General features: G+C 31.6%; 10 protein-coding genes across 32 annotated transcripts in view; 3 read left to right on the top strand and 7 right to left on the bottom strand.

Moving 5' to 3' along the window:
* The first annotated feature begins 1,319 nt into the window (after nucleotides 1–1,319).
* Nucleotides 1,320–10,167, top strand: LOC106661660 (signal transducer and activator of transcription 5B-like). Its single transcript, XM_024225429.1, has 15 exons — nucleotides 1,320–1,942; nucleotides 2,051–2,187; nucleotides 2,417–2,573; nucleotides 2,648–2,737; nucleotides 2,797–2,965; nucleotides 3,056–3,162; nucleotides 3,237–3,574; nucleotides 3,660–3,923; nucleotides 3,998–4,121; nucleotides 4,365–4,600; nucleotides 4,815–4,967; nucleotides 5,030–5,169; nucleotides 5,238–5,393; nucleotides 5,452–5,605; nucleotides 8,602–10,167. The coding sequence occupies exons 1-15, from the start codon at nucleotides 1,931–1,933 to the stop codon at nucleotides 8,705–8,707; spliced, it is 2,343 nt and encodes a 780-aa protein (XP_024081197.1). The 5' UTR covers nucleotides 1,320–1,930; the 3' UTR covers nucleotides 8,708–10,167.
* A 1,223-nt stretch (nucleotides 10,168–11,390) lies between these two features.
* LOC106661713 lies at nucleotides 11,391–19,754 on the bottom strand. Of its 4 annotated transcripts, XM_014385262.2 has the most exons (13): nucleotides 19,205–19,753; nucleotides 19,087–19,113; nucleotides 16,064–16,230; nucleotides 15,661–15,809; nucleotides 14,595–14,719; nucleotides 14,425–14,523; nucleotides 13,402–13,663; nucleotides 13,310–13,344; nucleotides 13,151–13,229; nucleotides 13,007–13,084; nucleotides 12,612–12,655; nucleotides 12,444–12,519; nucleotides 11,391–12,380 (listed from the first exon to the last, which is right to left on the bottom strand). In XM_014385262.2, the coding sequence occupies exons 5-13, from the start codon at nucleotides 14,641–14,643 to the stop codon at nucleotides 12,209–12,211; spliced, it is 894 nt and encodes a 297-aa protein (XP_014240748.1). In that variant the 5' UTR covers nucleotides 14,644–14,719; nucleotides 15,661–15,809; nucleotides 16,064–16,230; nucleotides 19,087–19,113; nucleotides 19,205–19,753; the 3' UTR covers nucleotides 11,391–12,208. The 4 variants fall into 4 exon arrangements, with proteins under 4 accessions (XP_014240748.1, XP_014240745.1, XP_014240746.1 ...); XM_014385259.2 differs by lacking the exon at nucleotides 15,661–15,809 and having other exon boundaries at nucleotides 19,205–19,754; XM_014385260.2 differs by lacking the exon at nucleotides 15,661–15,809 and having other exon boundaries at nucleotides 13,007–13,078; nucleotides 19,205–19,754.
* A 2,641-nt stretch (nucleotides 19,755–22,395) lies between these two features.
* LOC112126412 lies at nucleotides 22,396–32,753 on the bottom strand. 6 transcript variants are annotated; one of them, XM_024225432.1, is made up of 12 exons: nucleotides 32,535–32,753; nucleotides 32,426–32,449; nucleotides 28,610–28,776; nucleotides 26,674–26,801; nucleotides 26,492–26,590; nucleotides 24,707–24,971; nucleotides 24,615–24,649; nucleotides 24,044–24,122; nucleotides 23,900–23,977; nucleotides 23,527–23,567; nucleotides 23,362–23,434; nucleotides 22,396–23,295 (listed from the first exon to the last, which is right to left on the bottom strand). In XM_024225432.1, exons 1-12 carry the CDS (start codon nucleotides 32,583–32,585, stop codon nucleotides 23,145–23,147), a joined length of 1,191 nt encoding a protein of 396 aa, XP_024081200.1. In that variant the 5' UTR covers nucleotides 32,586–32,753; the 3' UTR covers nucleotides 22,396–23,144. The 6 variants fall into 6 exon arrangements, with proteins under 6 accessions (XP_024081200.1, XP_024081201.1, XP_024081202.1 ...); XM_024225433.1 differs by having other exon boundaries at nucleotides 23,527–23,570; nucleotides 23,900–23,971; XM_024225434.1 differs by having other exon boundaries at nucleotides 23,900–23,971.
* A 2,689-nt stretch (nucleotides 32,754–35,442) lies between these two features.
* LOC106661659 (signal transducer and activator of transcription 5B-like) lies at nucleotides 35,443–42,831 on the top strand. The gene is given in 10 exon segments (XM_024225437.1): nucleotides 35,443–35,649; nucleotides 35,758–35,894; nucleotides 36,124–36,280; nucleotides 36,355–36,444; nucleotides 36,504–36,711; nucleotides 36,714–36,816; nucleotides 36,880–37,019; nucleotides 37,088–37,243; nucleotides 37,306–37,459; nucleotides 40,382–42,831. Coding segments are annotated over 10 exon segments (1,263 nt in total). The 5' UTR covers nucleotides 35,443–35,637; the 3' UTR covers nucleotides 40,488–42,831.
* Nucleotides 42,832–43,767: 936 nt separating this feature from the next.
* LOC106662014 lies at nucleotides 43,768–52,734 on the bottom strand. Of its 2 annotated transcripts, XM_014385810.2 has the most exons (13): nucleotides 52,545–52,731; nucleotides 52,422–52,448; nucleotides 48,915–49,081; nucleotides 46,952–47,055; nucleotides 46,787–46,885; nucleotides 46,376–46,640; nucleotides 46,282–46,307; nucleotides 46,142–46,211; nucleotides 46,002–46,073; nucleotides 44,177–44,220; nucleotides 44,007–44,082; nucleotides 43,854–43,950; nucleotides 43,768–43,781 (listed from the first exon to the last, which is right to left on the bottom strand). In XM_014385810.2, the coding sequence occupies exons 1-12, from the start codon at nucleotides 52,716–52,718 to the stop codon at nucleotides 43,917–43,919; spliced, it is 1,158 nt and encodes a 385-aa protein (XP_014241296.1). In that variant the 5' UTR covers nucleotides 52,719–52,731; the 3' UTR covers nucleotides 43,768–43,781; nucleotides 43,854–43,916. The 2 variants fall into 2 exon arrangements, with proteins under 2 accessions (XP_014241296.1, XP_024081229.1); XM_024225461.1 differs by lacking the exon at nucleotides 46,002–46,073 and having other exon boundaries at nucleotides 52,545–52,734.
* Nucleotides 52,735–55,530: 2,796 nt separating this feature from the next.
* On the bottom strand, nucleotides 55,531–65,963 carry LOC106661910 (zinc finger BED domain-containing protein 1-like). Of its 5 annotated transcripts, none has more exons than XM_014385655.2 (12): nucleotides 65,470–65,559; nucleotides 64,444–64,644; nucleotides 61,073–61,304; nucleotides 60,809–61,010; nucleotides 58,260–58,349; nucleotides 58,098–58,191; nucleotides 57,820–58,034; nucleotides 57,523–57,744; nucleotides 57,061–57,399; nucleotides 56,845–57,002; nucleotides 56,571–56,767; nucleotides 55,531–55,935 (listed from the first exon to the last, which is right to left on the bottom strand). In XM_014385655.2, exons 2-12 carry the CDS (start codon nucleotides 64,460–64,462, stop codon nucleotides 55,616–55,618), a joined length of 2,088 nt encoding a protein of 695 aa, XP_014241141.1. In that variant the 5' UTR covers nucleotides 64,463–64,644; nucleotides 65,470–65,559; the 3' UTR covers nucleotides 55,531–55,615. The 5 variants fall into 5 exon arrangements, with proteins under 5 accessions (XP_014241141.1, XP_014241142.1, XP_014241143.1 ...); XM_014385656.2 differs by having other exon boundaries at nucleotides 61,073–61,301; XM_014385657.2 differs by lacking the exon at nucleotides 64,444–64,644 and having other exon boundaries at nucleotides 58,098–58,167; nucleotides 65,470–65,963.
* A 3,417-nt stretch (nucleotides 65,964–69,380) lies between these two features.
* On the bottom strand, nucleotides 69,381–79,586 carry LOC106661763 (syntaxin-7). Of its 5 annotated transcripts, none has more exons than XM_014385377.2 (8): nucleotides 79,435–79,586; nucleotides 75,946–76,066; nucleotides 74,429–74,650; nucleotides 74,172–74,337; nucleotides 72,553–72,808; nucleotides 71,084–71,166; nucleotides 70,214–70,348; nucleotides 69,381–70,082 (listed from the first exon to the last, which is right to left on the bottom strand). In XM_014385377.2, exons 2-8 carry the CDS (start codon nucleotides 75,951–75,953, stop codon nucleotides 69,981–69,983), a joined length of 972 nt encoding a protein of 323 aa, XP_014240863.1. In that variant the 5' UTR covers nucleotides 75,954–76,066; nucleotides 79,435–79,586; the 3' UTR covers nucleotides 69,381–69,980. The 5 variants fall into 5 exon arrangements, 4 of the variants coding, with proteins under 4 accessions (XP_014240863.1, XP_014240862.1, XP_014240865.1 ...); XM_014385376.2 differs by lacking the exon at nucleotides 79,435–79,586 and adding an exon at nucleotides 78,544–78,722; XR_002909946.1 differs by lacking the exon at nucleotides 79,435–79,586 and adding an exon at nucleotides 78,544–78,717 and having other exon boundaries at nucleotides 69,989–70,082; nucleotides 70,214–70,364.
* LOC106661762 (eukaryotic translation initiation factor 4 gamma 2) lies at nucleotides 78,974–116,140 on the top strand. 5 transcript variants are annotated; one of them, XM_014385371.2, is made up of 16 exons: nucleotides 78,974–79,153; nucleotides 107,378–107,474; nucleotides 109,694–109,799; nucleotides 109,873–109,983; nucleotides 110,070–110,441; nucleotides 110,520–110,681; nucleotides 111,327–111,475; nucleotides 111,544–111,710; nucleotides 111,782–111,934; nucleotides 112,002–112,132; nucleotides 112,202–112,370; nucleotides 112,442–112,594; nucleotides 112,665–112,825; nucleotides 112,892–113,330; nucleotides 113,412–113,533; nucleotides 115,713–116,140. In XM_014385371.2, exons 5-16 carry the CDS (start codon nucleotides 110,109–110,111, stop codon nucleotides 115,782–115,784), a joined length of 2,211 nt encoding a protein of 736 aa, XP_014240857.1. In that variant the 5' UTR covers nucleotides 78,974–79,153; nucleotides 107,378–107,474; nucleotides 109,694–109,799; nucleotides 109,873–109,983; nucleotides 110,070–110,108; the 3' UTR covers nucleotides 115,785–116,140. The 5 variants fall into 5 exon arrangements, with proteins under 5 accessions (XP_014240857.1, XP_014240861.1, XP_014240859.1 ...); XM_014385375.2 differs by having other exon boundaries at nucleotides 78,977–79,153; nucleotides 112,011–112,132; nucleotides 115,713–116,132; XM_014385373.2 differs by lacking the exon at nucleotides 78,974–79,153 and adding an exon at nucleotides 86,833–86,850 and having other exon boundaries at nucleotides 115,713–116,132.
* A 766-nt stretch (nucleotides 116,141–116,906) lies between these two features.
* On the bottom strand, nucleotides 116,907–125,658 carry LOC106661765 (alpha-tocopherol transfer protein-like). Of its 2 annotated transcripts, none has more exons than XM_014385380.2 (7): nucleotides 125,595–125,658; nucleotides 119,416–119,596; nucleotides 119,193–119,355; nucleotides 118,874–119,129; nucleotides 118,700–118,813; nucleotides 118,521–118,626; nucleotides 116,907–117,632 (listed from the first exon to the last, which is right to left on the bottom strand). In XM_014385380.2, exons 2-7 carry the CDS (start codon nucleotides 119,558–119,560, stop codon nucleotides 117,478–117,480), a joined length of 939 nt encoding a protein of 312 aa, XP_014240866.1. In that variant the 5' UTR covers nucleotides 119,561–119,596; nucleotides 125,595–125,658; the 3' UTR covers nucleotides 116,907–117,477. The 2 variants fall into 2 exon arrangements, with proteins under 2 accessions (XP_014240866.1, XP_014240867.1); XM_014385381.2 differs by lacking the exon at nucleotides 125,595–125,658 and adding an exon at nucleotides 120,105–120,145.
* Nucleotides 125,659–128,984: 3,326 nt separating this feature from the next.
* LOC106662032 (alpha-tocopherol transfer protein-like) overlaps nucleotides 128,985–128,992 on the bottom strand; it is an 8,046-nt gene continuing 8,038 nt past the window's right edge. The window contains exon 6 of the mRNA XM_014385829.2: nucleotides 128,985–128,992. This exon is cut by the window's right edge and continues 237 nt beyond it. The gene's annotated coding sequence lies outside the window, so the exon portion shown is untranslated.

The following is a 128,992-nucleotide window of genomic DNA, read 5'->3' as shown; positions in this document are numbered from 1 at the left end:
ATTGGAAAAGATACAATACAGATGTAAATGTAAACTTTGAACCAAGTATTTTATACTCACAGAAATGTGGTGCCATTCTTTTGAGTATGAAATATTGGTTCTAAGTTTATACTTACATCTGTGAGTATTTTTTTCAATCAACATAAAATACTTTTATTTGAATGAATAATCAAGGACAGCACGCCAAAGAAATTTCCTTGTTCTTCTTTTTGGCCTTTTGCTCCCTAAGGGTTTTTTTGTTTGGTACATTTTTTATTCCTAATATATTATTCCTAAATAATTAGTATATATATTATTTACGTATTTTGTAAATAATTATTAATAAGTAGTATATATTGAAATAATTACTGAATTTGTAAAAAGTCGTAATTTTTTACTGCACATTCAAATTTCATTTATTTTAATAATATGCTTTAAAAAAATAGTCTATGTATAAATATGAAATAATCGGTTAACAATTATGTTTATTTATAATTATCACAATAAATTAGATGTATAAATAATAAATTGCAAGTAAATGCAATGTAAAATTTTAATTTTAAATTTAAAATGACCCGAATAAAGGCCGAAACCAAAAAAATGAGAAGGTGTTTTTCTAAGTGACCTCATTTTTGACCTCTCCTCACGAATTCTACAAATTAATAAATATAATAAATTTTGATTTGCCTCTTAGTTTAAACATGTACTTAATATTTGACATACGCATTAATCACTAATTTAAAATTACTTTCTAACAGTATTTATTAGGATAATTTTTACCTGAACAAAAATGTACATAAGGTTCCATTGCAAAGAAGCAATCTTGAGTGCAGCTGTATTAGGCGTTCACACGACGCTCATAGCTGTAAGGTAAAGGTCCCGGGTTCGAATCCAACGACCCTGCATTCGAACCCGACATACTTACAAATGGGTTGGTTTTCAAAAACACCGGCACCCGAGGGTTCATATAACCTTGTAGTTGAAATACCATCGTTAAAAAAAGAAGTCTAAACTTTAAAAAAATATTAATATTTAGTTGTGTTGTAATTGTTTTCTTTTTTTCTTTCAAAATTGAGCGGCATTAAAAAGTAACTTCTCATTGGGACTTCGCATTGGCGGTGGATTCCTTACAATTCATGTCGAGCGACTTGTTTATGACTTCTTTTAACCTGATGATGAACTTTAAGCTTGAAATCCGGACGTGTAAACAACAAATCATTTACAAGTGAATCTACATACTCACCCCACCTTCATTTCCAGAAAGGGGTGTTGTCTCTAGAGTCTAAACGACATAACGGTAAGGTCAAGCAGCTCATTTCGGTCAAGCCCTAGACCAGCGGTTTTTGACATTTTAATCCAAGGATTTTCTCAAATTCTTATACCGATTGGTTTCTGCCTGTGGGACCATTCCGCGAAAGATTAATCGCATGAAATATCAATCAAGTTTCGGATTGACGTGAAAAAACTGACTGTTGATTAAAATAGTTAATTACAGACGAAATATAAATTTGAATTCCTTAACTGTCCGCAAAAGGGGAAAGTTTACTCAGTGTTGCAATGCCTAACCCTATAAAAATTGCAAATTATTACAAACTACAAACAATTAGCCTGAAGCGAATTATTATCTTTTACGAAAAGATTGTAACGTTGGCCTGTTAAGCTGTTAACTCTTTATAAAATCTGTTTTTAGTTAATAGTTCCTTGCCATTTTTCTGCGCTAGTAATTATGCGCAGAGTTGAGATTAGAGAAGGGCAGACGCCATTTGTTTGGCGAAGTCGTCCGCTGATACTTGCTTTTTTCGTTCGTCTGCCATTATTTTTGTGTTTTCCTTTAAGTTAAATCACGTTTTCTCTTGTTCCCCCGTCGAGGACGTAGATATTTTTCTTTTCAGCCGGATTCTTTAGATTTTCTTATTTGAAAGTTAGAAACAGGATAAGTAACGTTAACACCATGGAGTACCGCGTAAGTCCTGTTTTATCCCATTGTCTGTATTTTGTTTTTATCACCTGCCAAGCACTTCGTACGGCCTGTTTCTCATTTCTCGCTAATTAACGAACATTTCCTTTCAAGCTGGGATCCATGTCTTTATGGACGAAGGCCCAACAACTCCAAGGGGAAGCCCTCCAGCAGGTCCAGGCTGTTTACGGGGAGCACTTTCCGATCGAAGTCCGTCACTTTTTGGCCCCTTGGATCGAAGACAAGATGTGGTGAGTTAAGTCGATGCTTTGAAAACGACTAAACTTGCTCCTGTTCAGCACATTTCTTATGACACTTCTTTCAAATGATAAGCAGGTGGTTCATTTATCATGTTTTTAATTTTTATCAGTCAAACTTCATCTGAAAGAAATGTCTCCTTTTAAGTACAAAATTTTGATCTCCTATCCTTTGAAATCAAAGATTCAGATCAAATTAACACAATAAATTCTGTTGAATCAGGGCGGAAATAGAGCCTGACAATCCTCAACATGAACAGTACGCGACGACTTTATTCACATCACTTGTCCAGGAACTTCAAGTCAGGGCAAACAGCCTGGTTTCCGAAGAACATTTCATAACTAAAATAAAGTTGATGGATGCCGCTAATTTTTTCCAGGTGCAAATTTTGACCTTTCTCAGCTTAAAACTAATTTTTATCACAACTTGATGTAATAACATTTTCCATTTCAGCAACGTTATGCGCACAACCCCTTGGCTTTGTTCGGTATCCTTAAGCATTGCTTGAATACAGAATTGAAATTAGTGCAACAGGCTGAAAACGTATGTAAATGGTAAATATCAAATATTTATTTGTATTTCTAAGAAATGATTTTTGTCAGGCTGGTGTGGACCTTGGCGGAGGTGGTATGAGCACTGTAGCTGCTGAAATTGCCCAGCAGTTGGAAATCTTAAGAGCTAGGACGCACGAAACCTCTGAAGATCTAAGGCGAATGGAGCAAGAGCAAGAATCTTTTGCCCTACAGTATCATGAATGCACAAAGCTCAATGGTAAGTTTACAACTTACTGGATACGCCATTTTGGCTTTGTAACTGTTTATTCTTGAAGTTCGAGGTGTAGTAAAACTGTAACAATTTCAGCTCATATCTCCCACTTGCAAAGTCAACCGCAAAATGCTCAGAACATTGAATTGGACAGAAAATTGAAGAGGCAAAAAGAGATGCTAGAACAGATCTTGAGTCAAAAAGTAAAGACAAAATTTTTAAAACTACCTGAAAATTGCCTTAAAAATTTTGTATTGTAAGTGTCGGTGTTTTTTAGGTTGGCGGATTGTTACAACAAAGAATTACATTGACAGACAAACTGAAATGCACTCTTAATTTGATACAATCCGTACAGTGTCGGATTCTAGACGACGAACTGATAAAATGGAAAAGGGAGCAACAATTGGCGGGGAACGGTGCCAAGTTCAACAACAATCTAGATTTGATACAGGAATGGTGTGAAACGCTCGCCGAGATCAATTGGCTGAACCGACAGCAGATCAAAGAGGCTGAAAGGCTTAAAGCGAAACTGCCGCTCGACAGCCAAGGTGTCGCCGACCTTCTTCCCCATCTCAATTCACAAATTACCCAACTGCTTTCGAGTCTTGTCACAAGGTAACATATCCATAGTATAAATTGCATTTTTTTGTGGTCAATATTCAGCTTTTTCGATGGGTAACATTGAGTTTTTATTTTGTAGCACGTTTGTCATCGAGAAACAACCCCCTCAGGTGATGAAAACTAACACGAGATTTACGGCGACTGTGAGGCTCTTAGTAGGAGGAAAGCTAAACGTTCATATGACTCCTCCTCATGTTAAAGTGACGATAATCAGCGAAGCTCAAGCAAATTCACTTTTAAAAAATGAAAAAGTCTCTAAAGGAGATGCCAGTGGTGAGATTTTGAATAACACCGGCACGATGGAATACCATGCTGCAACAAGACAATTGTCTGTCAGTTTTCGGTAATTAATTGATTTTTGGAAAACAAGTTAAAATTAATCGATGGTTGTTTCTAACAATGCATCACCTTGTACAGGAACATGCAGTTGAAAAAAATCAAACGGGCAGAAAAAAAGGGTACAGAATCCGTTATGGATGAGAAGTTTTCACTTTTGTTTTCTTCACAGTTTTCTGTTGGAGGCGGTGAACTAGTCTTCCAGGTAGGCTTCAACCAAATATACTTTTATATTTTTTACTCTTCTTTTTTGGTTGTTGACTTTATATATTTCTTGGGTTTCTTTTCAGGAACTAGACAATCATCAGACTCATTTACTTTGAAAAGAAAATGAGTTTGATGGATGTCTAGTTCCTGAAAAGAAACCCAAGAAATTCAATTATATTTTTGATTTCATAAGACATAAATTTTTTTTTTTTAATTATTTGTAACCATTCTCTTTTTGAAGGTATGGACTCTTTCTTTGCCAGTTGTTGTCATTGTTCACGGGAATCAAGAGCCACACGCTTGGGCCACGGTGACATGGGATAATGCATTTGCAGAAGCCGGTAGATCACCTTTTGCCGTCCCTGACAAAGTCCTTTGGCCTTATGTTGCCGAAGCTTTAAACATCAAGTTTTGCTCTCAAACTGGAAGACAGCTAAGCGAAGACAGCTTAAGGTTTCTTGCTGAAAAAGCATTTAGGTAAATAAACTAAAGAAAAACATTATTAAAAAAAATTTATTGAATAATAATTGAAGTTGCTTGTTTGGGTTTTTAAATGAGTAAATATTAAGTTACCTTTCTAATGTCTTAAGTGTGTATGAAGTAAGATTGAAACATTTTAGCCCTTTTTTATGTTCATTTGTGGATGTTTTTATTATTTTAAACATGCTTATGTTTTGTGTTTATTTTTTAGAACAAGCAATGTTAATGATTTCTCCGGTATGATGCTCAGTTGGTCGCAGTTTTGTAAAGAGCCTTTGCCCGAAAGAAACTTTACTTATTGGGAGTGGTTTTATGCAGTGATGAAACTGACGAGGGAACACCTCAAAGGACCCTGGGTTGATGGGTATGAGAAATATTTAATAAACCTTGTAATAGCAGCTCAAATTGATTTTTGTACTGTTTTAGTTGTATCCTCGGTTTTGTAAGGAAAAAGCAAGCCGAAGAAATGCTCTTGACTTGTGCCAATGGCACGTTTCTTCTTCGTTTTTCTGATTCAGAACTCGGTGGTGTTACGATAGCCTGGGTTGGCTGTACAGAAGATTCAAGTAAATACTTCTATATTTTATTTTTAAAAAAGTAATATATAATATTTTAATTGCAACAATTATTTCAGAACATTCTGAAGTCTTTATGCTGCAGCCTTTCACAAGTAAGGATTTTGCAATAAGGAGCCTGGCCGATCGAATATCCGATCTTCACCATTTGTTGTATCTCTATCCTGATGTTTGCAAACAGCAAGCATTTAGCAAATATTACACACCATTTACAGGTATGATTATCATATGTATTACATAGAAGATGTTAAAATATAACTTTTTCACTCTCAGATAACAATTCCACGACGACTAATGGATATGTGAAACCCATGCTGGTAACCCAGATTCCAAGGTTCAGCAATCCCAACAGCCTGCCACCCACACCACAAGCGATCTTTCAACCACAATCTCCAGAAAACAGCACAGTTGGAGATAATGTGAACAGGTATACTGATCTTTAATAACAGTCACGTTTAATCCCTTGGGTTTTGATTTAACTTATTAATTGTGCAATACTTTCTGTGTAACTACCTTTTAATAACTTTCATCAACTTAATTTAAATTAACAAGAAAAATCAAAGTTGTGGTGAGAGCTGATTTTACATTCAGTGTATACACTTTTCATTGCCTTTCAAAGAACGTGTATAGTAAGAGTTTTAGCTTTCTTTTTGAAATTTGTAGCTGGAGGAATTTTTTCAAATGTTTTCTGTGATTTTAATGTTGTCAGCTAGTATACAATCTATTGATACGTCAGATGATAATTTAATGACAATATTTTTGAAAAGCATTTCCATGATTTCAAGCTCTCCAGAAAGTAAGTGCAATAAAGTACTCGCCCAAATATTGCTTTAATACTTTAAATGTATTTATCATTGCAGTTCTCACTTTACAATAAAGTAAATCTCGTCATAATTTTGTCAAAACAAGTCATGAAAACAAAATCGATTTGACAAAATAAAAATCTTGGGCTTTCTGTTCCAAAGAAACCTGTGTTAAAAGTTACCAGTTCAGTTTTATTTGAGTATTTATTTGAAAAAGTCCTCTCGTTTTGCGTATTATTATTTGTTATTTTCAAATATTGTGTTGGCAGATATTCCATTATGTAATTCATTTCATTTCAATGTCTCATGTGACGTGAGGCCATGAAAACCTTCAGTATTCTCATAAGCTACTGCAAACATTACAGACATAAATTATTTCCGCATAATTTTTACATTCCAACTATGTATGTAAAAAAAAAAAACTAATGCTGTAGTTGTCTGTTTGAAACAAGACTTTTTGCTGACAAACTACACATTGTTTTATAGTAATTTATTTATCTTATTTATATGTATAAATTTCGTTTTTTTTGTATAATTTTTATTTTATGTTAATGTTCTTAGTCAGTATTGTTAAACTGTGTTCATAACATTTGTTTTGTTATTAAGGTTTTAATAATAATTCGTAAATTTTAAAATCAAGTATTACACTTCGGTAGATTTATTTACAATGTTCTCTATTTTATGCAAAGTTTTAAAGGGAATTTATTAGTGAAATTTGTTGAAACAAAGAAATGGTTATATGTAATTGGTTTAAAAAATGCATTCCATTATAGCAGTCTATGTTTTTTCATTTCTTGTATGTTATTTGATCTCTTAGATATATAAAACAATTTAATTATGAATGTACTTCATAAACCACTTATGGTGGTATATACAGAATTAGTCATTTTACTTAGATCAAAGAGAATTTGTTGTTAGAAAATCGATGTTTATATATTTATGTGCAATAGAGTCCGCTCTCTTTATTATTATTCTATTTAGATAAATGTTTTTAACATCATCTAAATGTTGCACATGTTTGTTAGGGTAGTTTTTGTCATTATACTGCTGTCTTTATATTCTTTTCATTACAAAAAGTTGAGTAGTCAGGCTCGTAACGAGTTTAGATAATATTTCAGTCGGAAAAAAAATGAAATACGTGACATTAAAGAGAAAAAGTAAGTTCCATCCTCTACTTCCATCCAGATTTATTCAAATAGAGACTTTGATTAAAAAGAAAAAAAAAACTATTTATCTAATTCCAAATATATTAAAAGAAACATATTAATTGACACTTGGTTATTTTTGTTTTCGTAAATCATTAATATGCTCAATTCTTATTATGCACAAATCCTTTGTGCTTTCAAAAATATTTTTAAAAGTAACATACACTGCAGTGATGTAAATAAGTTTATTTAATAAAAAAAAAGTATCGAAAATTATTCAATAATTGTTATTAATAAAAAATATATATATACTGATATTTTTATAAATTTCAAATATTTTGAAATGACATATATTTTATGTGAGAAAGACGAAAAAAGAAAAAAATGCTCAAAATTAGTTGACGATAAGAAAAATAATTAAATTTTATTATTCTAAAAACAAACTAACATTATACCTACATTCACCTTAAATATTTTGTGTGAATATACTTCACAGGGTCTTTTGCTTTATTTACGTTTTTAAATTTAATACATATGTAAGAAGAAAAAATTGTTGAGGTAATAGAAAAATAAAAATTCAAACGTTCCCTTTCAAATAGGTCCAAAATAATGAAAACCATCTGTTTTTATTTCTTTATTTTATTGTCAATATGTCAAGACTGAAATTGTCAGAGAATATAGGAATTGAATTTTTTTATAAGGAATTTGAAGCAGGGTCTTAAGTTTGAAGGGAAAACTCTAAGCCTGTCCTTTCAAATTTGGAAGTTAATCATTAACTTTGTAGAATAGTTGCTACGGCTTGAAGTTCTACATTATAAATGTTTTTTACCTCAAAGGTATCTTAGTAAGATAGGGAACAATTTATTAACCAAAAGTTGATTTGTTCACTTCTTTTTCCTATCTAATCAAATAGAAATGTTATAGACAATTTATCTGATTTATTCTTTAAAACAGTTTGAATATCACTAAAACATATAGTTCAGTCGAATCTCATGTTATATGTCCATTTTTGCTGTTTAAATTATGACTTTTTTTAGCATTTAAGAATTTCACATAGTTGTTTTTATGAATAACATTAATATAAACGACCTGTTAATGTTGATATAAATGTTTCCTTAATGTACAATTTTGAATTGTCAATATTTTGTGTTTACCAAAAAATTAACATTTCTGTATCAAATTGGATATTACAGATCGATGTTAAAGACTTGTTATTGACTTTTGTTGTGTACCCACACTAATTTCCTTTCTACTTTACATTTCTTCTGTTTTTTTTTTCTTTTTACATTAATAATTTTCTATTTCTTTCTTCTATTTATTTCTTTTTAACAATGAAATAACATTACTTAAATAGCAACCAGAGGCACAACAGTAGTCAATAGCAGATATTGCTTATACTTATGTTTATAATAATTAACATTTTTAAGAAAGTTAAAACAAAATCTGTATTGACTTTTGTTGTGTCTTTGTTGTAGCTACATAAACGCAACTGAAATGGATTACCTGCTTGGAGTCGAGTTGTCAGGCATCGACGACACTACCATCGACAACTTTCCTGATTTGATGCAGTATGCAAAATAGTGAGAAATTATTGTTTTACAATTTCCCACACCCGCAAGTACAAAAATAAGAATGTGACACGTTTTAATTAAAAGGAATGGAAACAATTTACATAAAAAAATTTCCTCAGGGTTGTTTGCTATCTTTACATTTGAGGCATTGGGTGTGAATCCCTTGATCAAGTCCTCCATTTTATTCAAACAATTTTTAATTAATATTTATTTGCGCCCACTCTATTAAGATTTTTATAAACTTGCATCATAAAACTGCTCTCTGCAACTGTTTTTAGCATTTCATAATTTCAATGCCTTAAAATAATAGAAGAGAAAGCCTTAAGATTTAGAATGTTAGGTCAAAAGTGCCATTGAAAGTTTAAATAGTTTAAGTAAATAAAGTATATTTAGAAGAAAAAATGTATTGTCAATTCATTGTAATGTTTAGAGTTTATATAGATTTTATTTTCTCAAATTATGTGATACCGTTCCAGGCAGATAGCGTAAGACCATAAAAATGGAAAAAATTGGCCTGTGTTGCCCCTTTGCAATATTTTTTATTTATAGTTTGTAAAGTTCTATATCTTGTTCTACTTGGATTGTTTTCTTGTTTGATGTTTTATGTATTTGTTAAGGGTGATAGAAAAGTGTGGATTATTTTCGCAATTGTGGCATCTGTGATATTTAAGGAATGGCGATATATTGAAGGATGGACTCGTTTGAAAGTTCAACTGCCTTTTAAACATTTTTTGTATTAATTTTAACATTTTATAAGCTTTCGTGAGCCTGCTATTTTGAAGATATGACTTCCATAATTACAGATTGAAATCAATGACTTTGTTTAGCATTAATAAACAAGAATTAATTTCTTATGCCCAATAGTTGCTTAGGTTACAAATTACTGCTTAATAATATGCCCCTAAACCGGTTACTATTTTTTAACGTTTTATAAAATTATTGTTCCATAATTTAAAAGAGTTATAATGTCCGTCTATTGACCCATCATGATTAAATGTGATTTATGATTAAATGTACTTATACAAATACTTCCTTCTACAATTTTTCTCACTTGATTTCTTCCAGTTTTTGTCTACTTCTTTTAAATTGTATACAATAAAAATTTTATTTGTTTACTCTTTTTTATACTTGTTGTTAAGAAATAATTAAATAAAGAAAAATGGGTTACATTAGCTTAGTTTTGATGTATTGCTGATGTTAATCAGGGAAATTGGATAAAGTGCAAATTTCTGTGAGAAGTTTGTTCTATTTTAATACTAAAAACCTGGTTTGTTTTACAGTTGTGTCAAACATAATTTTAAAAACTAATGATTGTCATAATTTTATAATTTCTTTAAACAGATCTATGTGATAAAAACTTTCAGAAATGTTAGTAAATCTAAATTGATTCTAAGGTGGTTTTATTATTTTGTAAAAGTATTATCTGGTCACTTGGATTCAGAATTAAAAAGCAATAATAATTATATGTGATGTGGAATATTATTTCAACATTTATCCTTTACCTCTGCTGAAGTGTCAAGTTTGTACGAATGCATTATTAAGTAAAAATCAAATTAAATAAAAAAGGCAATTAGGAGAACTGCTAACTTAGCAAATACTAACTGGACTGGTGGATTACAAGAAGACTACTCACAAAAATAACCAATGTAAAAAAGAGAAATCTATGCAACAGAAAGGAATTTCAAATTAGGAAACGTCAAATTAATTAAGTTAAATTGAATTGAAGGATGGACTCATTTGAATTATGGGGGGGGGCTCTTCACGGCAGGACACAATTAAAATACCACTTTTAAAAAATGGGATAGTCAACAGATGATCAAAAAGGCTATGGTACCTAGAAAAGTCATCCTGAGAATCCATTAAATTTCGTGGTCTGATTGACCAAATAACTTATTTCAATTAAATTCACTAGTTTTCGTGGCCCGCTTGACCAATTAATATTTTTCGATTAAGTAAGGTTTTTAGTTGAGATAAAAAAGACAATGCCACGAGCGGGATTCGAACCCACGACCTTTGGCTAGATACGCCGCTACTCTATACCACCTGAGCTATGGTAGAGTAGCGGCATATCTAGCCGAAGGTCGTGGGTTCGAATCCCGCTCGTGACGTCTTTTTTATCTCAACTAAAACCTTAATTAATTGGAAAATTATTTCAATTAATTATTCTTTATGTAAAGTATTGGTTGGGATAAAAAAAAGTGTCACGAGCGGGATTCGAACCCATGACCTTCAGCTATTTCTCAACCAATACCTTACATAAAGATTAATTAATTGAAATAAGTTATTTGGTCAATAAGACCACGAAATCTAATGGATTTAATATTTAAAATGAAGTATATCTTCACTAAAGCTCTCCGTGGCCATTTCATTTGTTGCCAAGAATCGAATAGATTATACAACATTTTAAAAATAGCAAAAAGGAGAGAAAATTCGAAAGGTGGGTTGTTGAGATGGGAAGTTAGTGTCTGAGTGGATCAAAGTCGCGATAGCTCAAGTGGTAGAGTAGCCGGCGTATTTAGCCGAAGGTCGTGGGTTTGAATCTCGCTCATGACACTGACTTTTTATCTCAACCAATACCTTACATAAATATCAATTAATTCCTGAGAATTTTGTACTTATCTATAGTAATATATTTTTTATCTTAATTAAAAAAATGGATTTCATTACACAAGAAAATATTTAGTATCGCTTGATTTGTCGATAAAAACATTTTATTGGCTGACTATTCACAATTATATACATGCATATATTTTCATTTAATGTACATTTTATTACATTTTTGAGATCATGAAAGTGCCAAACTTTGACATAATATTTAAAAAAGCACAAAAACAAACTAAAATTTCAAAAATCGAATATGAAAATAAAGTATGAATTACAAATGGAATAATATTTTTCTTATGTAATAGACGTACACTCAATGTGATGAGAAAAGAGATGAAAGAGTAGAACCTAAACAATCGAGTTTTTAAAAATCTCAAAATAAAGCTAAAAAATTAATGGTAATGACATAGAATGCTGGTACAATGAAATTAATAAAAGAAAAAAATCAATGTCTTTGACATTTTTTTTTTGGAAATTGTACTAACTAAATTTTTTGTAACAGTACTAAACACATTGAAATATATGAGGTAACAATTTCATATCAAATTATGAAGATTCTCTAAATATATACATAATTTTATTTTTACTGGACTTCCAGGTGAACAATTAGTAATTTATCACTTTCACATAATAAAAATTGAACACAAATTTATATAATTAAAAATTAAATGATAAAATATATATGATTATAAGCACTGAGCCATCTATTGATTCTTAACCATAAAATAGCAAGTCCAAATAATTTGGATTTATTCTCATTAACAAATGATCATATATTTTTAGGGAAAATTTGTTTTTTTAAATGGAACATAGCCATTTAAAAATATATCACTTATGAAAAACAAATCTTGTACAAGTTACCTTTACACAACAACAAAAAAACCATTTAACCGTATGACACATTCTCTTACATATTACTGTTGTTCTCGTTTACATTGGCATTAGAATTGTTTATGAAAATATTCAAATTAAAACTGTTCATTTCTGAATATTCTCCTGTCCTGCGTTTTTTATGTTTTGGCTCGGTGCTGAAATTCTGAACACCCATGTTCGTGGTATTGTTAGACGAACTGGATATGCTAGAAAATACATAATTGAATCAGAATTAACAATAATAAATTATTTTTAAAACCATCACTTACTCGGGTGAGGAAGAGATATTAGGACGTTCTGCAGAGATCATGGCAAACTGCCTTATTTCTTCACAACCAGAATTTCCTATAATCAAAACATTAATGAAATACACAATTATTACAATAGTAATAAAAATATACAGTAAGTAAATATTAAACTATTTATACGAAAGTTACCTGCTGGGTTTTCGCCCTCTTCCTGTTGTTCAGTTTCATCTCCTCTGAAAAGTTTACATAATTAATTTTAATCATTGCACTAAATTATAAAAAAACATCTCATTAAAGATTTTGTAGCAATAAAACTAATACATAAACAAACATTATTAAATATGGATTATGATTTTCTTGAAGCAATTTAAGAAAATGTGTAATGTTATGATAAAAGGTTATAAATGTACTATGTTGAGAAGTTTTTTCTTTAAATGCCAAAATATAACATGGGTCTACAGACAAATAAGATATGTAGGTATTATGTAATTCATTTGTTGAAAAATTAATTAACATTCTCAAAAAGTGGCAAATGAATTGTGCATGTTAGTTAGTGAAGCTCTTTTTTTATAAGCAGTGCTTACATGTCTGTAGATAAAATTTTAGTGTTTAATTCTCCCCCATGATATTCTTTTCTCCTCGCCTTGTTTAGGTGCCTACAACTTATACAAGTTAAACATAAGTTAAATATAAAGTAATTAGAACAGTTGTATAAAATGTTTACTTACTCGGCAACAGGTCGCCATGTACTAGGTTGAGTGGTGTCATCAAAGGTTTCCGGTAAGTGTTCTTCCTCTCGAGGAGCAGCTATTTAACAATTTAAAATTTTGAGTTTGATTTCAAATGGGTAACAGTGAGAAAAAATATTGAAAAAGTAAAATAAGTACCCATTATATGTTCCCCTTGTTCAGGTGCCAATGATCTAAAAAGAAAAAAAAATCAGTACTGATAATTGCAAATTAGTATATAACTTACTTACCCTTCGTTGACATAATATGGGAATTTATAACAATTGGCCTTTTGCCTCTTGTCAAATTCACAATCGATCTGATGTCTCACACCACCAGTAGTGTTGATTTCTATATCACTGCTAAATGGAAGATTAGATATAGGTTTAGCCTCGTGTTCAATATTGTGGCTTGTATGTTCTGATGCAGTATGATACGGTGGAGGAGGCGCACTTGGTGAAATGCAAAATCTCTCTGTTTCACTAATTATTGGCATGGATCCCTTGGTATTACCTGCATATAACGAATTACAAAATAATTTACATTAACTAATTAGACAATTCACTTTTTTCACCCCAAACAATGTATATCAATATACTGCTGTAGTAAATTTTTGCATACACAGTTTGTAAATACAATAATTTATTTAAGTTCACTAATTTCGTGGTCCGCTTGACCAATTAATATATTACAATTATTTAAGGTTTTTAGTTGAGATAAAAAAGTCAATGGCACGAGCGGTATTCGAACCCACGATCTTCGGCTTGATACACCGCTGCTCTACCACTTGAGGTCCACAATAGCTCAAGTGGTAGAGCAGCGGTGTATCAAGCTGAAGATCGTGGGTTCGAATCCCACTCGTGCCATTGACTTTTTTATCTCAACTAAAAACCTTAATTAATTGTAATTTATTTAAGTTTACATTTCTTTAAATTGTAAAAATAAAATACTTTGGAGATCCAGGATTATGTATCTTATTTTTTAATGTTAAATTATGTATATATGAATATTCATTTATCAAGTTGCAATGAACTCTCAGACCTCAAGTTTTACAATTTTTTTTTTTTTTACACAACAGCAGAGGTCATATCAATCCTCAGGGTGGGGGGGAAAGAAGAGCCCATTTGTAAGTATGTCGAGTTCGAATGCAGGGCCACTGGATTCGAACCCGGGATCTTTACCTTACAGTGATGAGCGCCGTGTCAACGCCTAAACCGTTGCGGCCACCGACGCCCCCAAATTACTTCATTAAGTTATGTCATGTGTGTACTTACATCTGTTACATTTTCTTCTTGCATAGAATGCTGCTACTGCTAAAGAAACAATGCAAATAATGCCAAGAAGTGCTACCCATAAATATGGATTTCCAAAACCTAAACATAATAAATAAATTATTTAAACAATAAAAAAAGGTATAAGTATGCATTAAAATAAAAGTACTTTCCTTTTTCTGTTTGTATATCAGGAGGTAGTGATTTGTTGATGTCTTCCATCGGTTGTATTATTTCCGAACTAATTGATATACAAGTGTTTGGTTCTGAGCCATCTATAAGCTTGGGTGAATGATAGCTGCAATTATGCAGGTGAATCATTGATTAACAATAAAATTTAAAAAAAAAAATTTAAAAAAAATTTAAAGTTTAAATTAAACAGAATTTAACAATAGTTCTTTTATAAGGAAAATTCTACCAGTGAAATTGAAAGAATGAAATATCTTGGATATTTAACTGAATTTAGCAAATAAAGGAAGATTGGTAGTAGAGTAGAGGAATAATTAGAATGTAACTTTTTTTTCCAAATAAACATCATGCAGCAGACTAACTTTGAAAAATGCATGTGCAAAACAAAATATTAAAAAAACAGGAAATGTAATTAAATTAAATATTGAAAAATATGATGATACATGACATCTATTTGTTTTTCTTGTATGCTATATCTGGAGCAAAAACTGAAATGTAAAATTGTTAACTGTTTAATTAGTTCTTCATAAGTAAATAAAAAAGCTCAAAATAAATCTGAATAAAAATACTGTTATGGATTTTTTATGACATGCACAATGATTTGTCTAGTTGCAATTATTCACATAGAAGAAGCAGTTATTTATCAATTATCAACAAGGCTAAATTGTGACATCTTTACAAGAACTCTTTTTTATTATTTGATCAAAAAGGATAATTTATTTTTTAACAATTAATAACTTATATTAATTTGCCATGTAAAAACTAATTAACTTTTAATCTACTTTGCAATTGTATAAAAATATAAATATTTTTTAAAATTTATTCAAGTACCACAGATTATTGTTATTAGTAACGGCCTTTAAACGACTATAAAAGCAACACTTCACAGATATTTGTAAAAACTTAACACTTTTTAAATAACTTTGCAACAAATTAGTACACTGAAGGATATAATTCTGGCTTAAAATTGTTCACGGAAAGATACACACACAAGAAAATATCAAATTAACTGAAAAAAATTAAAACTCCCTGAGTGGGTTGTGGACTCACCAGAATTATGATGAAGCCTTTGTTTTTATTGTTAAGGCAGCCACCGAATCACCTCCTCTCAAATATTTGACAACTAAATTTAATCATAACAAGAAAACATAACATGACAGATTGGAGGCTCCAGTCTCAGAGACGGGTTGCTAAAAGTCCTAGAATTGGATTTAGGGCATATTCATGATCAAATTTTTTGATCCGTAACAAAAAAAAAAAAACTTCAATCCGAGCGGGTATGAAGGGTACAATTTAGAAGAAAATTGAAGGCTAAATGGCAAAAATGAAAGTTAACGCTATAAAATTATTGTTTAGAATGATTTCATCGGACACAACATTAGGATTTTTTTTTGCTCACATAGCCTCCAACACTTTTGTAATAAATAAAAAATCAATTGAAAAGTAAACTCACCCGGCAATGCATTCACCACATTGTTCCGGCCTTTGAGGGCAGTCGTCAATCGTAGAATTTTTCCTAAAGAAGCGTATGCAGTTTGAGCATGGTGCACATTTGTAAAGTGCATTTTCCTTATAGCAATATGTGCCCTTGGGACAGTCCAGACTGCTGCCGCATTTAAACTGAAAAACATCACAGCAACATTGATTAATATTTTCTTTGGTGATTGATCAGCCTTCTTAGTTTAAATATATTTTTTCTTTCCAAAAGGTAGATCGGGGATGAGGCCAACAATGTTTGGCCTCATCCCCGATCTACCTTTTGTAAAGAAAAAAATATATTAGCAACATTGATATTAAACTTTTTTCTACACATTTATTAGGAATAAACTAATGGATACTTTCTCACCTCCCTTGTTGTTATATTATCAATAGAAATTGGTCATAACTAGTAGTATTATGTTATTTAGAAAATGAATTATTTATTGTTATCTGAATTAATCACTTAAGAAAATTTATTATATATATATTTTTTTTTCATCTTCAATTGTTTGAATGCAACTGTGTACATATTAATGTAAACCTGTTGTTTTAACTAATTTCTGTTTATATTTTGTCACATTAATAATATATTGTCAGTAGTATTATCCATGTAAGCAGTGTATATTCATACATCACTTGGTCCCAGACAGTGAGTGTAATGTGAAAATATTAAATTTTCTGGATGTCTGTTAATGTCTAATGATTGTATCACCTAAAATCTCCCAATCAATTGTAATAAAACTGTATGGTTTAAGGGAATTGTGACGATTATTGTCTCAAAAATGACCAAGAAACATTAAACGGCGACGTGTGATCTAAACTCTGTAATAAAATTAATCCATAATAAACTCCTTTAAAAAAAATCTTAGAAAAAATAAAACAATAGTACGCAAAGTGATTCTCTCTAGATTGCGAATAGGTCACATCAGGCTAATCCATAATAGGCTTTTAATAGGCAACGATGTATGCGAAGAGGAGAACGTATATGGCAGTAAAACATATTTTGGTCGACTGCCGCACTTTGCAACCCTTTAGGCAAAGGCTCAACCTTTCGAGTGATTTACAGGAGTTACTGGGTCCCCATTGTTCCTTTCGAAGAGCACTTTTCAGCTTTCTCAAATTTATAATGAGATTTAGTCCTTTTCCCAAATTGTTATACCATTGAATGTTTGCCTGCTAATGTTTGAATGAGAGTTGTGCGTGCAAGATTTCTTTCTTTTTTCAGAAATTTTTGAGGCTGCCGGAGCGGAAAAATGAAATGGAAGAAAATACAAATTGCGGGATTATAAACTGCAATGCCCATAAATCGCAATTTAAATAAGAAAGTTAGCTCCTCAAAAAAAATAAAAATAAAGAAAGAAAGAAAAAGAAGTGTTATTGTGTTTTTGTTTCTTATTATTGTTATGTAGCATTAGTTTATCTATCATATTTGAATGGAAGAATAAAAGGATAAGTATGAGCCTACACTCATGTTGGTACTGTTGCTAGTCTGACTCCATTATTATTATTATTATTATTATTAGCCATACAAGCCTATGGGAAATGTTTAAATTATGGAACAAAAATTCAAAATTCTAATAAAAAAACAGTAATAAATTTTATGTGTAATTTAAAAGGAGATTTTTCCATACATTTGGCATTCCAAATTAAGAATTTTAAAAAATCTATTAAAAGGATTATTCCTATTAAAAGTATAAATTAAAGCTTTGGATGGCAATAGGGTAAATTAGTTTATAAGTGAATGTTTGGAGTCAGAGCTGTAGCTAAGAAGGTTTGGATGTTAGGGCATGAAATACCTTAGCCGTTAAAACGCCCTTAAAAATTAATAATAATAACAGTACTCAAAAATTACAAAAGGTTTAATTCATTATCACAATATACTCTGGTACTACAATGATGTTTAAACCATATTTGCCTCGGATTTTTTAAATATGGTTTTATTATATTTGTCCATTATTCGACTATAAACTATAAATTTCATCAGTAAATTAGATACATTGTATTTTTCTACCTTAAAAAATTATATCTAAAAATTTGAATTGTTCTTCTTTAAATTATTGCATCATCTCATACTTTTATGTACAATTTTTCGATTTTTTCGGTTAAATTAGTTTTGTGATATTATATATAAATTATCATAATATAAAGTTTATGGTGTGTATTGTTGGTTTCTACATTCACAATTGCTATGTATATAATACGTATTTTAAAGTTGTTTTATTTTCAACATGGAATTTAATGACTAATTAGTCTTATTCAAATTTATTGGTTAATGACACACAAAATTTTCATTTTTTTTTTAAATAAAGGAAAAACATTATTTATTTACATTTACTTTGAAAGTTTTGCTAATGGGTTTAAATGCCCAAAACATCCAAAGTAAAAGTTATTAAATAATGTTTTTACTTTATTTTTTTTAAATATATGGAAATTTTGTCTGTCATTAACAAACGAATATGTAAATGTGCGTGAAGTCAAGATAGATCAGTGAAATTATTTGAGAGAGGATCAGATAAATGGTCAGTGGATAAAGAAAACACTAAAAATATGCAGAGCTTTTGTCATTCAACATCTTCAGTTAGATCTGGGGCCAGTAAATAATTCTTGTTAACTTCAACTTGTGTAAATTTTGATCTGGACCAGTACTACCTGATGTTATAATATATGACAAAAGCTCAGCACATTTTTGGTGTTTTCTTCATCCGATGGCCATTTACCTGATCCTCATTCAACAAATATGTATTTTAAGATATACCAAAATTAAACCCAATTAATTATGAGTCATCGTTGTGTATTTCGAAATATTACATTCTACTCATGTAATTATGTACCCATGCTGTTGTGTATTGCTTAATAATATACAAATTTGGAAATATTGTCGCACAACATGCCAATATTGCAATGTTGGTAATGTTATATGTTTAAACGATCATGAAAAAAATTATATTAAATAACTGAAGAAAATAAATAGATCAAGTGCTAAAAATTATGTCTCACCTCTTCACCACTGAGGGATTTCACGACCTGAAAAATAGAATAATAATAAATCCACAATTTCAATATTTAATATATCTATAATAATATAATAATTTCTGAGAAAAAAAAATGTTCCCACCTTCATAAAAGCGAGGAAGAAGAAAAGGCGATAAATTTTGATGCAAAACATATTTCTGACTGAGTCACACACGTGTTGGAAATGGAAAACCGTTTCTGAACTGTCACAAAACCGGTGTCGGGGGTGGCGAGAGGCGAATTTCCTTCTTAGTGTTCCGTCTTCTCCACGATTCCTGCTTTCAAGTCGACTTTACACCTTGCAGCAGTACCTGGTCCAAAGAGGGGATGAACATGCAAGTGCAAGTCTTTCCCCTACTCACGTCACATTCAGAAGATTTGCGCAAGGGTACACCGGCCCTCTGGGCTCTGAGTCTGGCTATTCGTCCGTCTTCGCGGGCTCACATTCTCGTAACATGCTTCAATTTTGCATGAATAAATTTTCACATTTCATTCATCTACACCGATTTAAATCCGTATCTATCTCCTATCACCTACGCCTTCATAATAACAGCTTCCCGGTGACAATTTCCAATGAAAGTTATCCCTGGGAGCGTAGTCACGATAGATTAAATTACAAGATTTGTGCATGAATAGCAATTTACAAGTTATATCCTTTTTTTCTTAAACCAATAAAATACACTGATACATTATTGGCTTAAATATATTGCAATAACAGCTGATAAATTGCGTTTCATTTTATAAATGCTCAAAAGGACTACATTTTCAAAATTTATTTCATAACCCTATGTATGATATGCTTTGTATTTTTACAGAATATTTGATTTTTTTTTTAAATTCATAAATGCTCAAAAGGACTACATTTTCAAAAAATTATTTCATAAGTCTATACTTTGTATTTTTACAGATATTTTTAATTTTAAATACTCAAAAGTACTACATTTTCAAAAATTATTTCATTACCCTATATATATATATGATGTGCTTTGTATTTTTACAGAATATCTGTTTGTTTTTTTAATTTATAAATGCTCAAAAGGACTACATTTTCAAAAAATATTTCATAAGCCAATATATGATGTTTTATATTTTTACAGATTTTTTATGTTTTTATTTATAAATGATCAAAAGGACAACATTTTTAAAAATAATATGATGTGCTTTGTATTTTTACAGGTTTTTTTTTTTTTTTTTTTTAATTTATAAATGCTCAAAGGGACTACATTTTCAAAAAATTATTTCATACACGTTATACTTTATATTTTTACAGCATTTTTTTTAATTTGTAAATGCTCAAAAGTACTACATTATTTATATATAAATATTTTCAAAAAATATTTCATAAGCCTATACTTTGTATTTTTACAGATTTTATTTTTTAATTCTAAATACTCAAAAGTATTACATTTTCACAAAAAAAAATTCATAAGTTTATACTTTGTATTTTTACAGAATTTTTTAAAAATTCTAAATGCTCAAAAGTATTTCATTTTGAAAAACATATTTCATAAGCTATTTATGTTTAGTGGTCTAATTGACCATATTAATTATTTAAATGAATATCTTACTCAAAAAGAATAATCAATTGAAATATTACATAAGCTTGGTCATAGAGTATATTTTTTTANCAAAACGACTACATTTTCAAAAAATTATTTCATAAGTCTATACTTTGTATTTTTACAGATTTTTTTAAATTTTAAATACTCAAAAGTACTACATTTAAAAAAAAATTTCATAAGCCTATATATCTTATGCTTTATATTTTTACAGAATATCTGTTTGTTTTTAAAATTTATAAATGCTCAAAAGGACTACATTTTCAAAAAATTATTTCATAAACCTATACTTTGTATTTTTACAGATTTTTTAAAATTTTAAATACTCAAAAGTACTACATTTTCAAAAAAATATTTCATAAGCCTATATATCTTATGCTTTATATTTTTACAGAATATTTGTTCATTTTTAAAATTTATAAATGCTCAAAAGGACTACATTTTCAAAAAAATATTTCATAAGCCAATATATGGTTTTATATTTTTACAGATTTTTTTTTATTTATTTATAAATGATCAAAAGGACAACATTTTTAAAAATATTTTCAAAAAATATTTCATAAGCCTATACTTTGTATTTTTACAGATTTTATTTTTTAATTCTAAATACTCAAAAGTATTACATTTTCACAAAAAAAAATTCATAAGTTTATACTTTGTATTTTTACAGAATTTTTTAAAAATTCTAAATGCTCAAAAGTATTTCATTTTGAAAAACATATTTCATAAGCTATTTATGTTTAGTGGCTAATTGACCATATTAATTATTTAAATGAATATCTTACTCAAAAAGAATAATCAATTGAAATATTACATAAGCTTGGTCATAGAGTATATTTTTTTAAAATTCATGTATATATGTATGCATGCAATTTGTGTTCACATTGTGATCTGTAAATAAATCTTTTTCATTTTTTAAATTTATAAAGACACAAAAGTACTACATTTTCAAATAATATTTCATAAGACTACACAATGTATACAATAATTTGCATTTTTACTGAATATTTTTATATTTATAATATTTATAAAACATTTTAAACAAATATTTTATAAGCCTACAAAAGATATACAATGGATGAACCACACTTTTCTTTGACTGGATTCCTCCTCCTTTTGCTTCTCTTCTGGGAGAAGAACAATCACAAAAAGAGCAGGTTCTAACATTGTACCGTCCTTCTGTTGGGAAAAGAAGTTGATTCCGTAAGTTTCCTGATAGGAAACAAGCCAAGAAAAGTCACGTTTAAGTAGTTTGAACATATCTTAGTGTTCAACTGGCACTTGATTATTTGTAAAAGTGGTTGTGACTTTACCTTGAAAATGATGTGTGGTGTTTAGTGACCGTTAATTAATGATTATTTGGAGATGTGGGCACTCCCAACATGTCAAATTAATGACACACCTACACAGAAAACAAACTCTTTGAGCCCTGAAGATGATCTCAATAAAGATTGAAACATTGGCACGATAAAGAAAATGTTTTTCTAAACCTATGTCACACCAGACCGCATCTTAAGGTATCTACACAATCTTGAAAATCATGTTTTTGTGTGTGTATGTGGTGTTTTTCAAATAAAATTTCATTTCGCAGGAAAAAGAGAAAAAAAAACAGATCAAAAGTTTTCTTGCTGAAGATTTTTATTTATACACAATTATATACATGCATATTTATTTTTTTTTAATGTACATTTTTTCAATATTAAATTTAGAGATCATAAAATTGTCAAACTTTTAAATTGACATAAAACAATGAAAGAACAAACATTTCAAAAATGAATATGAAAATTTAGTAAGGATTATAGCTGAAATAACAATTGACAATTATCATCAGTTTTCATATATTCACTCAAAAAGATTAAACTAATAGGATTTTTAAAAAAATATATAAAAATAAAAACAAATATAAATTTAAAGAGCAAAACCTTTTAACAATACATTTTTTTAAAATTATGAAATAAGACTATAATTGGTTTAATGGTAATGAGTAACTGACACATAAATATGCCAATTACTGGTATAATGAACACATTGAAACTGACTTGTGACATTCTTTATAACACTATCCTAAACAAAAAATCAGTATTGAAAATATGAGGTAATAACCATAATCTTTAAAATTTCATGGCAAATTTTTCAGATTACTCTAAATTATACTTTTTTTTTTTTACTGGACTTCCAGGTCTAGGTTTAGTTCTATCAGAATTTATCACTACTTTCATATAAGTAAAAATTGAACACAAATTATTTATCAAATTAAAAATTAAATGACTAAAATATTTTGGGTTATCAGGGTTAAAGCCATCCATTGGTTCTTAACCATAAAATACTGTCCAGACATATATTTATTCGCATCAATGTATGAAAACGTTCATTTTTAAATGTTAATCATTTAAAAACATATCACTTACAAAAAAGAAAGGTTCTTGTACAAAGTTACCTTTGTACAACAACAACCAATCATTAAGCTTGGGTAACAAAATTATCTTAAATATTATTGTTGTTCTCGTTTACATTGGCGTTAGCATTATTTATGCAAATATTCAAATTGAAACCATTAATTTCTGAATTGGCTGTCCTGTGTTTTTTATATGTAGGCCTGCTGAAATTCGTGATAATATTAGATGTGCTAGTCGTTCTAAAAAAAAAGTTAACAATTAACAAGAATTAAGAATCGTAAATTATAATTAAAAACATCACTTACTCAGGTGAAGATGAGAAATTAGAACGTTCTGCAGAGAACATGGCAAACTGTCTTTCTTCACAACCAGAATTTCCTATAATCAAAAGTTTAATAACATACAGAACTATTACAGAAGTAATAAAAACGTAAAATACGTGAATATTAAACTATTTATGTGAAAATTACCTGCTGGGTTTTCGCTCTCTTCCAGTTGTTCATTTTCATCACTTCTGAAAAATTTTACATTATTTTTAAAAGTTTTTAATTATTGCATGTAATTATGAAAAACTCATCAATAAAAGAATAAAATTAATTTAAAAAAATCTTTATCCGTGTATATGGAGATTTTCTTAAACAGAAAAAAAAGTTAGATAAATGTATAATAATGAGGTTTTTCAGTAAACGTCATAAAACATAACATAGGTCTACAGACAAATAAGACATATATAAATAATGTAATTGATTTTTTGAGAAATTCATAATCATGCTCAAAATGTGCCAAATGAATTGTGCATGTTAGTTATTGAAGCTTTTCTATTTTTTTACAAGCAGTGCTTACATGTCTGTAGATAAAATTTTAGTGTTTAATTCTCCCCAATAATATTCTTTTCTCCTCGCCTTGTTTAGGTGCCTACAACTTATACAAGTTAAACATAAGTTAAATATAAAGTAATTAGAACAGTTGTATAAAATGTTTACTTACTCGGCAACAGGTCGCCATGTACTAGGTTGAGTGGTGTCATCAAAGGTTTCCGGTAAGTGTTCTTCCTCTCGAGGAACAGCTATTTAACAATTTAAAATGTTATTTAGATATCGTGAGATGTGGTCTGGTGTAATGTAGGTTTAGACAAACAATTTCTTTATCGTGCCAACGTTTCGATCTTTATTGAGATCATCTTCAGGGCCTGGGATTTATAAACATTGTTTAGATTATACAAATACATGTAAGATGTAAATATGAATTTATACAATGATATACAATATAGAAATTTTAGGTTTAATCAAAGTATTGGTACTCAGTCAAAGTGTGTTTTTTGTGTACATGTGTTGTGTGTCGTGTTGAGAGTGTTAGTGAGAAATTAATGTTTTTTTTTTTAAATGCTGGCATAATAAAGAAAATGTTTTTCTAAACCAACACCACACCAGACCATAACTTATTTCTAAATAACCATTAATTAACAGTTACTAAATACAACATATTAAAATGTTATTGTGAGTATGATTTCAAATCGATAACACAGTGAGAAAAAAAATAAAAAAAATAAAATAAGTACCCATTGTCTGTTCCCCTTGTTCAGGTGCCAATGATCTGAAAAGAAAAAGAAATCAGTACTGATAATTGCAAATTAGTATATAACTTGTTTACCCTTCATTGACATAATATGGGAATTTATAACAATTGGCCTTTTGTCTCTTGTCGAATTCACAATCAATCTGATGCCTCACACCTCCAGTAGTGTTGATTTCTATATCACTGCTAAACGGAAGAGTAGATCGAATAGGCTTAGTTTCATGTTCAATTCTGTGGTTAGTGAGTTCAGGTGCGTTTTGATACGGAGGAGGAGGTGCACTTGGTGAAATGCAATATCTATCCGGTTCACTGATTATTTCATTCGATCCCTTGGTATTACCTGCACATTATAAATTATTTAAAAATAAACTGGAATAAACAAATTGTATTCTAAAAAAGTACAAATTAATTATTTCTTTCCTTTCTATTTGCTTTACTATGATTTTTATAAAAATGTATATTAGCATGAATAGAGGTTTAAACCTACACCTCTAGGGGAGTGAATGAGATCAGACTTGTATTGTGTCGGATTGTGATGTAGAATATACATTATCACTTGCGCTGAGGGATTGCGTTTTGGAATGTGAATATCAATTGATGGGTAGTAAATGAATTGTCTTTTCCACAAGAGGCATTTTGTTTTGTCAGACGCATTTCGGTCTAAAATATATGCCATTCTTGACAAACTACTTGCCAAATCCCTAGCCATTCAGATATCCACTTTTGAACTTATAACTATGTAAAAAAAATCAAACTACTTTATATAAAAAAAAAGTTACTGAAGATGGTCTGTATTATACTGAAATGCATATGGCAAAATAAATGCCTATTGTGGAAAAGACAATTTATTATTTAATTCCACAAAGGATGGACAGTACCAAAAAATTAATGTGAAAATCTTTGTTTGTATGTATATGTGTCTTCTTGTTCTTTTATTAGTAATTTGACAATTTGAGGTAACAAACAATAAAAGGTTAGGAAGTAAAGAAAAGGAGAAAAAAAATAGTCAGTGAGAAAAGTGCATGAAAGGAAAAATGCAGAATTTTCTGTTTTCTGAACAAAGGCCAGTAATTTGTTCTACTTGGGGGACTGCGGTGGCTGAGCGGTTAGAAGGGGTTTTTTTTTTTTTGCAACAGCAGAGGTCATATAAACCCTCAGGGTGCCGGTGTTTTTGAAAAAAAGCCCATTTGTAAGTATGTCGGGTTCGAATGCAGAGCCGCTGGATTCGAACCCCGGACCTTTACCTTACAGTGATGAGCGCCAGGTCAAAGACTAAACCTTGCGGCCACCGACGCCCCTCTCCAATTTGTATTTGTCACTAGCAGTTCTGGATTTGAATCCCAGCAGAGTCTTCGGATTTTTAGTGGATTATACAATTATAATGAAGAATATAAAGTGGTTTGACACCTCATCTGCGATACCCAAAGGGTAGTTGGAAGTTAAGCCTTCCCTATGACAGGAATTACTTCGAACTACTAGAATCGTATAAGTATGGATATATCTTATGTAGTCCAGCTTCTTCCCCATAATTTATCAACTTAATCAATAATCCATTTATGTTTAAGTGGTCAATTGACCAAGTTACTTCTTTCAATTAACTATTCTTTTTATGTAAGGTCTTGGTTGAGATAAAAAATTCAGTGTCACTAGCGGGATTTTATCAATAAAGTGTAAATTATTTTTGGCTTGATCGTCCCTGCTCATCCTTCGCTGCCTGTACTCTAGTCTTGACTGTCAGAAGAATTTTACAGCAGTTTCATTCACAAAAATGTTCATGGGCAATCAAGCTAAAAGTCACCCCTTAAACCTCACCACATTTTATTATTAATTTATATTTATTATAATTTTGTTTTAACTTACATCTGTTACACTTTCTCCTCGCATAGTACGCTGCTACTGCTAAAGCAACTATAGAAGTAACGCCAAAAATAGCTACCCATAAATGTAGATTTACAAAACCTAAATATAATAAATAAATAATTTAAACAATAAAAATGTGTACGTTTATGTAAAAACAATTTATATTAAAAAAAAATACTTTCCTTTCCCTGTTGATACATTTGGAGGTAATGATTTCTGGTTGGTGTATCCCATCGGTTGTAATATTTCTGCATTGATTAATATACAAGTGCTTGGTTCTGATCCGTCTACTAGCTTTGGTGAATGATAGCTGCAATTATGCAAGAGGTGAATAGATGAAAGTTTAGCAAAAATAAAATGAAATCCAAGCTGTCCAAACTTTTTAAAAATATTTTTTAGGAGCAATGACTGATGATTTTTTTTTATAAGGAGAATTGAATTACTTGAATTAAAAAGCTTGATAAATATCTTATATATTTTATTGAGAGATTGATCTATGTAGCCTGTAAAGTGATGAACCTGTACTTTGGTTGTTTGCGATCATTTTTGTCTCACAGGCGGCCCAAAATGATCACTAACGACCAAATTGCATATATTTAATTGAATTTAGCAAATGTAGTTTGGTACAATAGGAATAACAAAAATGTAAATAAAATTGTTCCAAGGAACATCATGCAATGCTAAGGCAAAATTTACAAAATGAGTGTGCATAACTAACTATTAAGGAACAGAAAGTCATTTAACAAAATTTAACAATGTGATTTAATTAGTCAATATGTTGTTATATACAACACCTAAATCTTTTTCTAGAAGAATTTCCAAAGGCTAAAAAATCAATGACAACATGAAACAAGATTTTTCTCAAATAACTTTCTTTATGAAGTAAAAAAAAAAAATATATATATATATATATAAATCTGCCAAAATTAAAGGATTGCTAAGGATTTTTAAAATTTTAATTTTATAACATGCACAATGATTTCTCTGATCACAAATGATTAAACCATTTGTTATGGTTTATCTTGTTGGATTTTCTGTTAATGCTAATCTTTGAACATTTGGGATAAAAAAATTCTTCCTTTGATAAAACAAATTGGGTTATTCCTATTATTATTCCACAGATCCGAACTGGTGCTTTAACAAATAAACAAAACTTAAAAGATAGGAAAATAATATTTAACAAATTCTATAATTTTCTATTGAAAACAAGCTTTTCAATTTTTTATTTATCAGTTATAAAATAATCTGAAATTTAGTACTAAGCCAAATAACAAAAAAATATATATACATAAATATATCAATAAAATTGAGTAATGAGTTTAGTAATAAACTTATGTAGTGGAGTTAGGCATTTTGAAAAAGATTTTTAGCAATGCGATAAATTATTTTCTCCATAAAATAAATAAATACTGTTTTCCAACACCACAGCGTTGTTATTAGTAACACAATTATGCACTTAAAAACTATAAAAGCAAATATATCACATCTACTTCAAAGAATGCACTCTTTAAATATAATTATAATAAATTAGTAAAACTAGCATATTTACATGAAAGGATAATCCTTTAAGGAAACCAACACACAAAACAATATCAAAATAAGACAGTGCACCAAAACTGAAAAAAATTAAAATTCCCTGTGTGGGTTGTGAACTCACCGGAATTATGATGAAGCCTTTGTTTTTATTATTAAGGCAGCCACCAAATCACCTCCTCTCACACATTTGACAACTAAATTTAATCACAACAAGAAAACATAACATGACAGATTGGAGGCTCCAGTCTCGGAGATCGCTATAGGTCCTAAAATTGGATTTAGGGCATATTCATGATCAAATAATGTTTTAACCCGTAATGAGGAGAAAAAAATCCGAATCGGTAAGAAAGGTATAATTTAAAAACAATTCAAGCTATATTACAAAAAAAAAAAAAAAAAAAAAAATGAGAGTTAACATTAGAAATTGACCAGAGTGAAAAGGTGTTATCAGACGTGAAAACTAACATTGCTGAATGAAGAAATCTCCAATACTTTAACAATACATCAAATTATTTTTACATTCTTATAACAATTATTGTTCAATAAAGTTGAGGTAAAATGACAATTGAAAAGCAAACTCACCCAGCAATGCATTCACCACATTGTTCTGGCTTTTGAGGGCAGTCATCAATTGTAGAATTTTTCCTAAAAAAGCGTATGCAGTTTGAGCACAGTGCACATTTGTAAAGTGCACTTTCCTTATAGCAATATGTGCCTTTGGGGCAGTCCAGATTGCTGCTGCATTTCAACTGAAAAACAAAAATATTAATAAATTTATTAAAATCCTAATAAATTAGTGGGGGGGTAACCCACCAACATTTTCATTATTAATAATTGGCAATTAACTATCTATTGTATGTAAATTGCATGATTTTAGCGAACTACACACTTTGACCTTGTTGGAAGAAAGTTCTCCAATTTATTTTTATTTTTTAAAAATATTAAGGTTTAGGGTTAAAGAGTTCAGCCTATTTACGGCCTAACACACCGTGATTGACATAGGTCTATTGCACAATCTCAATTACTATCTAGATTTGTTAGGCTTTTTATCAAATTACAAAACTTTGTTAAGGTGTGCCTTCAAATCTTGGCTTTTCCTTTTTGAGGAATATGAATCTCAGCCTGCATAGGACTTGGCACCAACAGAGGTTTGGTTGTTTTCTGTTGATTTCTGTTTCTCATTTTTCCTGAGAATTTGTTTCTTGTGCTCCAGTGTTGATACATTCGCCTCGGGAGTTTGCAGTGTCCAGTCAGCATCCTACTATCATTCTAGTCAAATTAGTACTCCTGCCGTTAGTTTCCGCGATGTATTTTAATGAACTTTGATGTCTCTGTCTTGGAATAAAATCCCATTGAACTGAGGACTTATTCTTAACCCATTGTCTGATAGATCTAAATTTTTGGCAATTTGATATGCCATGTAAGTACAATTCAGGGATAATAGGTGTCCTCATCAAACTTTCCATGGCCGACCTATAAATCCCATATGAAGTATGAAAAACTATAATTTCACTTTGTTATTTAACAAAAAACTAATACCTAGACCTTGTCCTTTTGAAATGAAAAGAAATGCTGTAGTTTGATGTACACACACCTGTCACGACAATCCAACAGATGTGAAATTTTGGACTTAAAATTTGGAAGATTAAATCTGGTGGTCTGGGTCAGCAAAGACAGGAATTTCCTGAATGTAAAATGAGATGTAAAAAGATGACCTTTTTTTGCGATTAGCCAATGAATTTTCTTGTTATGATGCATATTAATTTGTGTATAAAAAACAAAAACATCCAAAAAACTGTTTTGTATTAAAATTATTTAGAGTGAAAACTTTTTAATTTTTTTAAAAGAGCAAATTATTTTTTACTTTGCACGAACAGGAAAAAAAGATAAGTACTGACATTAAATGTAATGTGCACAAAATACAAACCAACAAAACAACCAAAGCCATGAATTTGTCAACTACTGTTACATTCTCTATGTTTTTTATTTCTGCCTAAAGGGTCATGACAAACAAGTAATTTTGTTCATTATTTTTTCAAGCAATTTAATAATTAAAAAGTTTTAAAAAATGTCATCAAGTAAAAATATTTCAACTCTGATAAAATAAGTTGTGATACTTTCTTTTAGTTTTTTTTATGATCTATAGGTCTATTTAAACAAATTTGTTTAAATAGGTCATCATGACCCTATTTCATTAAACAAAACGAGTTGTTTGCCATGGTCCTTTGAGCAGATATAAAATAGAATTACAATACTTGAAAAGTGGCTTTGGTTATTTTGTCAGTTTGAATTTAGTACACACTACATATAATGTCAATAGTGTCATTTTTTATATGTTTAAATTAATTACATAGTAATTTAAATTTATTTTTAGAATTATCCCATTGTTCTGTCATTTTGCAGTGGTCAGTGGTGCCGATATGTTTGCATTTGAATCCCTACTTCTTTTTTAAACATAACATGAAAATAATATTGCCACATATTTATTTGTTTATACACATTGGTGAGGGAAAGTAGGAATTAAAAAAAATACCAATAAAAAGGCGTTTTTGGACATTTTTACAACTGACATAACATTGTTGTCTATTGATCCTGAATTTCGATTACGTAAATTTAAACTGCATAATATTAATGTAAAATCTTTATTGCAATCCAATAAAAGCTTCAATTGAAAAACTAAGTACAAAGTTAAAAAAAAAGGTAAGAAAAATAAAATAAGCATTGCACATTAGATAAATCAGAAGTTATATTATTAATTAACTAATTATTCTTAATATACTTTCTAATCGAATTTTATTTATAATATACCAAAGTAATTAAAATTCAAAGAATCAGCTGTGATCAGGAATGAGGATTTTTTTAATTTTTTACCAAATGCAATTTAAAAAGCAACTGTCCGTATTTTAAAAGAGAACTCCTGCAAATAAACATTTTTTTTATGGAGCATGGAGATGGAATTACATCATCCATTTATGAGAAAAAAGTGTGGTGTGATCAGAAAAGGGGCTTGATTCTCGGAATAGGAATAATCTTCTTGCGAAAAATGTCCGATTTTTTTATGGACGATTTTAAATCCCTTCAAATCTGACAATTTCCTTTAAAAATTAAATGGCAGGCGACTTTAAATGGACAACTTGGGCTTTAAAATCTGTAAAGAAAACGCCGACAAAGTTGTATTAGACCTAGACGGCAACGTTTTAATTAACGTGTTAGCAGTTTTTTCTCTTCTGTTGCATGGAATTATCATCTACCACCACCTCCGTGACGTTTAAACATTTTGAATTTATGTATACTAAAAATTATACATACACAATAAATATTATGACTTAATAAAACGAAACATCTCTCAAAACAAAAACTGAGTTTAAGTATAGCAATAGTCACGCAATATACCGGCACCTAAAAAGTTAATTAAAGTTTTTTTTTAAAGTATATTTTTGTTCTATTCTTTACAATACAAAAAGTATCAAAAAATTATATTTGAAAGATGGCATTGTACTATGTTATGCTATTACATTGCAATGTTATGCTGTTGCATCATCATATTTCTAACAAGTTTCTTATAATGTTAATTGGATTTTTTTAAGTTTATTTTTTCTTTTTTCTTTCTTGTTTTCGATTGATATAGTTGATATACTGATTTTTTTTTTAGTATCTGCGTGTTTTTTATAGATACGCATATTAGAAACCATTACAATATAACAATATACATCAAAATATGACCCCACCATATTTTGAATATATGTATGCGTAATTATACATACACAAATAAATATTATGGCTTAATAAAATGAAACATATCTCAAAACAAAAAAATGGGTTTAAATATAGCAATAGTCACACAAAGTACGGCACTTAAAAACGTTGATTACTTTTTTAAAGTATATTTTTTCTATTCTTTACCAATTAAAAAAAAAGTCGCAAAAAATTATATTTGAACGATGGTATTGTACTATATTTGTTATTACAGTGCAACATTAATTTGTTGCAACATCGTCACATTTTTACTTTCTTACACTTTTATGTTGTTAATTAGATTTTTTTTAAAGTTTATTTTTTCTTTTTAATTCTTATTTTCGATTAATAATGTTGAAATACTGTATTTTTTTGGAGCATCTGTGTGCATTTTTTTATAGATATATATTATGCCCTTTTATAATATAACAATATACATGAAAATATGACCCGACGTATTATGGTCGTACAAGATAAATAGCAAAAATAAATAGATAAGTTCATAAAATTTATGAATTATCCTGAATACTGCTTGTTATTATTGTACATATTACGATTATAATATAAAAATATATATCGAAATGCCACTCTATATACATGTCCTTCAAGAAAAAAATTAGTATGTACGCGAAATATAAATAAAATACGAAAATTATGACTCACCTCTTCCCCGCTGATCATCACGACCTGAAAAATAAAACATAACTGTAAATCCACGGTTATAACTATCAAAATATAATTATTGCTGAGAGAAAAAAATATAAGTGCACACCTTCATAAGCGCGATGAAGCACAAAATGGGGAAAATTTTGACGCGGGACATTTTTTCAACTGAGTCGCGCACCTATTTGAAATGGAAAACTTTTTCCGAACTGTCACTGGTATACCGTGGACGACGTAAAGAATCAGAATCATCCGGCACAATCTGATCCCATTCCAACTTGCAAGTGCCAAGCTCACCTTCCACACTGTGGCAGCAGTACCTGATCCAAAGAGGGGGCGAACATGCAAGAACATGTCTTCCCCCTCTCACGACTCGTTTCTATTCCAATAATAAAAAAAAAAAAAACATATCTTTGCCATCCACTATTATGTGTCAAAAGAGTACATTATGGGAAAAAGAAATTGAATTAAACTGATTTTAACCAACCACAAAGTAATAAAATCCTTTCTCTCTGCCAAATTTACTAGTTAAAATTGGTCTCGTCTACATTTCTGTAAAATTATTAATTATGTTGAGCTTGTTTATTAAACATTAAAATAATTTATATATATATTAGTCATGCCTTATAATGTGCTCGTAATATTGAGTCTAGATTGATTTATATCTTATAATTTGTTAATTCTAGTTCGTAAAACTTGATTTTCTGTTTAATTTTTAAATAGACAGAAAAAGGGGGTCGCAACCCCGTTATTTTGCTTAGCTGATGGGAAAACATCCTTGAAAAATTGTTACCTGTTCTAAACTGATTAAGTTCTGGACTTCTGGAGCATGCAAAATCATGTTACAACCAAGTTTTCCTTGCTGCTGCTTTTTAACCCATTACACCAAATAAACATAATGCAATAAATTCCCACTCCAAGAATAAAAATGTTTGTTGTATCATTTTTTATTAATAACTTTTGATAAACAATATATGCTTTCGTTACATTAGGCAGTTTGTTCAGTTGGTTAACTTATTTTAAAATATGATAATAGTAAAGCGAGGTAAATGGTTTATATCCACATCTCACAAAAAAACAGCCTTAATCATAAGAGAGGACAAATCCTCAATAAGACGAGTGCTTACCCATTCGTCCTGATGGAGATGCTGGCTGGGATGGTGTTGCTCTCTGACAAGCCCTTCCTTTTCTCCTCCATGTTCAACCATTCGACAGCAACACCAACTTCTATCTGACCTGATTCTTCCTGATAGAAGCTATCCTAAATGACCCATAATGATCCATTTATTTAAAAAAAAAAAATAAATAAATAAAATAAAATAACCTGGAAAATGGTGCATCAACCACCATATGACATTCAACGTTAACAAAAGCAACATCACTACTTTTAATAGATTTAATCTGCACTATGCTTTCCTTATTAATATATATTAGTATTAATATATAATACCTTATTAAGTAGAGTAAAAACGAGCTAAGATATTGGTATTCACTTTGACCAATCTCTCTACTTTAATCACCATATCAACCTTCTAGCCAATAGAGCAAAGTTTAATTTCACTTGAATCTTGACGTTATTGTTTATTTGAGATCGTGAGATGCGGTTTGGTGTAACATAGGTTTCGACCTTTTTTGAGATCATCTTCAGGGCCTGGGATTTATCATCATTGTTTAAATTTTACAAATAGGATGTGGAAGTAGGATGTGAAGAAAAATGAATTTATACAATGCTAGACAATTTTAGATTTAAAAAAATGAATTTATATAATGCTAGAAAATTTTAGGTAAAAAAATGAATTTATACAATGCTAGATAATTTTAGATTCAATCAAAGTATTTGTACTCACTGAAAGTAAAGTTCAAAATACTTTGATTGAATCTAAAATTTTCTAGAATTGTATAAATTCATTTTTTTTTTAAATTTTCTAGCATTGTATAAATTCTTTTTTTTTTCACTCCTACATGTATTTGTAAAATTTAAACGTTTTTTATAAATCCCAGGCCCTGAAGATGATCTCAGTAAAGATCGAAACGTTGGCATGATAAAGAAAATGTTTTTGTAAAACTTACGTCACACCAGACTGCATCTCAAGATTTCTGAATAATCATTAACTAAATTTAAATTTTTAAATTTAATCATTAACTAAACGCTACACATTATTATTATTATTATGAGTGTTACTTTTATCAAAACAATTTGATCGTTAATTTCATATATTATTGTATTTTAATTATATTTTATTTTTATATTATTATGTCATTCTGAAGGATTATCACACCCCGATGTTCTGACCCTAGGGTCTATACATCAGGGAGTTCATTCAATTATTATTTCTTATACATTTTATTAATGTATTTTTCTATTCATTGTATATTTTCTATTATCATTTTAAATTGTACTTTACTTTTTAAACTTTTAAATATATATATATGTCGCTTGTCTGATGGTCTTTGATTAGTTTGCAGTTGTCTATCTCTATAAATATCAAATTAGCACATTGACAAATGATAATGTTATGTTTAATAAAGTTCACCTAATGTTTTTACATAAAACTATACATAAAAATATTAATAATTAGTAGCAATTAAATGAATAGCAAAACTTAAAGAAAAATTTACATTAGTATATTTTTTACATGTATGGTTTGTTTGTTCTTTTACGTTGATTATTGTTTAAATTCCTGCAATTTGATTGCAGTTGTCTGTGTAAATATTTAAATTGAGGTAAATAGGATTGCAAAACAAAATATTTTAACCGACTGATGAGAAAGGTAGTTAATGGGAAATTTGAATTTCTTTACTGCCTACATAAGAAGAATTAGCCTAACCCATAAACCTTGCAAATTAATATTGCGAACACCGTATCAATAATAATTCTAAAGCTAATTTACACACCATTTCAGGAGTTTGATGCATTTTTTTCATGGCCCGTCCTTCACTAATATTTAAGGGCTTAATTAATTAATTATTCTTCCTTATTTATCTGCGCTAGCAATTATGCGCAGAGTTGAGATTAGAGAAGGGCAGACGCCATTTGTTTGGCGAAGTCCTCTGCTGATAGTTGATCTTTCGTTCGTCTACCACTGTTTGTGTTGGGTTTAAGTTTAAATCGTGTTTTTTTTATTCTTCCGGCTAGGACGTTGATATTTTTCTTTTCCGCCGGAAATTCTGATTTGTTTAATTAAAGCAGGATAAGAAATATCGTTAACACCATGGAGTACCGCGTAAGTCCTGTTTTATCCCATTGTCTGTATTTTGTTTTTATCACCTGCCAAGCACTTCGTACGGCCTGTTTCTCATTTCTGGCTAATTAACGAACATTTCCTTTGAAGCTGGGATCCATGTCTTTATGGACGAAGGCCCAACAACTCCAAGGGGAAGCCCTCCAGCAGGTCCAGGCTGTTTACGGGGAGCACTTTCCGATCGAAGTCCGTCACTTTTTGGCCCCTTGGATCGAAGACAAGATGTGGTGAGTTAAGTCGATGCTTTGAAAACGACTAAACTTGCTCCTGTTCAGCACATTTCTTATGACACTTCTTTCAAATGATAAGCAGGTGGTTCATTTATCATGTTTTTAATTTTTATCAGTCAAACTTCATCTGAAAGAAATGTCTCCTTTTAAGTACAAAATTTTGATCTCCTATCCTTTGAAATCAAAGATTCAGATCAAATTAACACAATAAATTCTGTTGAATCAGGGCGGAAATAGAGCCTGACAATCCTCAACATGAACAGTACGCGACGACTTTATTCACATCACTTGTCCAGGAACTTCAAGTCAGGGCAAACAGCCTGGTTTCCGAAGAACATTTCATAACTAAAATAAAGTTGATGGATGCCGCTAATTTTTTCCAGGTGCAAATTTTGACCTTTCTCAGCTTAAAACTAATTTTTATCACAACTTGATGTAATAACATTTTCCATTTCAGCAACGTTATGCGCACAACCCCTTGGCTTTGTTTGGTATCCTTAAGCATTGCTTGAATACAGAATTGAAATTAGTGCAACAGGCTGAAAACGTATGTAAATGGTAAATATCAAATATTTATTTGTATTTCTAAGAAATGATTTTTGTCAGGCTGGTGTGGACCTTGGCGGAGGTGGTATGAGCACTGTAGCTGCTGAAATTGCCCAGCAGTTGGAAATCTTAAGAGCTAGGACGCACGAAACCTCTGAAGATCTAAGGCGAATGGAGCAAGAGCAAGAATCTTTTGCCCTACAGTATCATGAATGCACAAAGCTCAATGGTAAGTTTACAACTTACTGGATACGCCATTTTGGCTTTGTANTTGTAAAGAGCCTTTGCCCGAAAGAAACTTTACTTATTGGGAGTGGTTTTATGCAGTGATGAAACTGACGAGGGAACACCTCAAAGGACCCTGGGTTGATGGGTATGAGAAATATTTAATAAACCTTGCAATGGTAGTTCAAATTGATTTTTTATACTGTTTTAGTTGTATCCTCGGTTTTGTGAGAAAAAAGCAAGCTGAAGAAATGCTCTTGACTTGTGCCAATGGCACGTTTCTTCTTCGTTTTTCTGATTCAGAACTTGGCGGTGTTACGATAGCCTGGGTTGGCTGTACAGAAGATTCGAGTAAATACTTCTATATTTTATTTTTAAAAAAGTAATATATAATATTTTAATTGCAACAATTATTTCAGAACATTCTGAAGTCTTTATGCTGCAGCCTTTTACAAGTAAGGATTTCGCCATAAGGAGCTTGGCCGATCGAATATCAGATCTCCACCATTTGGTGTATCTCTATCCTGATATTTGCAAACAGCAAGCATTTAGCAAATATTACACACCATTTACAGGTACGATTGTCCTGTTATGTATACATCCCAGATGTTAAATATCACATTTTTTTCATTCTCAGATAACAATTCCACGACGACTAATGGATATGTGAAACCCATGCTGGTAACGCAGATTCCAAGGTTCAGCAATCCGAACAGCTTGCCACCCACACCGCAAGCAATCTTTCAACCGCAGTCCCCAGAAAATAGCACTGTTGGGGATAATGTGAACAGGTATACTGAACTTTAAAGTTTAACTTTTAAAATTAGCATGGGGAAGGGGAAGTTACCACATTTTATATATTTTAATTCACACATTGACCGGGCCCTCTGGCCGATATTGATACCCTGAATTTGATTTATTTAATATTTAAAATAACGGGCCAAGTCCACTCACGCACAAGGAAAGGAGGAGATGTCAGCACATAGTTGTCAACTGCAGTCAATGTGCTAAGAGGATTAGATGGCAAGTTTACTATATTCTTTATGTATGGCAAATTAAAAAAAAAAGAAGTCTTGTAGTATTTGATTTCATATGTTTAATGTGGTAACAATTTTCATTCTTCACAAGTTGCCAATTCACTTTTTTATTATTACTCTATCCAATTTTGGTTTTATCCTTTTTGTTTATACATTATTTTATTATTTTTCTCAAATGTTTTGGCAGCTTTCATTCCGTACTGGAACTGTAATTCAGTTCATTTCAAAGTCGCAAGTGACCTGGGGCCATGAAAACCTTCAGTATTCTCACAAGCTACTGTCAACATTACAAACATGAATTATTTACATAATCTTTACATTCCAACTATGTAAAAAAAAACTTTTATCCTGCCATTTACCATACAGAATTTTTGCTGACAAACAACATATTGCTTTACATTAATTTATTTTTATTATTTATATGTGTTTTTGTTTGCATTTATTTTTATGTATGCGTATTATTGTTTTTGTGTATAATTTTGACTTTTTAATGTACTATTAAGGTTCTTAGTCAGTATTTTTAAATTGTGTTCAGAAAGCATTTTGTAATTAAGAATTTAATTCTAGTTGGTAAATCTGGAAAAATTGAATTACATGTTTTATTGGCTGTTCGGTAGGTTTATTTAACACATTAAAGTTTTACACAAACTTTAAAGGGAATTTATTGTTGAAATTTTATATTTAAAGAAATTATAATTTGTTTAAGATGTACATTCCATGCAAGTTTAATTTAACTTTTTATTTTTATTTTTATTTCTTGTTTTATTTGATCTCTTAGATATACAAAGGAAACTTTAGATGCATTCACAGAGATGTCATTTTACTTTGATCAAATAAAATTTGTTGTTAGAAAGTCAATGTTTAAAATATTTATGTGCAATAGAGCTTACTCTCTTTATTATTATTCTATTTAGATAAATGTTTTTAACATCATCTAAATGTTGCACATGTTGTTTGTTAGGGTAGTTGTTTGATGTTATAATAGCTGTTTTTGTGTTATTTTCATTAAAAACCTATCATCAGGCTCGTAATGAGTTTGAAGATGACAAGTGATATTTCAGTCGGAGAAAAACGATGAAATTGAAAGGAAAAATACATTCCATCCTCTACTTCCATCCAAATTATTTAAATAGAGAAGTTTGATTAAAAAATCATTTAAAAAAACAACTTTATACATAGGTTCCAAATCTGTTAAAAGAATGTATTTAATGCTCAAATATTTTGTTTACGAATCTTTGATGAGCTCAATTCTTCAATTTGCACGAATCTTTTGTGCTTTCATAAAGATTTTAAAAGTAATGCACACTGCAAATATATGAACCAATTATGTTTAATATTAATTATATATACTGATATTTTTATAAATAAAAATATTTTCTGAAGGAAAGACAAAAAAATGCTCAAAAGTAAATTAGTTGTGTCGATAAGTAGCACAAAATAAACGGGCTGTACTTTTATTCATCTTAAATAGTCATTTGGATGTGTCACAGGGTGTTTGCTTTATTTGTATGTTTACAACGAAGATACCAAATTTCAGTTTAAGAACTTTTTTTTATAAGCGAACTCAAGAAAATATTTTAAAATGTTTACCTATCAAATAGGAGCAAATGAATAAAACTTAAGTTTTTAACTGTTTATCATATTTTATGTAGTATGTCAAGACTGAAATTTTCAGAGAATATAGGAATTAAATTTTCTTTCTTATTTGTTCTTGTTTTTAATTTAATTTTTTTTTTATAAATTTAAAGCAGGGTCTTAATTGTCAGGCTAAGGTTTGAAGGGAAAACTTGAAGCCTGTCCTTTCATATTTGGAAGTTGATAACTTTCTACTATTATAGATTTAAATTTTTTGACTTAAAACTCTACATTTTAAATGTTCTTTACCTCAAAGGTATTCTAATAAGATAGGGAACAATGATTAATTCATAACTGACTTGTTCACTTCCTTTTCCAATTTTTTAAATGAGATGTTATAGACAATGTTATGTGATGAAACGAATAAACTTTTATTGTAGGTAGAAAATTCATTCTAATCTCATGTTTAGAACTAATAGATTTAATTGTTCTTTCATGTTAGTCTAAGGAAAAACTCACAATTTTATTTTCTTAAAAAAAATCATTTGCCATTAAAACACATTTTTATATCTTATAATTTGTGAAAAATTTCTTGTGTCCATTTTCAATGGTTAAGAAGATAAAAAACATGTTTTTTTTAACAATTACAAAGTTCACATAGTTGTTTATTATTAATATCTTAATATAAGCAACCTGTTGATGTTAAATATAAATGTTTACTTCATGTGCAATTTTAAATTGTCAATGTTTTATGTTTACCAAAAAATATATATATAACGTTTCTGTATCAAATTTGATATTACAGATCGATGTTAAATACTTGTTATTGACTTTTGTTGTGTACCCATTTTCACACTTTCAATTTCCTTTATTCTTTGCGACATATTCTTCTTACTGTGATTTCATATTTCAATATTTATAATTTTCTGTTTCTCTCTCTCTCTCTCTACTGAAACACAAAATAACATTACACAAATAGCAACCGGAGGCACAACAGTAGTCAATAGCAGATATTGTTTATTCTTATGTTTGTTCCAAATTAACATTTTTAAGAATGTTTAAACAAAATCTGTATTGACTTGTGTTGTGTCTCTGTTGTAGCTACATAAACGCAACTGAAATGGATTACCTGCTTGGGGTCGAGTTGTCAGGCATCGATGAAACAACCATCGACAACTTTCCCGACTTGATGCAGTATACGAAGTAGTGAGATTTTATCATTTTACAACTTCCCACAGCCGAAAGTACAAAAATAAGAAATGTAATGTGTTTTAAGTTAACAGGAATGGAAACAATTTACATCATTGTGCCATTTTCCTCAGGGCTGTTTGTTATTTTTACTTCTGAGGGCTTTTAGGACTAAATCTCAAAAATAAGTCCACCATTTTATTTAAGCAATATTTACTGAATATGCATTTGCACATTATTACTCGCAGGACAAAATGGAAGCATTACACTGGTTTATTATAATAATACATTTCTTTCTGTTTTAAAATTATGAAATAATTTGGGAAAAAACTTTAAAAAAATTGCTTAAGCAAATTAAAGTTAAAATTGTTACGTACCATTCAAACTTTTTCTGATACTTTCTGTTTCATCTTCTACCTTTTATAAATGTTGACATTCTTGGTGGTATCCTTTAAATAATCCTGATGTCTAACGAAAGGTCAACCTTAACTTTGTCAAATAAAATGTCGAACTTCTTTAAATTTTGATAACTTGTAGGTCGTCAAGTCTTGGCATACCATCTAACCATAAATCACTTGCACTCTAACTTGTTCATATCAGGATTTTGAGCTAGCCGTGATAGAACATTACAATAAATATTAATTCACAATCTGAATGACTGGAGCCATGTAAGAGTCATCCATTTGCAAAAATTTGGTTCAAATGACTCCATAGGTGGTTCAAAAATTTTATTAATTTATATAGTGAAATTCCTTCCTGTGGTGTTGAACCTGTAATTTGGTCGTTACCGATCATGTTGGTCTAACTAACCTCGCTGTTTTGGTCTGTCAGATACGTTTCAGTATTTCGCCATCTTTAATGAACTGAAAATGGAAAATGCCAAAACGTGTCCGACAGACGAACCCAGCGATGAATTAAGTTGAATTAAAATTATCGGTAATGACCAAATTACAATGTCTTAATATACCTCTCGGCTGTAAGAGTTCTGCTGGATGACAAACTAAAAGTTATACAACTCCCAAGAATTGATCTGTGGAGAAAAATTGTATCACCTTCTACCAACCCCTTGTTCATTTAGTGACTGCTGAGAAGCACCTTCTAACAGTTTAGATTGAATTTTTTGCATCCCTTGTTGCTTTTGGGAGTCTGCTATACCAGCTCGGCATGTGCTTTTTTTTGTTCTTGAAGTTTCTTCAGAATCTGAAATCAATTGCTGTAAAAGTAGACCTTGGACAGCCTTGGCCTGGACAAAGAGAATAATTTTCTGTATCCTCATTTATTTGCATGATCAGATCCTCATCGCAAATTACAATTTTTCCTCCAAACTCCAAACTGAAAAACTTGACTACCGAGCAAATATGCATTAAAATTATTTTCATACTTTACTATCAAAAAGGCCTATGCCTTTCAAAAATTAAGTGATTTGTGATGCTTTAATTTTGCCTCGAGTGTATTAGAATTTTTTGTTTTATTAACTTGCACCATAAAACTGCTCTCTGCAACAATTTTTAGAATTTCATGTTATTATTGCCTTATGAGAATAGAAATGAAGCCTTATACGATTTAGAACGTTAGTTCAAAAGTGCCATTGAAAATTTAAATAGTTTAAAAATAAAATCTAGAGAAAAATAAAATATTTAAAGTACATTATATCGTTTAGAGTTTATAATAGATTTTATTTTCTAAAATTATGTGATATCATTCTAGACAGATAACATAGGATCTTACAAATTAAAATAACCTGTGTTGCTCCTTTGCAATATTTTTTTCTTTATAGTTTATAAAATTCTTTATCTTGTTTTATTTGGATTGTTTTCTTGTTCAATGTTTTATCTATCTGTTAAGAGTGAAAAGAAACTATGGATTACTTTGGCTATTGTGGCATCTGTGATATTTACGGAAAGGCTATATTTTGATGGATGGCTCGTCTGACAGCACAACTGTCTTTCAATATTTTTATAATTAATCACTTTTTGCAAATAAGTTGTCCATAAAGCCTACTATTTTTGAAGAAAATACTTCCAAAAGTACATAGAGAAATGTGCGACTTGTGTGTAAGTTTACGTTACGTTTAAGTTAACAAATTACTGCTTAACAAATTGCTTCTAAACGTGAGCTTCATTGTTTTTATTGAATTTTTAACACTTCTTTTCGTATATTTTATTAGAGAAGGTTTTTACACTCATGTGTTGGCCAAAATTTGTAATACTTTCATTAGAGTTTTGAAATTTTACCTTAGGAGGTGAGTTAGTTTATTAGAAAATTAAATGTGTTCAGACTTTTTTTAAAATTAGTATTTTAATTTATTTTCTTGATTCCTTCCAGTTTCAGTCTGCCATTTCCTAATTTGCTGCAATAAAATTNTCAAATATATATATATATATCCATTTACTGTTTTATATACTTTTTGTTAAACAAAAAAAAATTGTTAAAAATAAAACATACTTTTGTTATAATAACATTAATGTAAATTAGTGAAATCATAAAAAAGTACTAGAGCATAAATCATAGTTAAGTTTGTTCTTAGTTTAAAAAATGTTTTGTTGTTGTATGTCTTTACCAAAATAAAGGTTTTTTATATTACCAAAAAAAAAAAATTGAAACTGTTCATTTACAACTGAGGTATATTACTAAACTTTTCATAACACTGGATTACCTGTACCTGTTTCCATCTTAAAGATAAGATAAGCTTAAATTTTACAAAATACTTAGCAAGTCATAAATAGGTTTTATGGATTCAAAATTAACCACTTTACTGGGATCACCTGTTCTTAATGGTTTATGTCACACTTAAACGTAAGTGACTAGATTACAACCATTTACCATTCGCAGACCAAAAACATCATCAACTTAAATATGAATGTTGATTTTTAATTTGAAAACTGCTTCAACGTTTAATGAAGAAACCAACTAATTCTTGATTGACTTGATTTATTTTAAATTAACTATATACATTATATACTTATTTATTTTATCGATCACATAGTCACACTATAATTTGTTTAGTTTTACAAAGTTTTCCACTTGATCACATTTTAATTGTACAGTTTTTCCTCAAACTAAAAACTGAATAAATGCATAACTGCATAATGCACTAAAAATTGAATAAATGCATAATGACTGTAGCCATAAGATATTTTTTAGTCCCGTTTTCTCGATGATGGTCATTTAAGACATTATCCGTTGTTAGAATCACGATGGAATTAACAGCATGGAATTACACATAAAAATCGCACAATTGAAGAAAAGAAAATCTTGAGAATTCGCTTCATTCCTTCCATGTTTGTGTTCAATTTTTTATTATCTCTGTTACCTGAAATTTAAAAAAAATTGATCATTCTATAGTTTTATAAAATGTAAAGATATAAATAAAACAAATACCAACACTGATTCAGGAGAAGGAAGTTTTTCAGTTTCCTTGGAGATCACAGGAAAATGTCAAAATGATTCACTTTTCTTCAATTTTTTGATCTTGTTCGATTCTGAAAAAAAATCTTTAAATCTAATAATCTGTAATTAAAAAAGTATAATAACTTACTCGGGCGCAGGAATGGAATTAGAAGATTCGGCAGAGATCATGGCAAAATGTCGTATTTCTTCACCTCCAGAATTTGCTATCGGCAAAAGTTAAAAAAAAATCAATTATCGAAATAAGTATCTATTATATGCACACAAAAAATGGAAACATTCACAATTTTATAAAATTACCTGCAGTGCTTTCGCTCTCTCCCTGTTGTTGATCTTGATCACTTCTGAAGAATTGTATTTTACATAATTAGGTTAAAAAATTTAATATGTCGAATTATATGTTAGTGAAAATGAAGAAACAAAAGTAATGATGCTGGGTGTTGGTCTGCAAGTCGGTGAACATGCTGAACCAGCATTTGTTCACTTATCGGTCTGACTTCACCTGCAGTTTTGTTGAACTATTCAAACATGTTTTAGCTGCTAAGTTCCTCTCTGAAGATGGTACAATCCGAAACTTATTTAAATAGTGAGAAGGACCCAATAAGTGACCCAGTGCCAGTTCAGCATGAAACAAAAGTATTATTAATTAAATTATGAAATAAGCAATGTAATAATCCCCCTCATTTGAAAAGAAAGAAATTTCAGAGTATGTAGGCGGGATGGAACTTGGAATTTTAACAGGCCACTGCATACCCAATGTCATATGAAAAGGTTCAGTGACGATTAACATCATTTATGTGTATATTCAGCAATCAGGTAGACACATTTACTGTTAGACAGAGGAGCAAATGGTGAGAATGTTTTAAGGATTATGACACATCCTAAGAGGAAGTACAACAACAAGTACATTGCAACAAGAGAAAATTATAAAATTTGAAATTAATTAGAACTCACCCGAGTACATAACAAAAAAGCCACAGTATAAAAATAGCTCAAAACTTTGAATTAATCTTTCAATTTCATGGTGTATTAATTTAAATAGCATAAAATTATAGAAAAAAATAATGTTATGAAAGCTGCATAAATGTATGATAATATAAAAGAAGTTGTTTTTTCCAAGGAATATAAATAACAAGTTTAGGGGAGATTGTAGTAGTTGAGATTGTTAAAGAATTACGATTATATTATCTTGTTATATTATGTATATTTTATTAGGTTTCGTTGTCCGCTTGACCAAATAAATTATTTTCAATTAATTAAGATTTTGGTTGAGATAATAAAGACATTGTCACAAGCGGGATTCGAACCCACGACCTTCGGCGAAATACGCCGCTGCTCTACTACTTGAGCTATCGTGACTTTGATCCACTCGGTTGTCCAAAAGGTTGTGGGTTCGAATCCCGCTTGACACCGACTTTTTTATCTCAACCAAAACCTTAATTAATTGAAAATTATGTATATTATTATTTATTTATTTATATNAAAACCTTAATTAATTGAAAATTATGTATATTATTATTATTTATTTATTTTACATTTATTTATGCTATATTATTATATTATCCATGTATGTATTTAGTAGTTATTATTGACCGTATTAATTATTTTAATCAATTACACTTTTAATATGGTGTTTTGATTGAGATGAAAAAGCAAGTGTCACAAGTGGGATTAGAACCCTTAACCTTCCGCTCAATGCACCACTGCTCTAACCACTTGTCACGATTGCTCAAGTGGTTAGAGTAGAGGTGTATTGAGCCGAAGGTCGAGTGTTTGACACATCCCGCTTGTGACACTGGTTTTTTCATCTCACCAAGACCTTAGATTAAAAGTATAATAATTATGATTATATTTGCATGTAGCAGTTTCATGTTTTGACTCTTGCCATTGCACTCGGAATATTCTTTCAAAATTTTAAAGCAAATAAAATAACGGTAGTCTGATTTTTTCAGAACACCCAAGTCTTTCCTGACAATAATTATTTAAATAAGTCTACAGACAAATAAGATTGGTAACATTTTTATGTTTATCTATGGTGAAAGTGCAGTATATGAAATTTGTGTGTTATTGAAGCTTTCATTATAATTATTAATAATTATTTTTTTTATTTATAAGCAGTGCTTACATGTCTGTAGATAAAATGTAAGAATTTAAATCTCCCCCAATACATTCCTTTCGCCCTTCTTTGCTTAGATTCCTACAATTAATACAAGGTTAAGTTTATAAAGCATAATAAATAAAATAGGTTTTTTAACATTTTCTTACTCAGCGAAAGGTCTCCATGTGCTAGGTTGAGTATTATCGTCATATATTTCTGGTAAATTTTCTTCTTCGACTATAAAATCAAATAAAACACTTATTTGGAGTTTGAATTGTAAAAAAAAAAAAAATAAATAAATAAATACCTTGCTCTGCTTGCTCAGGCACTGACCTGTAAACAATTAAAATGAAAGTTTTAAATGAAAAATGTACATAGAAATAATAGAAACACTTTCTTACTCTTCATTCATATGAAGTGGGATCTTATAATTGCTGGCTTGAACTTTTCTGTCGAATTCGCATTGAACTTGAGTGTGCAATGCTCCTGTACTGACGATTTCTATTTCGCTGGCAAAAGGAAGACTAGATGTATTGGGTTGTATTTCATCTTCGTTATCGTCAATATTGTCCAGTGAAGCACTTTGATAAAAAGGAGGAGGCAACCTTGGTGAAATGAACAGTCTTTCCATTTCGGAAATAACTGGCATCGCTCCCTTCGTAGCACCTACGAATAATAAATTAAATAAATTTTAATTTGATAGGCAACGTATTTATCTAATTTCTTTTAACATATAAGAAGTTAAAGTACTTTTATCAAAGTTCATATTTAAAAATAAAAGAAAAATAAATAAATAAAAAAGCTAGACTTACATTTGAGGCATTTTTTTCTTGTAAAGAAAATAACTACTAGCAGAATGAGTATACAGGGGAATACAAGAAGTAGCAACCAAAAAAACAAGTTTTCAAATACTAAACATAAAATACATTAATTAATTTAATATTACAATTTTGAAAAAAAAAAATTAAAACACATACCTTTGTAATTTGAACTTGAAAGTGTAGATTTCTCATCTTCAATTGAATCAATTAATGTACAAGTGTTTGTTTCTGAGCCATCTGTAAGCTTTGGCGAATGGTATCTACAAATATGAACGATAAATAAATTAAAGCCATTAAAAAAATATTTAAAAAATTGTACATGTGACATCGAAAATCAAATAGAAAGTCTTGTGCAAACATTGATAATGTATGATGTTTCCTATTATTATTTTTTTCTTTTTTGGTAATCCAGCTGTTCATTGTAGACTGATGAAGTTTATTAAAAATAACAGCCTTGATGAATTCTGTGTGTTTAACTTTTTTATTCTTGGACTTTTTTTTTTAAGAGTATAAATTTGCTGAGAAGGGGCAACAGAAGAGCTGAAACCAGTGCAAGAATAAAAATGTTAAACACGCAAGAGTTCATCAAGGATATTAATAACCTCATCAGATTGCAATGAACAAATTGAAAACTTAAAAAAAAAAAATTCAAACCGACATCATTACTTTATCAATAACCAAACTAGCTAAAAATTAAAAAAGAAAAGAAAAGAACTTATTTAATATTTTTATTGAAAAGACAAAATTTAAATTACTGTGATTGCTTGTTCATTTAGTACGTACATTTTTTAAGATTAGGTTTCTCAATTGATGATTCAGTTGATTTAAAATAATGTTAAAACTGTTAGATCGGGGTAGAAAGTCAAATTAAAATTGAATCAAAACTGAATTTTTTTATAATAATCTGAAAATTTAAAACCAAATATGAAATCTTGAGAAAAGTTTTTTTATTATTTTTAATAATTTGAATATTTTGTTTATAATTAATTATTCAACAATAAAATTTCTTTATTTGTAAATTGTTGATGTTTAACAATTAAGCAGTTAGTCGATAATTTATCTTGTGAATTGTATTGTACGAGGTCTGCCAAGTGACAAACTCATAGCTTGATCATTCACGATCATCCTACTTTTCCTAGTTCCTCTAGTTTTACAGTTGAAAAGTCATTGCAAGTTGAGATCAAATGAAGGCAATGGCTGAAAATTTGGTTAACAATAATTTTTGAATATTTAATACAAAACAATTTTACTTTATTTTATATATGTATACATATATTTGACCTTTTAATAATTGATATTGGGGTGTTGGTGGCCACAACGATTAAGACTTTGACACAGTAGACTCATCACTGTAAGGTAAGGCCCTGGGTTCGAATCCAGCGGCCACCGGCTCCCGAGTGTTTATATATCCTCATAGTTGAATTACCCTCATTGAAAGAAAAAAGTGATATGAAACACCAAATTAAATTACTAGTACACATTCCATTCTTAGTGTTATTTTTTTAAAGAAAATGTTAGAACTTAGACAGAGAAAAATTAAATTATTCAACACCATCCCACTTTTTGTTTCTTTACAACACAATTTTTTGTGCAAATTGTACACAAAATTGATTAATTGCTTAAACCATTTAAAAATTAAAAATCGTTTCAAGGGAACAAACACAAAACATTGCCAGCATATCACAGGTTTAAACAAAAAATTAAATTTTTCTAAGTGGATAATGGACTCACCAGAATTACAAAGAAGTGTTTTAATGTTATGCCAGCCAAATCATCTCCTTTTACAATCGACAACAAAATTTATCTCAATAAGAAAAAAATAATATATTGGAGGCTCCAGTTTCTGAGATGAACTGCTTGTTTGTATTAAGCCCTAGAATTTGATTAGGGTATAATCATGTTCAAATAATCTGTCAAATGGGCAACTATGCAATCAAATGAGTTTTAATGATGTGTCTATCGCAAGAAAAATTTTTATAAGATAAAAAAATAATAGTAACAATTTTTTGTTCTTTAGTTTGAACATCATCATCAGAAAAATAATATTTTTTTCTATTAATTTTTCACAATTAGAATATGTAAAATATTATGTGCAATGCTAATTGATAAGCAAACTTACCCAGCAATGCATTCACCACACTGTTCTGGCCTTTGAGGACAGTCATCAAATGTAGAATTTTTCCTAAAGAAGCGTATACAGCTTGAACATGGTACACATTTGTAAAGCGCACTTTCCTTGTAGCAATATGTGCCCTTGGGGCAGTCCTGATTTTTTTCACATTCAACCTGAAAAACATTGTCACAATTAATAAAAATGTGTGGTGTTTAGTGACAGTAAGTTAATGATTATTTGGAGATCGTGAGATGTGGTCTGGTGCGATGTAGGTTTTAGAAAAATATAGATAACTTTTTTCTTTATCGTGCCAATGTTTTAATCTTTATTGAGATAGATCTTCAGGGCTCAGTGTTTGTTTTCTGTGTAGATGTGTCTTTATTGTGTGTTGTGTTGAGAGTGCCCTCCCATGTTCTTCGTTCGTGTATGGGCACTCTCAACACGACACACAATAAAGACACATCTACACAGAAAACAAACACTTTGAGCCCAGATTATGAGCAGTCTTCATAATTGTGAATATGTCAAGTTAAAATATTTCTGAACAATACATTTATTTGATCATAATCATTGTGCATAATAAATCAAGCTTTGGACTGATAAAGCGTCACATACATCAGACAATGGATAAGAAAGTTATTGAAGATTTATATGAAGAATTGAAGCAATATTGGCGATTGAACCACTGATTGGAATTGTACATGATTAGATATTTAAAAAAAATATATATTTAAAAAAATTAATTACAAAGAAAATATATTTGTAGTTGGTTGTTTCAGATCATTTGGTCTGCTTTTTAGATGTCTGATGTATCTTCGCTTTCTAGCATCTTCAGTGGTGGATCTTTGTGATCTAATATAGTCATTTTGTTACTGATAAACTTTTTATAAGCATTACTGAGAATCATGATTTAAAAATCTTAGGTGGGTCTTATTATTAAAAACGTAAATAGTCCATGTTGTTATTTATTTAAAATATAATAAATTCTACTACATTAATAGTATATTCTATTACATTAATAATCGAAAACCTTTATCATTAATTATATCACTTTATGAAAATTTTGAATTTGAAAACTTAGAGGGGGGCAATTTATTACAAAATCTAAATTTCACGGAAAAAATATTAAAAATTCCCCTTTTTTCATTATAACAAATAATGATTTTCATAATATATTTTTGAATTTTATGAATTTTCGTTTTTACATTGTATTTATTTTTTCCGGTCCTACGTTGATTTCATTTGTTGTTGACAACCAAAATTGTATATTAGAAAACGATCAGGGATGAGCTAAATCGTAAATTTTCTGATTGGCCACATCTCTAATAGTTTTTTAATGTATAATTACAATTTTGAAGGCTGAGTAGTAATTATATAGGAGATAATCTTATACATCGCGGTAATCGTTATACTTTTACAGAACAGAAGTTTCGACCCTGCAAGAGTTTCAAATTTTTTTCCCAGAAAACCAGATATTTAGGAAGAATTTTAGAGAAATTAACGTTAAATCGCAAAAATGCGGCTAAATTGAAAAAAAATTAAATTAAAATTGAAACAATTTTTTCGTCATATTTGAGATTTAAAAAAAAAAAATAAATAAATAAAACTTTCATTTCTAGTTCAGAAATAGATAAGACAACGAGGTATTTTTATCTTTCACAAATTAAAATGCAAATATATTTTTAATAGACTAATCGTCGAATCGTTTCTGACGATATTCAGCGATTTTTTTTTTAACTTAACCAAAAATAATGGACATGACGTGAAATTTATTTTTGAAATCGCCACAAATTAAACATTTTCCAAGCGGTCAAACGGAACAGCATGTAAATTAGTAGTTAAATCATTAATTAAATCCATTGTATTAGAAATTTATTCAGTAGCGTGCTTGCAACAAGCTTATACTTGCTTTTACAGCAAGCCCTGAAGAGAACACATGCAAAATTAAACCTGGTAGAACATGCTTTTACTTGCTTTTTACTGTAACGTGCAAGCAGCAAGTTGACACGTTTTATACCGCTTTCCTGAAATTCTACCAATAAAATATACAAATTGCACAAGGTCTAAATTACTGTTTGTTAGTTGTGGATCATTCGGGTCCGCCTATCCTCGCTGATTTGTGTTAATTCAGACATTTTTCGGCACTTCAAATACTGAAGATGATAAAATGCCGAAACGCGGCAGAATTAAAAAAAAAAAAAATCATCGAGTAGGCCAGAATGGTAGGTAAGCCCGCAGACCTCAGGAGGAAATCTTTAATGAATAAATTAGTTTTTAAATCATTAATTAAATCCACTGTCTTAGAAATTTATTTGACGGCGTGCGAACAAAGAGCTTATACTTGCTTTTGCACCTACAGCCCTGAACGTAAGTTAAACCTGGTTGAAGTATGTGCTTATACTTGCTTTTTACAGCAGGTGCAAGCAGCAAATTGACACGTTTTATACCGCTTTTCTAGTTCTATAAATTAAATACAAAAATTGATCCTAAGAATAAATGATTTTTTAAATCATTAATTAAGTCCATTGTATTAGAACTTTATTCAAGTGTGCGTACAACAAGCATATACTTGATTCTGCATCTACAACCCCAAAGAACTGATGAAATAAACCGTGGCTTTTGTTATGCTATGGAAAATTAATTAGAAATTTTTAAAATCACAGATCAACCTTAACTCTCTTGAGCTTATATTTAAAATAATAATAAGAATCTTAATATTAAAAACTTATTATTAAAATTAGTTTCGGTTGTCTCTGATCATTCTGCTTTTAAAACTAGACTCATCTAAATAAATAGATCGACCTAAAGCGTAATTTTCACTGGTATAAATTAAAAAAGTCAATGACCAACCAGTAGTCTTTTACAATGAAGTCATTTAACAAATTAATTAATAATTGACTGGTATGTGTGGGTGCGCGTACGTGTACTAATGTGCGACCGTTCATGTGTTTGTGTAGTTTGACATCTCCATCTTATCACATGACTAATTGTAAGTATAAAAAACCGGAAGTGAATTGCATCATACATATATCAGAAATCGTAATAATCTAAATGTTTATCGGTCGAAAAAAAAATTCTTTGTTATATTTAAATCAAAACGACTCAAAAAGTTTGACGTTCATGTCAAAATATTTCATTGTCCGGAGTAGGTGAAATTTTGCACATTTTGACCCTATTGCTAAGCTATAAACAAACATAATATTTGTATTCAAAATGTTAAAAAAAATTATGAAGTAACATATTTGTAAATTATATTTAGAAGATTTAGACGTTCTACTTTAAAATAATCGAGCAAAATTTCACTGCCATATTTTATTTTCTTGCAAACTTTTTTTTTCATATAATTAAAATAGGTACGTAACTATAGACAGATTATTATTTAATCTAAGTTAATAGATATTAATATTTATGATGTGTATAAAATGGTAAAGCTTTTTTTTTTTACTTTTAAAAAATCGTATAGAATTAACTTTATGACAAATATTTATAAAGAGGAAAATAACTAGGACTTACGTCGGTTTCTTCATTGGACAGAGCAATCTGAAAAAGTAATTAACAATTTAAAAAGTAATTAATTTACAACAGAAATTGCAGTGCATAAAAAACGCATCGAATTGAAAAATTTTATAAATGTACCTTCGTCAGAGCGATGAAGCATAATATGCCGTAGATTTTGTTGCAGGGCATTTTTCCAACCGAGACACGTGATGTAATTAAAACAAACAATAAATTAAAAAGAAAACAAACTTGCCCGCGGTACAGTGTCAAGTGTGAGATGACAGCAGAGTTGTTTTGTAGTGACTGATTCATAGGAAACTTATGCTGCCCCGCAACACCAGTTTAGAAAGAGGGGGATGGGCATGCTAGTGCATGAACGGACGTTTCCTACCCTCCCTTTAAAAAAATTCAAATCTATTTACATTCTTACAAATAAAATTTTAATTTTTGTAGCCTTTTACATGTGTATAAATTATAAACTTTTGCCGCGATTGTACTCTTTTTTGTGTTTTTTAAAAAGATAAATAAACTAAATACTGCTTTTTTTTGGCATATTTTAACAAACATTCTGTAAGTAGGTCAGACAATTTTTAAAACTTGAATTTGACCTCATAGTCAGATTCATGATTCTAACGTAATCTGTGTAAATTAATTTTTTGACTGATAATTTCGACGACCTTTCTGCCTGACTGACATTCCTACTGCAAGCTCTAACATCATTTTTCTCAAAAGCTTGTGGACCAATCATGGTTCATAATTCGTTTTAAAGAAATGTATAGTGCATTTTATGACTGAACCAAACATTAAAATCGGACTATTATTTCCATTTAAAAGAAACAAAAAGAGATGAATTTCTGACAATTAATTTTGCTATTTTGTCTATTTTCTTATTGAAATATTTTATATATTTGAATGGTACATACGTCGTTGAAAAGCTACGTTCCTCTCCTTTCAAATGGTTTGTTTGATGTTAAATTCCTTTTAGCCGTTTTTGGATTATAAAATAATAAAATAATAAATCGTAGGTGACAAATTTTCATGGTTGATAATCCATTTTAAACAAATTTTCAAGTGCATTTTATAACTGTATCAAACATTAAAATCGGACTATTATTTCCATTTAAAAAATGAGGTTAATTTCTGACAAATATTTTTTTTATTTTGTGTATTTTCTTATAGAAATCATTTGTACATTAAAATCGGACTATTATTTCTATATAAAAAAAAATTGTGTATTTTCTTGTAGAAATCATATAAAGCTGTTCCTCTTCTTTCAAAATTTCAAATGGTATGTTTGACTTTAAAATCCTTTTAGCCATTTTTGAATTATAGGCGTTTCAATAAATTTTCAAAATCGTAAACATTTTAGGAGTCGAAAAATTGAAAAAATTAAATTCAAACAAAAATTTAACGGGTCTCTAGATGTGCAAAAACGAAATTTCATATGTTTCACGAAAAAAAATTATGACCGTTTATTTGAAAAATATTTGGTTTTTAGAAATTTTTGGTTATTGATAAACTTTCATAGATTTTACTATATATTTTGTTGTAATATACATAAAATATGCTGTAAAATAATATATCATCATAGTTGATTTTAGCAAGCAGAATCGCAAAATAAAAATATTAAAAAAATGGAAAATTTCAATTTTCAAATTTTTTTTGGCAAAACCAGGGCACTATTCACAAGAAGTGGCAGATACTTGTCTGATATCTTGGGGTGTAGAATCAACAAAAAATATAGTCGCCCCTTTCATTTTGATGTATTTATTTCATGAACAGAAATTAAGTAATTTATACTCTTCCTAAATTTTCCATTTAATTAATTTCCATCAATTTTATAATGAGATTGGCATTACAATTACAGTAGTTAACAGTAAATTAGTTCATTTATATTGAACAAGGTTTGTAATTTGTCTTAAAATTTTTATTAATATTTGGATTTGTAATTTGTCTTAAAATTTTCATTAATATTGGGACTTTGCTTCCAAACTTCCTTAACTTAAGACTTGGAGTACTGTTTTGTTTCTATGAGTTTCTAGGTTTGTAATTCCAAAATTAGTCCAGTTTTCATTCACAGTAGTTTTTCAATTTAATTTAAACTTGTTCCATCTTAATTTTATGAAACTAGTTAGATTCTTGAGGCTTTGGTTTTTTTCTTCTCCATAAATTTGACAATTGGGTTTAAATTTCTCTAAAAAATTAAGTCTTTGATTCCAGTGTGTCCTTAACTTGACAATTGCGAGTGAACTACTTTTTTAAAACTTTTCTTATTGATTACCTAAATGATCAGAAATGACCAAACTGCAAAGTCAAATATGCTATTTTATAAACAATTAATTCCTTGTAGGGTTCAAGTTCCAAAAAATTAATTAGTGCCTCAAGAAATATTTTTGATTTCTTGCAGAATTTTAGTTTTGCCAGTTGCACCTGAAAAGTTTAGTATTTCTAACTAAAATAGTTCCAATCAAGCGTTCGTCACTGAAACTGGTGTGAAGCCAAAACTCGTTTAGGTGAAATGTAAACCAGTGAGAATAAACTGACCCAGTGAAGTGATAATTGTCGATCATTTCAACATGTTCTTTAAGTTGCAGACTTTAAAAACAAAATAACTATAAACATAAATAATATTTGTGTGGAGTTTAGTGACCTTAGTTAATGTTTATTTAGAAATCATGAGATGCGGTCTGGTGTGATGAAGGTTTAGAAAAACTTTTCTTTATCGTACTAACGTTTCGATCTTCATTGAGATCATCTTCAGGGCCTGGGATTTATAAACATTTTCCCACCTTACATATATTTGTATATGTTGAACAATTGTACAAACCATAAGTAATATTTTGTAAAAAATTGTCCACAAGGTAGTGAACCAGTAGTTTGAACATCTCTTGTCTGCCTTCTGCATTTTTATCATTTCACCATATCGATGAAGATAAGCAATACAGAACAAAAATGATTAAAAACAATCATTTGTTTTCTTATCGTTTGAGCCAGAAACAATGCATTAATGAAAATTATGACCTCACATGAAAACTGCCGTAATAGTTTTGGTCAGTGCGGTTCTCTGATCAGATGCATACAACCATCCCAAAACAGATGTATAACTAGGTAATAAATTTAATTTTTTTTTAAAGTAGGTCTATTATTTGTTTATTGAACGATAATAGTTACAATTTTTACAAGTTTAAAATCTTTAAAAAAAAAATACTTTACTCGTTATCAGGAATGTAATTACTATGAAGGAACTTCATCTTGAGAGCGAGTTGTGTGGGTAAATTTTGGAGCAAGGAGTTGGGGGATAAAGTGTTTTGCAGGTGGGCTCTCGCACAGACCGGGATGGATAGATAAGCCCATGCAAGATGGGAAATTTGATAGCATTTCCCGTTCATCTCTCTCCACCATTCGACTGGAGATTTTTGAAGCTCTGCTTGGCTTTCCCATTCGTATTGAACTAGCTCAAGGTCGGTTCTCTGACTTATGGGCATCTCATTCTTCGTCATGCAAAGTTCACCGAGTAAAAATTCCATACCTGTAAATATTGAGAAATTATTTACCGTTTTTTGTTTGCATTTTCCTAAACAAAATTTCAACTACTTGTAATTTTAGAAGTTTAGCTTGCATTAAAAGTTCAGTGTTATGTAAAAACTAAATCAAGTACTATTCACTTAATAGTCAGGAATCAATAATACCTCAGCATTAACACATTCACTTCGGATGGCCCTTGGAGGGTGTCATCAGTGAGTTGTTTTACCCCAGGCGGGAAGATAAAAAATATCTGCCTGATAAGTCAAAACGAAATCCATCCCACAGTGAATGTGTTAAACAAGGCTACTAACACATTTGTTACAGCACTGATTTGTAAAGACTCCCGAGATACAGCAACAAGTTTGATTAAAAACAATTTTTTTTCCCGAACAAATCGTAAAAAAATTCCAAAAAGTAAAAAAAAAAACAGCCTTCACAGACACATTGCAAAAGCGATACTAAAAGCCTTTGACACCGATTCAATTCCAAAAATAACTCCAACACCCTACAACAAACTTTGAATGTGGGGTTTTTCAAGAAGAGGTGCGTCGTACAGGAGGGTTTAGTGTGTCGTAGAACGATCATCATAATGAATGTGTTAAACAGTTCATTTAATTTCTATATTCAATACTTATTTACCTGATAATCTCTTTTTAGACATGTTCGTTTTTGAACTGTCATTTCCTTCTGCAGATACAACCTGGTGTTGTAAAAGTGTCTGCAGATTCTTTTTGATTTCTGCTTTCTCTTCTTCAGATAAAAATGGTAGGTTTTTAAACCTAGGGTCCAAAGCAGATGATAACTCCAAAATTTCATTTACTTTTGGATTTCGATACCTGTTATATAAAAATGAGTATTTTCAATATAAAGTCTTCAAATATAAAGTGAAAATATTTAAAAATTAAATACAAACCTTTCAATCAGTAGTTCCGATAAACTTGCCTTTAAATTCAAACAGAGATCTGAATCAGAGGGGCTTTTTTCTAAGTGTACGCTTAACAATTGCCTCATTATCGGTTTTAATATCGAAATCAAGGGGTTTTTCTCTTCGACCAAAGTAGATATTGTCAACTGGAAACCGATAAAAGTACATAGTAAAATAACATCAATAAAATAATTAAGACTATACCTTAAAAGGAGATAGTACGGAGACTACATCGTTTAAAACCTGCCAATCGTCTTCTGTCAGCTCTAAACTGTTTGTAAGGCAAATCGTAGATGTCAGGCAATCATATATCGACGATAACACCGTTCTTCTTGCTTGTAAATGCTCAATCATCGTCAGTGTCGACATCCAGCCATTGGCATTGTCAAGGGTAAGTGGCGAATCTTCCAATTGGTGAAGATTGTCTTGTAGACGGAGTTCAGCCATCGCTGTCGAGTTTCTTGAAATATGAGCTACTAAAGCTCTGCATTTCTTCAGTACTTCTAGGACATCATCTTTTTCAAAAATAGTCCTTGCACAAACCTGGAATTTTCAATAAATTGGTGAAAAAAAACAACCATATCCAATGTTGCTGTGCTTTCATAAATATATGAATATACATATTTGTTTTCTTTCTAGTCAGAAGAAGAAGGGAAAACTGTTTACCTGAAGTGTGTAACTAAAACAGGGTATGATCGTATATCCTCTTGCTACAAGAGAATCAATGGTGTCATCACGATCAGAAGCAACAACTATTGCTTTCACTTTGTCAACTTTTATATTGAATTCGTCCATAATGGCATCGAACTGAGCACCCCAGTGAAGTGTGTCAACATCAGAACAATATATCGTACTTAACACCCTAGTTTGTAACTCGTTTTCTTTATTCTACAAAAACAAAAAGAATACTTTTAACATTTAAACTATAAAATTAAATAAATAAATTTACAATAACACACTCACTGTAATAAAATGAATGGAAACGGTTGAATAACAATCACCACTTGACGAATACCAGTCTTCTACACTCAACGATATGTTTGACGTTAACGTTGAAACCTCAATATTCACCTGTTCTTTTACAACATCAAAGATTTTCGGTATTAAGTCATCCGTCAAAAGCGCTTTTGAAGGTATTTCACAAGGAGACTTTAATGTTCCAATCAATCTTTGAAAACCTGAAAATACGATTAGAAAATTTTTCACGAATAAAAATTAAAGAAATATATAAAATGTTATACCTTTTCCTTCAACTATGTCGGGGTTTTGCAAATCGAGTATGACAAATTCTGCGATAGCATCTGCAATTGCCTTTCCGTCGACAAGAGTATACGACTAAAACATGATGGAAATAATTTTAAAATGCATTTATAAGTAATTCATTTACCAACTTAAACATTTACCGAGTTAGAAGTCGCCTCTTTAACAATGACAGTTAGGGGGTTGAATTCATCAACGTCTGCAATGAACTGCGCCTGACTGTTCTCAGCAGACTGCGGAAATGATAAGCAGCCTTATAAACTCGAATTATGGTACATAAACGCAAAGATTGAGACTAATATTGAATTAACGCTGAATGTACGATTTATGATTACATAAATGTAAACAAACTATTTTTATTTTTTAGTTGAGAAGGTTTATCTCATTATTGGACCTTGAGCAAATAGATCTCTATTCTCCTACTTCTTACCTATTACTTTTTCCAAGTGAATTGATAAAATTTTGTTTATTTTTGTCTTGAATTTTAATTTAAAAATTCCAATAAAACAGTAATATATGTTCTATCATACAGGAGGGCTTTACAGGAAGTTTGGCATAGTAGATGAGGGTTCAAACACAGAACCCCTGGCAAATAAGAGTCTTGGTCACTCCAGCCCCTTAATAATAAAAGTACAAATGTATACAATAGAGAAGTTAGTTGAATTCTGCGAGATGGTGAACTTGAACAAATGGCTTGATTGTCGCCAATCATCATGTGTTATCTATTCTTGCTGGTTTCGTCTGTCAGATGTGTTTTGGCATTTCATCATCTTCAGTTGTTAGACAATGTTTCAATTGTTATTTTTCAACTCTACTACAATGTTATTAAAAACCTGGATATATCAACGTAAAGCATATTAGATGAAGAAGTTTTTGTAAAATTTGACAAGTTGTAGGTATTTTTTTGTAACCTCAGTAGAACATGCAATCATGACCAAAATTTTAAATTTTGTAATTTTGACCATGTTCCAACTGATATTGGCTAACATTTTTTGTCATTCAGATTATTGCAAAGAAGTATGTTACAGCAAATTTAACGTTCTTTCAAATGGTGTAATTGGATTTGTTGTAGACTCAACATTTTGGAAGTTGTAAGCGTTTTTATGTGGTAAGGTAGTGAAAAGTTGAAAAAACCTAAATTGACGAATATCTTCAAAATAGAGAACTTTCCGAAAATTATCTCCTGAGCATTTTTTGCTCCAAACGAAAAGTAGAATCGATTCCCTGAGTTTCGTCAGAAGGAACTGGGACACCCTGTATGTGTGTGTGTGTGTATATATATATTATTATTATTTTTTTTTTAATTCTAAGATATGGATATATCTATGTTCTAAGGCTATTGAGTGAAATTTATTACTTTTGAGAAATAAATGTAGAAAGTCTAGATTGTGTTTGATGAATTACAATTTTTTTCCATAAAAAATCTACACGATTGCACACATATTTTGAAATGTCTAAAGAGAAATATAAAACTTTTATTCAACAAATCATGACATCATGACAAAGAAACAATTTTGACCCCTCTCTTTCAAGTTGAACAAAATATTTAAAATATAACCCAGCGATTAATTATTTTGTTCTCGTTTTTTTTCTTTTTTTCTTTTAAGAGCTCTAACTGGACATCCATAGCATCTATTGGGCCGAGGTTTTATCCAATATTTTCTTTGGTGATTGATCAGCCTTCTCAGTTTAAATATATTTTTTTCCTTTCCAAAAGGTAGATCGGGGATGAGGCCAGGAAGACAGAAACAACATTTATTTTCTTGTCGAGCTTTCGGCTTCGAAAAAAATTGTTATGCTTTATGAACAGGTACATGTGTGATAACGATTTTTTTCAAAGTCCTGATGAAGGCGATATATTCTGCTGAAAGCTCGGCAAGAAAATAAATGTTGTTTCTGTCTTCCTGGCCTCATCCCCGATCTACCTTTTGGAAAGGAAAAAAATATGTTTTACCTAATGTGTACCAAAGCGCGTACGCATCTGTTGGACATCCTCATCATTAGCGAACCACTTTTCTCCCCTTCTGTTCTCTCTCTGGCCTCTCTTTCAAACTTTTGCGAAAATTGCACACAATCTTTTTTTCTGGATTTTCAGCCACAATATCAAATCATGGTCAACTCTCCCCTTCTCTATCACCAAGGGAGGACATACACACACAAGGACATACAAATTTCTAAATTTCTGCATTTTAAGAATTTTTTTAAAACAAGGATATTTTTAATTTTAGATCCCATTCTAAATTCTTAACACCCATCCCTCAACTTACACGAATATCCGTTCTATGGGGATGTGAATAAAAATTGTGTAAGTTGAGTCTGTCAGAATAAAAGGACAATGTCATCCTTGCAACATCTAAAGTCACACAGTTGTTCGCTTCCAAACTATGGCCCAGCAACAAAGTTTCTTTCTGCGTAATGCATACTGTCAACCTCTCATAATACTGACTGTATAAAACTATCAATTTTAAAACTTATAAGAAAAATATGTATGTACATATCATACCACATAAATCAATTCCATGTATAAATATTTCCATGTAAATTGAAGTAATTTGCCGCATAAAACAAATACTTGCACAATAAAAGTGTGGGGTAAATTGAGGGAAAGATGTATATATATATATATATATATAGATATGTTGCTTATAGGTACAAGGGAAAAATTTAGGAAATAAAATTTTAAATTTCACACCTGCTCACTTTGACTGCTGACTGGGAAAACTTGCACCACCGGCTGGGGCGATGTTTTCAGTGGTAGGACTTTCCTGGGCCGTTTCAATGAACGCTTATCCGCATCGCCCTTTTTATTGCTCGGCATCGGCTGTACCAGTTCCAAAGTTGCCAGTTCACTCTTGTGCTTATTTTGAAGATGCATCCTCAAATTTGTCGTATTCCTACAAAATCAGAATAACAATTAATTGTAAGTACAAAACAGTTTTGTTTTGAATATTGTCACCTGTTATAGGTCATGGTAGATTTGCAAAGAAGGCAGACTATTTTAGACCTCGTTAAAATTTCGTTGTCATCATTAGCTGGGAACCCGTAGCATTTCCAGTAGATCGACCTCATATTAGATGGGACGACTAAACGTTTGTAATGAAGGATCTGTGCCTGGGGCTGCTGGTTGCTGGCTCCAACAAGCTCAGCGCTGGAGTAATCATTCGGTTCCATCTTCATTATGTTAGCTACTTCAATGTCAAACACATAAAAATTAAATTCATGTATGTTTAACATGTATTAAAAATGACAAGTGTTTTTTATTACAGATTAAATTTAAATCATAAAAGATATAAATATATTTGCATTCCTAGGTCTACAACAAAAGTTGTTTAATGTTGAAATATTGTTTTACTGTTATTAGGTATAAATATGGTGGGAGCTAAATTTATTCTGAATAAAATAACAAATTGTATTTACTGTTTTGAAAAATCAAAGTAATAAAACTAGTTCATGCATTTTTAAATTCATCAATCTATTTTTATGGTTTCCCGCCACTATAGTTTTAAGCGTCATAGTGTGTTAATGAAACATGAAATAAGTCATGCAAATGTGGCCAAGTAGCTCCACATTCCCAAAACTGTTAAAAAAAGTGTTTTTCTAAACCCTCAACGCCTAGGAGTTCGAGATGACAATCATCAAGGTCTGCCTGACATGGAAAAGGCATTTGATATTTTTTGGCAGGACGGGATTGTGTATAAGCTAATTAACATGAACTTTCCAGGGTATATCATCAAATTAATATCCTCTTATCTAAAATCCAACTACTTCTGTGTCCATGCAACATAACCTCAACCCTATTGCCACTGGAGTCCCCCAAGGTTTTATTCTGGGACTAACACTTTTCCACCTACTTATAAATCCTATCCGTAAGTTAAGAAATTGCAAAATTGCACTTTATGCAGATGTTATAGCAATACAGTTCTGTTTGGAAACCTGAAACAATTATCAGGAGACTAACTGAGGCTGCAAACAGGAAGTTCAGGTTTTGAAACGGATGGAAGCTCAAAATAAGTCCCTAAAACTGAGGCAATATTTTTCACTAGATGACCCCCAACCTTCAGAGAAAAAGTGTCAATTAATGGTTTTCCGATTGCTTGGGCTTTGGAGCAATTTTGGACAGGAAGTTTAACTTCTGTAGTCACATAAGTGATATTATTAAAGAGGGAAAGGTGTAGCCCACTATTCCCGATTTTTTCTTACAACACAGGACTGAGTGTTAAAAAAACATCTTTATAAACTTATGTGTGTATGCTAGCCCTGCTTGGAACTACCCATGCCAGTAAAATTGGGTGGAGGTACAATGGACGCAAAATAAATTTTAGAGGCTAATTACCTCTTCTAACTGGCGCACAAGAATTAGCCTCCTAGATAGCTTGGAATTGGGTTATATAAAAAAGGATTTTTTAAATAAACTAATGGACCACAGTAATCCTACATGCTGTGAAATTAAAATCTACCCTATAAATACATTTAGGAAAAATAGGAGAATTAAACATCTAACAAATCGAAATGAACGTGACGGAGGCGATGGACTATGGAACTCATGGGAGACAAGAGTGCAGAAAGGCTAAAAGGCGGAGGACAGGGGTTTTTCCATTGGGAGTGTGCGAACAAACCACCTCAAACTTGGCTGCTTCAATTTTGCTTGTGAAAAATCATTGGATCAGAGAACATCAAGAAAACAGCATTCATCGTGTGAGTTTTCCCATTTCCATATTTCCTTAATTTTATTCCTTGGGGATTGCACAACCATAAATTTTAATTCATTTATTTTGAATACTAGTTTAAATGCTCGTTTATTATTTTAAGTTTTTTTATATTGGTTTAAGGAGAGTAGGTTTTATTTTTTTGTAAATTTTAAGTTCGAAGATTACAATTAAAAAGAAAAAATGGTGTAAATCTAATTTTAAAAAGAAATAATTGGAACGAATGAATTCTGTATCACTAACAGTGCCTTTTATTAAAATAATAATAGTAATAAAAATAATTATAATTGTATTTTATTTTTTTCATAAAAAAATACCCTAAGGCCTAACACATGTATTATTGGTATCAACTTAAACAATTCTATTTATGAGCAATAGTTTAATTTATTTAACTTATCTAATTAATTTAATTTGATAATCTTATCTGGCTTGTCGTTAGGATTGTTCAAAATTGTTACTAGATATTTATACAATTGTTACTGTGCCTATGTTATTTATTGTAATGAGTTTACAAACTAGAAATAATGCTAAGGTAAGTATTGTACTCTATGTACCTGACCTAAATTTTTTAAATTCTTTTTGTTTGTGGCGTTTTTCAAATAATTTACCACAAGTCACTTAATATTTATAAATTTCTACTTAATCCTTGGAATATAATTATGTTTTATTTGTATATACAGGATGTAATTGTGCCCCGCCACTTCCCTTGTTAATACAAAAATTTAATATTATATATTTATGTAAATTTTGTAACAATAAATAAAATCAAAAATCAATCCTGGGCCAAAGCTCGTGTGTGTCTGGCATGCAGAGAATGGTTGCTCGATGTATCCCACATAATAGAAGGGTGTGTTCCTTGGTTCCATATAGACAGCATGCAGGAATGCCTCCAGATATAAGAATTGTGCTTGAGCACGGCAGCGAGTATTTGGGTCCCCTGTCCCGATTCTTAGAGGAAGCGGGGTTGTTTTATTGTATATAGTAATAATAATTGTATATACCTAGTTTGTATTAAGTGAATTTATTATTGGCATGAATGGGTGATGTAAGATGGTCGATGAGTACCCCACCATCCTAATTGAATGAATGGTATGTAAATAGGAGTGAATGGATTTAAGAATGAATGTATGATTTGTATTGACCTAGCTGTTGAGAATACCCCCTCCCCCCAGAGGGCAACCTTGCGGCTGGACGGTTAAGACTAAGGTCTGCATCCGGATAGCCAACACCCGGGATGGGTGATTCTAGAGTCTGCCGGCAATTTACTGTAAATAGGAATAGCCGGAATTGCCAGCTGGACTACGAGAAGCAAATAGGCTACTTATTATATGTTTATATGTACATACATGTACGGATTTGCACCTATATAAATTCAAATATCAATCAATATTCCTTACTAGTCTATCCGAAACTTTATAAAATCAATATACACATCCATTACTGAATCATGCAGAATTGTAATTTAATTTGGTATTAACAATGTTTTGTTGAACCAGCACTGGGTCTGTATACTCGTGGAGTAGACGGACCCAGTGCCGGTTCAATATGTGAACACTGATTCGCAGACCAACACCCACTACCAACTTTAACAAATAATTTCTATATTTTATTCTCAATTTACCTTCTTCCAAATTCCACATTTTACATTAACTCTGGATACAGTTGAAATACAATAGTAATGTTTTGTATTTTTGTTTATAAGTAAAACAAGTAAACCAAAGGGCCTGTTGTTGCTTCAATTTGTTAAATATGTTACGTAAATGAATATTTTCATTGTTTGTTCCGGTTGTACCAAATAGGTGGAATTTCAGCTAGAATGATGCTAGAAGAAATCATTTAATTGATCATTGTACATATCCGTCTAAAGGTTGAACAAAATATCACAGGAATTCATAATATATACATTAAATATATAAACAGGTATAATAAGTTAGTGTTAAATAACATTTATTGAAACAAGCTGGTTTGTTTATAGTTTTAATCCTGTTCTTATTGGAGGAAACTGATAACACGGAACAGTAAGCATGGGTTTTTAATATGAAACACGCCTTTCCAGCTTTACAAGCAAGTCGATACTTATTGCCAGAATATTTGATACGGTTTTGAGCACTATTGACGTTTGGAAAACTGGGACAATCAAAGCTTCAAGTGTGAATAATACATGCGACTTTCAAGTCGGGAAGCTGGTTTCGGTTGTGCGTACATGGTGGGAAATGGCCAGTTACTGCAAGCAGCAACGGGATTTACTACGTAGTTTTTAAGTAAAAGGTATATTGTTTGGTAAGGACTTAGGTTGATTTTCCGGTCTTCTAACCTATTGATGTTGTTTACGTATTTTTATTTTATGAAAATTTGTCAATGGAATGGTTAAACGCGTAATCGTACTTCATAATCGTGAATAGAGGTTGGGCAGAAATGGGTTGGAATAGGCGCGTAAAGGTCGGCGATAAGCATCCCCTTTACTTTCCAAAGTCGAAATTGTCTATATAAGAAATAAAGTATTGAATAAAAGCGATTCCGTGTTCGCGAGTGAGAATCGAAACAATAAAACCGAATCACGCCACAACGGTCATCGATAATCCAAAAATAATCAATTAAAATACTCGATAATATCTAGAGAAGCGGGGAGAGCTAAGATTGCATTTACCTTTGTGTACGTAGACTTGTTTCACTTTGGCGTCCATAACTCAATTCGAGTCGAGGGCGTTTTCAGCCTCGGAAGTGGCACCTCCAGGCCGTCTGGAAAGCTCGTCGTTCGGCGGCGATCCTCTTCTTCCTCTTGTTTCCTATCAAATAACGAGCATCGAACGGCGATAAAGGCGAAAATCATGCGAAGACGGCTCGGTAGGACAGTCGTCGTCGGGAATTTGGTTAGAAATCGATCCAGACTATCGCCTATCGGCACACGGCGAATCAACTCAACAGTCAACTCAACTCAATAGCGGGCCGCTTCAACAGGGCGAGCCAGTGGCGAAGCGGAGACGACGTCCTCGCGTAAAAATAACTCGAAATCGACTCGAAACCTACTACAACAGCTCCCGCCTCCCGCCTCACGCATCCTCGCAGTGTCCTCCGTTCGATCCGTTACGCAACTCCTTCTCTCCCGCCCTGCACATCAAATGAAATCAACAACAAAATTTAATTATAAATACTAAGTATATAAAAGTTCGCCTACTCGTGTTACAAACTTTTCCCGTAGATTCTACTTTCAAAATGGAACCAAAAAGTCCTAATTAACTATAGTCCGAACCGAATCTCAGCAGTTTCGGAGTTATTCCAATTTTTTTGATTTTTTTAAGATTTCACGACCTTGCTTCAAATAAACAATGATAACTCCAAGACCAAAAGGTTGTGGACAAATCCGTTGATACCATTGAAAACTAGGTTAAATTTCCAATAAGATGTGACCAATACTAAACTTGAAAACCTTCGTGAAATAAGTGTTTTAGTTGCAAGAACTTTGAAAAAAAAAAAAAATTTTTAAGTTGAAAAACTTACTATGGTGATTCTAAACTACTATTTTGAAACCTAGAGACCAGCAAATTTCAAAAAACGTACACCATTTAATAACCTTTTTAGTGGTGTAATTTCTTTTTTAACGTTTAATAAATTCATTCAAAATTTCCTTAAGCTTTTTATTTTTTATTATTATTAATCTTTCCTCTTTACCAATCCTTCAACCACGGTTTTTTCTTTTCCTTCGTCAATTTCTTCATCTTTGAAAAAAGTAATTAAAAAAGCAATTGCACCACTAAAAAGGATACAAGTTACACATGGGACCTGGTTTTCTTGGTTGAATACTTTAAAATTAAAAAAAAAAAAAAATATCCTGCCTTTAATTTAATGAATGTACTGTTATTATTACATTCAATTAGTTAAGGTTGTAAGTTGAGATAAAAAAGTCAGTGTCACAAGTGGGATTCGAACTCACGACCTTCGGCTTGATCCGTCGCTACTCTACCACTTGAGCTATCATGACTCCCGTGGTCGTGGGTTCATCCCGCTCGTGACACTGACTTTTTTATCTCAACTTAAAACCGTAATTAATTGAATATTATTAATTGATCAAGCGGACCACGAAAAATAGTGAATTTAGTTATTATATATTTTTTTATTTTATTGTCTCACATTTATAAACGCATCATGGCTTCTCCACTTAAATTTCACACTTTAAGTTTTCATAGACAGTGGGTCAAAATATTATTTATTTGTTATTGTGTTATATTATTATTAGTTTTTGCCATTATTTTTTATTACCTTTCTTTTGAATTTCATGCTTGATTTGGCATCTCAAAAGGCTCCAACTTAGCTCCGCTCTTATTTATTAACAATATTTATTCTTCCTTTTCTTAGAGAGAACTTTCTGTTTGACTTTTAATGGAGGTTATGAAGGAAACAGTTGTGAGACTTGTTTACTTTGAGTGCCAGAAGATATTCGGACTGGTTTTAAACAGAATCAGGCTAGAATTATGTTATTGCTTGATTTTAAAAATTCTTTTGTTTCGATTCTGTAAGGGGCCTTGTTACAAAAACGTCAGCATTGTTTCTCTTTCTCCTTTGCTGTTTTTAAGCGCTTTATCATCCTTTCTTACTAAGTGATCACAGTTCACTACTGTGTATAGTAACTGGCGGGATTCGCTCTTCTTTTTGACCATCAACTTCTGAAGTTTCCACACGGCTCTGTATTGGACCTCTTACTTACTGATTTGCCCTTGATTCAAAGAATTTTCTGTCTTTCAATCAGGGTTCCGATGGAGACACAATTATAAAACTGGTTTTGTTCTTGTGGCTGAAGATATTCAAAGTTACTTATGGGATCTGATATTTCTTACATGGTTTCAAAACTACTTCAAAGTTAAAAAATAATATCCCACTTTTAATTCACCACATGTACCGTTACAGAAATGATGAATGATGGAGTGAGTGCGGTGTTCAATCCTTTTTAAAAAGATAGTTCTTACTGTGAGTAGGAACTATCATTTTAAAAATGAATGTACTGTTATTCCTATTATCTAATGTTTTATTTTATTGTCTAACATTTATAAACGCTTCTTGGCTTCTCCAGTTAACAATCATCAAAACAATCAAAAAATTATTTACACATTTAGTTTTTGCCATTGTTATTTATCACTTTATTTTGTTGAATTTCAAGTTGTTCTGGCATTATACAGGGCTCTCATTTAGGACCACTTTTCTTTATTGACTAGCTTTTACCTGCGACTGTCTCTTTTAATGAACCTTTCTAATACGATGTAGACTGCTAACATGGCTTTCTAATATAATGTCTCATTTCTCCAATTCTTCTCTTCTTTACTTCACTTTGGTCAGTACATTGTACAAAATTGCCCATATTATCCCCCTATTCATGTCTTTAGATTATTCATGGAAAATTTCAGCCCTTTAGATCCAGCGGTTTGGTCTTTGCGTTGTCTGTCGGTCAATCAGTTTTTTTTTTTCTTTTATAGATATTAATTTCCTTCTGTTTGCATATGATCTAAAATTTATCATGAAATTTCGAGTGCTCTTACTGTGCTTTATTGTTTTCTCACATAATGTCTGAGTTACACTCCATAATCAAAGTCTTTGTTCCATATTCTTCACATTCATCTTATTCATTCTATATTAGCCATCTACAGAAAATAGTTAATAACCTTATTCAGTAGTTTCCTCAGTTACTATATATTCAGTACAAACCATTACATCATATCTTCTAACTTTTCAAAATAATTAATTTTACTACTGAGAACTGTCTTTTTTATTATAATTGTAATATCTTTCAGAACTTTTCTAAACTAAAATGGTTGTCCTAGGTAGTTTCAAACAGCCTGGAGCAGTCTCGGGCTGTTTTTATTAATCTGGTGTGTTTTGGGTCTAAGCCTTCCTACAGTACAGTAATTACTTTATGATTTTCGGAAGAGGTCAAAACAGAGAAAACTTCCTTACGGTTTTCGCCGAGCTTTCGTTGACTTGTTGTGCTTGTTTTGATCTCTTCCGAAGATCCTCTGAAAAGACTTCTTGTATCCAGCAGGTCGATAATCTAGTTCATCGTTACTTTATGATTATTAAAGCAATCCATTTATTAAGGATTACAAGTTCTTACCCACCATCAATTTAAACTTGAACCTTAAGTGCCAATATTGATTTTATATAAAACTCCAATTTCAATCTAGGTCATATTGCATTTACACACAACATTTGGCCATATTTAATACAACTTAATTTTCCATTCAGTATTTGTAGTTCGTTAATTTCTGATCAGCATGGTCTGTCTGTTCTCAAAGTTTGGGCCAGATTTTAGCAACGATGAACACAATGTGAAGATGGTGAAATGACAAAAGAACAGAGCAGGAGGATTGGAAATGACCAAACGGAACTTCATTACTTTGAAGACCTCGGAGAATACCTGTATTTATCAAGTCATTAATTAGAAGGGATAAAACAATCCAAATAAAATGTGCAATTATTAAAATCACTATAAAAACATTCTTCTACAATATAAATTTATTTTCTGCATGATTAGATACAATTTAATTTCATATTATTAAATAACAAAGACAAAAATAAATACATTTTATATTTTCATGATATACATTTTTTTTTCTTTCAATAAATGACAAATATTGCATACACAATTTTGTCACGCGTCTAACAAATCTTTCAACATAATTACGTTTTTTTCACAAAAGTTAGTAGCAGAAAATATTAATAAAAGAGAAAGACGCAAGGCGCAATTGTGTACCACATCTATGTAGGGCGATTCTTTGGCTTCCATGAGTGTTGAAGATAAAAGGTTAAAAATCTTATTTAAAAAAAAAAAAAAATCTAATTGAAAGAAACAAAATTTCACAAAAGTTATACTGACGTTATTTAAATTAGAAACATTATGGGCATGTATTTTTTTTCTCATATAGAACATAAGTAATGATAATAAATCCTTATTAAGAAAATAAAATAATCTATATAGGAATGTTTGCTTAATGTGATTTTCCAACATTTCCATTAAAATTTAATATAGAATAATAAATTTGGTTCTTTTTGAGCATAATATGATTACATTAACAAAGTTTCATGGTTGTTTAACTATAAATAATACATATACTTTTTTGGATGCTGCATTAACGTAAAACAATAAAAATAATCTTTATTTCATATCACAGTCTAGTGTTTATCACGAAGGGTGACAACTATGATGGTTGTAAGGATGACACCAATTATGAGAGATAATGCAAGAAGAATGCATACTGTTTTTCTCCTTCCAGTCTGCAATACATTTGAAAGAAATTACCACAGAGCAAGTTTTACAATCGAGTAATTTTTAAACTTCCAAAGTAACACAAAAATTTCAGGGTTAAATTTGTTTGTTTGCTGTCTTGATTTGCTGATGTACTTACTTCTAACCTCCTATTGTCTTTAATGTCATTGTTATTGTTAAAATTACAATTTGGAATGTCAGAATCGTCATTCTTAACGAATGCAACATCCTCTTTTGTATCTTCGACTGAATTGGTCATCCCTGTAAGATTGATCTGGAAAAAACAATATCTAGAAGAAGAGAAGATATAATTATAAGAAGTTTTCTTCTTTCCTCCCAGAATTTCAATTTGTTCAATCTCGATAAATTCGGTTGGTAAAGACATTAAAGGGAATTCAGTTTTTATTTTAACTTTGAATAGAGTACGTTATATCTTTAATTTGTGTGTCGTGTGTGAAGTACAACCGTGAATGCTCTATTGGATTCGTTTAAAGGTGAAGACCATGAAAATTTTTATGTTAATTTGGAAGTTGCAGTATAATCTGACTCCATGCCTATGACAACTGGATTGTCATGAATGCCGAATACTTCTGCATGCCTTAGTTAACTAAATAAACAAAAATTTCAATACACCGTTTTCAACTCTTAACTATTTTTATTTTAAACTTACCTAATAATATGTGGTGATTAGCGACAGTTAGACGATGATTATTCGGAAATCATGAGATGCGGTCTGGTGTGATAAGGTTTTGAATAGAAATACTTTGATTGAAAATAAAAAATATTTTTTTTGCATTGTATAAATTCACTTTTTTCCACATCCTACATATATTTGTTAAATTTAAACAATGTTTGTGAATCCCAGGCTGTGAAGATAATCTCGATAAAGATCGAAACATTAGCACGATAAAGAAAATGTTTTTCTGAAAACTACGTCACACCAGACCACATCTCATGATTTCCGAATAATTACCTAATAATTATAATAATAGTTTGTCATAATGCTTACCTGATAAGTTGAGGCTTTTTCTAATTCTTCATTGGCTGCTGTCACATGAACATGTACATCTTCAATAGCATTTTCTATCCTATCTAAAATAAAAATTATATAAAACGAACTATTACAAAACTGCATTAATATTTATAAAATACTATTTACATAAAAATTTAGGCAAGTAAATCAGTACTACTGAAAATTAAAAAGGGATGTATAATAGATTTTAAAAAATTAGGAAAAATTATGAATTTTTAACCTCTTTGGGATTGATTTTTCGATGCTAAAACGCGCTCCCCTGCTTATAGCCCAGCCACTATGTGACCTCCCTGCAGTCTGATTTATTTTGTATTACACATCGAATTTCAAATCATTCACTTTGAATCACTGTTATTTATTTTATGTTGCACCAATTCCGTTCAAAATTAAGAGTACTGCTGAATTTTTTACATACATACACACAAATACAGCGTTGAAAAAAATCTAAAATATTTTTAAAAAATGTAATGAGTAGGTACAAAAGTAGGTATAGTGAGTATAAAAATGTAATTAATGAGGACAACAAAAACAAAAATATACTTGAAAATCTATGAATGTAATGATGCATAACTAAAAAGTGAGATTACATGGGAAACAAGAGACAATAAATCAAAAAGGCAATAGGGTAGATTCAGAAGGGCTGGAGCGAGAGGCAGATGAACGCTGCCGAGTTAACGGTTTAGACTTGATTTGCTGCTACTTCAAGCAGAATTGGCCAGGTGTTTTTGCAGTCTAGGTTTGTAGTTGAGAAACTTCAAAATATACAAGGTAAATGCAACCAAACAATAATTTTTTTACGACATATTAGAATCCACTATATTGAGTCAAATAACGCAAGAATTAAGCTTGTAAACTACAAAATAAGTGAGGTAAATGTTAAAAAAATTATGATAAGTGTTTTATAGAATCGACCTCCTAAGTCGATTACTGCACTGATTTTAGGTATAAATAAGAACTGTATAATCAAAGAGGAAATAAATACACCTTTCTTTATAAGGTCAGAAATCAACTGACTAGTATGAAAGTGTCACATTATTTACTCAGCTCAGCTTTGGTGTGAAAGCCGATTAGAGTATATGGAATGAACTTTAATAACACTTTCTAGGTTATTAGGTTATTATTGAATTACTTAGTACAATTTTGAAAATTGTTCGACTGTTTATTCTGGAAAAGGATTGATAAAATTGATTTAGGTAAAAATGTCACTGAAATGTGACGAGTTCTACAATGTGACAAAGCTGTAGTTTAACCTTCCCTATTCATCCTGAATCTATTCTAGTTTTTATCTATTTTTCCAGATTATTACCTGTCAACCTTTAAAAATGACTAAACACTGAACACAATAAATAGATAAAACCAGTATAAATAGGCAGAACAGGATTACTAGGCAAAATTTGAGCTATAAAAACATACTAAACCAACTTTGTGATAAATTAAGTAATTACCAATATCCTCTCCTTGATTATGAACCTGCGCTCCCAATTCCTTCATAATCTGATTAATATCGATTATTGTGTTGGCTATCTTTGCCATTTTCTCTTCTCTTTCTTTGAGCAATCCTGTTTCAAACTCTATGGCTTCTGTCACCTGTCTCATTTCCGATGTGGTTAGCTGATCAGAATCAGAAAACCTTTCTTGATTTTGCTCTAATATTGCCAACTCTGAGAGTAACATGTGACATCGCATTTTCGCAACTACAAGCTAAAACAATGGGATAGATAAAACAGACAAATTTATACAATTATAACGTTATTATTTAACCCATTGAAGATTTCTCCCAGTGAAGTACTGAGAGCCCACCCGTACCTTTACTCAGGTACAATGAGTGTGAATATTGCACTTGCTTTTTTCTTTTATACTTTAGTTCCAAAAAGCAGTGTGCTGTTTAAAACGGTCAACAGGATTATGATTTTTAAATTTAAAAATAAGAACTTAAACCGAACAATGTTTTGATGAACTCTAATCTAAAAGTGAAGTACAAGCATGATGTTTTTAGTACATGCATATGTGCGCAATATCTGCATGAAGAGTGCGATATCACACTGACTGTTCTGAATGGGTTAATGAAAATATTCACTAATTGTAATGAAACAAACTTGCTCTTAATTGTCAAATCATATTCAACTTGTATTTGTCAGTGGTTGTGGGTGGAGACCATGGCTTTTTAATTGATTATAATATGAAAAGCACCCAACTGATAGTTGAACGTTAAACCGAGTTACTACTAGTACTTCTAGTAGTATTATAAAGTGGTTTTGACACCTGTCTGTGACATCCAGCAATTGAGACCTCCAGTATGACAGGAAAGCTACTTTTACTGTAGTGAGATATTTTGTGGTTTGAAAGGTGAAAAATCTATACATAGGTAGTCTCCGATCATCTAAACCTGCTTACTTGCTCTTTTGGTCTATCACTTTGTATAATGGTAAAATAGATAATGACAACAAAAATAAATAAATTTATTCCTTAATTATTTCAGTGGGATGACTGTGCATTTAACAAAATTGAAAGACAAGCAAGTAATTTCAACGTAAGGCCACAGATTTTTTTTTAAAACAGAAATAACTTATCAGATGTTACACCTTTCATTCTTTATATGGAGCCTAGATGTAACACCATTCTATTACGTGGGAAACTTGAAGTGACCTTTATCAAAATGCCAGAGCCAAGTTGAACTTTGGCTTAAAAATTGTCTTTTTGTGAAGTGTGTAAGTTAAGCAGGTAGGAGAGATCTCTTTTTCTGACTTCTAGGATATTTTATTAATTAAGACCAACAAGTCCTTTATTTTTTTATAGTTTAAGTGGGCCAGATTGTGGTGGCCTGATTTGGAGGACTGCCTTATGACTACCATAGTCAGGATTTTTTTTTTGTCATACTTATCCAACAAGAGCATAAAATGGTCCACAATGTGACATACAACATATAATTTGTTCAGCTCTACAATAAGGTTTATTATCAATATTAACTTAGTTTTGGTGTGTATTTATTTTTAATTTAGCAATGGTTCTGTTTACTTTGGGAAGTATTAAATATTATACCATTAATAACATAATACAAACATACCTCTTCTACTGGTTTGCACATTTGTATCGATTCTTGAAACGTTTCTGTGATTTTTTGAATCTGGAGTTTTTGTTGCCATCCTCCCTTTCTCATTTTTTCTTTCAACAGTTTTATATCCAAAGTAACTCGTTTTACTTTATCATTAATACTCACTAAAGTGTTTTGCCTAAAATAAAATAAAACAAAGTGAAAAATAGAAAAACGAGTTTTATTTGTGGGAACAGTAGTAATTTTTTCTCTTTCGGTCATGCACGCACATCTTTTCCCTGAGTTCCTGTGAATCTTTGGGCGTTCCGATGAATTTGACAGACTTCTCCAAGCTCATCCTCTCGGTGTTAATGCTGTAAATGATTTTGCTCACATTTTCCGCGAGGGCGTCTGCTTCCTTTTGGTCGTATATACTGCCGCCACCGGAAAATCCGACCTCTGGGACCCTTTCTGCGGTAGAACCGTAATTCGTTGGGACAAACCCTGACATCCTACAAGAATAATTTCAATATTTCTAGTGAATAGTAATTTAATAACAACACTACAGCGCTATATTAAAAAAGTTAACAACTCTGAATGTTTCATAATTAGCAATGCAAATTATGAAGTTATAATTATATATACAATAAATTAAAATATGTGGTGTTTAGTGACTGTTAGTTAATGATTATTTGTAGATCATGAGGTGCAGTTTAGTGTGGCGTAGGTTTTAGAAAACATTTTCTTTATCATGCCAATGTTTCGATCCTTATTGAGATCATCTTCAGGGCCTGGTATTTACAAACATTGTTTAAATTTAACAAATACATGTAGGATGTGGAAAAAAAATGAATTTATACAATGCAAATTTTTTTTTAATATTCAATCAAAGTATTTGTACTCACTCAAAATGTTTGTTTTTTGCGTGTGTCATTCTTGTGTGTCGTGTTGAGAGTGCCAATGAGATGTTTTATGTCTATATTCGTTGGATTTTGAAGGGGGGTTGGAAGTTGGAATAGAAAGACATTTTTATATGAAGAGTTGGCTTCATTGAGGTGAAAGGAGCTGACAATGGGGAAAAACGTGGGTAATGGTTCAGCCTGATTATCCTTTCAGGATTACATAGACGGGGATAATTAGGGAAAGGAAAGTCAAATTGTTGAAGAATTAGACTATATAGAAATGTTTGATGTGTGGAATGTGACGATTGTTTTATGTGATATGATGATATATGTATGTTATCCTTCCCCACCCCTTCAAAATCCAGTGTATATAAACATAAAACAGCAATATCTCACTGGCACTCTCAACACGACACACAAGAATGACACAATTACGCAGAAAACAAACTCTTTGAGTGGATTTTTTTTTGCATTGTATAAATTCATTTTTTCCCCATATCCTACATGTATTTGTTAAATTTAAACAATGTTTGTAAATCCCAAGCCCTGAAGGTGATCTCAATAAAGATCGAAATGTTTGCACGATAAAGAAAATGTTTTTCTAAAACCTACGTCACACCAGACTGCATCTCAAGATCTCCGAATAATGATAAATTAAAATGGTGTACTATGAAATGTAAACTATAAATAAATATTAGTGTCATATTCAATGATATATTATCTCATGTATTTCACATGGTAGTTTTAAGAGGCTCTACAATTGTGATATCATATCCTATTATTAGTCGTTGGAATTTGTATGCAGTTTTTTCTTGAAAAAAAATTACTATTTTTGTTTTTTAGGTGTTAATGATTTTGTTAAGACTGCCTATATATATTTTTGTAATTAAAAAGTTCTTGTTTACCTATCCATACTGTAAGTTTTACAGGTGTGCCTTTCAGTTGTACGCCTCCTTTCAATCAGTAAATATCAAGTATGACAAGCAGTTAGTGGTACTTGTCAGTAGATCAGTCATTGATGATCATCTTTAGGTCGAAAAGGAAAACAAAAAATAAATCAACAACAGCAATCACTGAGAAGAAAGAACAATACATTTAATACTTGTTTATAAAATAGTTTAATTGTAAAAGCGCAATAATTGAACAACAAGGTAATTGTTTGTACAGGAAAAATAAATGAAAGGATTTTCAAACCAAAACCAATGCTGTTTAATTAAGATATGCGTTACACATGGTTCCAGTAAAATCATCATCATATTATTATTTTTTTCTTATTCAGCTGTCTTTCATTTTTAACATAAACTAATATAATTTATACTGAAAAAAGTGTAAAAGTTTTCCCTTCTTGTGGCTCGGTCTATAAAGGGATGAACCTGTAGTTTCATTTCCAAAATTCCTGTCTGCTTATTAGACCAAGTACTACAGAAGTAAAATGCCAAAGCATACCGGAAGGACTCTTTTTTTTTTTTTTTTTTTTTAATAGATCCATAATGTATGGATTATATCTGCAATTGAACTTTGTAAACCAAAAGCTCAAGATGAAAAATTGACCAAGTACATAGTAATACAATATAACACAATACAATTACTTAGTAAATTACATTTAATCATATGAACTCAGGTTTACTCAACTTATTTAAGGGAAAGAAAATGCTTGAATTTCACTGATCTGGACATATTTTTGTATTTTAAAATCCTTTTTAAAAACTGTTAAAAAGTGAAATAAAGGAACAGATGAAACTAATAATGGAGTATATAATTATAAATTGAAAAAGAAATAAATATATTCTGTTGGAATTTTATTACATAATTTGATATTAGGCATTAGCTGTTTCCTACTGAATTACACTTATGATGTATATATATTTCTCAAAAGTTTTCAGTAAAATTGATCAGTTCAGGGCTATTAACTGTCAATGTCTGATTTTTCAATTGACCAATTTAACTTAAATGAGTACAGATTCAAAAGACTGCACCTAATAGTATGTCTTTGTTTTAAGGGCAAAGAAAGTGTGTCATTTTTAATTTAGAATACAACAATAGAAACAGAACAATAGATTGATCTATTGTTATACCTTTATATAACTAATTCCATGACTATGCCGAGTGTGACAGAGAAGGCTTGGTTCAGTGCATGTTTTAATATGATTCATAAATATGAATTAAATCTCAAGTTAAATCTTATCAAGAAGTGATGTTTCTTATTTATGAATTTGCCAGTTTCACTCAAATAAAAAAAAGCTCAAAAGCAGATAATAGTCTTTTTCTGACTACGAACAGTAAATATTTGTGAGCAAAGAAAAAGTTTTGATTAATTAGAACATTTGCAATCGCATTCTTATTTGAATTGCAGTGCTGTCATATTCAGAATCGCAGCTCCCGCTTCACTGAGGGATTTGGACCTGTCTGTGACCAGTACCATTGCTGAGGGGCAACACCCTATTCGTAAAACAACATTTGAACGAATCAGGCAAATGAGAACAAATGTGCTATATCTGCTATATCAGCTGAGGGCTTAGCTACACTTAAGGCCACAAAGTACTTAGTGAAATACATCCACAGTGTCCATAGATTCTGTGTACTTTCTGCAGCTAAATGCAACAGCAGTAAGGACTCGCTGATTACAGCAATTAAACAGCACTTGATTCATTTAAGTAAAAAGGGTTTTCCTGGGATGCTGTACTGAGTGGTTTTCTGACTGCTTTGAGCACTTTGATCCCTGGGTGGAATTTTCTACATTCTTTAAGTGATGTCCTCGTCCCTCTGAAATGTCTGTAGCAAGAAAGAGGATACATGCCACCAGTAGGACAAGTGCCTGGTATCTGTCTGCGTCTGCGTTTACCTTTAATGTACGTCACAGGTGTGATATTCACAAGGCCAATTAAAAAGAAAAAAAATTAGGTAAACTATTAAATATTTATGCTAGTTGTACTTTTCCATTGTTTTTATCACTAAAAAATCTTGGAGTACAAAATCCAACAAGTTGGTTTATGCAAGACGAGTTAGGTTCAGAGCAATTTTTGATATAGGGACTATGATTAATAACATACATGCTCAACTTAACAAATAATAATAATTAAGAATTGGAAACTTTTTGGTCATAGAAAATCCACCAAGAAGTATATGTAAAAACATGTTCCTGACTTTTCAATCACCTATTTTACTTGGCTAGCTTAATTTTAAGTATCACACGAAGTTCAAAATAAGATAGTCATTGTTCTTACTATGAACAGTAATTTTTCTTTCTTTTGTGTTAAAAGTTTTAATTTAGAACATAATTTTAAAGTTAAATAAAACTATACATTGACCTATTGACATAAAAACGCTTATATTTTAACTAAAATATTAACAAGTTATATGTATTTTTGTTGGACCGACTTTGTCGTTGTTTTTATTGTTGTCAGAAAGAGAAAAGTCTTGAACAATCTAGGGTGGGTCTTTATAAATGCGCAATTTGTCGAAAATGTCTTGTTTAGTCAAATAACATTTCGGGAATTTCTTACCTCGTATGTTTTAAAATATGTGGAACTTGGTAGTTACGATTGCAACATTAAAAGCTTACAACCTCCTATGCACTGCGTTAAGTACCGAGCATCGGAGCCCGGAGGTTGATATATAAAAAAAATAAAACTGAGCAAGTCACATGACTCATGCAACCTTGATAAAACTTTTCCCCCTTCTTAAAACAATTTACTTTGCTGAAAACGCACAGATTCTGTAAAGGCTAGGTTTTTGCTTTATTTAAAGAAGCTTATTGTTTAATAATTTAATAACCGGTCGCTTGATTTTTGTTTGTAATTCACTTTTTTTTTGGTATAAAATTCATTCTTGAAAGTGGTACAAAACCTATTTGTTTTTATACTTCCTCTCTTTTTTTTTTGTATTAAAAAATTTTAAGTTAATTTTGTTTTTAGTCCGTCATGTTTTTTTTTATCGCGTGTTACAATGGAAAAAAATTCTGACTAAAACAGGATCCAAAAGATTAGGAATTTTTGTTTGTGGGCGAACTACTCGGATCACACTGCGAGGAAGCGGCGTTTGTGGATAGAACGATCTAGTCCTTCGTGGAATCTTGCGGTTACGTTCTCCCCTTCGACAGACATTGAACGATTTGTAAGTAGACAATTTAAAAAAAAATTATATCAAAAAGTTTACAACGGTTCGCACCCGTGGTTGAATTTGGTATTGTGGCTTGTCTAATTTTCAACGATTGTCTTTTGTTCGGGGAAAATCATTTTTCGAGGGTAATAAAAAAAAGACCAACGGGTCATGCTAGTAAAACATTCTCTAGCAGTTAACTTTGTAAAAAAAAATATTAAAATTTATTTATTTATTAAACGACGACACTACAGTTTTAGTAAATAAGCCTTAGCCAAATTTCTAATTGGTCTTACCATCAAATAGCAAGTAGTTTTTTAGGTTATAAACGTCTGATACTTAGCTTCCACTTACAACAAATTGAAATTTATTTTATCAGAAACAATGACGATTTGTACACTAGTCATTCGATGAAATGTGATATAGCAATAAATGTTCGATCTGTAACAGTTTTTTCCCCACTGCATAACAAATTTTAATATTTTTGCAAGTATTCCATTACAACAATGTTACAAAGTTAAAAGTTACAATGTGCATAAACGACACAAGTGGTGTCTATATTTCTTACATATAAATTCTGAAGAATGTTTACGTTTATGAAATGTTTATGAATAAACATCCACTTTAAGAACGTCTGCAGGGATATTATGTTTTAAGTAAAATAATAAATTCTTAAAATAAATGTTGCAAATATGATTATTTGGAAATTGTGAGATGCGGTTAGGTGTGATCTCCAAATAATCATTAACTAACGGTTGCAAGTATGTTAAAATTGCTTTGATTCCACCAGATCTTCTGTGTTTATCCAGTTCTTTTTTTCTTCCTTCATATGACTTATTTTCTATGTTGGATCGATGTCATACATTAACATACGATTATTTGGAGATCGTGAGATGCGGTCTGGAGTGACGTAGATTTAGAAAAACATTTTCTTTATTGTGCCAATTCTTTATTGAGATCATCTTCAGGGCCTGGGATTTATAAACATTGTTTAAATTATACAAATATATGTAGGATGTGGAAAAAAAATGAATATATATAATGGTAGAAATTTTTGACTCAATCAAAGTATTTGTACCACTTTTACAAAGAAAACAAACACTTTGAGTCAGTACAAATAGTTTGATTGAGTCTAAAATTTCTAGCATTGTATAAACACTTTTTTTCACATACTACATGTATTTGTATAATTTAAACAATGTTTATAAATCCCAGGCCCTGAAGATGGTCTCAATAAAGATCGAAACGTTGGCACGATAAAGAAAATGTTTTTCTAAACCTACGTCATACCAGACTGCATCTCACGATCTCCAAATAATCATTAATGAGCCGTCACTAAACACCACACATTAACATGCAAGCATCATCATCCCTGATGATTTTATCTGCCTATTCTTGCTGGCTATGTCTGTCAGATGGCAAATTGCTGAAACGTAAGAGTGCCAAAAGAATGCTCTGGCTCATGGTATTGAAGATGAAAGCAAATTTAGTTGCTACTGCCAAGTTTTCGACCTATTTTAAGGTCATTATCAGGGCAAAACAACCTTGAAAATGTCAATATGTAGACATATTTAAGGATGGTTTGCCGTGATAATGACCTTAAAATAAGTTGAAAATTTGGCAATAGCAGCTAAATTTGCTTTCATCTTCAAGATCATACCTAGATCGAGAGTGTTCGAAAGTGAAAAAGTGGTCGATACTTCTAATAGTGAAAACAGAAACTTCATAAGGTAACTAACGTTATGTCGGTCTTCAAGGAAATTTGAGGTTGCCTGTAAAAGCTGTCAATCTGTTAGGCATATTTAATGTTATTTTGGCCTGATGATGACCTTAATATATGTCGAAAGCTTGACACTTGGTCTTCCAGATCATACCTTGATCCAGAGGTGTTGTATTCGATACTTCTAATACTAAAAATAAGACTGCTAAAGCGAGAGTGGCCAGAACAGGATTAGGCTACAGATCATCTTGCCGACTTTAGTCACTCTAACATTGTTAATTTTCACATAATGTAAATAAAACTTTACACTTTTTCAATTTCATATCCTTTCATAGGATTTATTCTCTGTTCTTTGCTGATGTCAGTGTTTTATTTTTTTAATTGGATCGTCCCTGATCTTGGATTTGACTGTTGCTAATTCAGTAGTGTGAATTGCTCCATACATGTTTCATCTATGTTTGATGCTGCTAAAAAATTTGAAAAAAATGCTTTAGGACTGATGTTGAGAACCACTTCTGGTTTGTCTTCTTCACTTTTATTTACATCATTTATTTCAGTTAAAATGTTATCGTTAAGCATTTCAGTAACTGCAACGTCATTATTAAAACTAGCAAAGTTCTTGAAAGTGATGGAATTTTCTTCATTTTGTGACAAGAAATGATGAGCCCTGATGGGGGCTTGGTTTCATTTTCCAGTTTCATGGCTGATATATCCTCCTTCAGGAAACTGCAAGTTCTGAAGGAATTTTTTTGTGGTTGCAGTTACCTTTTCCATACTTTCTATTTTCATTGCACTAAGCAATGTGGTTTATCTTGAGCCAGTGGTATTGGGTGTATCAAACATAATCCTGGAAACACTGGACACAATAGACCCTTCTGGTGTCTCGTGACATGGAGCTCGGTCCATTTTTATAAGTAAACTCAAACCATTCTATTCATATGTTTAATCAGGAGTTCAATACTAAAATGTGAATTAGATGTTTTGTCGATCTTGAGATGGAAAAAAAAGTTACACCAAGGGGACTTAAATTCATTGATTTTTATGATTTAACGCGATTTTTTTGAAGGAATCAGCAGTTTGTTAAAATATACATTTAGATACGAAATATTGAGATTTTACTATATATATGTATAGGTATCTGATGATGAACGTTTAATGCTTGAAATCCGGATCATTGTAAACAACAAAACTGAGTAGAACCATCATTTACAAAAAGTGAGTATACATACTCACCCCACCTTCATCATTTATATTAATTCTAACAATATTTGTGTAATATTTAGTGACAGTTAATTAATGACTATTTAGAGATTGTGAGATGTGGTCTAGTGTGATGTGGGTTTAAAAAAAAACCTTTTATTTATTGTACCAACGTTTCGATCTTTTTGAGATCATCTTCAGAGCTCAAAGTGTGTGTTTTCTGTGCAGTTATCATAGTTGTGTGTCGTGTTGAGCTGGGGCACTGATCCAGAGGTTGTGGGTTCGAGTCCCGCTTGTGACACCAATTTTTTAACTCAACCATACTTTCTAAGTGCTATGTTAAGGTTTTTTAACTTCCATTTTGATCATTTTTGTTTGCATATTCTGCTGGCTTTTTCTCACAGATGGCAGTTTGCTGGATCATCAGACTCTTAAAGTGAGAATATAGAGAACAGGTTCAAGCTACAGGTCCACCTCACACACTTTGTTGTTCCAACATAAATTGCTAAATAATGTAAAAAATCTTTTACAAATAGGTACAGCTCATGTTTATTGTGTTGAGATTTCATTGGTGAATGATTTTTTTTCAGCTTTTTGTTCTTTGTTAGGGATAATTCTGGGTGCTGTGTCGATGTCAGTGTTAATTCTGCTTGCTTGATCATCCTTGATCATTTTTGTCAGCTTGGTTCAACTCATAGACGTACAACCATTCTGTTTTCAACTGTTAGGTTTGGTAGTTATGCAAGTATTTTTGTATTTTTCTTTTCATTTGTTAGAACTTATTCTTTGTTCTATGGTTTTCTTAATGTATTATTGGGTTGTCCGGAAAATAATGCAGGATTTTGGTATTAAACAAAAAAAAGAAACTAGTTACTTTAAAGCAATGTTCTTTAATCAAAATAATTTCCCATACTCTCAATACATTTCTCCCAACGTGTTGGTAACTTATTAATTCCGTCTGAGTAGAATTCAGAATTTTTAGAATTGATAAAGTCAATAAATGCATTTTCCAGTTCCGTTTGATTTTTGAATATTATGTGTTGTAAGTAGTGGTCCAGGTGTCTAAAAAAATGGTAGTCAGTAGGCGAGAGGTCCGGAGAGTAGGGTGGGTGAGGCAAAGTTTCATAGCCAAGCTCCAATAATTTTTGTGACGTTACACGTGACACATGTGGTCGAGCGTTGTCATGCAACAAAATGGGCCCTTTCCGATTGACCAAAGAGGGCTTCATTACTGCCAATTTCTGATGCATGGTATTAATTTGGTTACAGTATGATTCAGCATTGATGGTTTCGCCAGGATTTAAGAAGCTGTAGTGTATTAAACCAAATGAAGCCCACCATACCGTAACCATTACCTTTTTTTGATGAGTTGGGGGCTTTGGAAAATGTATTGGAGCTTCTCCTTTGTCGAGCCACTGTCCAGAACGTCTAGTGTTATCGTAGAGAATCCACTTTTCGTCACATGTAACAATTCTGGCCAGAAATGGGTCATTTTTGTTTCGACAAAGAAGTGATGCACAAACATCAAAGCGCTGATTTTTTTGGCGATCGTTTAATGAGTGTGGAACCCAATTTTCGAGTTTTTTCACTTTTCCAATCGCCTTGAGGTGGTCAGCGACGGTCGTTTTACTGACTTTGAGTTGCTCTGCAAGTTCTCGAACAGTTGTTTTGGGGTTTTCTTCCACCACTGATCGCAGAACATCATCATTAAGAGAGGAAGGCCTTCCACGACCTTCTTCATCTTCAAGGCTGAAATCTCCCTCCCGAAATTTTTTAAACCACCTTTGCACAGTGCACTCATTAACACAACCCTCGCCCCAGACTTGGTTAATGTTTCTAGCCGTTTGGGCTCCGCTTCGGCCGAGTTTAAACTCGTAAAAGAAAATCGTACGAAATTCTCGCTTTGACATTATAAGGATGACTGAATTATTTCCAAGTAGCGGAATGCTACAGAGGTAAACAAACAATATCATTTGGAAGAGGATTAATAAGTGTTGACATTCATACAAATGAGTAATCCTGTAAACGTAAACAGAATATTTTATATAGATTTTTTTTAATAAAAACTTAAAATCCTGCATTATTTTCCGGACAACCCGATAATTTGCAAGCTTGAGTTTTCAAATGTAAAGAAACTACATTAATTTTTTTTAAAGAGCTTTTAAGTTAAATTATCTTTCATAATTTTATAACAATAAAATGTTTTCCATATAATTATTCAGAAATCGTGAGCTATTTACCGCGGTCTGGTGTGATGTAGGTTTCAGAAAAACATTTTCTTTATTGTGCCAACGTTTCGATTTTTATTGAGATCATCTTCAGGGCTCAAAGTGTAATTGTGCCATTCATGCGTATCATGTTGAGAGTGCCCATATAAAGAGTTTTCCATATAAATTATTTAACTTGCACTTTTTATATGCATGTATATGTATACACATACACACTCACTCACATCTATGTTTGTATAATATGTATATATGTAATTCCATATTTTAACATTACATTGTTCTAATTAAAAATTTTGATTGAATATTATTCAACTAAGTATGCACAAAATACTTCTTTTGATAAAATAATGAACATGGCTAATCAATTCCCTCAACTGATTTTTTTTCCTTTTAATTTTAATAGTTTTGTTAAACAACTTCACTCTATTCACTATTTACTTCTGTTCCAGCAAATCAATATTTTTCTTAATTGGGTTGATTTTATTTTATATATACACATTGTAGGGTAACTGCGTAATATGTATCAGGATGAAAAAACCACTGAATATTATATTATCTTTATTTACAAAATCCCAAACACAATTACACAATACCATTCTCCTAAAGCCTATGGCGTACTGTCTTTTGTCTTCCCCTTTCGCTTTTATCCCTTCAGCCTTTCCAAACGAGAGCTTTCTCCAGACTATCCTTGAACCTTGAGTTGGAGTACCTTTCAATATATATCATATATATTTAAAAAAATTAATATATATTATTTTTTACATACTTAATCAACATTTTTGTTATTGATTGTTTTCTACTATTATTTATATAATATTTTAAATATTGCATAATAATTTACAATAACAACAATCAATGTGATCGTGTTTTATGTTTATATATATGAAACCCTCTTTTTAGCTATTTTCTTATTTTAAATGTGTGGTGTTTAGTGGTTATAAATATTGTTTAATACTTGAGTGATTTTTTCCCCTCTTATTTTGCTTTATATATTGTTATATTTTATATATTTATGTATTTAAACATTTTTGTTAATTAGATTAATTCCTTAAAAATTATATTTATATTTTATTATAATAAATATTAAAATGCTGGCAACAATTGTGTTGCTTAGTCTTGTTTGCCTATTCTAGTGGTTTTAATTTTGCTGGTTGGTTTTAATTTTGCTGTCACTAGTGTTTTGTCTTTTATGCTAAATTAAGAACAGACCAACTGAAAATCAAAAGTCAAATGCGGAATTGCATGAAATTGACAAAGCCAGAGAACTAGGAATATCAGAGAAGCTATTTACTGCCACATGAGTTCAGCACCATGTCATCTAACGATAAGTTTTTAAATAATGTAAATAAACTATACAACTGAATTATATATTTAGCATTGGGATTTCATCAGAGTCTAGTTTTGCAACCAGTTTTTTCTTTGCTTTTTATTTGTTAGACTTATTATGTTGTTTTCTGCTGATGCTTTTCTGCTTTAAACCTTGATAAATCATTTGTTGAGGTAGCTAAAAAGCCTTGGTCATATCGTTGATCAGATTGGTACTTTTGTGTTTTTCGTACTGTTATAGCACTGTCAAGTATCAGGATTTAACAGTACTCCTCATTTATATATATTTTACTCATTTATTTGAGCTTGATTGAATTTTTTTATCCTAGCATTTTTTTCCTTATTAGGCCTTCACATATGTTTAAAATGTACTCCCATTATTTTCAAATACTGTCGATTTGACAATTGCTCTTTTTTATTGGAACGATCCAGTGGTCACTTTAACTTTGCAATTCTTTTCTTCTTTTATTTCTCTTGTGCTAATCTTGATTTGCCAGTATTCAGTGGTTGATGTGATTGTTTAGTGAATTTGGACCATACAAATATGGTTATCCTTCACAACATAATCCTGGATGATATAAAAGTAAGCATTGACAAGACCCCACCCAACATAAACAGTGTATTACAACCGATTTTGGTGGATGGTAGAAAAATAAAATTAATGGTTAAGTTCCTTTGGGGACAATGGTGATGAATTTTCAAAATTTAGTTGGACTAAACTGGCTTTCCATCTGATACTAACTACAATATTGCTGATAGCATGTTTATAATTGATTATTTTTTAATAAATGTTGACTATTTTGTCACATTTCTTTTTAACATTAACAGGGAGGTTAAAAAAAGTCAAACATTTATATGTTTAATGTTACACCTTGCTTTTTGGTTTTTTATGTTCCATATGATTATGGGATAAAAACAAGGCAATTGATCTTCATCATCCTACTCTCAAGTAATGTAAACATACTTTACAAATGTATTACAAAATTGCATTTGGATTGCATAAAATGATAAAATATGTATTAAACTAGGAATAATATAATTTAATATCTTATTGTTGTCTTTTACCAGCTGATATAAAATCCTGGTATTATAGGCAAAAAAATCATGAGACAAGGAACTTACACGACACATTTTTTTTTAAATCGCACGAATTAATTAGAGTCAATTTTTTTGAATATTTTTTTATTTGGACCTTCGCTCCCTTCGGCTGATTATTTTAAGAAATTGCTTGGAAATTAGTAAGTAGAATGGATTAGATTTTATGTTTATTTTTTTAATTTAAAATAATGAGTCAGGTGTTTGAGTCTTTCTATCGATATTGCCAGGTTTTATGTTATCACTACTTTCATTGAGGCTACAAATCCCTCGTTCTTGCGTTAGTCAGTCTCTTTTTTGCTCTCAATGCGATAAGTTAACAAATGTGCGAAACTTCATTCTAATTACTCGGATATCACTTTTGTTGCGATAAATCTCCAGTTGTGTAAAGTGTTAGCTTGCAAGTGTTTTGTTTGTTCTGAAGAGCTTGCTGATTTTACATTCAGAGTACCAGATTAATACTGTGTGTTATGGTACTTACTATGTACATTTAAATAAGCAAAGTGCTTTTGGAAATTTGAATATAATTTTTAGGGACCTGTATGATCTTGAACTGTTTTCTAAAAAAATACAATAATAATGATGATAATAATGTGATGATTATTTTGTGAATTTATTTGATAATAATAATTGTAAAATTACATAAGTCAAATGTACCAAATAAAAGAAAGGAGCGGTTTGAATGATCCTAAGATATAGACATATGTTTTTTTTTATTGCTATTACTAAAAATATTTCAATTTTACAATTGCTACTTGCTACTTTATTGTTAATTAATAGAAAAAAGTCAGTGAAAGAAAAAACTTGTATTGGTGTGGACAGAAAGACATAAGGGCTTAATGGGCAAGTTGGCCATAGATGTTTTAAGTCTTTAAAAGCCCCAGATATGCTGCTAAGATGTTAATGTTAGTTTTATACAAGCCATGTTCAGGCCAAAAATGTCAGAGCCAACATAATTTATGGAGTTTGGATTTGGAATTATATAAGCCCAAATCTGTGCATGTACATATACACATATGTGCACACGTGAGCCTATCATTTCTCACAAGTCCACTGGCAATTCCAGCTTTTATGATTTACAGTAAATTACTGGAAGACCTCCAAATTCACCAGGTGTTGGCAGTCCAGAGGCAGATCCGGTCTTATCTGCCCAACCACTGAGGTCGGGCTTAGGGTGCTGTATACAGCTAGGTCAGATCAGCACCCATCGCATTCAGTTCCTAGATCCAAATCCATTCACATTCATTCATTCTTGTAAACATTCTTTCTTATTTACATAACATTCACTCAGTTTAGGGTGGTGGAGCAATCGATTACTCCTCCATCACCCCTTACTCCTATTATGTAACTAACCTATTTGAGGGTCGCTGGGGACTCAATATTCACGCTAATAAATACTTTAATAAACCCTCAACGCTTGCTAGGGACAAACTATCTGTACTAAATACAATGTTTCCTCCAAATAGTATATGTTTCAAACTGTTGACTTTTTATAATGTCAATTTGTTTTTTCTTTCACAATATTCATTACAAATATTGCAATATTACAATATTAAATTATTTACATTAAATATTACATTAAATTTGTATTTTATTAAACAATTAAAAATTGGTCCTTGAAGAAAATAATTCTGTTTAGTGAAGAATGTCTGATAATATTAATAGCTGAACTACAACATAAAATTTGTTCGTGTCGTTTTATTTTTAGCCTGTCCCATTATAATAATAATATAAACCGTCATTAATTAGGAGAAAAGCCTGAGCAGACGGTTTTCCCTCTGGTTTTATAATAAGAATAACTTTGAATTATAACATGGGACTGAAAAATAGAAGGTGTTTTCTCTTTCTTCTCACAGTATTTGTAATTCTGTTCACCTCGTCTTTGAGAGTGTATATTTCTATTTTAACGTGCAAATCTCTTGAGCTGTGTTGTATTACTTTTCCACTTATTAAAGAAGTCCATCTCCCAAGGATATTTTATTGTCGGAGTTATAGGAGCGTTTGCCTTGAGAAATGTTTTAATTTTAATTCATCCGTACCCTCAAGGGAGCCCGAGCAATTTTATGTTGAATTGCAAAATCCTGGCTTTGCTCTGGGAAAACGTTGAAATAAATAGCAGCTGCTAAGCCGGGCTTGATCTCACCAAGTCAGCCTGGAAGTCATTTTTTTCTTTTTGGCCACTGGATTGTTTTTCATTAATTTCAATCCTTCCCCTCATTTCCTGAATTCTTGTAACAGGTTTGAAACTATTATACTATAACTAGGCATAATTTACAAACCGATCTATAATTTACATTTTCACCCTGAATGCTTTTTACGGTCTAAAATTGGAAAACGGGACCGGTGCAGTTTAACAATCACCGACTTGCCTTCTCTGGCCTACTTTTCCTGGAAAAAACCGCGTTTGGATTATTCACGCTGCCTTCCTGGTGGCCTGTTGGAAAGAGGTTGAGCATCGAATCAATTATAAGTTAATTACGAATATATGGTGCACAAATAAATTTATTACCTCACTTGTACAAACTTTACTTTATTATTTAACACATTTCTTTTGTACATATTAAATTTACACCTTGTCAATTATAGGATTTTATCTAATCACTATTTGTTCCAAACGTGTTTATTATTCCGAAAAAATAGCACAACGAATTTTAGATCAACTTTTATGTTAGTGGGACAATTCCATAATATTTGTTTGAATTGTCCTTTGTTCTGTGGGATAATGCTGAACTCAACATTTTTGTCACAAGACACATTATCATCTGCTTCCATAGTTTTCCTCGTTCATACTAGTTTTTGTGTTTTTCATCATTTTCACTTTACATTCATCTTTAAGCTGTGATTTTAGGGCAGTTTGCACGTAAAATCGGTTGTTTTTCAGAAATACCCATTGATTTTTTAGTTTATTTCTACCAGTCGGCACCCAATAGGTTTTTTCCCCTAGAAAGTAAACGAGGCGCCAGTCGTAAATTAATAGAAAAAGAACAATAGAAGAAATTAAAGTCCGATGTTACTTTTTCAAATTAACCAGTTTAATGCTATAAATGTGATTTTATTTGTTGACGTAGGTTTAACGTATAATACGATGATTAATTAAAAATAACTAAGTTAAATTTTGGAGAGAAAATCTGTTCATGATATACAGATGATGAGGAAGAAGAATAAGGGTCACAGTCTGTTTTATATCATTTTCCAACCTTTCGACATAATATGTCGTTTTCAGGACCTGTTTTTATTTTCAGATATTATAAAATACATTAAAATTTATTTGTAAATAAAAACGCCCTGAAAATCACATTATAGAGTGTGATTAATTACTGGTGCGACAAAATTCGTCATCTTTGTTGTACACCTCAAATGCAACAAAAAAGTTAGATATTCAACATTTTATGTCTGTTTTTTCCAGTTTCGCCTTAAATTTATTAGCTTTTGAACTATTCATTTTTCGGGAAATCCAAAGAGCAATGCAAATAGGGTAAAATTGCCTTTCACCCTTCTAGAACTTTCACTTTAATTTTTGGTAAAAAGAAAAAATCTTTCAAAAACTGGTAAATTTACAATTGGTACGAAACAACTAAATTTGCAGCCTCGTTAGAAAATTTTACGGTATAGCTCGGCAAATTTCATAACAACTTCGTTTAATAAGCTTCCTTGCGGTATACCCTTCTTTTTAACCGAATCGAACCAAAATCAGAAATTTCATGCTAAACGGAAAAAAGTGGTGACGGTGCGAACAAGGGGAAGTGGTACTTACTCTCTATTAATTCAATTTTTCTTGGTGAAAATTTATTCCCGCCTTTAATTTAATAAAACAACGTACATCAAGAAAGAAACATGAAACAAAACACGTAAAAAAGTGACAATAAACATAGCGAACAACCAAAGCAGAAAAATGGACAAAATAACTGCACTAAACACAGACAAAACAAAAAAACAAAGCAATACAGAAGTTGTGTGCCGTCGGTGGCCGCAACGGTTTTAGGCGTTGACACGGCGCTCATCACTGTAAGGTAAAGGTCTTGGGTTCGAATCCAGCGGCCCTGCATTCGAACCCGACATACTTCACCGTCACCCTGAGGGTTTATATGACCTCTGCTGTTACGAACCCTCGTTTAAAAAAAAACAGAAGTTGTAAAACCCAAATTCATATGAACTTTTTTGTTGCATGTAAGATATAGATGCATGTGAGATATACTTATTCGTACGAGTAGTGAATCACCCTGTACAATGTCATCTTCAGTGCCTGTTTTGGATCTTCTCATCATTTTTGAAAATGATTTTTATTTTTTCCCAAGTGTGAACATTATTTGTCCAGATTTATGCTCATGAATTTATGGAGGCCTGCGAGTTCTTGTAAATCTGCCGGTTAATTATTGTGGTATCGGTTTGGCCCGAGTGTTGTCGGCAGATTCGCGGTCCGGTCCGCCTGTTCTCGCCATTTTGCCGTATTTATAGTTGTGCTCAGAAAGCAAAACCGAATCTTTGACCTGTTGTACAGTTTAATCTCAAATTTGAAGGATAATATTTTTTTGTATACGATCATCAACCACTTTTTGCTGAATATGTTTGATCCGCGTTCTCTCCTCGGAGTTCGACTCTGTTTTAAACCACGCCCTGCCACGAATGAGTCATTTCTTGGGAATCCGATTCTTCAGACATATCGCCTCTCTCTTGTGTCGCCCTGTTGGCTCCAATTTACAATTTTATTGTTTGAACTTGGAAAAAAAACCCGATATTAAATTCCCACCTCTTTTTTTTATTCAAAACTAGCCCTTACGTACAATGACAAATTGAAAACAGTCCTTTGCTATATTAAATCCGTTTAGTCGAGAAAATTTATGACCCTTTCCCTTTTATACATTCGTTTTTGACAGATGTGCTAATAAATTCGACCTTCGGAGTGACGGCAATGAATTTCAGTAGAGCAAAAAAAATCTGGTCTCAAATTCTCAAATGGTCTGCATTTTAAATATTTAACAATCTTTTTCTTCTCTTCGAATTTCAAGTGAAGGCTTTGAAATATCAGACCATATTTGAATCGCCTTGCGTTATGACTTCCGAATAAGGCAAATGAAAATGATAACTGCCATTTATTTATTTATAGATAACGTCCATCCTAAAAAAAAGTCTCAAAACAACTCCCAATTAAATTTTACCCAAGGGTTATAAACTTAACAAACATGATCCTAAATAAAGGCTTAAAATTTGTCCCAAAAACAGAGCTAGAAACAACGAAACTACTATCCATTGGTTCTTCGGTGGATTGTAGTAAAATAAATAAAAATATAATATATATGTGCTGAAGTAAAACTGAACTTGAAAAAATCTAAACGTCACGTGATGTTCAGTTAGGTCTATCGGTAAAAAGTTGTAACAACGTTATTTTAAAAGTCGATAAAGGATATAGTGTAGTTATCAATGAACACCAAAAATAAGTTTCTGAAGTTGAACAATTTCTAAACAATAACGATTAAAGAATTATAAAAAGACCCTACCTTAAAATTAAAAACTAGACTTCAAACAACTATAAAAAATACTGACTTTCTGTTCTCAAATGACCAATATCCAGTTGAAAAACTTATATCAATGAACCCGAAACCCCCAATGTTATACGGTGCGATCAAAATTCACAAAGAAAACAAACCCATAAGACCAGAGAGTCCTTGTAAATCCTGCTACAAACTAGCGATAACAATAGATAAAATAATTAAAACCGATACCAAATTTCGGTATTAACTATTAGAATTGATAAAACAGTAAGGATATAAATATACCTAACAATGTATTTCAGTGTCATTTGATGTTAGTAATTAAATCCTTTATATTTCGTGGTCTAATTGACCAAATAACTTCTTTCAATTAATTAATCTTTGTGTAAGGTATTGGTTGAAATGAAAAGCTAGTGTCACGAGCGGGATTCGAACCCACGACCTTCGGCTAAATACGCCGCTGTTCTACCACGAGCTATCGTGATTTCGATCACTTGGACACCAACTTCCCACCTTAACCTACCTTTCGAATTCCCTCATTTTTGCCATTTTTCAAATGTCGTGTATTCAGGATTCGATTCTCGGCGACAAATGAAATGGCCACAGAGAGCTTCAGTGAAGATATACTTAGTTTTACTTATTAAATCCATTATATTTTGTGGTCCGATTGACCAAATAACTTCTTTCAATTAATTAATCTTTATGTAAGGTATTGGTTGAAATGAAAAAGCTAGTTCTTTTTTTCGTTTCAACCAATACCTTACATAAAGATTAATTAATTGTTAGTAATTTATTTACAAACATCCCTGTTAAAGAATGTACTAAACTAATAAAACAAAAACTTAAAGAGAATTTTGTTTAAGATGTTATAATAGACCTCTTAAATATATGCCTACTATATAATTATTGTAAATTTTATGAAATGAAAGGGTTATCAAAGGGTCTCCATTATCCCCGCTTTGTGCCGAAATATTCATGGATATAACTTTGAAAAAAAAAATGTTTTCAAATGAAATTTTAACAAATTAATTAACAGTCCTTTTTTGGAAATGCTATGTAGACAATATTTTATGTATATTGTCGGGAACACTAGAGGTTCTAAAAGAATTCCTCCACCGACCCGTGATTCCAGCAGATTGTTCTCCATGAACCCAAAAGGTGCTGGATTCATTTGGCTCAAAGGCCGTATGTTCAAACTCCCATTAACCCCTGCTAACCATTAAAAATAATTACAAACAATTAAAACCCTAAATCCACCAAATTTAAATACCATCTAAATGAAACAAAACACAAATTCAATTTAGATTTAAATTTAAATACAACAGTGTTACGCGGTTTCAACAAAAGGAAGGGGATCAAGTTTGGTTGGAAATTTGAAAAAAAAAAATCCATTTTATGTTTTCGTAGACTAAGTTACTTCTTTCATTCAATTAATTATTCTTTCTAAGGTCTCGGTTGAGATAGAAAAGTCAGTGTCAAGAGCGGGATTCGAACCCACGACCTTCGGCTTATGACACCGACTTTTTTTATCTCAACTTAAAACCTTAATTAATTGAGTTTTAGAATAATTTGAGAATAAAACAAAAATTCGCAAAAGAAAGAAATGTTTTCACAATAGGCTCTTTAATTTTGAAGAATTCGTCGTTATTTAATAAGCCTTTTAGAAATAATTAAGAAACAAAAATGACCGATGATTCTCGACTTTCTCCTTGAAAGGTAAACCAACGATTTGCTGATAATTTTTGTACTTGTCGGTGAGAAATATCTCCTCAAACATCCACAAGGTCGATTCATTGTATTTAATTTGACCAATACTGTTATGAAACTGTACTATCTAAAAGGCTTGATAATTTGTCAGATCTTATCGCTTTATTTGGTTAGAAAAAATGGACAAGAAAAGAAGAAAACAGAAATGTACGGGGAGAAGATGTGACTCATCAATCGGGGTCAACAAAATATTCAAGGCACGAGCCACAATTGACGTTGACAGTGACATTGACTTAGCTGCTGCCAATTCAAAAACTATATTTACACCAGTGCTGCCGGTTCAAAAAATTTCTACAGTTGTCTTTGGGTAAGATAAACAATATTTTCCCCAATATTCGTGTAAAATTAATTTCCAACCTTTTGGTCTTGATTGAGTTTAGTTTGTTTTGATTGGAAATTATATTAAAAATGTATTTCAATATTTGAAGCTTAAAGCCCAAGTATGTACTTAATTTTTTAAGTATATCACATTTTTTACTAGATTTTCGTAATCAATTACTGTGATTTTTATCTTAAGTTTATGCCAGTCATTATAACATTTGAAGTGAAATAATGTTAAAAAAACAATAAATATTACGTTTTTAAAATGGTTAGGTCAGCGGAAAACGTGATCCCATTTGAAAAGTATGCCAAGTGAATTTGGAACCCCGAGTACTGGAGGGAAAAAAATTATAGGCCTGGGGGCCATTTTGCTTCCGAACTATCGGGATCCGAACTATTTTTCCTACAAAATTAAAGAAATGTTGGCACGATAAAGAAAATGTTTTTCTGAAACCTACATCACACCAGACCGCATCTCACGATTTCGGAATAATTACAAAATTAAAATTAACACTCTAATCTTGCGTTTCAGAACTTTTGAGCAATTTTTTTATTCGTCTATCTGTGGTCAATTCCTGATAACTCCGAAACCATGAGACCAATATTCATGCAATTCTCAGAAATTGTGCGAGTTGGTTTGTAGAAGATCCCCGATGAATTTTGTAACGAATTAACATACGCACATGCCAAAAGTGAGAAAGATAGACTGCCCACCCATTTGGCAGACGTTTCTTGTCTTCTGTGTTGGTGCATGTTGACCCACTAACGAGTACTAAAATATTTATTTGAAAACAAATTCAATTTTTTTTAGTAATATGTTTACATTTTTAAATATTTGTTTAATGTATTTCGTTAGTGCTTTTACGCAATTTGATTTTGAATTTTTACTCTTTTATCTCTTTTTGTAGGACATATTTCAGAAAAGAAAGAGAAGGATATTTATTTTGTAAAAGAAGTTTCTTTTTTACAAAGTAAGTTGTTTTACATACGGCCAAATAAGAAGGATCCAATTTAAACTTAAATTTAATTTTATTTAAAAAAATTGTATCAATATTAATTATTCATTTTATGTAAGGTCTTGGTTGAGATAAAAAAAGCCAGTTGGTTGAGATAAAAAAAGCCAGTGTCACGAGGGGGATTCGAACCCACGATTCGGCTAAATACGCAGCTGCTCTACCACTTGAGCTATCGTGACTTCGATCCTCTTGGACACCAACTCTCCATCAACCTACAACTGTTCGAATGTTGGTGTCCGAGTAGAATAGCGGCGTATTTAGCCGAATGTCGTGGGTTCGAATCCCGCACGTGACACTGATTTTTCAATCTCAACCAAGACCTCACATAAAAACAATAATTAACTGAAAGAAGTAATTTGGTCAATTGACCCTAAAACGTAATTGTTTATATTGGTTGTTGGAGTTTTAACGACGCGAATCCGCGATGACGAACCGTGTCAACGATAACAATAGGACCAGGCCAATTTTGATCCGACTCCTTTCAAAATAAATTTATTCCCAGAATGAAATACCGCCGATAACGATTGTTCAAGTTTCTGGCCGTTTTCCCAGGCGGTGAAAATAATTAGAAACCGCCTCGTGAAAATTTACGCCGTAAGTATTTTTAAGTTTAACGACCCCTGGCTTTGTTTGTTCTGAATTTCCGAGACCCAGATGCAATCGAGGTTTTTTTTTTCTTCTATGGGTGTTTGTTGCTATTTTATTACTGCATAACCGACCGAGAAGCCGATGCTAATGTGATTAGCTAGGGTTTTAAACCTAATTTGGTATCTGATAACTGATAAACTATGCGCCTGATCGTAGGTCGTTCTAGAAATTAATATTGTAACATGTTTAAATCAAAAGTGAAGACGGTTACGAATTTCTAACCGGTAAGTTGGAATTACGTAGATTCATTTCGAAATAAACGCAAGGCCAGTTTTACTTGGCAATGCTCAGTTTTCAGTTCGGATTTTCAAAATCGATTCATAAAACATTCAAAATTATTTTAACTTTTCTATTAATAATCTCCGAAGTGGAAAAGGATAAACATCACATATTACTTATGTGCCTGTAGGGGAAAAAAAATCTTTATTTTTATGTGCTTTAGGCCTTAATCATACAAGGCGCAATATTAAAAAATATCTCAATTAATTATTCTTATTATGAAAGGTCTCGGTTGAGATGGAAAAGTTAGTGTCACGAGCGGGATTCGAACCCACGATCTTCGGCTGGGTTCAAATCCTCTCTCTCTTTTTCATCTAAACCAAGACCTTACATAAAAAGAATAATTAATTGAAATAAATAACATAGTCAATTAGACCAGAAAATTATTGGATTAATTCAAAAAATACTTTGAGAAACAATGAACTACGAAAGGGGGTATGTAATAATCAAAGTTAGGTTTTTTGAGGTAGTGCAGTACATATTGTTTGTTTTTATTAATTTTTGTTTGTTTCCTGTGTCGTATTAGCATTATTATACGATATGGGAGACATTACTTTCCTTTGAAGTTTTGAAATAAATGGTTCTTTTTCTTGCTTAAATGAATAGAACAATAGCTCCTCGTGTTTTACTATCTTAAAACTCTTAATATGACGATTTAAAAAAAAAAATGTTTCTGCATACTGACTCCAAATCAAACCCGAAGAGAAAAAATGTCTGCCTTTTTGAACGGTGGATTTTTATATATTTTAAGGTCATGAGTCTTAGAAATGTATATAATTAGACGTAAGACGGTGCGACCACCGTCCTTGGACCGAGCCAACGGCCTCAAAGGTTGAAGACTTTACAGGGCAAAAACTTCACAGAAGGCCCCTTTAGATATAAAACGACGGATGATGAAGCAAGCAACGGGGTGGGGCGGACGGACGGAATGAACTCTTCACCAGGACGTGACCCTTGCTTCTCCTTCCGGCGTGTGCCCACCCTTCTATGAACATGCGCCGTCAAAGCGAAAAATGAATTTAAAACAAAAATCGTACTCGTTGTGATACATATATTTAAACGCAGAAAGGATTATTATAAGAGAAATTTAAATAAGAATTGATAGATATTCGGTACTTTGTGTTAGAACAAACGATTAAGTAGCTTGGCTACATGCCTGTAAAATTTGACCTTATATCTACATAAGCAATTCCTACAATGAACTCTTTCACATTCTTCCTTGATTATTATATGCTAGATTTGTTACCATAACCTTATTTACAGTAGTACTGAAGTACCTAACAGTTTTGCCTTAAAATTTTTCAACCAAGTTGTTTTACTTCTAATAGGTCTCTTGATCAGTTTTCTTCTTTAGTATAAAAAGTAATATGTTGATCGACCTGCAGATAATCTACGTACGGTTCCAATCTTCGTAGAGGTCATTAGGTAGGTGAAAAAAAGGAAGACTAAATGCTGGGTTCACCAAGCTTTCGGCACCTTATAACAAGGAAATCGATTTTCTTCATTCTTGGGAAAGCCCTGATGATGGCACTATAAGGTGCCGAAAGCTTGGTGAACCCAGCAATTAGTCTTCCTTTTTTCGCCTGTCTAATGACCTCTACGAAGATTGGTAGATCCCTACAAAAAAGTAATATTTCACTTTCTCCTCGTGGCAGATATTGCTTTTACTAGTTATATCTCCCTGCCTAGTCTTCTTACTTCTGGATTAGTTATCAGGGATGCTTACACAAATGGTTCTGATCTTGTTAAATGAGTCGAGAATGTTTTTTTGATGTAGGTTTCTGAACAAACACTTGTCCATAGCACCGTCCTGGGGTCTGTTGACAGGTGGGTAAGTGTGATATTTTTACTCTTTTTAGGTTAGGCTTTAGTTAGGTTTACCACCTAGTTTCTTGTAATAGAAATGAGTAAAAAGGACCGGAAAATAAGAAAAAAGTTAGATTGAGGAAGAAAAGATGAAAAAATTGGTTAAAGCAGGTCAAAACTTAACGATTTTCAACAAGATACTTTTGAGTAGATGTTCTAGAAACCCTCCCTTTTAACTTATCTTTACGTTTAACCTTCATGGACATGTTAGCATAATCTTGAAAGATGTACTCGATGCCAATCCCTCTGGTTTTGGTAACAAAAAAACACCTTACCACATTTTAGGCTCCCATTGTACAAAAGTTTTTATTTGAAGCAAAGATGAAATGGGATCTGTGGAAGTTTGATTTCATTCATGTTTTTGTTATTTTGGTGGGCGGGTGATTACTTGTTTTGAAGTTTTTTACTTATAGTCCTATACATCAGTATCCGATGTGTTCCTCTTTCCTAATACGCGTACCCCTAAATTGCAGGGACTTGTACGTCAAAGAATTAGGTTCTGCATATTTTATGATATGATCCTGCCATTGTAATTCAAATTCTGCGTTATAAAATTGCTTATTTAAACGTTCCTCCTGAGTGCTAGTTTAAAGTTATTAATTAATAGTTATTCAGATGCGGTCGGGTGTGATGTAGGTTTCAGAAAAACATTTTCTTTATCGTGCCAACATTTCGATCTTTATTGAGATCATCTTCAGGGCTCAAAGTGTTTGTCTTCTGTGTAATTGTGCCATCCTAGCGTGTCGTGTTGAGAGTTATTAATTAAGCAGCGGCGATAGAATACAACCCTGCCTGACACCTTTATTTATTTCATCGTTTGAATGTTAAATCCTTACATAGTCCTTTTATTGTGTCTATGAATGAACATGCAATTTGTTCGTTACCGTTCATTTTGGACTGCTTATTCACGCTAGGTTGGTCGGTCAGACGCGTTTCGGCATTTAGCCATCTTCAGTGTTGGGTGTAGGGATTTTTGTACATTACATCCTGATGAAAAATGATATTTATTGAAAAAACCATTTACATTGGATGAAAACGTTTTTTCTCAATCAAAGTTTAATCCACGTAAGAGGTAGTGTGAATGGGCAAGGTCAGGGCTGTGGGTGGACGTTCCATTTTGTTCGTTTTGCATTTTCGATGTCTATTCGGACAAAAAATTTCATCCAGTTCACTAGTCGTTTGAATTAATTTTCATGGAAAAACCGTCACCCCGACGACAACTTTCTCCAAGTTGAGCTAATCTGGAAAAATTTTCCTTTCCCTATCTTGTGTAGGTGGCTGTCGATAATTGACTGCGACAAACCCGGTTCGCTTGGTTGTTGGTTTGTCTCGAATCGACCTCAATCGCGTCTCCTAAACCCTCGCCGTTAACAACAGATGGTCGTTCACAACCTTGATCCCTTTACAGACTTCTATCGCCACTTTTGAACTTTTCAAGCCACCTCCGCTAAGTCCGATCATTGGGCACTACCTCCTACTCATTCCTATATAATCTAAAAACCTCTTAAGCGGTTTCCCTTAGGAGGATGTCTACTATGTTGTACGTCTTATGTAGTGGTTGCAAATCAATCAACCAAGATAGAAATAAATTACAGTATTACAATTAGTACAACCACCCACAGGATTTCCAGCATCCTCAGAAGAAAAGGTTGTACATACCATATAGTTTAAAAATAATATAAAACAGGCTTATTTATACTAAAATTACAGTGTGATAACACGTACGTATCCAAGAGTGAGGAAAGACTTGTTATTTCACGTTATAAAATACATGGTAATTATATTATCAAATTAATCCTTATATGGCTTCTTATTTTCAAATAGTTTCTTTGTTGAGAATATATTGTACGTTTTTCCTTTGGTAAAACATACAATGACATTATTATAATTTACCCTTCCGCCAACCTTGTATCATTTCAGAGATATTACAATCAAATATAAAATGATTGTATTAAGATATTAATATTTGTCGTTGTGATATGACCTTTGTTCGGTTTTCATTGTCGCGTGTTCTCAGGGCCGTTACTGAGTAAAATTATGTCACACCGGACTTAGTTGTTAAAAAAAAAAAAAAGGAAAAAGAACGATTAAAAGCACTTAGGAGGTCAAACAACCCGCTTTTAGTTATGGTCGGTTGAATTTTCTTATGGATTTTGTCTTGAATCTCTCGTGTAATAATATAAAAAATTCTCTGGTGAGATTACTAGCTCGTCGAAACATATACTTTTGAAGTTAAACCACGTTTAACGTTTGTAAATCTGGGGTTGTAAATAAAGCCAGTCTATGTCAGTGGTGATGTCGATTTACACAAAATTTGCCAGGGGAATAAGCTAAATTGTTATTTCTTTTCGTGATAAGATAAGGCAGAAATGTGACAAGCCCAATGGCTTTTGGTGAAGTTCCGACAAATCTTGAACATTTCTAGGCGTTCTGATTACCCGGCTTTGCAACTACTTTAGACGACAATATCTTATTCTTTAAAGTAGTAATTACATCCTAATCTATGAGGTCTTTTCAAATTTCAAAATCGTCGTTCAGAGTGACATCATAAAATTTAATTGTAGGTGCAGCTTTTTTCCCCTAGTACTGACCAGGTTGTTACTAGAGCCATGTAAAAATAACTCCATTAATGTGGGTGTTTGAGAGCATTGTTACAATCTGTATAAAAAGATGTTGAGAACACGCAATTTATTCTGTATTTATGCCTTATTTTTCTGCCATGAGGTTTCCTTCAATCCTCTCATGACCTGGCGTCGATATTAAGTCCTCTTCATCATTTTTTTTATAATCTGTTACATCCTTCTCAATAATTTATTGGTTGACCGGAAAAACGTCTGTTTTTACCTTGAGCGTAGGCAAACATATCTGAAAATAACCGTTTAATTCTTTTTTTACCTTCAGAAACGTGTGCCGGTGTGGTTTATCTATCTGAATTCTAAAATTTCACTTGCCTTGATAACAGGAATGTCTTGACAGTAAGAGCCTTTGTTTCACAAGCAGGAATCCATTAATGCAGTAATTCAAGATTATATATATGAAATTATTTTTTAATCTCTCTAGTAGTTTTCTAAATCTCCAAGATGAGTAGACGACATTACGAATTGCCTTCTTTTGATGCACTTTGCTTCACTTGAACTACAAACTGATTTTTCTTTTCTCGTAAACGTTTTTCCTTTTTCTATCGGACCGTAGATCCACAAACATTCAATTTTTTTGTGTGGTGATTGTGTGACCGTTAGTCGATGGTTATTCGGTGATCATGAGATGCGGTCTGGTGGGTCGTAGGTTTTATAAAAACATTTTCTTTATTGAGATCATCTTCAGGGCTCAAAGTGTTTGTTTTCTGCGTAATTGTGCCAATCTTGTGTGTCGTGTTGAGAGTGCCAGTGAGATATTGCTGTGTTTGTTTTCTGCGTAATTGTGCCATTCTCGGGTGTTGTGTTGAGAGTGCCAGTGAGATATTGCTGTTTTATGTTTATATCATACAAAATATCATATAAACATAAAACAACAATATCTCACTGGTACTCTCAACACGTCACACAAGAATGGCACAATTACGCAGAAAACAAACACTTTGAGTCTAAAATTTGTATCATTGTATAAATTCATTTTTTCACATCGTACATTTATTTGTATAATTAAAGTCTATAAATCTCAGGCCCTGAAGATGATCTCAATAAAGATCGAAACGTAGCACGATAAAGAAAATGTTTTTCTAAAATCTACGTCACACCAGACCGGATCTCATGAGCTCCAAATAATCATTCACTTTTTTATTGGATTGTGAACCAAATGTGGATTTAGGAATGATGATCGCTGTTCTTATGTTAATTGAGATGAATCGGATAAACCAACCTTTAGGATTGTAAACTCTCTGGCTATTCCAACTTGGTATAGACTCCGGAACGATGATTTTTTTGTTGGTCGTGAGTCCATGTTTGAAGCATACACCCTTCGTCAAGAAGCTCTTAGGACTTCGGTCTTTTCCGTCTTCCTTAGTGATTTTTCTCTTTTCTTTTCAAACCTCGAAAGGAAGCTTCTGGATTGTTTGGTTCCAGTGCCTAATTTCCATTGTTTCTCCACTCTTTACCATGTCTTCTTTTCTACGATGCTCGATGATAGTACGAATCCCTAAGCCACAAAAGGGTGTGTGTCAGATCCTCTTCTTCCTCCTCTACTCCTACATGTCCTAGGTCACATTAGAGAATGACCATTGGGCTTGCGTAACCGATTTAGTTTGGTTTTGCAGTTCAGCTGCTTCCCGACTATGAGAGCTATGATTTTGTTTTACTTCTGTTCAAATTGAATTGTATACATCGCTAATAGACTTTGGCTTTAAAGAAACTGGTGAACATGCCCAGGGGCTCTGAGTACACATCTTGGGACCAAATACACCTTCCGTGCGTCCTAGATTCTTCAATGTACCAGCAAATTGTACTTCTCTGAACATGATTTTTTCCTCCTATGTGGAGGAAAATTGTGTGTCCTGTCTCAACTGTTAACTTACGCGTTTTTGACTTTTCAAGTAAGATTTCCTAACGACCAGTCCTGTTTCTACGAAACGTGACATCTTACGCCGTTATTGTTATTATTATGGACGTTCCTTTTTGAGTTGAGACATATATATGTATTTATAATGAAAAAAGCTTGTTTTAAGATTAGAATTTGACCAACTTTAAAGATTAAAAAAACGGATTCAGTAAGCCATCAATAAAACAAAAGGATTAATTTTGGTTTGTACAAAACCCTGGCTGGCGCTTATTCTTCTGCCGAAGCATGATTAATCTTCCATTTGACTTCTATAAATAAAAATAATCTGTTACCCCGAGCTTATCCGGCAAGGGAGAATTATTCGAATCCCCAATTGCCCGGAATTGTAAATGCTCGTTTTAGCATTTTAACGCGCAATTCTACTCCCGCGGTTTTGCGTACTTCGGTGAAACTTTTGAAAAAGAAATGGGAAGAATTTTTTCACTTTGGTTTTTCATATCATTGTGCAATAAACGAGATAAGCTTGAGCTTATCATTTCTCTCTGACCTCAGTCCAGTAGGAATGTAAAATCTTACTTTCAACGTGACATTCAACGAGATATATTAATTTGATTGTGTTGTGAAAAAAGCTTATAATTTGTCGGCTATTAATTTAAAATAACTTTGTTAAGCATTGTCTGGCCTGCTAATCTATAATGTTATTTCAAGTGGAAAAGAGAAGTGAACGGTTTATTCATGGCCATGACTTCCAGCGTTTTCTTAACATTAACACAAAAACATTTGATAATCAGTTTGATCTGTCAGCCTGAAGATTCTGAAATTGTTAAGAGACAATCGATTCTGTTTTCAGGAATTGTGTGCCAATATAAAATCTCAAACACAAAACCAACTCAGAAGATGACAAGAAGAAACGCTTCTTACAGGCCAACACAGCGAGGATAGGCAGACCAAAATGATCGGAAACGACCAGATTACATCAGCCGCAGACCACACGGAGAAATCTTTGAAAGAGTTTTCTTGTCAATTTGCTGTTTGAATATAAACTACATGATCATATTTGAATGATCCTGAAAATCCTGGTCGCCCTGTTTGCCTCATAGAATTTTTTTAAAAACTAAATCTACAAAGTTCAAAGCGCATGGAAGAGGAATAGTTTCATTTTATGCGCCGTTAAATTTTTGTAAAGTATTTTTAGGTCTGTGTGCTATTTTATTTTTATCGGGTTTGATCATTCACGAACAAGCTGGTCCGCTTATTTTCGCTGTGGTTGTTTTGAGAATATCGACCTAAAAGTGCAAAAATGGGACATTCTCGTCTTAAAATCAGTTGAAGTATGTATTGTAAAACAATGTTTAGTCTCATGTTGAACCGGACTCGGTCACTTATTGGGTCCGTCTTTACTCGCGGGTTTGTTGAAGTACTCAAGCTCGTTTCGGCATTGCGCCATCTTCAGTGAGGAACCGTTCCCAGCATGAGATCACCGCACACCAGCGTAGGATCAACTTTAATGTTCACTGTTCATTTTTCGAATATTTAACAATCCGATTAAACTTGAAGTCCTGGTCTTCATATTCTCGCTCCGTTTGCCTGTTTGATTTCCCCAGAAATTGTGTTTGTACAAAATTCACAGTGCATGCGTGGATTTTTTTCGAATTAAGAGCCTTTAAATTGTTGTAATCATTTTATGGTCTGTGTTCTGTTTTAATTTTAACGGTTTGATCACCGTCGGGCATCCTGGTCCGCATTTCTCAAATTGAATCTGCTGTTACAAAATTCAAAGTGCATAGACGGAATGTGGTCAACTGATGTGCATTTATTTTATAAAAGCATTTTGTGGTCTGCTTGCTGTTTGAATATTAACAATGGCTTGATCGCCCATGACCGTCCTGGTCCTCATATTCTCGCTCTGTTTGTCTGCCAGACTCCCAGTTTCCCTACTGCTTATGTGTATGTTAAAGTTTAAAGAGAAACTGCGGGCTAAAATTATAAAAAAAGTAAGTGAAAAGTACTTTTCGAAAGTACTTACCAAAAGTAAAAAACTGAAAAGTAAAATTTAACACTGCTCCTAGGTGTTTTTCCTTTTTTTAACTTAATAAAACTTGTAACTTTCGTCTATAAAAATGTTTGACCAATTATATTTTTGTTTTAACTATGGAAAACGTTCGCCTAAAATTGATTAATTTGAGAGAAAAGTGGATAATTTATTACAATTATTGTTTAATATGGGTTATTTTGACATTTTAGTCGCCAGATGTGTTGTAATAAAATTGCAAAATTGCTTTTCGTCGACGCGCAATTTTGTTCGTTCTGTCAATTTATGATCAAATACGATTTGATTTAAGACAAATAAGGCTATAAAATTTAACGATTAGAATTTGTAATTGTGGTTGTTTAATGGTTTATCTCGGAAAAACGATTTTTTTATTGTTAAATTATACCTGGTTTTTCAGCTACACGACAGTTATTTTCTTCAGCTACCGATCATTCCAGTCCATCAGTTCTCGCTCTATTTATCGGTCTGGGGGCGTTTTCGAAAAATTAAAGTATTTAGATCCGTGGAAAGGAAAACACCGAGAATAGGCCAGGTCGGTGAGGGCCAATGCCAAGGAAGTACAAACGTTCAGTTTTAAATTAAATCTAAAGGCCTCTAGATGATGAAACTAGCTTGGTTGTTTCTTATGATTGTGGTCTGCTTATCCTATTAATATATATTTATTAATTTAGCAGCATGAGTAAACGTCTGTATTGTTAATTAAATGTATTTAGCGTCATGATCATCCTGGTTTTGTTATTCTTGCTCGTACTCTTTAAGACTCAGGTCAGCTGAAACTGATAAAATCCAAATAGATTGAAAACAGCGAGCATAGGCCAGGATGTTACGTTATTTTAAAGGATAATCAAAAGTCAATTGTGTGTTTTTCATCAATGCGCGATTATCAATGACCCTGCCACCTTTCTGTTTTTGTGAAAATTTGTCACTAAAAATGTTTTGATTTGGAGAATGAAGATATCAAAATTGCAATTTTTTAAAACATTTTTTATGTAGGTATATTCAATTTTTTTAAAGGGGTGATGATTTGAGGGCTTGACTTTGCCAGGTGCTACGTCCAAACAGAACCGCCTCGAGTGTGAAGCAGTGCAATTATTTGTATGTTAATTTTTTCCCCGATGGTGGTTTCTTTAAAGTTTGAGCATCGGATCGCGTTAGTTTCATATTTTGCTTCGATTTATGTAAAGAATGGAAAGTAGCAAAGGGGGTCGCCGCCCGTGATGACCGGGGGTAGGCGCGCATGCTTGTGATGCAACCGTGACATCATTGCAAGACGTCATCATCCACCTACAGTGCACGTGCATCCAAATTGGCCCACGACCGCACGTGTACGTACACGGACCTCAATGACTTGTCGACAAATCCGCAGAAATATTACCAGTTGTCGAATTTCATTTTAATTTACCGTCTGCCGTTTTTCCCTACCTCGGCGCCTCTGAGGACTGCGTTTTCAAGGCAAGGGGGAAAATCGTAGGTATAGGAAAAGGTACGGTTTAAACCTGACTAAATGGAATTCCTTTGTCGAGGATCCCCCTCCCTGTTCTTCGTCCTCTTCAGGGTCTTTTCTCCCCACTCGGCCTTTTGCTTTAGTCGGTTGTTTGATCTTGTACCGTTCGGTCGATTTCATCAAGTGGCGTAACTTGCGGCAATTTTGAGTTGTTTTTAAAATTATTTTTTAAATTTAACCCGGTGAGTTCTTTTCTACTAAGTCGCCCCTTGTGGATATAATTTTACGGCTTGGTGTGTGTGTGTGTGTGTGTTTAGGCATGCGTGCTTGGTATAGGTCGCCCCCTCCCCCTAGCAAGGGTTCAACCCTCCAGACAATATTGATTATATCTTCTTTCTACCAATTCTACACCAGACATGGCACCCCTACGATTCAGTTCCGAAAGAGGATGGGGGAAATTTTAAAAAGTGTTAAACGGTTTTCCCTCCTGTGAACGTTTTTCCTTCGAAAGTAATAGAACAAAGTAGATCCGTGCTTTTTATTAAGGGACTGCGCCAGACGACACTTCCGGGTTTTTTTGCTTCTCTAAAAATTGTCACAGTGTTAAAAGTAAGTTTGTATGGTGATTTTTGCCGTCTATTGTAGCCAGGTCAACGACCCTGTTCGGCCATGAGGCACCGACGCTGATGTTCTTTCCCATCACGGTCGACTTCAAAAGGATTCACTTTTTATGTTCCATTTTCATATTTTAAAACTTTAAAATCAGGAAGTTCGGCCTGACCTCGGAGGATTCGAAGCATTACGCAGTATCATCGACTGCTACCGTAACCTCAATGAAAATACCCTTAGAGATAAGATTAAATTTGTTTCTTTCCCGTCTTTATTTCTTAAAACTTGATTTATGTTTAAAAAACAAGATTTTATTTCTTACGTAATTCTGTAAAAAACAAACATAACTTTTTTATATTTCTTTGTATAATGATTCAGTTGAGGGAGAGGAAAAAATGTATTTATCACTGTGACTTTTGGAACTTCCGGTCGTAACAGAAAGACCTAAGGGTTTTATAAATACACCGTCACCTTGTATCAGACTTCCGTAAACGATTCAGTTCGATCTTGACAAAGCGGTTCATAGAAAGGATCTATAAATAGAAGAGTGCCTTTTGGCCTCTACAGTGTTTTTACAGACGTTAAAACAGTTTTTTTTCAAACTTCCGCGTGGGACTGGAAACCCAAGGACCTTTTACTACTTTTTTCCCCGTTGTTTTAATTCTTTTATGTTTTTTGTTTCAGGAGCTTGTGTAGGAGGAGGGCTTTGTGTTAGTTAATTCAGATCCACAACGGAAGGGCCTACGGTAGCAGGGGGGGCTTCTCCTGTCAACGGAGGAAGGTAAGAGCAACATTGAAAATCCCACGAGATCTTTTTAAATATTATTCTAGAAAATTGCGTCGAAGTTGGCTACCGAACTGCGTCAGTTCAGGGTATTGAAACAACGGGTCTTTAACCCCGATCGTCTCTTAACCTGATCGCCTGTAGCCTACACTGCAACATAAACATTGCAACCAATGCTGTTTTTCCAAACGTGTTCGAAGGGCGTCGCCTGCAAAGGCAGCATTTCGCAGCAATACAAAAAATTGTACTGACTTATTAAATATGTTAATTAATAATTAAAATATTTAATTAATAATGGTGTATTTGCCATAATATAATGGTGTTTATGCTATGGATGAACACATTTTAATGATGATACCAAAAATAATTTAAGGAAAATTTTCCTGACGAGATTTTATTCTCCTGCAACAACTTGACACCTTCCAAGTCATACGGATTCATTTTTCTATATAAATTCATACCTTAAATAGCATAGTTAAAGTACATAATGTTACGTACATCTTGAGTTCTGCATCATGTTGAATAGTTTTGGCATTTCCAGTGATTCTAGTCAGACCACTTTCATTTGTATTATTCTGTCCTAAGAAGAAATGCCACATCACCAACTTTTTAACTTTATTATTATTTTACCATAATTTTACCATTGTATTTTTTAGGTACATTTTTTTAAAAAGTTTTTAGGGCTGGTGCCTGGGAGATATTTTGTCAGTCTTTTTGTACTTATCACATTTTATATTAGTTTGTTCGATATTCTATCTAGTATTAATAATAGAATGTATTTTAATATATGGCAGCTATTTTTGTTTACAATTCCACACGCGGAAAAGCACATTTCTGAAGGAAAGAAAGGCCTTTATTTATTTATTTTAATGGCCTTATGACCTCCACATTAGCCAAGGAGACGATTTAGTACGCATGCGCGTATTGGGAGGAGGGTATTGTGAAAAAAAGGCCAGAGGTAACGGGAATCGAACCCACGACCGAGGGGTCTAAGAGCCGAGAGTCTCTCACAAACCACTCGGCTACTGCGGTCCCCTAAAAAAGGTCAAAATTTTCAATTTCAAATTAATGTTTTTCCCCCATTTTTCTCTTATTTTTAAGGCAGGGAGTGGTGAGGAATTTGGTATATTTTGAATCAATCTTGTTGAGTGAGATTAAACACTGGTTCTGTTAATGTATTTAGATGGCTGTAGAAATATGAGTCCAGTTAATTCAGTAAAAAACAAGTTGACCACCAAGTAAATATAAAAGATTTTGTCGGGACCTGTGAGAGGCTGTACATATAATTCTCTAACAAATAAAATTATGACTATAAGTTTTTTATATAAAGAAATAGTCTGAAAAAGTCAAAACAAAAAATTGACTCCTTATCATTGCAAATTAAATACTATAATTTTCTTAATATTTTTTATTTTATGAATTCACATGAATATTAATGGTTACTTATTAAGTTTCATGTTTACAATATAAACACTTCCAAAATTAGTAGGATGCCAAATGTCAAATTGTATTTTGTTTTTGCAGTTTGACACATAAATTATGATGTTCAACATGATTTTCTTTGTTCTGGTCTGCCTATTCTTGGGCCTGACATACAAACACACAAAACTGACGGCATTAGGCAGACTAGGATTAGCTCAGATATATTTCACAATTTTAGTTGTTAATAAAAATGAAATGCTAATTATTCATGCCAAGGCTGAAGTGCAGTATGCCAAGGCTGGACAAACATGAGAAAATTTAGGAGAAAACTTATAAATGAAAATATAACGATTAAATTTTTTTTTAAATGTAAGTGTATGGCAGGCAATATGCATTAAGTTATTAAAATTTTAGTTGTTGTAGGACAGCTTGTTTCGGTTTAAATTAAAAATTCAAGGTTGGTGTATAAACAGGCAAAAAATTCAACTTCTTCGGAAAAAAAATTACATTTTTGTTTATATTTTTGTATTTATAGAGTGATGATTACATTTTCAGAATTTTTGAAGAAGTTTTTTTAGAAATTATTTACATAATCTCTTTACAGACAATTCAATTTAAAAACGTGTATCATTGGGCAATTGGTTTTAATCATCCGTAACTGATTAATTGTTGATAAGGAAAAAATGGGGGAATGCGTGCATTAGATTACTTTACTTACATTGTTTAGATAACAGCATAAATTAATGTACAGTGTTGATATGATGTGATAGCATTATTTATATTGTTTTCTTCAGGGACAATAATCGTGCCATTGCTGCAACTAAGCGCTGGGTTCCTCCTTCCATAGTCAGGCGAAATGCTCTTTCCCAAGAGGACAAAAACAACATCACTTTCCGCAGGGTAGGCTTTTTTCTAATTCAAAGTGAATGCCTTTTTTCCTTAACTGTATAAATCATGAATCAAATTTTCACAGGTTCGTGGAATCCTTAATAAGCTTACACCTGAGAAGTTTGATAAGCTAAGTGATGACTTGCTGAAGGAAGAACTAAATTCTAACTTTATTCTCAAAGGTGTTATCCATCTGGTAAGTTGTCAACTATAAATTAATTCGAGGTAGAAAATAAAATGACTTTCTTTAATGTAAAATTTTATTTTTTTCTTTATTTCCAGTTGTTTGAAAAAGCTCTAGATGAACCGAAGTACAGTTCTATGTACGCACAGCTCTGCCGAAGGCTTTGCAAAGAGGCACCTGGTCCTAACAAAGACGAGCCTTGCACTTTCAAAAGCATCTTACTCAGTATTTGCAAGACTCAGTTTGAGAACAGGTCAAAACAAATCAGTGATAAACGCAAATCCTTAGGCAACATCAAATTTATTGGTGAACTGTGCAAATTAGAGATAGCACACAAAGGTATCATATTTTCGTGCATGAAAAAACTTTTGGAATCTAAACCGAATCACCAAGAGATGGCTGAAGATATTGAGTGCCTTTGTCAGATCTTGAGGACCTGCGGTCAGATTCTTGACAATGACGAAGCACAAGTGAGTCGTTTTATCCAAACTGAAAATCAAATTGTGACAGTCAGCAAGAGCCAACCATTCATTCATCTTTGTTTTCAGGGTCTTATGGACCAGATGTTTCAGAGGATGTCAAAGCTGACAAAGAATGTGAATCTCCCTATCCGCATCCGTTTTATGCTTCGTGACATCATCGAGCTGAGAAGAGACGGATGGGTCCCTCGTAAGGCATCTAATACTGAAGGTCCACTGCCTATGAATCAGGTAAACACAAATTGATGCACTTCACAACTAAAACTTATTCACAGTAGTCGATGAACCAAATTTTCTCAGCTGATTGTGTTTTAACTTTTACATTTTTAAGTTTTAAATTCTTGTACAAGTAAAACTTAAAACCTGTAAATTGTCACAAATGAAATATTTTGATTATTTTGTTTAATAAAGACTAATTTCACTGAATCTTAAGACAAAAAATTCACATGAATCATGAACACCTGTTTAATTTTTCTTTCTGCTGTTGTATTTTGTTTTTGCATCTGAAATTATATTATTTTTAATATGTGTTAAGGCTGGGCTGTTTTTGGTTTATTAAAACATTTTAAAAGCTGAAAAACAATTTTTTTTTAATAAGCAACTACCAAAAATAGAAATATTACCTAATTTGTTATTTTTTCTGGGATTTTGTTAATATTCTCTATTGTAATATATTAAACGAATGTATCAAGAAGAACGCCAAGTATTGATTTAATTATGCACAGATGGGTAAGCATACCCATGATAGCAATTATCTGTTTTAAAATCTAAATGAGGAAAGCCATATAATAAACATAAAAAATAGCCAGACCTGAATATATAATTTAGGAAATGGGAAGTTTTATTTAATGTAATGTATATGTAATTGTATTTTAGCTGTGTGACGAAAGTAGTCAGATAATGCGTGGGAACACAAATGAAAGGCCTCCTCAACAGGAATTGTTTCCTCGACCATTACAGACGAGGACTACTGGTCTTGACATTATGTTATCAGGAAGTGTTTCATTCCTCCAACCTGAAAAATTGTAAGCTTTTGTCATCACCGGATCATTCCTTTTGTTTGGAAGAAGTCTGAATTGTGTATATATTGCAGGTATAACAACAACTCAAATGGATACCATAACAGCAGCTACTCATCTTCTAGGGAGCGAGGGTCCCAAAGACACAATCACCACCAGCAAAATAATCATTTCTACCAACAAAATAGATATAATAACCACCACCACAACAACAATAATAACAACTCCAACAATATTTCCAGTATGAGCTTTTTTTTCCAAGAGTTTATTGAACTTGTTCAATTTAATTTATTTTTATGCCTGTGGATTTAGATTCAAAAGACGTTCCGGCTAGGTTTGTAAAGAAAATCCAAATTGGCCATGAGAATTCTGGGAATGTCGACCAGGTTTCGTTAAGGCCACCTGCTAATTCTATGCTCATCAAACTACCAAACACCAAACCAGTATCTTCTCACATTTTCCCTGGTAATTTTTGAATTTTTGTATAATTTTGATTTGCTTTTTTGTAAGTATTGATATCTAACAAATTTAGGGAAAACAGGAATTGGTGATTCAATTAATCCATCTACCCTAAAACCAAACGCTCCAATACAGTCTGCAAAAGTGCCCATTTTAATCAAACAAGCATCTGCTGATCGTAATAAACCAAACAAAAAAGAGAAGGTTAATTTTAATTTTAATTAATTAAATTTTGGAATTTTCCATTAGTTTAAATTTTTGTGCTATTTTCAGGCTGCAACTAAGGAGGAAACAATTAAAAAAGCTATTGCGATTGCTGAGGAGGTGTTGTCTGGTACAAATATAGATGATGCTGCTGCAAACTTTGCCCAACTGAAACCTCAGGACAGGCTGATACCTGAGTGCCTTAGCTCGATGCTGGCTTATACCTATCAAAAGACTGGTAATTTTTTTTAAAAGTTTGAAATGTCTTTTAAAAAAGATGTTTCTTCATACAATTAAATTCAATTTCAGACAATGACAGGGAGACTGTGATGTCACTTTTGATGATCCTTAAGAAAAACGGAGCAATAACATCATCTCAGTTTCATGATGCCTTCCGATCCATCCTAAAACCAATGCCTGATTTAGTTGCCACAGTTCCTAATATTTGTGAATATATCGCAGGTGACTTTCTTTCTTTTATGATATTTTAACTAATTTGAAATTGTTCTCTACAAAAATATATTTTCTGTAGGTTTTGCATCGATGGGCATTATTGATGGCTGTTTGACAATAGCACAACTAGGAGAATTGACAGAAGATGGTGCACATTTTCCACTCCTTTTTCTTACTTTAGCTAATCTAAACAAGAAATTGGGCAAAGAAAGGCTCATGGAAATGTTTAGGGAATCCAAAGTAAGTGTATTAAAATAAAATGAAGTCAATTTATCAATTTTTATTAAATTATTGTTTTGTTTGTAGGTGAGCCTAATGAACTGCTTAAGTGGATCTGAAAGGACAAAAAGTAGGTTGAACGAAGTCTTGGAAGAAAAGGGCCTCGTCTTCCTTGAGCCTCTTTTTGTTCTTGAATCCGAACTTTGGGCGGCGTTAGAGCGTGAGCCTTCGGCGCAGTCTTTGTATAAATGTGCGAAGGATTCTGTCGCCCCGGAATTACAGTCGACATCTGCATTTATAACAGCTCTCATAACGGTATCTCTGAGGTATATCATACAGGAATCGACACGAGGCAAGGAGTTGACGAATGAAACTGTGAATGACAAAATGATCATTGAAAAGGAAAAAGCGCTGCTAGAAAAATTCAAAAACGTTCTCCGGACATTCCTGAACGAGAACATCGACCTTCAAGTCACTGCTGTTTACGCACTCCAGGTTTTCTGTTTCACTTATGATTTCCCCAAAGGTCAGTACAAAATTTGTCTTATATGAAAATCCTTGTTGAAGTCTCTTTAATATACTTAAAGTTAACGTTATATCTTCGTAGGTTTACTACTTCGTTGGTTCATGAATCTTTATAACATGGAGATTGTGGATGAAGAAGCATTCCTTAAATGGAGAGAGGACGTGACAGATATCTACCCAGGGAAAGGAAAAGCACTCTTCCAGGTAAAGCTGAAAATTCTTGAATGATTGAAAAAAAAATTATTATATAAATGTAATGTGTTTTACAAATTACGAAGCTGATCCATGTTGAAATGCTTTTGATCTTTACCAAATCATAGTTTTCAATTGATTTTTCTAGTAGTTAAATATTTTGTGGAAAATCATTTTTAATTAAAAACGGTTGATAAATTTATTTCATGTGGCAAAATGAAATTGTAGACAAATGGTATAACTATTAGGTTTGTTCCATCATGTGTCCAAACCATCAGTAAATTGGTGGGCGCATGTACAGTTGAATTTGGGCGTTCCATTAAGCTTCAATCCTAACTGAAACTGTCAATTGGCCATCTATCACGTTTTCAGACCAGGTTTGTGACTGGTCTTGGACCATCTAAACAATTTGACGATACTATTAGGGACTGGCAATCAGAGACGTGCGCAGATATTTCCCAGCACTTTTTCTGATGTCAAATCGTGAAGTTCTTACTGAACTATTTATTTATTAACTATTTATTTGTGAAATAAAATATAAATATACACATATGTATTTATTTTTTGAACAAATATCCAAGTAAAAAATGTAAAACAAAAATATGTAATTATGGCAATTTTTTAAAGAATTTATTTACACATATTAGTTAAAAAAATTTGAAGAAGGAAGAATATAACAAGTATATTTTTCAATTTTTGTAAATAATGCTTGGCATTAAAATATCTTTTTTTACTATTTTGAATTAGACTAAAGTCATGGCGAATCTTCATGTTATGGATATGAAATTCGTTGTAAGGGTTACAATTTTTAAAATGACCCAATTTTGAGTATATAATTTAATGGATGAAGATATGGTAGGCCAGCAGAACTCAGTTTATCTTTTCTATGATCGCCAGGAAAGAAGTTGGCCTCTTTGAAAATGTTTGGATATGAATTCACCCATCTACACCTCTGGCTATATTCCCTAACCATCCATATCCATTACAGAATGATAGACACAATGCACAAATATATAATAAAAAAAATCCATTTCCAATTTCAAATGCTTCGATTTTTCCCACCAAAAATCTCAGGGTCTGAAATTGGAATAATGCGTTCTATCAGAATTAGAATTCGTGATCAGTCTAACATTCGGGCATGTGCAATCATAATCACGAATTAGTTGGTATAGTTGGTAACTGGTTTGTGATTGTGTGTTGGAACAAACTTTCTTTTAATTTTGTTTAAAATAAGGATCTTGAATAAATGCGTTCAATTTATATACATCCATGGTAGTACAAAACACAGAACACCTTGGCCAACCGCAACTGCAATGAAACTGAAAGCTATTTGATTGCAACGTGGTACCTGTTGATATTACCATCACCAATGCCCACCCTGCTACGTCACACATGCCATGTTGCCAATACCAGCAGGCTCCAAAGTTGAATCCATGAAAAGACAATCTACTTTTGTTTTGTATGCTACTATCCATTTAACACCCAGCAACCCGATACTGGTGTGCAGAAACCTCACTCTAAAATCATGATTTGTGTCATTACTTAAGACATCTGAATCTTGCATTTCTTAAGTTATTCCTCTGTTATTCCTGGTGCTGGATTTGAAATGATTTTTGAATATTAAATGAGTATGTAATTTCAATGTAGTGTTTTAAAGTAGTAGCTGATGAATAATATGAAGCTAGGCGCATTTTGACAGGCACGTGGCGCTCTGGCAATGGCACAGATTTCGCGCCATTTGTTTGGGTTGTACTTTGTATAATGGAATATCATTTCCAAGATAGATATTTCAGTTTGTTAAAAATAAATAAACAGGTGGCTACTGTTCGAGAGCAGTGTGGAACTGCATGGAAATAGTGCTATGGGTGTAGAGCAGTGATGTGATGACATTCATTTTGTCATCATTGAGCCTCAATATGAGTCAGTTGCGTGAAGGAATAATTTAACTTTAGTTCAGTTAATAAGTATTGTTTCTCATTCCACTTTTATTTGTTGTTTTTTTTCCCCCCGTTGTTATTATGCCTTGAGGAAATCAGATGATTTTTTAGCATAATTATTATGCCTAAAAGACCATTTATTTTATTATTATTGAGCAGGGAGCAATTCCTTCTTTCACTAGAAACTGGTACATTCCCGTGTGTTTTTGTTTTTAATTTTATTCAAGCTTTTTAAAACTTACTTTTCCTTGTAGGTGAACCAATGGCTGACTTGGCTTGCTGAAGCTGAATCCGAAGAAGAGGAGGATGAAGAAGGGGACAATTGATTTTATAAATAAACGTCATCAAAGTGAAGTATAATAGAAGATGAAATAATTAAAAGATTGACAGACCTCCAAGATATTAAAGACCGAAAAAAAGTACAAAAAAGAAAAAAACTAGCATACTCCTTGGGATCAAAGACACCTAGAATTTTTACAATTCGTTCATTTGTATTGTCTGTCTGTCTGACAACTCTATATTGGTTTTTCCAGTGAAGTGTCCCTATTTTATATTTTTAAAATACTTAAAAAAAGCATAATAAAAAAATAAAAAAATGGGAAAAATAATAAAAGACTCAAAAAACACCTCCATTCTTTGGTAATTGTTGCCAAGTGGTGATTCTGTATATAATATCCATAATTCAAAATACGTGTACTTTAGGTGTACTCATATATTTATTTAAACGGATTAAGCCTGTTAGATCTTCAAACTTTTTTTAAATTTATTTATATACAATTGATGTCAAAAATAAAAGTTTTAAATCGTTCTTTAAAAAATGGAATAAGTTTTAATGAAACAGATCATAAAAAATGAACACACACAAAAATCAATTAAATGAGATTTAAAAAAAAAATTACATAAAAAATAAGTAAAAAATCGACATAAATAATGGGTAATTTATTATATAATGGATGTTGCCTTAATTCCTGTCCAAGAGTTAAGGGTTTGAACACACAATGCAGTATCACTGCTTCCAATCTTCTGAGTTTGTTGTAAATTAGATGTTTCATATTTGTTAATTTTTTTCATTCAATATAAAATAATTGAAATGTTATTGTTAATTTCCCTCAATTTATAAATGTATACATTTTTTAAATTTCATTTTTAGTGAGAAAAGTTTTACATTCAAACTGTATAATTAAAAAAAAGGAAAATTAAAATTAAATTTTGTGAACTTGTAGGTAATTTTAAAAAGAAAATATATTCCTAATTATGATGTGTGTTACTTTATTATTACTATTATTATCATCATCATCATTATTATTATTATCATTATTAAGAATTTAAATGAATTCATTACACACAAAAATTGCAGTTTTAATTATAATGAATGTGTATGGTAGTGTGTGAGAAATTGACAATTATATTAAAATTATAAAAGCATTTAAAAATAAAAATACATCAAATTCATAAATATGCTGTTTTTATTACATTCAATTGTCTCAATCCTTAATTGCCACAATTAATAAATTTTGAATGGTATGTTTGGAATTTACACTTTTCATTTATATAGTTCATGCTGATTAACGTATGCACTGAACAAATTTGTAATAAAACGTGATATTAGAAATAAGTATACCCGCATACTTTTTTACTCTTTTGTTTCTTGTGTTCGCGAGGCAAAATACATTTCAGTATATTTTTCATTGTTTCTCGTGTGTAGTTTCGTCGATATAATTTAGGATGGATAGATACAACACTCACATTTGAATATGGAACCAACAACATATTGAAAATGTTTTAACTTTCATTAAGTAATTAACAAAGCACAATTTTATTTAACAACGAATTGTTACACTTTTATGTTTACAAAAGGCAAGAAGTTGAATACATAATTAGTAAACAATGTATCATCTTTTTTTGTAGGAGCCTAATACATTAAATGATTTTCTTGTTTTCTGTATGTGATTAATAATTTATAATTGTAGTGTTTTTTTTTGTTTCTCGTATATAAACCAAAATGTCCTATCTTGGTCGTTAATCAATGCATAATTTTTTTAAAGAACCGTGCACCCCAAAAATTGGATTCTTATTCGAACAGTCGTTTTCTATCCGTTTGCTCTCTTCGGTTGTTGGTGTACAGTGTTGCAAGTACCAGTCCCTTTCGGCTTCAATTTTATCCATCCAGGCACCTGTTAAACAAATGTTTATGAGAAATATTGAAAAGAAACTTACAACCTTAATAGGTTGTGGAGTAACTGATTTCAATGAAACTTCTTTTTTGACACAAGGTTAATAAATATTAAACAAGTGTCCGAGGGCTCTTTCTAATAAGCACCAGGAGCAAAAAATTAAAAAAATTAGGATATTTTATTATTAAAAATGCTTAAAATCATTTATTTAATTATTTTTATTTTATTAATAAACCTGCATTATTTTTTGGACAACCAAGTTTAGACAAGGCTATGTCTAATGGGCCCCAGGTACAAATAAAATAGGTGTTAGTATGACCAAAAATTGTGTTCATAGTTCTCTCAATCAATTTGAACAAAATCTTAAGGAAGTTAGTATATCGAAAAAATTTAGCGAAATTAAAGCCCGTAATCAAATGGTTAATATTGTGGTGTGTTATTGCTTTGCAAAAAGCTAAAAGTTAATTTCAAAATTTGTTAATTGATAAACAAATTCAAATTAGACTTATTACTTCTCTGCTGTGATTAAATATGTAAATAAATGATGAAAATAAAATAAATCTAACTATAAGACCATCATCCCCTGGGTATGAAGTATGTTGGTAATTCACTAATTTCATGGTCCGCTTGACCAATTAATACATTTCGAATCCTGCTCTGCTATTAACTTTTTTTCATCTCAACTAAAAACCTTATGTTGGTAATTTGAAATTGTTCAAAATTTTCATCTAGTTGGTTATGAAGGTAATACAAGAATCCCAGTAGGGAAGAAATCTAAAATTTGAATTTTTTTTAAACAGATTTTTTAATCTACTGTCACTAAAAAAAAGTTTCATTGAAATCTGTGATCCCATGTGAAGACTCCTGTTGTTAAGTGTTATAACTTACTAGTTAGTTCTTCGCACGATGGACTCTCACCACCATAATCCTTCGGTAGAATTTTGGCGGGAAACAATCTATGTAATAAAGTTGTACCTTCCTCTGTGACTGTAATCTAAATATAAAATAATAATAATTACAATTAAAAAAAAAAAACCTTTAAAAATTCTGTGAAAGTTTTATATTACCCTTTCTCTAATTTTTTTCTTTAAGAAAGGCTTGAAAAATGTGTTGACAGCTATTTCAACATAAGATGGCGCATTGATAAAAATCAACCCTCGTACTCGCCATGGTAATACATTCTAAAGTAAAAAATAAATGATCAAAGATTGTTCTACTCAATTTTGTTCATTTGTACTCACTGATAAATAAATCATTGTATCTTTTACAACTGATGCGTTAATCCTTAGAATATGAGCTGGCGTGTAACCTGGTTTGGCATCTAAAATATAATAATCACCGTTTGTAATGCCTTCCATTCTCAGCTTGTGTTCCATTATTAATAACATGACTTGTATCGTTGCGAGAAAATCGTATATTTCAAGGCTTGAGTTTTTCAACCTGACTAAGCTTATTCTTGAGCCATCAGGAGTGGGTTGAGGCAATGAGAATACATCTCTGAAAAATGTGTTTTTTTTTTGTAAAACAAAAATTTAGCAATTAATATATTTTAAAACGTACAAATATTCACGGCATTGGGTGATACAAGCTTTCAAAGGATCGATTATGCCAAATGAATCTAAATGTTTTCTCCTTGATGTATAATAGGCATCAATTTTTTTCTTACACATTTCCAAACTTCCTTTACAGCTTATAAGATAAGAATAGAAGAAATTGTCATTTTCTATTAAAAAAAAAAAAAAATTAATAAACAGACAAATAAATTATGCCTTAAAGTGTATACCAGAAAATTTGCATGATGGAAGATGATCTTGGGTGGCGAGCCATTTTTTCAACATTTGTAAATCCATCATAAGCTGAGCACGGCTATAATTGATACTTTTGAATATGTCATTCTCCACTTCAGTGGGTATTGCAAGCAACTTCATTTTTAAATTAAAAAGATTGCAATGTTTGTACTATAGCTGAAAATTAAAAGACATACAATCAAGTTCTTCCTTATTAACTAGCAAAATAGAATTTTATAAACTAGATCACTCATATTTAATACGTAATTTGTTGGTAATACTAAAAAAATCATATAGGAAAAAACAAAGTTGTTGGTAATGCATTAGTAAAGCCAATTCGCTTCATTTTCTCCAGAATATAAATTAACTTTAATACTACAATTTTTAATTATTTTATCAGCTTCTATTTAAATATATAAATAATTAATTATACACAATTTTTTTCGAAATGAAAAATTTGTGTCAGGCGGGATTTGAACCCACAACTTTTGGCTCAATACGCCGCTGCTCTACCACTTGAGCTACCGTGACTTCGATCGCCCATGCCACAACTTCTAAAAAAAAATTGTGTATAATTAATTGAGTATTTATATATTTAAATAGAAGCTGATAAAATAATTAAAAAATTTAGTATTAATCTAGAGTTAATAAAAAGTGTTTATATATGAATCCGCGATTTACTTACAAAGAATAAAATTGGGTAGTCGAAATGAGAAGTTTGTGGCATGGGCGATCGAAGTCACGGTAGCTCAAGTGGTAGAGCAGCGGCGTATTAAGCCGAAAGTCGTGGGTCCGAATCCCGCCTGTGACACAAATTTTTCATTTCGAAAAAAATTGTGTATAATTAATTGAGTATTTATAAATTAACTTTATTAACAGTCCACAATTGAGAAAATAACACTCCACATAAGATCGTAAGAAGCTGAAACATTTCTGACAGACCAAAACAAAGACGATAGGTAGACCAAAATGATTGGAAACTACTAAATTACAGGTTCATCTCACCTACAGACGCCAAGAGGAAATCTCAAAAATGAATAAGAGTTAGAAAAAACTAGAGGAAAAACAACATCCAGCACCAAGATGGATTTTGGTCTGAGAAACTTGAAAATAATGTTTAATAAATTTATCTAATTATTAATCTAATAAACTAGAAAATAAATCAGGTTTAACTTTAAAATTATTGTAGCTTGATAGTCAGAGATCATCCTGGTTTGCCAATTATCGCTTATTTTTGTCTGTAACTTGTGTTTTGGCATAAGAGAATATGTATATTGTGAATAGGAAGGGCCTTGGGATACTGCCATGAAGGAAACTACTTTAATGTAAATATAATAAGTCAGCTCTCTGAGAGATGCAGCAGTACTGGACATTCAGATAGGATTTAATTATTAAAAGGTATGTAAGGAAAAAAGCCTTTGAGCTGCAACAGCAACACTCGATCTATTTTGAAAAAGGCACCCGAGCAATATTGTTTTTGCTCAAGAGATGATGATATAGTTATCTAGATAGTGTAGCGAAACGAGTGGAAACCAACTGGTGATGAGGTAAATTAAAGTGGTTATAATTTTCATGTTCCATCCTGCTGGTCTTCCTGTCAGATGTGTAATTTGCCAGCAATTTTCTTTTTGTGTTTGCAAAGTATAAAAGACACGACTGGTATAATAACATAAGGCCGACCACTGAAGATAGCGAGCGAAACCGCGTCTGACAGACAAAATTAGTATATCAGGGTGATTTGCGATTATAAAGAGCCAAATAATAATTTTTGTTACCTTAATAAAAATAAAATATTAAGTGATATCCTAAAAATGAAATAATATGCTGTTTTTTTTTGTTTTTTTTGTGGCAAATTTTGTTTTTTTTTTCTTGCACATTCATCAAATTTGAAACTCCATGTTGACATTATTGTATTCTTGTTCAGCTTTTGTTGCTTGAATTAAGACTTTTTAATCACTAAAGTTTTATTATTCTATAAAATTTTTGCAGCTGCGATAGTTATAATTGTTTTAATTGTATTCTTGTTCATTTCAGCTTTTGTTGCTTGAATTAAGACTTTTTAATCACTAAAGTTTTATTATTCTATAAAATTTTTGCAGCTACGATAGTTATAATTGTTTTACATTTGAATTACTGTATTTAACACTTAAGAATCCGTTATAATCACCAAATTTAGGTCTTTAAAGACTTTCACGCGTTTAAAGTTCATTACTTTCATCGTTAACTATCTAAAATTTGTGTTAATGAACATTGGCATAAAAATTCTACAAGCCATGCAGCTTTGTAACTGCCAAGTTTCAACGTTTGGAACAAAATAGAATTCTCACGGTTTCTCACGGGTTGGCCCGGGGTGAGGGATTAATCGAAAACAAGCTTTGTTTGTGTGAAAATTAAATAGCCGAAACCGACGAAATAATATTGAAATATCGCTTTAGGGGTGGTTAGCGGCTTTAGGGGTGGTTTATAAATAAAGCATACATAAAGGACACCCAGAACGGAAAACCTTTTCCACCCGTGAAATCACCCAGTTGCCAAATAAAATCAGTCAAAATAATTGTTGCACAACGAGAATTAAACCAATTCCAATAGATTTATTCCAAAGAGACACGCCAGGCAAGAGAAATTGCGTTGAAAAATACTACCCTGAGAACCGACAATTGAACGCGACTCGGCAAGGACGGAAGAACAATGAAGAATTCGTTCTAAATGGTCAATTCGATGTAAACTTGGAAAACACAAGTTAGCATTAGGCGGTGTTTATACCCTGAGAAAAATCCGTGAACCTTGAATTGAGATTGGTTATTAAATTGTTTATTCCTGGTTTACAACATAATAGAATTGCACTTAACCGATAATGACCAGGTAGTCTATAATATAATTTAAAGAAAAGCTAATTTATCACATTCAACAAAAGTCACATTGACCTATTGATTTAATTTATAAAATTATTCTCTTCTTTATTCCTGATTGTTGGCTTATTTGACGTTATTTTTCAGGAAAAAACAACCATAAGACATATTTTATTGAAGCGATATCGATTTCGGGCCACCAGCTTCCCATCTTCAGTCTCGTTTCATTTTTGGAAAATCAAAAAAAAAATTATACGTGGAATGGTTTTTGTCCAAAAAACACCATTAAAAAATTTATGACTATATAAATTTCTTGTTTATTACATTTTTAGATCGAAGGGTAAAAAACAACATAAACAAAATGCACACTGTTCACGTTCATATAAGAAAAAAAGAACGAATCTTCAAGAACTTCCAACAAAACATTTTTGTTTTCTTTTTAATACGAATTGATACCACTTATTATTTAGTAGTTATTATTATTATATAAGGCTACCTTAATAATTTGATTTACAAATAATGCCTTTACTAAATATCACCCACCGAAATGCCTTTATTGTATTTTAAGCTTACTGATTATGGCAGTTTTGAATTTGTTAATAAAAGCTGCCTATTTTATTGTAAAACTTTGTTAAAATGTCAAAATGTAAGTTTTAAAATAGAATGCATCGATTTGTTCCAAAGATATTGATGTTTTCGAACTCTGTAATTTCAATTTAATGTGTAACTCGTTAAAATGAGAAAATAGAAAATTCGATTGAATAAAATATGAAAATTTAATTTGTGTTGATTTTTTTTTTTTTAACGGAACTAAACAATAACAATCCGATAATTTGAAACTATTAACTTCTAAAAAAAAATATCTACAGAACGAATCGATAAATTTTTCACTGATTTTGAAAGTTATTTCCGTTCTAAAAAAATATACCAAAAATTAGTGGATTCTTTCTGGGGAGATATTGAAGTTTTCCTTCAGAAATCGATAATTTCCATTTATCGTTTAACTGATTATTATTGTTTAAAGTTAGGTTTTAAAATAATCATATTCGATTAAATTGTCCCCTCTTAAAAACCAGCTACACGATAAATTGAAATTGTCAAGCTCTGAAACTTCTGAGTTACAAAACTTCAACATTTCCATTACTAGCAGAGGAATTTTTAAGTTTCTGCTATTATTATTATTATTATTTTTTTTTTTTTGGCAAAATGGCAAAAAGGAGGGAAAATTCAAAAGTTGGGATTGAAATGGGATTGGTGTCCGAGTGGTTCGAAGTCATGATAGCTCAAGTGGTAAAGCAGCGGCGTATTTTGCCGAAGGTCTTGGGTTCGAATCCCGCTTGTGACACTGAGTTTTTTATCTCAACCAAAACCTCAATTAATTGAAAAGAATTTATTTATTTGGTCAAGCGGACCACGAAACCTAATCAAAAATTTGAAAAAAAGTTGATCATCAAGTCGGCTTAAAGTGCCAACTTATTAAAATTCTAATAGCACTAGCAGACTACATTTTTTTTAAAGGCTAGGGTTCAAGCTGCCTACACTCCATTAAATTATTCATTCATAAAATTATTTACACAAAAATTACATTAAGTTTAATCAAACCAGTCTCACGAAATGGCAGACTATTTAAAAATTATTGTTGGAACCATCTTAAGTTTTACAATAAAATAGGGAGCGTAATAAATAAAAGTCCTTTGTCTGGTATATACTACCACATACTAATAATAATAAGTTCTACTTACTTGTAATTTAAAACAGGAAAAACGCATTATTAGCATTGATTTTCGCAACGAGACTTTTTATACCGTCCTTGTTTTACGTATGTCCAATTATATTTATTATTTATATAACGATGCAAGGTTTGCCGGGTTTTATATAATATTTATATATATCAAATTAGAACAAAAAGTATTTTATTTTTTTTCTAAGCTAACCTTCAGCGGCAAAGGACATCTTATGACTTCGTTTTTTTTTGTCATTACTCATGATTATATTCATTAAAAACAACTCCTACATTTTATGCTAAACAATTTTACGTTAATAATAACGAGACCTAAGTTTTACTTTTTTACCGATAAAATAAATTGAATCGGGTAACAAATGAGCAACAAATGTAAAATCAACAAAGAATTTTTTCTTCAATACAAGATGTCAAGGGTTGTCGAATTTTCATCATTCATTAGAGAATAGAGATTATCTGAGGGTTCAAATTATATATTTTTGAATGTTATGTGGTAACTCATGGATTTTTCTCAAGACAAAGATATTCTCCAAGTCGAATTGGCTTTAAAAAATGAATCTGTTAGAACAAAATGTAAATTTATGACAAAGAACTGTAAAAAAACTCTAAAAGAACTCTAAACTTCCTGAGGATGGTAGAACAATATGTAATTATGTACATTAAATTGACATAATAAAATAAATTATCCTTTATTATCGATTATTCAACAATTACAATAAAAGGTACAATTGTCAAAACCTGTTGTCACTTTTGGACGTTTCTTCTCAACTATTGACTATTGACATGACGTGACTGTATCGCTTTTGTACAAAGTATGTTACGTGTGATGATTAGTGACCGTTAATCGATATTTATTTAGAAATCGTGAGATGCGGTCTGGTGTGATGTAGGTTTCAGAAAAACTCTCGACACGACACGCAAGACAAAAGACACTTTGAGCCCTGAAGATGATCTCAATAAAGATCGAAACGTTGGCACGATAAAGAAAATGTTTTTCTGAAACCTACATCACGCCAGACCGCATCTCACGATTTCTAAAAAAAAAAGTATGTTACGTTTGTAGGTTTAATTATCTAGTACAAAACCGTAATGTATGAAAAGGAAAAGTCAATTTCTAATGAATAGTCGATTTGTGTCGTCAATTTCGGAAGTAAATATACACAGATGTGACATATTGAAACAATGGGGGGGGGGAAACAAAATAAATATGGTCTCTTACAATCTGGCTAACTGATGTTGCTTGACTTATCCCGAAAAATATTCCTTTCAATATTGGTTTAAACAAATTTTTACAAGTGTTTAATGGAAGATTGACGTTATTTCATGTTGCGCCCTTTAGAACAAACAAAATTAACAGTACAAAAGGAAGAAGGAAAAGGATTAAAATTATTCTAAAAACGTCAATTAAAAAAAAAAAAAAATTTTTTCTTGAAAAGATTTAAAACGTTCCAGAAGGTGTACTTCTAGGCTGAACTGAAGTTTCGCTATAAAATGTTTTCTCTTAAGCTAATAAAGTTAAATATATTTTAAAAACACAAAACAATTATTTTTGAAAATTTATTGAAACTTGAAAGAAAAATCATACTTGCTTGGGCGGGTGGGTTTGAGTCCTGTCTATCAGGCCGACCGGTAAGCGACGAAGGACTGGCTTTTCCTTGAAAATTTTTCACAATTTAACCATGAGTGGGATCGAAGGTGGGGGATAAGCAATCCTCGTGATTACTATGATGACTCCGTACTTATCCACTAATAAAATACTTATGAAAGGTGTTATTCGTATTGATTAATTAACGTTGGACGGTAGTGATAGACTTGTGGTTTGGTCGTTTCAGATCTGTTAAGCTTGTCCTCGTTGTTGTGTTTTTTAAACATTTTTCCCGTAGAACTTTACTTGCTTTACATACTTAGCTGAATGGAAATCAAGTTGCAGGTCATTATCTAACTGGAATGAGGCCCATGACCAAAGGTGGCGTAATGACGACCAGTTAAGTTGTAAGAAAAACGGACCAAGATCAAGAACGACCAAACTATAAATAATTACTGCCTTATTATTAAAACCAAAAGCATTTCAATTCATTAAAACCCACCCGTAAAAGTTTGACTAACAAAAACCAATAATTATTTAAATAAATCATAGATTTGCCGGATTTCTTCTAGAGGTGTATGGGACGATGACTGTATGGTCGCATATGCTGCGTCTGTCGGTCATCGCTTTTTGGTCAGATGCGTTTTTTAGCAACCGATCTTTATGGTCGTTCTGTGTGATATTGTTTCGATCTTTCCTTTTTATTCCACTACAGAAACGTACCCTACATAATCTACAAGCTCGGAGATAATCGAGCCACTGGTTCACATCTCACCAAAATTGTCGGTGACAGACCCAACAACTGATCACGAAGAAATGTTAAACAGCGAGCATAAGCGGAACAGGACATGGTAAACGAAAGAACTACATTAAGATTTAAATTCAGGATAATCAAAATTCAGGACAAATCCACCTAGAAATAGGCTTTAATCGTTTAAAAATAAATAATTTTAGGAGATGGTGATGATGATGGATACTAGGAAGTCTGGGTTTTTCGTTCTCCAGACACTGCAGCCTTCTCCTATGCCTTAAGGAATGCTAGGTCATTGACTGTCATTGCTACAATTCCTTTTCCTGGTTTTTTTTTGTATCCCAGGTTATATCACCATTGAGCAAACAATAATTTTAGTCTCTATTGATAGGTTGAAAAATTCCAAGTTCTCCGTGGTTGAAAACCTTTGTTCAATTTAGTAAATTACATGGACGTTTCGGGCTCCTAGCCCATCATCAGAAACTAAACATAGAGAAATCCCATGGTATAATTCCCAATCTGAAGGCACACCCATCAATAATTTCCAATTTTTTGTAAATAAAAGTATTTATACCTGGACTACGCGAATGATACATATATATTATTTTTCCACCCTCTTTATTTGTTGAGGGGAATGTCGTCTACATGGTTTTCAAACTGTAATTGAAACATATATTTTATTTTAGTCCCTTATTGGTATACCACATGGTAATGAGATTCTTTAATTCTTTATATATATATGTTGAAATGAAAAAGTTACGTCGCTGCGTATTTAGCCGAAGGTCGTGGGTTCGAATCCCGCTCGTGACACTAACTTTTTCATTTCAACCAACACCTTATACTACAGCTATATGTTTATCACCTTAGCTAACTTTCAAAAGGATATAGACAGAATAGGATGATCGACAATTTTTTTTTATGAAGCAATAAATTAATGTTATTTCAAAATCTGTATATTTCACAGTTTTCCCCATGATTTAGTATTAAACTTGAATTGATCTATTAATTAAAATAAAGTTTGAATTTGTAGAGATTAGTGACCGTTAATCGATAATTATTCAGATATCGTGAGATGCGGTCTGGTGTGATGTAGGTTTCAGAAAAACATTTTCTTTATCGTGCCAACGTTTCGATCTTTATTGAGATCATCTTCAGGGCCTGGGATTTACAAACATTGTTTACATTTAACAAATACATTTAGGATGTGGAAAAGTGAATTTATACAATGCAAAATATATTTTATATTCAATCAAAGTATTTCTGCTCACTCAAAGTGTTTGTCTTCTGTGTAATTGTGCCATTCTTGCGTGTCATCCTAAATGTATTTGTTAAATGTAAAGAATGTTTGTAAATCCCAGGCCCTGAAGATGATCTCAATAAAGATCGAAACGTTGGCACGATAAAGAAAATGTTTTTCTGAAACCTACATCACACCAGACCGCATCTCACGATATCAGAATAAATAAAGTTTGAAGTGAAAACTTCATTTGAACAGCTAGTTTCAATTGAAATTCACAATCAACATAACTTCGATTGTAACATTAAGCATATAATAGCATCGATGTTATTTTAACAATGGGGAATCGTACTCAGCACCTTTTGCCATTACACAATAGAATGCTTTTCAAAAAACCTCGTGAGAAATTTCGTACAACACGTAACATAACAAATAGACAGGAAATTGCCAGTTTGTACTGTAATCATATCGTTATAGACTAAAGGTATTGCCCTGACTTGCCCCAGGATGTGTTCAAAAGGTTCTATGAATTTATTTTGGCAAATGTTCGGTCAAATTGAAGAACGTGCCCGGGTTGTTTTTTGACACATGGAAAAAATGGGACTGGGTTGATATTTTCCAATTGTGCTTAGCGTTCCCTATGATCAAGTTAATTTATTGCGTTCTCAAATTTCTCTTAGCTGATCTGACGAGCTTGAAAGCGCATTTTGGTCTATGACAATTGCCGTGTAAAGAAAATATTACAAAAACATTTTATTATTTTTATATTGTTATTATATTTGCACATATCATTTACTCCTGTGATATCGCTAAAGCTACTCAATTCAATATGTATCTAATTTCATTTTGCTGATATCCTATTTTTGTGTTTTTTTGTTGTTTGTTTTTTGTAATTTTCCACGAGCACAATAGTTTTAAATCCTCTATATTTAGACTAGGGATCAAATAGATGAATTTATTGTAACGGAATGTAATAGTGCCCCGCCACTTCCCCTGGAACTTGTTCTATGTAAATTTATTACAAATAATAAAAAAAAATAAAAATAAATAAAGCATAGGCAGAGCAGTATGATCGGGAACGACTAAACTCAGAATGGAACAATAGATAAAAACACACTCTTCTTGTCTAATACGTATTTTTGTCCAATTACTACAATTTAACCACTTGTTTTGCTATATTTCTGCTCATTCGTGATCAAAAGAAATAATTTTTGTCATCACCCTTTTAACTTGTAAATATTTCTAGCCTGAGGTGAACTACTTCTGAATGTAAATAAGACCAGTCGTGTTAATAAAATTAAATCAAAAGCCTTGAACATTTTATATGTATGAATTAAAAAAAATATATATTTTTTCTTTAAATTCATATATATGGTCAAAGAAAATTGTGTTTTCATTCCAAAATTATTT

The sequence above is a fragment of the Cimex lectularius genome, unplaced genomic scaffold (assembly GCF_000648675.2).
Source record: "Cimex lectularius strain Harlan isolate CLEC.00 unplaced genomic scaffold, Clec_2.1 scaffold29, whole genome shotgun sequence".
In the NCBI taxonomy this organism is placed as follows: Eukaryota; Metazoa; Arthropoda; class Insecta; order Hemiptera; family Cimicidae; genus Cimex; species Cimex lectularius.
This window is presented reverse-complemented; position numbering and strand designations above follow the sequence as displayed.

Coding starts and splice junctions, on each gene's coding strand:
- LOC112126412 (XM_024225431.1), bottom strand. CDS start 32,585: ATGTCCCGCGTCAAAATTTTCCCCATTTTGTGCTTCATCGCGCTTATG. Junction 24,123..24,614: donor ACAAGGGGAACAGACAATGG/GTACTTATTTTA, acceptor ATTGTTAAATAG/CTGTTCCTCGAGAGGAAGAA. Junction 23,435..23,526: donor AGAGAGCGAAAACCCAGCAG/GTAATTTTCACA, acceptor TTTTGATTATAG/GAAATTCTGGTTGTGAAGAA.
- LOC106661765 (XM_014385380.2), bottom strand. CDS start 119,560: ATGAAGTTGCTTGCAATACCCACTGAAGTGGAGAATGACATATTCAAA. Junction 119,130..119,192: donor ACCCAATGCCGTGAATATTT/GTACGTTTTAAA, acceptor CACATTTTTCAG/AGATGTATTCTCATTGCCTC. Junction 117,633..118,520: donor ATCGTGCGAAGAACTAACTA/GTAAGTTATAAC, acceptor TTTGTTTAACAG/GTGCCTGGATGGATAAAATT.
- LOC106661763 (XM_014385377.2), bottom strand. Junction 74,338..74,428: donor CAGGAACTCAGGGAAAAGAT/GTGCGTGCATGA, acceptor ATTTTATTTTAG/GCAAAACACTTTAGTGAGTA. Junction 70,083..70,213: donor AAGACAATAGGAGGTTAGAA/GTAAGTACATCA, acceptor AATGTATTGCAG/ACTGGAAGGAGAAAAACAGT.
- LOC106662014 (XM_014385810.2), bottom strand. CDS start 52,718: ATGAATCAGTCACTACAAAACAACTCTGCTGTCATCTCACACTTGACA. Junction 52,449..52,544: donor GCTTCATCGCTCTGACGAAG/GTACATTTATAA, acceptor TTACTTTTTCAG/ATTGCTCTGTCCAATGAAGA. Junction 49,082..52,421: donor TGTCCAATGAAGAAACCGAC/GTAAGTCCTAGT, acceptor AATGTTTTTCAG/GTTGAATGTGAAAAAAATCA.
- LOC106661762 (XM_014385371.2), top strand. CDS start 110,109: ATGTACGCACAGCTCTGCCGAAGGCTTTGCAAAGAGGCACCTGGTCCT. Junction 110,442..110,519: donor TTGACAATGACGAAGCACAA/GTGAGTCGTTTT, acceptor CTTTGTTTTCAG/GGTCTTATGGACCAGATGTT. Junction 110,682..111,326: donor GTCCACTGCCTATGAATCAG/GTAAACACAAAT, acceptor ATTGTATTTTAG/CTGTGTGACGAAAGTAGTCA.
- LOC106661910 (XM_014385653.2), bottom strand. CDS start 65,506: ATGGACGCCAAAGTGAAACAAGTCTACGTACACAAAG. Junction 58,035..58,097: donor CGACATAGTTGAAGGAAAAG/GTATAACATTTT, acceptor TCGTATTTTCAG/GTTTTCAAAGATTGATTGGA. Junction 56,768..56,844: donor TCGGAACTACTGATTGAAAG/GTTTGTATTTAA, acceptor TTTATATAACAG/GTATCGAAATCCAAAAGTAA.
- LOC106661660 (XM_024225429.1), top strand. Junction 2,188..2,416: donor TGGATCGAAGACAAGATGTG/GTGAGTTAAGTC, acceptor CTGTTGAATCAG/GGCGGAAATAGAGCCTGACA. Junction 4,122..4,364: donor GCGGTGAACTAGTCTTCCAG/GTAGGCTTCAAC, acceptor CTCTTTTTGAAG/GTATGGACTCTTTCTTTGCC.
- LOC106661713 (XM_014385259.2), bottom strand. CDS start 19,255: ATGTTTTGCATCAAAATTTATCGCCTTTTCTTCTTCCTCGCTTTTATG. Junction 19,114..19,204: donor TCTTCCTCGCTTTTATGAAG/GTGGGAACATTT, acceptor TCTATTTTTCAG/GTCGTGAAATCCCTCAGTGG. Junction 12,381..12,443: donor AATATCTCTTCCTCACCCGA/GTAAGTGATGGT, acceptor TGTATTTTCTAG/CATATCCAGTTCGTCTAACA.